Genomic DNA, 128,497 nt, shown 5'->3' on the forward strand with positions numbered 1-128,497 from the left:
GTCGGGCTTGGTTGTTTGTGAATGTCCATTCATCAATTTCATCATTTCATCACTCATCCCCATCTTCGCAAATTAGCCTAGAGGCACAAAACGCGAAGTCAAATAAATTAAATCAATCAATCAATCACATTCAGGAACTTCCACAACGCTAAAGAAAATTATTTCCCTAAGTACTTTCTCCTGTAAATTTGAAGGAATCCGTTTCCCTCATACAATAATGTTACCGAAGAAACTTTAAGTGCAGGAAAATGTAATATCTTTGAATGTTTTTGTAATATACTGCTTTATTTGGACCCCAGCATTGGAAAGTATAATTCTGGAAAATGTAAAATCAGGATTTCACTGTTTATTCCACTCATAACAGGGTGTCCCAAAATAGTGTTTACACTCTTTGAACGTTAATAACAAAGAAACTATTAAATATAACTTGAATGGACTGTTTCAGTTTGAAGCTACAATATCTATGTTGAGTGCGTACGGTCGTCATTAGTGTTTTCAAAATTGCAAAGGTGAGCAATTTTTTTTCGAGTAATGTAAGAATTGTCAAATATCCACCCAGATCTTTCAATTTAACTCCATTAGATTTCTATCCCATGGACACTGGATGACACAAGACTACCTGTGCTTCACTTCCCGTGGATCTGTTCATTGTTGCAGATGATGTATTGCTGCTAATGGCAGTCATTTTGAACATCTATAGCTTTAAGGTGTGTGATACCAAAACAAAATAACGTTCAAAGAGAGTAAATACTATTTTGGGACATTCTGTATTTACAAACATATTACACAAACTTTTTTTTATGCATTTATTTGTTTGACAAGTCCCCTGCCTTGCCAAATAGCACCCTCGCCTTTGGTGCAAGTGGTCCAGGGTTTGATTCCTAGAGAGAGCCCTCAAAAACATGGCGTCGCTAGAAATTTTCGTAGGGGAGGACACCCCTCCCCTCAAAAATATTGTGATACAGACCAGTGGCATATGCAGACATTTGTCAAGGAAGGGTTCATTTTTAAAATTATTGCATTATCGGTATTTTAAATTATTATTATTATTAGTAGTAGCAGTAGCAGTTTTAATTTAATTTATTTCAGCATCCAATAAGTTTATTATATGAATAATATAGTACTTGTTACAACCAAGATTACATAATAGTTACTTCTAACATTAGTAGCATAGCAGCAGCAAACGCAGTAGTATAAGAAGCTTCGGAACGTGTGAAAATTACAAATTAACAGTTTCAGTGTTGCAAATTATGGAAGTTTCGTACCAAATTCGATATCTCAAGACCATTTTTAAACAATGACTCAAAATAAGGTGAAATAAAGTGCTTCGTTTACAAATTGCCATAACTTTAATAATAATAAAAAAAATAGATGGAAATTTCCAGGCCCCCCCCCCCCCCCTTGCCAACACTCATGCCCAAAAATTCCATGTTGACCCAGCATTGTGAGGACAATTGGGAAGCTACTTAAAAAAAAAAAAAGCCAACCCCCATCTCAAAAGCCAGAAAACAATGGTGATGGGACTTGATGCACTAACTGCTGGCCCCTGTGGCAGAGTGGGCCTCCCCAATGGTGCAGTGGTAGCGCCATTGCCTTGTAATCAAGGGGTCCCAGGTTCGATAACTGGTGGAGGCACAAGTGGTTCGGATCCCACTTTAAACTGAAGGTTCAGTCCCGAGTAGCCTTACTGTGCATAAAGTGGACTTAAAATAGCAACTCAAACCTGTGGCAGAGTGGTTAGCATATCATGCTACAATGCTAGGGGTCCTGGGTTCGAATCTGGCCTGGGTATGGCTGTTTGCGAGTCCTTTTATCATATCATCACTCATCCCCATCTTCGCAAATTAGCCTAAAGTGGTACAAGAAGCGAAGTAAAATAAAAAATGATGCACTAACCACTCATCACACTGAAAAATCTGATGAACTCTCAAAATTTTCATTTCAAACATACAATCCCATCACTAAATCGCATGGAGTGTGTTACCGATGTAGGCATGTTGCTACTCTTGTGGTGCGAAGGCAAAAGATGACTCTTACCATACAAAACTGAACTGGCTCACCAGCCCTTTGAGAACCAAAGGAGCCCCACTAGGATCACCTGTACCAAAAACTATCAACTTTCATCTTTGGCCTTTTTAGATTAATTTGCCTTCAGGAATCAACAAGGTGGCTCAACAACCCGCTTCAAAAATTTTCCTTTAAGAAGGAATTTAGGGAAACAAGAGTGCTAATCATTTGGCTACATGGGAACTCTTTTCATACAAATGTACGTAAACTATCACAAAAAGCAAATCTCGAAAGACCAACATATATGAAGTTGATCAAGCAAAAGGGAAAAATAACCGGTAAACAATAAAAGTGTAATAGTTTGACATAACATCATATCTTGCTGCAGAAGCCACAACTACAACGTGGACAAAAATTCACTATCAGTCACTATTTATAGTATTAGAATGTATTGATAGCATGTGAAATTGACGCAAAAAGTTGCCGTTAATAATTCTTTCATTTTCTGATAGGTCCATCCAAATGTTATAGTTAAATCGCCCTCAGAGGTATAACAGGTATACTTGCCCTATTTCACTCCATGGATCTTGTTCAGTTCAATACGGTTTCTGTATTCACTACTGCATTTTCTTCCACAATAATAATAATATATCAACATCTGATTGTGACTTTTGGTCCACCCTATAGAATGATTGATTGGTAGTGTATTTGCTTCTCCCACCCAAATTGCCTGTGATTTCAGAAAGATCAATAATTGTGGATAGTTGAAAAGGTGGATGACTTTTTATGACGGTTACTTACGAAATTAAGGATGTATTCTAAACAATAACATATAGTTGCATAAAGACATTGAAAAGAAAACATAAATTTGAGGGAAATAGAAAAAATTGTGAGCCATTTCGGACTGCCGGAGAGGAAATCATACGGAAATATACTTGTGGCCATATTACATTCCAGAAAATAAATTTGAGACATGAAACTTTTTAAAATTCTTTGCTATACCAGTCATAGACGTGCACAAGGGGGAAGTTGTCCCTTCTAATACTCTCTCAGAAATTTAGTGTAGAGAAATATTATTACCATTATTAAACAATATCATTCTCTTTAAAAATAAAGTATTTTCAAGCCTTGGAAAAGTTTCAAGCAACTATGGCAGGTTTATCTCCTATGTAATTGTACTCTCTCACTTCGTTCTCCAGCAAATTACTTGTTATTAAGAGTCATGCATTTTATTCATTAGCCTAGATGTGCTACACCTTTGTGGTTGCAGAATAAATTGGTCACACATTGGAAATGAATAAATTATGTGTAGTTCTTTTGAATCTGCTGTATGAAATCATGTGTGAATTAGTCTGAACCACAGAGAAGGAAAATAAAGACGTTGGGGAACAGATAACTTTTGTGACAAGGAAGCTGGAATTCTAATAGAATGATTTTCAGTGGGTCCGGCCACACATAATATACAGAGCATTCCCTGACATTCGCTACGAGACTCTGCAGCAAGCAGCCCGGCATCAGCGCTTGTCTTTCCCGGTGAACGGGTCAGTCTGTTTTTTTTGTTTTTTTTTCGCTCGCTTTCCCTTTCTGTTGACGTTGCAGACTGACGCCAGTATAATCCTCCCTCGGAAGTTGTGTTGTGTCGTGTCGTGTCCGTGTGTTGAAGATTGTGGCTTAATATGGCACCACAAAAGTTTACATTACAACAAAGGATTTATCTTGTCGAGTGTTACTTCGGAAAGAGGAATTGTGGAGAAGTGCGACTACGTTTTGCAACGAAATTTCCTGGTGTTCACATTCCACATACGGCCAGTATATTAAACCTCGTAAAAAAGTTTAGAGTAACAGGGTCAGTTCTGAATAAAAGTGGAAAGAAAAATGTGGAAATCTAAAAAATAAAGTATACAAAGACAATCCGCACACCATCCGTAAGTTCAAAGAGAGAATTACAGTAGACAAACTTGCACCTGTAAATGCCAATTTCCTTGGGATATGCCAGGAATGTGTTGCAGCAGAGGGACATCATTCTCAACATCTTCTGTAGTCAAGATTAGTACACAATATGAAAACTGTAATTTTAATAGCTGACTCTAGCGACTGTCGCTCACCCCGTTCACCGGGAAAGACTATCCCTGATACCGGGCCGCTTGCCGCTGAGTCTCGTAACGAATGTCAGGGTATGCTCTGTATATGCCCCTGTTTAGTATCCATCAATACAACAAAACAGTGAGATGGAATGAGGTTTTTCTTTAAAGGACTGAACTTTTATCAAGGCTTTTGCCACCTTAATCAAATGGTCTGTAAATGCCTATGATGCCAGTATGGATTTTGTGTATTGTAGCTGTCTGGGTGTATGATCCCAAAACTTTAGTACTGGGAGTGGGAAAATATTTCCTTGTGATTAGTGTTACCAGACGTCCGGTTTTTCCCGGACATGTCCTACATTTTAGCCGCATGTCTGCCGTCCGGGAGGATTGGAAAAATATCATAAATGTCCTACATTTTGAACGTCTCATAATTTGGACCAATAAAATGAATGTTTCAGTGAAATTATTTATCTGCTGCTGGTTTCATTGATTTGGTGTTTTAAGTTCACTTTATGCACAGTAAGGCTAATAGGGACTGGACCTACAGTTTAAGGTGGAATCCAAACCACTGTGTGCCTCCACCGGGAATCGAACCCGGGACCCCTTGATTACAAGGCTACGATGCTACCACTGCGCCATCTGGGAGGCCCTATTATCTGCTGCTTGAATTTTTCCCTTACAACCTGTGCTACAGAGCGATCCATTGAAGTGTAGACCTCCGCGTCGCTATTTGCGCTATTGGCAAGCAAGGCGCTCGCGGCCGTATGTCGGCAAACTCGGTCGGCACTGTAGACTGTCCGTGAATCAAGCGCACAAGTTTCTGTAATTTGTTTAAAGAGTGATTTATTTACTTAAAAATTTACGAAAGAAGATGCTGAAAATGGCCGCCTTCCTCGTCCTTGATTATGGAAACGGAAAGTGCTATGAACAATGATTTCATTCGAACATGTTCATTGAACACAATATTTCAAATCTTGAAAAAAATGGCACGTCATGAAAAGTGGGCAAGTTATATTAATAGCAATAAACATTGTGAGGGTCATTCAGAATTGCTGAATATTTTTTTGCCATTCCAGGTCATAATGCAAATGTTGAAAGATTATTTTGTTAATGTCAGCGCAATGGACTGATGAGAGGAATCAATTTCTTATTGATTCTGTGAAGGGGTTGGTGCTTTTTCAGTATAATTTCAAAGAATTTGATTGTTGTTAGTTTTATAAGTACATTATGACTAAGCCTGAAATTTTGCGAAAAATTGGCTCCTCAGAGAAATACTACTGAAAACGCTAAGAAGTGTATTAAGTTTAGTTTTGGAATCTGGTTTTTAAGATATTAAAAATTCATTATTCTTTAAACTGAAAAGGTGTAATCACAGATAATTTTACATCATTTGCTAATATGTTCTTGTTCTAGTTATGTGTATTATTTATTGCGCTAGTCTCTTTCGACCCCTCCCTGTCATTACACAGCAACGGGAAATTAAAAATCAATACATTCCTAAGTAAAACATCAAACTATAAAATAAATATTGAGACTTGTTACACCATTTCGATACTATTAAGCACAAAAGGATATTTCACTGCTATGCGACACAAATTTTATATTTTTAATATAAATTTTATGAAAAAATTCTCTCTCACTCTCTTACACGTATCTTAAATTTAACAAGTATTAGGAAAGAAATTAAGGCTTGACTTCATATGTTTACTGTTGTAGGTCTGTGATATATGATTGCATTTTTAAAATAATTACATGTAGGCCTATTATTCCCAGATCTCCGCGTGGGTGATCTGAGGTCTGAATTCTTTCCTGCGTCGTCCCTGCATAAAGTGGCTCTGCGGTTCACCCAGCCTCAAATTAATGGGTATCTCGGAGCAACCCTCCGACCGAGGTAAAGGCAGCCGGAGAGTGGTGCTGATCACATCACCTGCAAAATGGCCTAGATCGAGAATGTGTGTGGCCCTATCCCCGCATCCTCTAAATGTGACTTGATGACATGGTGCTATATGTACAGGGAACTTTACCTTTGCATGTAATATTCTTTTTCGTATAATGCTATCTTGCATAAAATGGAAACAAACGTGTTTTAGACATGATTAACCGAATGCAGTATTTTTATTAGCCTTAATTTTTTTTTTAAAAAAAAAACTTTGTTCGCCACTTTCCAAGCTTACCGACAAAGTTAAGAAATTCGAAGTTCTATACTCACATTAGGTGCAAAATCATGACCCTTTATCAATTTAAGATCTCCTTTCGTGTAATTGTTTTATTATAGCCGAAAGCACTTTTAGTTCATCTTTTAATTCAGTAGATGAAGGCTCTGAGTTGAGGTATCGAATCTGCTTTCCACCTTGTGGCACTCAGTGGTTTTAAAGTAAGACTACTGATATGTTCCTTCAAAACGGTGGGTTGGCATATATTAACTTCCAAGTTTTCAATAGGCTTATTTTTTTCTTCTCTCCAAATTTTGCCGCTCTCGGAGGTGGCACTGTTCGACACCCCTTCCGCCGGCCCTGGCTCCTACATTTTGAGTCTGTGTCCTACACTTTAGGACAGCATGCCCTACATTTCCTTCATATTTATCTGGTAACCCTACTTGTGATCTCGACTTCTCCAAGAGAGTTTAAAAATGCTGTCCCTCAGTATAGATAGTGGAAACTACTGAAAAAGGCTAGTTTTTTGTCAGAATTAAAAAAAATGCTATCAATGGAGAAATCGTTTGTAGAACTTCAGAATTCCCATCTGAATGTCGTGACTTTTCCCCCTGTTCTCAGACACAACCAACAATTTTTCTGATTAAATTTGTGCATCACTCCAGATGAATGTCAGGAAGTTACCTTCTATCCAGAATTTTCCATCTTGGCCGAAGGGGGGAGTTGTAAGAGTAAATTTAGAGCCAAAATGACCATAAATTAGGCCTTTATGAAAACATTCATGGGTGTTGTGAATAAATCACTGTTGATATTTATAGAGTGCTTCGCCCTCCCAGTGCTCAAAGTTGAAATTCCTTGCTGGGAATCGAGTATAGTTATACTTTGCCATGCTTAGGCAACCTTAACTTTTCTAGTATTAATCTTGATCTTGACCGCTAAACGTTAGTTAGTTGGCAACATTTGCTTATATAATCAACAGCAGCGCTCCTAGCGGAGAAGTATGTTTGCAAAAGCAGACGACAAATTGAGCTTTGCGGAGTCGGAAAAGAGTGGTGTTCGAAGAGGGTGTTCCGGGAGACCTACAAGCTTCTACCAGGCCTTCGCGACTCCCCGGCAAAATTTGGGATTAGGGAGAAAATATAATCTAACAAGATGGATCCAGAAGGTTTCCTTGACCTGGCTAACCAGGTCACAAAACTAAAAATGTTCCCTTATTTTGATATCGCTCACAGCGCATTATGTGCACTACATGTGCGTGAAGATCTCGGCCCTGGTGAGTACGAATGTTTATTATTAGCATGAAACTGTTAATCCGTGACGCTTTTCACAGTACAAGCTATTTGTATGGGGAAAACTTATCATGTTTGTTTCATTTTTAAAGTTAAATAAGCCTGGGTTTACCGCTGAAGCGGGAATAAATTTCGAATCCACGAGTCCATGTAATTAAAACGTTCCGGACAAATGTATATATAGATAGTTAGTGGTGTTGTACATCGTACAATAATCATTACAGTTGGAAATGCGCCTAATTTGGTACTTTTGCCTTGTCACAAGCTTCAACTCGGAAGAAATTAGTCAACAGTAAGTGAATGGATTCCGGTACTCCTTCGTTTTGCAACATGTTCCCCAATTTCTTACCACCATTTCTTGTATTTAAAATTATAATCTGGCATTTATATCAGCTTTTCAATTTATGCAAGCTATGCATTGTTGCTAAACTGTTGTCACGCACAGAAGAAACATATCTACCGGTATTGACACCTAAACATTTTGCATGTACCGGTGCTACGTATATCTGATGCAACGTAAACCGAAAGTACATAATATTGTGATAAACTTGAATCGCTGTAAAACATCACGTAAAGTCTAGCTTTCATGTAGAAGTTTCACCCACCCCCTTTCTCTCCGTTCTGCAATCTTGTAGGTTTGTTGCATGTCTGTGTATTGACAATGCAAAATATTCTCAGAACCACCATTATAAATGCAGAATGACTCCAATGTTGTTTATTAAGGAGCAACACAATAGTCATTAATCATTTTGTGTTCCAGTCAGGTATATAATTAATAGTAGTATTCAGAAATAAACCTGTAGATTTTGTATGTTAATATTAAATCTTCTCCTTCTTTTTAAACATTTCCAACTTACATTATGCAATTTTCCATATTTGACAATGTATTTTATTAATGCAAGATATAATTCCTCGTTTTAACAAGATTGTCTGGAAACTACTACGTTCTCTTGTTTTTGGCAAGAAAACAATGCTTCCACACCCTCGAATTAAAAAAGAAGAAAATTGTATCCAGTGATCTTTCTGTAACCCCCCAAGTTAGAGAGCAGTTTTGCATAATTTGAGATAATAGTGGTAGTTATGAATTATTTGTAGGTTAGCATGTGGGCGAAAATATGCTATTTTTCAGTCTGGTTTTGATGTTGTTTCCAACTTGGGCTGCGACTGTTCTTACCTATTGACGACAATAGCATATCAGCTACCTTCACCTCATGAGAATAGCATAAGGCACTATTTTTACAGGTGGTGAGAATAGCAGGAAGTGCTGAAGGCCAGAAATCACATGATCGGGTGTTGGAAATATTTACGGAAGTAATTTTAATGCTAATAGCCCTTAACTTGACACACCTAACCTAACAACAAAAGCAGTTAGGAATGCAGTACCCTTTATAACTATGTAATTTGCCATATTGGTGGTAGCAGTCTATATCAGAACATCTTGCAGTATTTTAGGAACTCTGTATTCTGTCTGATAAAAAGAAAAGTATGTTGCCCACATGAAAATGAACATTCACGTAAGCTTATACATGCCAGCAACTAAAGAGTCTCATAGCCAGTGCACTGCTGAAAATTCTGGTTTCAGTAGATCAGTAGCTGTTTATGAACATCTGCTATGTTCAGATTTTCAAATAGATCTAAGAATAAATTCTTAATCAGGGGGATTGAAAAGTAATATTTACAATTCATCATGTTAACACACTGCATACCATATTTAATATAATACTGAAGAGAATATTTTAACTTGTTCCTCTTCTGTACACATACAGTACCAATATATTGGTCCTAATAAAAGGATTCAGTAGAAGAACATTGGGTTTATAGATTTCAAAGAACACAGTAGGGTCATGGACATCTGGAAAGGGGGGAGGGGCAAAGGGGACCAGCCCCCCTGGAAAATGATTGTCCACAAAAAAGTATAATATTTCACATAATTTCATTGCAGTCACAGTAATTTATGTTGGTACCAGTTTCATAGATCGGAGACACATTAAAATCGGATATTTTGTGTTTCGCATGGTTCGTACTTACCAATTGTGTATTGCGGAACATAGTTCAAGATGCCATTATGCTTTTTACACGAAAACAAGCACTTTATCTACTAAAATAACGCATTTTTCTAAGTGCTATTGAACGCACGTAACGGTGCGATATCGCTTCTTTTGTTTTCGAATATCAGTGTTTCCCACCTTCTTCACCGAAAAATACCTACTATTCTGTTCGTCATGTGTGCAAATTGTACATTATGCAGGTAGCTGACGGATAGTCCCACGAACCATTCTGATAAGGTTAGGTTTGGTTAGGTTAGGCAAGCATAGTTAAAAAATAAAGGGGGTTGGAAACACTGACATGATTTCCCAGTCAGATACCATGATGAAAGAAAATATCTCGACTAACTTTGGGAACCTTAGAGAAATTAATTTCCGTAAGTAGTTTCTTCTGTAAAAATGAAGAAATGTGTGTCAGATGTATGAAACTGTTACCTTTATGTTAATTATGTTGAAGTAGCATGGTAATTTCAGAGTGCAGCAGTGTTTTTGAGGGGGCCTCACCATTATGGGGAAAATAGGCCTCCTTTGACCTCCCTGGAAAAAAATTACCCTTCCTTGGAAAAAATCCTGTGGACATGCATGAGAAGGGTACAATTCATAACAGTAGATTTTGTCTTCTGTAAAAGTATGCTTTTTCAGCAGATGCAAGATAATCTAACAGTTATTTTTACTGGTTTTTATTTTATTTTTTCTGCAACGTTTCGTCCATGTGAGGTTGTGTTGTATGTACTTGGTGTAGATTTTCAGCAGGGCGTGTATTTGGTATGCTCAATAAATAACCGGAATGAATGTCGTACGGACGTACGTTTTAATACTGGTTGGCATACTCCCCTGCATTGTTGAGGCAGGCATCCCTCCACGTTGCCAGATGTTTGATGCCTGTGCCAGAAGTCGCAGACGTTTGTGATGTCTATTCATCAATTTCATCATATCATCACTCACCCCATCTTCGCAAATTAGCCAAAAGTGGCACAAGAAGCGAAGTAAAATAAATCAAATCAAAAATCGAGGTGGGAGAACGTCCAATCAGTTACACTGTGGTTGTAGGTTTCTATGACTGGGTTACACTACTCATTCGTAGCTTCCCAATTCCCTCATGATGGTGGGTGGCCACCGGTCCCATAAACTGGTGGTCAAAATCTCTGGAGAAAACTTGTTACGCTTCCCCCAGGAGATTCAAACCTGCGCACGTCTCATAGCCAAAGCCCAAAGCATGACGCCTTAGACCGCGTGCCCACTGTGCGGGATGTTGATATTAAATTGTGTGTAAGAAATTAGCTGTTCAGCTGGGATCAATTTCGAAAGGGGAGGTGTGTAGCCTTGTCCTGTCTCCTTCATTATTTGAGCAACACTACTCTTACTTCTGTTTATTGCCCATGAAACACAGCTTTGAAATATGGAATGTTTTGTATATAGTGGCACATTTTATACTGTGGGTTGACTACCCTTGCATTAGACCATGTAGGTTGGGTTGTTTTTTAAATCCCTGGAGAGATTTAAGGAGAAAACAGTTCTGCTTCTCATTTGTTGTATTAATCTAAACAGTTCATTGACCTCCTAAATAAATATATGTTACAATGTGACGACAATACAAAGGAAGCTGCATATTTAGGCATTCATTTAAAAAAAAAGTACGGAATGAAGGCTATATGTTTATACAGTATCTATAAAAATTACACCAAATTATAAGGTATGTATAGATATATCGGATTGGTAAAATTACATGGACGTCCGGAGGGGGGCAATGGTGCCTCCTAGGAAATGAAACTCAACCAAAAATTATATATTTCATACATAATAAATTCATTTCAGCCACAATATATATTGCCATGGCCGTAGGCAGAAAAAAATTTCGGGGGGGGGGGGGGGTTCATAATTGTTCCCATGGGCGTCTCCAGAAATTTGAATAATAGAGATAATAACAATAATTGTACAATAATAATTAAAATTTCATAATAATGAAACAATTTTATTCCATAATAATAATACTAATAATTATTATTATTATATTATTGTTATATCCTTGAGGGGGCTTACTCAATCCAGCAGATGAGTGAATATCCAGCACAAGTTTCTTTCTTTCTTTTTTTTTACGTTTCATACAGTGTGTACTGAAATGCACAATTATTATACTTCGTTATTAAACTTTAGATACCTTCAGGAGAAAAGCTTTAAAAGTTAAATGGAAATTTTAGTCATAAAGTTTTTGTTGTTTGACTTTAAAATTAAATTTTTGGAATTTTGAAAAATGTGGAACCAGTTATTCTTTTTAAAAACTTAGCTTGGTGCATGGATTGTAACCTCAATCGCGAACGTAATGCGCTACAAAACTGGAGATCCTAGGTTTGAACTCCTATCAAGGGGGATTTTCGACTTTATCGGACAGGGAATTTAAAAGCTGGAAAGGGAATTTTGGGACAATCATAAGGGAATCTGCAGTCTATATTCCTTGTGACGCAGGAGCAACACTGGAAAGATGACAGCAGAAGTGATAATGGAGGGGTCGCGGGTTGGTTACGATTCTGAGAATAAATCCTGTTTCATTCAAGTTTCAGAATTCCAAATGTATGAAAATTCTAGCACGATCGTTTCAACATTGTCTCAATGTAGCCTATTTTTGTGATGCTTCGAAAAAAAGTTGAAAATTTGTTACAGATTTTGGTTTCTGAACTTCAATTAATCCAACATGTCAGAAGTTTCGGGGGGGGTTTGAACCCTAGAAACCCCCCCTCTAAATACGGCCATGTATATTGCATGAACATGATATCTTCAAATGAAACAAAAGAAAATACCTTGCTTGCCTCTCCATTGAAAAAATCCTGTGGACGTCCATGTCCAGAGATACTGGTAGATTTCCGCTTAATCTGCCCCATCCCTAAAAGAAACTTTAACCCAGTCTTGGTAGCTCTCCATGTATTTGCAAATCTAGGAGTAGCTCCGTGGTATGGGTAGTTTGGCTATCTCTGCTATAGATCTTTGATCAAGAACAAGATGGATGTCCCACAAACTCATAATTAAACAATATATCATTCCACCAGGGTGCAAGTTCAATTTTCAGCATGCTAATCTCCACATTCATTGTTTTTAAATGTTAAAACATATGCCCCAAATAGCTTTAAATATGTTTGATACAATATTCACACTTGTGTTCATGTGTCCTAGCCCATTTTGGGAATGATGTTTGCATTAACAAATTTCAAGTTACTCGACTGACATGTTTGAGCCATGGTGGCAGGAAACCCAGGTTTGATTCTCAGGATTGGTGGCCTAAGGTTGAATGGGACCTGAGGGGTACAGGCAGCCAGAGCATGATGCTGATCACATCATCTCCAAAATTGCCTAGATCGAAGAATGTGTGAGGCCCTATACCCACATCCCCCTATATATGCCTCCTGGCATGATGTAAAAGGGGGGGGGGGTACGTTGCCTTTTTTTATGACTGACATGTTGGATAGCCATGCTGGTATAGAGTGCAGCTGCATATGGGTGAAGACTTGTAGCATTAGTATGGTCACTAGCACGTTCACACTGCCTGTACATTCTGAACACCTTCAAAGCTGCCAATCATCACCAAGCACTTCACGCAGCACCACATGTTGAAGAGTGCATGCAACCATTTTTTATCAGATGGGAAACTGCTACGAACTACATATTGAAAAAACTCCTTTACCTGCATAAATTGACATTTACACAAGTCTCCTTTTTTTTGCCTAGAATCATCACTACTTTCACCTCCAAGGATATTGCTCTGAATCACCCTGTATGTTTATTCATTTGTAAGGTATGTATGTATGTGTGCATTAGCGTGCATGTGTATACACATACAGGCATACATATTTTTATGGGTGTGCATCAGGGCGACCCCGGTGGTGTAGTGCGAGTTCCGGGTTCGATACCCGGTGCAAGCACATGTAGTTTGGATCACACTGCTGCTCCTTGTAAATAATGTGCATAAACTATTAATCAAGAACTTCACTTTTCTGTCAACTCGATCTATCATCCTTTTTCGTTATTCAATAAATATTCAATATTCTGTTTGACATTAATTTCCTTGCCAGGGCAGTTTTCACGCAATTTTTTGCGATCCTAACTACACGTAAGCAACATGATATGATATGATTTATTTCCATCCAAGGACTACAATTTTGTACAAGTAGGTATATCTGTAGTATAGGACATGTCAAGTAGAAGTACATCATAATAAAATTTAGTAATTTTATCATAAGATACACGCATATATATTGGTGTATTATAACCCTTGGATATCAAGATATTATACAGGGTGGGGCAGAGCAACTTGCTTATTTGAATTTGGCGCCCTGAAGCGATGGTTGCTCCGAGGAGGGTGGGGGTAGGCACATTTGATAGGGCGGGGCGTAAAGTTGTAGCTCCGCTCGGTTTAGTTAGCAGCATGGAGTGGACGAAGGTGGAGCGCGCGTTCGCTGTCGAGGTATACTTTTCTAACGGTCGCTCAATCATGGCCATGCAACGTGCATTCCGTACCCATTTCAATATTGTGCCCCGTGGTTGTGTTCCTGGCCGGCAGTCGATTGTTTCATGGGTAAACAACTTCAGGGAAACTGGTGATGTGAAGACAAAAAAAACTGGGCTTCCACGAACAGCAAGGTCACCCCAAAACATGACATGGTAAGGCATTCTGTTTTGCGATCCCCTCAGCGCTCTGCCCGCAAACATGCAGTTGCTGTTGGGTTGTCTGCTCGTTCTGTGAGGCGAATTCTTCATGAAGAACTAAACTTTCATCCCTACAAATTGGCTGTGGTGCAGGAACTTAATCCACGCGATTTTGTTGCTCGAGAAAATGCATGTGAGGCGCTTCTTGGCATGCCTCACGACACACTTGTTTTCTTCAGTGATGAGGCTGGTTCACTTCCATCTTTCAGGATCTGTAAATAAGCAGAACATGCGCTATTGTAGCCATGATAACCACAGACAACTTCATCAGTGTCCCCTACATTCACAACGTGTAACTGTTTGGTGTGCACTATCGCGAGTTGGAATAATTGGTCCATGGTTTTTTGAAGAAAACGAACGGGCAGTTTCGGTGACTTCTGACCGTTATGTCCACATGATTCAGGAGTTTTTCCTGCCAACACTCAACGAGATGGATGTGGGAGATGTATGGTTCCAGCAGGACGGTGCCACGGCACACACAGCGCTGTGTGTCAATGACTGTTTTGCGGCAACACTTCCCAGGATGCTTCATCTCCTTAAGGGTCGATCTGCGCTGGCCAGCACTGTCGCCTGATTTAGCCCCCTGGACTATTTTTTATGGGGCTATCTAAAATCACTTGTTTATAATGATCGTCCTAGGACCTTGGCTCAACTGAAGAACAACATTCGTCAAGCTGTCCCCAACATACCCGTCGATATGCTGGAAAGAGTTGAACGAAACTTCTGAGTTCAATTAACACAGTGTATTGAGAATAATGGATGCCATCTGCCTGATATCATCTTTAAAACTGTGTAAACATAAAATTTAATTGTTGTACTTGATGCTGTTCAAAGAATTAAATATCCATCTGCATTCCCTTTTTTAAATTGACTTTCTAAATAAGCAAGTTGCTCTTCCGCACCCTGTACTACACAATTTCAGTTTGATGTGCAACAGCAAGCCCTGCATGTATGGTAACTAACCATGCCTTTTAACATTTATTCTGGTTACGCATAGTATTATAGGACATGTCAAAATAGAAATACATGATAATAAAGTTTGGTAATTTAACATAAGATACATTGCATATAAAGATATTATACTTGAAAGATTTCAGTTTGATGTGCAACAGCAAGCTCTGCATGTATGGTAACTAACCTAACCATACCTTTTAAAATTTATTCTGGTTACAGATACACAAGACTTTCAAAAGATGAGTGTTGCCTCTGTATATTCTTGTATGCTGTAAAATGAATGTTTAATTAGCATGGTTTTGATTTTATTTTTAAACTTTTCCACTTTTGGTTCGTGTCTTAACTCTCTGGGCAAGTTTTTAGGTCCCTTCTTGTAGAGAGTTAAGACACGAACCAAAATTCATTCGAATTTTATGAATACATACTGTAGTAGGCCTATATCTATTCTTAAACCGTATTTTTAGCTATTCATGTAGTAATAACAATACAGTTAATTTACATATTTTAGTGGTCTAGTTGGTAGAGCGTGTGACTGCTATTTGCGAGACCGAGAGTATGGTGATATCAGGTCGGAAATTTTCCAACATAAAGCTCTAGAGCTCATCCAGCCTCAAATCAAAGGTTACCTGGGGTAACCCTGAGAGGTTCAGCGACCGGAGCGTGGTGCTGATCACATCGCCTCCAAAATTAGCAAGATCGAGAATGTGTGGGGCCCTTCTACATCCCCTAAATGTGCCTTCATGGCACGGGGAACTGTACCTTACATTTTTTAAATTAATATTATTTTAATTTATACGTATTATTGTTATTTTTGGCACTTGGTTCAGGACCCCCCCCCCCACAGAAATATATTCCGGATGTAATTATGCATTGCACTTTTGAAAACTTACAAAACTAGATGGAGAGGCGGGGAACAGAGGAATATAAACTCCTCACTAATCCCTCTCTCGGTAACTTCGGAATCGTTTTTAAGGTGAGTGTGAAAAGTGGATATCGTTTTATGGCACACGTCGCTGCTTGTCGAGAACGGCCATTGTCTGCGTCCGTCAATGCATGGAAAACGATCCCTTTGATTCAGTGGAAACTTCCGTTCAAGGTCACGGGGATTGACGAACGCATTGAGCACCCACACTACTATCGGATTAAAAATGATGGACACTCGAGTTTAAACTCCAATTACAAATTATGAGCCTGCCGCAAAATAAAGCCCTATCACACGGAACTGGATTTCTAGTAGGAATGCCCTAGTTGGCGCTGAACTAACTTTCTAGGTAGCAATCATGGCCGCTTGGCTGACTGCTTGACTGGTTTGGAGGAATAGGACATGTTCTAATTGCTACTTGCTTTCCTCGACTGGATTCTGCGGAACAGCCAATCAGAGCATAGTTTCGCCATGTGAAGATAATCTGTGAGTGTGCAAAGGAGCGCTTTTGTCTGTGGTTTCCGAGTATTACTCCAGAAATGTATAACGTATACAGCATGAAAGACGCGTTGAGTTACACCATCTATGAAGAGTGCACGGTGTTTACATTTGAAACAACTAAAATATTCTTCCATACATGTACAGTAAACGTTGTAAAGTATGTATTTAAGCAGCGCCATTGTTTTGTACCTAATAACGTTTTATACGAAACGTTATTCCTCTCGGTTGAATAGTTATCGGCTTTTAAAAATGTGAAGTGATGCATTGTTTGCATCTCACGTGGCCGCCATTACAACTTCCCTCGTATGGAAACAAAAGTCTATCGACAAGTACGCTGATAAGTATCGTGAGAGGCGAAAACTAGCAAATTGGTAGCCAGTCCAGAGTCAACTAAGGCATACCTACTGGTAATTCAGTTCCGTGTGATGCGGGCTTTAGTTTGGTATTGAATTGAGAGCTGAAGTAACACGCGTCACGGTGTTGCCATATAACCAGTAAACCTACCATGGCCATAGGCAGAAAATTTTTTCGGGGGGGGGGTCATTCATAATTCCATGGACGTCGCCAGAAATTTGAATAATATAAATAACAACAATATTAATTAAAATTTCATAATAAAACAATTTTATTCCATAATATAATAATATTATTATTATTATTATATCCATGAGGGGGCTTACTCAATCCAGCAGATGAATGAATACCCAGCGCAAGTTTTTTTATATATATAACGTTTCATACAGTGTGTACTGAAATGCACAATTATTATACTTTTTTATTAAATTTTAGATAACTTCAAGAAAAGCTTTAGAAGTTAGATGAAAATTTTAGTCATAAAGTTTTTGTTGTTTGACCTTAAAACTAAATTTTTGGAATTTTGAAAAGTGTGGAACCAGTTATTCTTTTTTAAAAACAACCGGGTGCATGGATTGTAACCTCAATCGCGAACGTAACGCGCTTAGATACTGGAGGTCCTAGGTTTGAACTCCTATCAAGGGGGATTTTCGACTTGATCGGACAGGGAATTTAAAAGCTGGAAAGGGAATTTTGGGACAATTATAAGAGAATTTTCAATCTATATTCCTTGTGATGCAGGAACAACACTGGAAAGAGGACAGCAGAAATGAAAATGGAGGGGTCGCGTGTGGGCCTAGGATTCGGAGAATAAATCCTGTTTCAGTCAAGTTTCAGAATTCGAAATGTATGAAAATTCTAGCTGGATCGTTTCAACATTGTCTCCTTGCATTTTTGTGATGCTTCGAAAAAAAAAAATGAGTTACAGATTTCGGTGTCTGAAGTTTCAGGGGGGGTTGAACCCTAGAAACCCCCCTCTCTAAATACGGCCATGAGACCTACACAAAAACAAGTTACGTCAAAATTTGGCTTATTCAATTCAGCCTTAATCTTTGGTAACCAAAATTTTTTTTTCGAGTATGCCTTCGATTTTTTTCATCGTCGTGAGAACAAAAAGTGTGCCTTTTTTGTGTTTTTCAAGCGACCGCACTCTTTGAGATTTTATAAATAAAAAGCTTGTGGTCCTTTGGTGATGAAATTTAAATGCAGTGCAGGTGGAGAGGTTTTAATACAATTACTTGATTTTCAGATTAATTAAATTCTTATCAATTTTGGCAAACAACTTTTTCTTAGTATTAGGCAGTCCTACAAAAATACAGTATTTGTCTTGTTTTGAAGCACTTTGCAGCCGTTTTTAAAACCCCATTATCATTGTCAGTTCGTGGCCAGTGGCGGATCCAGAACTTACAGTTGGGAGGAGCGAATTTCAGACAAGTACCTCATCTCGCCGAGAATCTAACCCAACCTCCAGTTACACTATTGTATGTCAACAATGACACGGACCTACTGACTTAGGTGTAAATGTCCTAAGTTAGCTAATTTTCCATCATCGAACCAGGCTCGTAGCCAGAATTAATCTCCAGGGGGGCTCACGGGTTATCGGGGGGGGGGGGCTTTGTACATCAAGTCCATTTTTCAATAGTTTAACAGTGTTAAATGAAGGTAAATTATGTGTGTGGGGGGATCATTAAGTTACATAAAGTTTAGAACTATCACACAAATACTACATTTTTCTATATCATTTAACATATCGCTTGAAGTGTTAATTGGCTGCTACTGAAATCATCCCTTACTACACACTGCATACTACGTTTCATGATACAGATATTTATATTACACAAGAAAAGATGGACAATATTCAATCATAGTGCCTACCGTACATTCCACTCCCCTTCGTTCCCAAAACTTGGGAGCTGTTAACCTTTGACGCAGATGCGGAGGGAATTAGCATAATGACATCAGTCTCACAGATTTCTGTATAAATGGAAGGTTGCAACAGGGGCAACAAAGGTACAGATAAAGAAGCTCCCCTGTGAAGGAACTTTCTGAAGTCTAGAGAGGAGAATCTCCTAAATTGTTGCCGCTACTTAGACTCCTCCTTATAAATAAGATGAAGGACTGTAATAGCGGCTGTTCATGCTCCCTGAATTTATCCTTCGTCAAAGTTGTGAGTAAAATAATATGTGCTGTCTACATATTCACTGTAAACAAATTACAGAAAATAGTTTTACCTAATGTCAAGGGGGCTGATGGTAGTTCCAGGGGGGTCCTGCCTGGCTACGGGCCTGCATCGAACTTCTCAGGTTTTGCTTAACACTGCAAGGAACCACATCTACTTAAATTACACTAACATCTACGCGTGCAGAAAAAAATATATGGGTTTCACTATCACAAATAAAATTCAGATATCTTTCAATTTTTATTTTCCACGATCTTAAGAAACATACACACTTCCACAAATATTGAGATTTATCAACGTTAATCGCATAAAACACTGAAAAATACTTAATATGTAACTTATAAATTACATTCAATATTAATACCTTTTGCAATAAACCAATATCACCCCAAGAGTTTTTCACACAGCTTGGTTGTCAACCACCAATTCAACATACTACCGATTACTCACAAGGCCGTTACAATAATATGCTGTAAATAGGAACCAAGCTAATTTTCATGTTCTAGAGGTATATTGCAAAAATAGGGGTCCTGGGATGGAATAGATTGTTATCGTACGTCATCGTGTCATAATTCTCCCCTTTGCAGGATAAACTGAACGACGAGATAGGTGGAATAAAGTAAATAAACGAAGATCAAGAACTCAATTGACGTTGGGTTCGATCCCTTTTTAGGCACACTGTCAGGTTGTTCAAGTCCAGTACCGAATAGCTTAACATGTGTATAAAGTGGACTTAAATAAAACTTTTAAAAAATATTCTCGAGCATGTTAATCTTGGTGATAAAAGATTGAGCATCCGAGTCTTCAAATTATTAGGCATAATGATGTGTCCATAAACGTGGCAGTTGGGAGGAGCGATCACTCTCCCTGTGGCGGAGTAGTAAGGAAATAGTGCTACGATGCCAGGGGTCCCGGGTTCGAATCCCAGCCTGGGCATGGATGTTTGTGAGTGTTCATTCATCGATTACATTACATCATCACTCATCCCCATTATCGCAAATTAGCCAAAAGTGGCACAAAAAGCGAAGTAAAATAAAGCAAATCAATCATTGTCAGTTCACATTGGGAAACAGATTTTTATTCATCGGAGTGAAGATATTCGTTGAACGTTGGAACACCGTACGTGCCTCCGAACCTGCGGGACCATAAATAACCATAGATTAACGAAGAATTGAATAAGCTAAATAATTACGTAAAACGTTTTCGTACAGATGTATTGGTAAATTTTTAATTGGAGTCCTAACTCTTCATGTGTAAGAAATATCTTTGTCGAAGATCCTCGGGGGGGGGGGGGGGTTTGAAGGGTGACCTTTTCGGAATCCACAACCATAATAACCCATATTCGGGTTTACGTTCTGCGTCTTGGCTATGTGTGTTTGTAATTATCCCTTTTCCCACGTCATGTGATCACCATTCATCCCCGTCGTCACGATTGTGCACACGATGTAAAATGAAAACAAATACCCAGAGGTCAACCTTGCGAACTAGGCAGGGGTCGCCAGAATAATCGCGAGAGGGATAAAGCGCGAAAGTGACGTTTTCGCGCTTATTACGGTGTCCAATTTTGGTTTCGCGCTTACTACGGTGTCCAATTTTGGTTTCGCGCTTACTACGGTGTCCAATTTTGGTTTCGCGCTTACTACGGTGTCCAATTTTGGTTTCGCGCTTATTACGGTGTCCAATTTTGGTTTCGCGCTTACTACGGTGTCCAATTTTGGTTTTGCGCTTATTACGGTGTCCAATTTTGGTTTCGCGCTTATTACGGTGTCCAATTTTGGTTTCGAGCTTACTACGGTGTCCAATTTTGGTTTCGCGCTTACTACGGTGTCCAATTTTGGTTTCGCGCTTACTACGGTGTCCAATTTTGGTTTCGCGCTTACTACGGTGTCCAATTTTGGTTTCGCGCTTACTACGGTGTCCAATTTTGGTTTCGCGCTTACTACGGTGTCCAATTTTGGTTTCGAGCTTACTACGGTGTCCAATTTTGGTTTCGCGCTTACTACGGTGTCCAATTTTGGTTTCGCGCTTACTACGGTGTCCAATTTTGGTTTCGCGCTTACTACGGTGTCCAATTTTGGTTTCGCGCTTATTACGGTGTCCAATTTTGGTTTCGCGCTTATTACGGTGTTCAATTTTGGTTTCGCGCTTATTACGGTGTCCAATTTTGGTTTCGCGCTTATTATGGTGTCCAATTTTGGTTTCGAGCTTACTACGGTGTTCAATTTTGGTTTCGCGCTTACTACGGTGTCCAATTTTGGTTTCGCGCTTATTACGGTGTTCAATTTTGGTTTCGCGCTTATTACGGTGTCCACTTTTGGTTTCGCGCTTATTACGGTGTCCAATTTTGGTTTCGCGCTTACTACGGTGTCCAATTTTGGTTTCGCGCTTACTACGGTGTCCAATTTTGGTTTCGCGCTTACTACGGTGTCCAATTTTGGTTTCGCGCTTATTACGGTGTTCAATTTTGGTTTCGCGCTTAATAGTTCGCTGCTGTTCCTTCCGCGGTTGTGCCCTTTCGCGATTATTCCGCCACCCCCAAGGCAGCACACTATGAGGTGCCGCGAGGTACTTACCATTATGGTCACTTTACAAAATGAACCTAATTGGTGCCCTTATTGCTTTAGCCTCACCGCTTTTTTGACCAGCTGCCAAGGAGTTGGAAGAGAAGCGGACTGACAGAATACACATCATTGTACATTGTGATGGATGTCTTTGTGTATTTTATCACAAGATTTTCTGTGGTTGCCCTTGCAACAGAAGCCTCAGGCGTTCCTTTTCACCTTTTGTTCAGCGTGTACAGAAGTTCTGTACGTATACGAGGGGCGGCTGAAAAGTTATAGTCCCGACCAATAAGAAACGATCTAGAGCCATGAATCCTGATATTTCAATATTCAGCCCAAAGTTTTATACACTTGGCACATCGTACCTGAAGTACTTTTAACCCTTCCAAAATCAATTATTCTGTCTGGTCTTAAAAGAAACAGCTATGTTGCCGCTTGCGAATTTCTGCCCTTTCATTGTCTTCTAAGGTTAGAAAATAGGCAGTATTCAGACGGAGCACGATCTGGTGAGTAGGGTGGATGGTCTATGCACGGAAACCCCAATCCTTCCAAAGAGCGAGTGTCGTTTCAGCATTGCAGAGGTAATTGCCCTGCAGAAACAGAATACCTTTCCACATTCTTCTCCGCTATGGTCCCTTCAATGTCTTAAATGGGAAAATGTGACACAATTATAATTATACATGTATAATTTTTGGGAGGGGTCGGGCCGAGAACTTTGCAGTCCACTCTCCCTCTCGTACGTGTCATCACATTGCGGTTACAATATTAAAAAGCGAGAATTTTCTGAACAACTATGCTAGTAATGTCTTATACAGGGTGTCCGGGCTAGAGGTATACACTTATATGATCAATCGTGCTGTTGAGTCACGCATGCACAGAAACTACCTGGCCACAGAGATCCCCAGATTTGTCACCATTGGACCCTTTTGCATTGGGGCTTCATTAAAGATGTGTACAATAGGAAAGTTCACGATTTGGGTGATTTGAGACATCGTATCGTTGCGATAATAACGCCTCAACTGATGGTCAACACTTGGCACGAGCTGGAGAATCGTTTGGATATCTGTCGAGCTACAAATGGTGCCCACATTGAGGAGTACCAGCGTATAAAAACTTTCCGAGTTACTTTGTACGAAATCGGGCCAAGGAAGTTAATAACCTTTATAAGATAAATAATTCGTGGCTCGACAGCCCTTGAAGGACCTTGGCCTATCTCCCGACTGCCAGTCTCCCTCCCACAATCCTACCTAGAAATGCGGAGATCTTCAACCAGTAATGGGGTGACGTGGGGTCAGCACGTCGAGCCCTCAGCCGTTATAGAAGATACCCGCAACCGGGTTACGCTACTCACTCGTAGCTCCCCAATTTTCTCACGATAAATATGTCCTTGCCAGTCCGGTAGAATAGTTTTGTCTCAAGAGTTTTCCAATAAAATAATTATGCAACAAGGAATCATTGTACTACGTTAGCTTTTGTTTAGACAGACACACATCAAGTTAATGTTAAATAAAGGAATTATAAAATTTAAATACATATTTACTGCCTTCAAATAAGTTCGGTGGAAATAAATATCACTCGATTACACAACAAATCTTAAACAACGTATATTTTCATTGCTTAATTTTTGTACTTGGCAAGTCTTTCGGGGGGGGGGGAGTCCGGACCCCCTGTATCCCCCTAAATACGTCCTTGCATCTTGTAGATATGTATGAACTTAATACAGTAAAACCTGTCTATCCCGGAACATGATTGTTCCGAGCAAAATTTTCCGGCTTTCCCTTCTTATACAGGGTTGACTTTAAATACAGTATAGAGCGCTGCAGGAAATAATGGAAAGACAGATTTACATTTCGCATTACTTATAATGTAGAGTACTAATGCATACGTACATGAATAAAAATGCTATACAATCGCAATAAGCATAGCAGAGATTACAATTATGTAACTACACAACATGTTGGTACACTTTTTACAGTATTGTAAGAACGTACAGTACGTACTTATGTATCTTTTCGAACCCGAGACCTCTGGCGTCGTAGCGCGATGTGCATAGAGGGGAAGAGAAAGATTGAAAGATGGAGTAAGAGAGGTGAAGAAAGATTGAGATAAAAGTGAAGAAAATAGAAAGAAGCAAAGAGAGTTAACAAGAAAAATAGAAAGATGACGAAAGAACAGAATAGAAATAGACAAAGAAAGGTAGAGAAATAGGATAAGAGATGAAAGAAAGAAACGGAATCGTAATAGCTATGAGTATTGTAGCGCATTCTTTCATATCGACAATGTTACCGATAAGCGAGTGGCAACAGAGGCGTGTTCCACTTACAGTATTGCATTGTTTTCTTGCGAGCGAAAAAAATAAAGCAAGAAATTTCCGTCTTACTGAGAATAAAAACATCTCGTTGGTCTTTAAATGGTGTTCCGTTTCCGCGTTAAGCAGGTCATTTTCAGGTATAAAGTCGGTCCGTTCTGGGGACTTTTTTCTTCCGTATTTACAGGTTTCCTTCTTATAGAGGTTCCGGGAGATGCAGTTTTTACTGTATCGTCAATTTGTTCGACCCGACATGACAATTGCACATTTATATACATGCATCTAAAGCAAGCGTGAGTTATAATACTACGTCCCCCTAGTTACAAGTAGTTGCTATAACCGTCCAAATTCTGGTGGGGGGAGCGGACGCACGCATCATCAGCGTCAACAATGTCTTCGATGCTATTAGCAGCGTCTGCTTCCCCTTTTTGTGTTTAAAAAAGCCACATCTTCCCAAAGCCTCATCGTACAGCATGTGTTCCGTTGAACGCGCGAGGAATTGTAACAGGGCTACGAGTCGTCTAGATATTCGCTGCTGTGCTTTTCTGGGATCTGAGGAGGGTTTGAGTATTTTTGAACTTTCCCCGGGCGAAGGCCTATCACCTGTGCGTGTGTGTATCACGACGCTAGGGGAAGATGGGGAGCAGTGTTGCCAACCTTCAGATAAGAAAAAGTAATGTTTAATCTTTGAAATTATGCCAAATGCTGATAAATTGTGCTCGCATCTATAATTATAATAATGAATCATTACTCTTATTGATAATTAGTAAGAGTAATTTATTATTATAATTCTTTTCGGCCGAGATGACTTCAACATTGAACTAGAGGAAGCTTGAGATGATTCGTCGACTTCAAAGCGGAACATTGTTTCATTTGCACACCCATGGGCGTCCGGAAGGGGGGGGGGCAATAGGGGGCTGTGGCCCCTCCTGGAAAATGAAAGTCAACCAAAAATTATATATTTCACACACATAATTTCATTTCAGCCACAATAATATGTGTTATTAATGCACAAACATGATAAATTCAAATGTAAGCAATGTTTTTTGAGGGAACATTGGGAAAATGTGCCTTATTTTCCCCGCTGGAAAGAAAATACTTTCCTTGCTCCTCTCTGGAAAAAATCCTGCTGACGTCCATGTGCACACCACAACTTTCTACCGATTTGCCATGACATCATGGACATCCGCAAGTTGTTTTTTTTTTCCAGGGAGGGGCAAGAAAGGTATTTTTTTCCAGGGGGCAAACAAGACACATTTTCCCCCAAAATAGTGTTGTTCCCTAAAAAAAATTGATTAAATTTGAATTTATAATGTTCATGCAATAATTAACACATATTATTGTGGCAAAAATGAAATTATATGTGTGAAATACATAATTTTTGGTTGACTTTCATTTTCCAGGAGGGGCCACAACCCCTATTGCCTCCCTTTCCGGACGCCCATGCATGACATGTTCCTCGACAGGTAAACTGAGGAGAATAAAGAAAGTAGTTGCACCCGAAATAAGATCTGGATACGATTTTATTTTTAAGTTCTCAAATTTATCGTCTTTTGAAGTGTAGTTTCTCCCTCCCAGAGAAGCAAGTTTGCAAATTACGCTAGATTTTCCCATTATGCAAACATAGGGTACCAACGAACCTAAAATTGTGCGAGGTTTAGCATCATTATGCTAGGGTTGGCATCACTGATGAGGAGTATCGTTGTGTTATGCCGCCGAGGGGAAGGAGGAGACTGAAGAAATGCAGACTCTTCTTCGCGACGAGAGACATTGTGGACTGGGCTTTATTTTGGAACGAGTACTTAAATCAAAGAATAAATGTGTTACTTTTGAGTGTGCATGTACAACAAATTAAGTGTTCTTGTCTGCATACTTTGCATTTTCAGGCGACACAGTTTCGGTGTTGGTGCAAGGAAACTCTGAGGAATGTGAAATATGCGTCTATGTTATGCTGAAGCGATATCCAGATAGCATGTGTTGTGCAGAGGAGGAGACTTGTACACATTAAGTATATATGGAATTAATTTGCAACTTATATATAGCAGACTGTTAATAGATGTGCATCTATTGCATTATGCCGGCCATGGACGTCCGCAGGATATTTTCCAGGGAGGGGCAAGGAAGGTATTTTTTTCCAGGGGGGGCAAACAAGGCACATTTTCCCGAAAAATGGTGTTGTTCCATAAAAAAATTGCTTAAATTTGAATTTATGGTGTTCATGCAATAATTAACACACATTATTATGGCTAAAATGAAATTATATGTGTGAAATACATAATTTTTGGTTGACTTTCATTTTCAAGGGGGGAGCACGGCCCCCCTTGGCCCCTCCCGGACGCCCATGATGCCGGCCCCCGTGGCGGAGTGGTTAGCACATTGCGCTACGACGCAAGGGGTTCGAATCCTGGCCTGGGCATGGATGTTTGTTAGTCCAGTCATCAATGTCATCATATCACTCATCACCATCTTCGCAAATTAGCCAAAAGTGGCACAAAAACGAAGTAAAATAAAGCAAATCAATCAATCTATTGCATTGTAAACGATGAAAGGGGTGTAAAGATTGACTTGTTAACATCACTCTCAGACTAACGAAGCTCGGGCGCCTGGATCTACAGTCAGTGGGTCTCGTGGAGCTTGTCTCCCAAATTACATCTTATCCCCTTTCACCCTCATCTTCGCTATTAGCCAAAATTGGCAGAAAAACAAAGTAAAATAAAAAACAAAGCAAGTAGTAAAAAGATCCTTTTCCAACTGGTTCCAAATAGTTCAATATTTGAATGGTGGATAAGTTACCACGGGTGCTTGAATAAAAAATTTGGTATGTATGGAGGGTGTGGAAAATCACTAATGAATGTGCACCAGGGGCGTATATTCAGGGCTATCTACGCTATCTGCGTAGCCCAGTCTCAGACCAAAATGTCAGAATATGTGCATAAAATTGCTCATTTCAATAAGAAAATTAACTTGAGTTTCTAAGGAGTTGGAAACCTTGCCAACTGTCTTTGAGGGTGAGGCAGGAGGGTGCCGTGTGCGTTGAACTCTAAAAGAACCGCATCAGTGTTGCAAACCCATTTTTCCCGGCTGTAATTTTCCCAGAAACGGGGAATTATGGAGCGAAACTATTACAGAAAAGGGGAAAACGGTGGCATATAACGGGGAAATTACCCTCCGAACTTCTCAAAACAAAATCGATCAATGAACAAAAAAAAGTTCCTACACATTCCAGCAAATTTTTGTCCATTCGAACACTAAGATATGGTGCGAGCCCAGGATTTGTACCCAGTATACGCCACTGATGTGCATTTGTTTTTACACAAATAAAATTCGCACACAGTCATTTTTTACTTCCTGAATGTTCCATGGAAAGACGTATTAGAATAAGGTGTTATTTGTGAGTGTTCATTAGTTTCATCATATGATCACCCTCGCACAGAGAAAAATGTTTGTTTGGATTAACCAAAAAAATGGTAGTGGTTTGTTTATAATTTGTTAATTTGTTTATAGTTTGTTTAAATAGGCATCAACCAAACAATTGTTCACCAGTACCAAAAGATTTGGTCAAGTTCTATTTGTATGTCGTAAACAATTTTTTGGTTACCAAAACCAATTATTTTGGTAAATCTAACAAAATGTAGCCCATTTGTTTAGGAAAACCAAATAATTTAGTCAAAAACACCAAACGATTTGTTAAATAATTTATTCATAATTACTTATGGTTATAATGTGGCTAATTTTAGCTACGGTGGATAGTTTTAAGAAAATAACTTATCTCAAAATACACATTCAGAATAGAAAGTTTAGGTGAACTATCCGTTTCTGGAGCGTGTTTGTTTTTCTGAGCCACACTTAACTTCTACTTATATGTCCAGAATCAAAGAGGTTGCTCATTGGAGATTCACTTTTATTCACTGCAGTACATTTTATTTTTTAATTTGTAGCTTTGATGTTCACATATCTTTTGAAGAGTGTTAAAGCACAATTTTTCACTATGATTACAATCAAACGTACCATTATTTGTTGTCCAAAAACTTATGTTTCTTCTACACATTTTGACAGTCCATCTAGCTGCCGGTGTAGGAAACTCAGTATAAAGTAAGTATATTCTGAGCTTTTTTTTTTCCAGAATATTAGGTTACACAGCAACATAAAGACTCGCTTCGAGTAATTACCTATCTACATGACTTTCAATTTTCTACAAAGGATTTTCATACTACACTCGACGAAACTGGACAATCGTTATTTCAAATTCGAAAGCACGCTCAGGCACATATAGTAAATTTAACCAAACGTTTTGTTTCTCTTTACTTACATATGTATGTATCATTTTGTTTACGAGTACCATATTTCGTCTATTTCGTCTGACCAAATTTTTTGGTATTCTTAAATAAAATTATTTAGTAATTACAAGCAACATTTGGTTATCGGAAACAAAAAGCGTAACCAAATAGCTCAACCAAACTTTTTTGGTAATTCCAAACAAACCATTTTTTTCTGTGCGTCTTCGCGATTAGCCAAAAGTGACAGAAAAAGCGAAGTAAACTAAATCAAATCAATCGGTCAGGACGATTTTTTCTCTTGTGGGAAAGAAATCATGAGAAAACTGTTTGAGTGTGATCCAATTTGCGAGTGAAACGCTCCATCAACGTTGCGATAACTGACTGAGATATGCTATCTAAACTCGCCGTGTTCTCCTTCTAGTGCATAAAAATGACAATTCACTGTCAAAAAGATTGCATGATTAGAGTTATCACGCGTCCTATTTCTTCCAGACATGCCCTACTTTTTGTCTTTTGTCCCGAGGGGAATTTTCTGTCCTCTTACATGCATGCTTCATGACCTGCTCACCGATGTATTCATGATTTATTTACTCTCAACAGGGGACGAATATAAAATTTTCAGTTCCGTATTATGCAACTTTGTCCACTTTCAGATGGTGTGTAGAGGGTGACATTTTCTGAAGAAACTCATATGTCAACCCATGGGCGTATATACAGGGTGTCTCATGTAACATTGCGACCTGAAATATTTCGTGAACAACAACAAATATTGAAAAACTGCTTTCGCAGATATATAGGTATGAGAGGGGCTCATGAAATCAGTGGACACAATTCGTTCAACTACGTAAGGAAGTACGATTTTCAACACAAACTTGGTTTTTTTAATATAAACCCCATTTTATTTTCAGCTCATTTGAAAGTACGGAAAATATCATTAAGAATGGCGTTTGTTACATTGTAATACGTCAAGTAGTTCTCAAGTAAATGTAACCTGAAGTTGAGCGTGAAGGCGCATCCCTCACTATGCCAGCGCAAATGTCGTCACGCATACAGCCTGCACGCATGTACTGCATTTTTCTACAATTGCCATAGATAAGTATCATCCCTGCCTTTTCAGAGTCTGAAAATACTATTTTCTCAGCAACAGTTCTGACGTACTTACACTATCACAAACGTCTGGGTAATCAGTGTACTTTGTTACGTCCTTGCTTTATTTGATAAATTGGATAAATCAACTTGAAAGAAAAATGTATAAACTGCAAGTTTCAAAGTTGAAAACTTAAAGATTTGTCATGAGCAAACGAAAAGAGTTGATTGTTCCAATGTACTAAAAATTATGACGTAAATAAATGAACGCCAATTAAAGATTAGAAAGATGTTAATGTACTAACATTTATGTGCACAACACATAGTATGCAGAAGAGTAACATGTTTGTTACGACACACGAATCAACTTGTGAGAATGTTTGTTTCAAGCTTCAACTTCAGGTTACATTTACTTGAGAACTATTTGACGTATTACAATGTAACAAACGCCATTCTTAATGATTTTTTCCGTACTTTCAAATGAGCTGAAAATAAAATGGGGTTTCCATTTAAAAACAAACTAAGTTTGTGTTGAAAATCGTACTTCCTTACGTAGTTGAACGTATTGTGTCCACTAATTTCATGAGCCCCTCTCATATCTATATATCTGCGAAAGCAGTTTTTCAATATTTGTTGTTGTTCGCGAAATATTTCAGGTCGCAAAGTTAGATGAGACACCCTGTATAGTTCACGTAAGGGGGCGGTTCAACTTGTGGTATGATTAGGATTGTTTCATTTCATAAGTGAAAATCCAGGACACTGCTGACCGGAAGCTTGTTTGGGAGCGAAGTTGTGTGTATGTAGTCACGATGTCACGATTCTTAGCATTGATGCTTTTCTGTTCATCTTGTGTCAAACAACTTGAGAATATTACGATGCTAACCTGGTTTTCTTGCACGGAGGTTTTAAAAACCAAATTTCTTTAAGAAGAATCAAGGGGAAAAAATGATAACTGGTTTGACAGTCCCAATGTAGTTTCTTATCGCAGAAATTCCGAAACATTCAGGAAATTGCAGACATTTCTCGTCCTATACGTGTCTAATTTAGGTAAATGAAATAAGTCCGAAGAAATTTTTATGAACCAGCGGATAGAACAGGTAATCTGGTAATTTTACTGAACCAATAGGGGGTGGTGGACCCGTTGACCCCCGCCCCCTTAAATACGCCCCTATGTGTCAACCTCTCTTCCAAGTAGTACACCTTGGACTGCATTTTGCAAACTAACCCATGTGCGGTGTTTGGAATGGATCCACAGCAGTATAATCCTAAGAGAAGCTTGTGTTCATATGTTAATAAGACATTTAAATGCTGACCAAAGCAAACTTTTATAGTATAAAAAATATACATAAAAACGTAACGTTTCCACCTTCTAACAGGGTCTTCTTCAGACGAAACTTCACAATAAATTAGTGTAGAAATGTTTAGTTTTTATGTATATTTTTTATACTATAAAAGTTTGCCTTTGTCAGCGTTAACATGGAAACAAGGCTTAACAGTGTCACTGTTCATATGTGTTTGTGATTGTCCTTTCACCCTTTCATCCAAATCTTCGCAATTAGCCAAAGGTGTTCGAAAACCGAAGGAAAATAACACAAATCAAATCCCGTTTTAGGTCCAAATCTCTCAAGATTTTGTTTACATAAACTTAATTTGTTCCATTTAATTTTGTAGTTATATAGTCAAGTAAAAATATGCAGCCATCCAGTGATCATACACCGAGTATATCTTTGTATATGGGTCATTTAGGATGATTAGTTCTTAATTTACTTTCTTTTTCATTCGTCTGTAGGTAAAGGTGCGAAATTATTGAGGACTGGTGGTGGGAGGAAGATCTTACTTAACACACAATCAGGGGAGAGAGAGAGAGAGAGAGAGAAATATGGAATATTAGCTGATTACCCGGCGTTGCCCGGGTATTTACTTATCCAAATCTTGTATTAGACAGGAAAATAATGAATTCTAACTATAATGTAAAATTTAACTAATTTTAAATGTGATCGTGAATGTCACCAATTAGCTTGCGATTCCGAAAACTATGGATTCGACACTAATCTAGGTCATTGTGGCATTTTATTTTTCACACCCTTCCGGCCTCCCCCCCCCCGCCATGCCGATAGGTGATGAAGTTGAACCGTATTGGGAGTGTCACGAAAACAATGGATTCCATTCGCATCACAGCCTGAATGTTAGACAACCCGAGAAACACTATTGTTGTGCGGATTGCATAGAGTCACGGATGTCTGTTTGTGCAGAATTTAATATCGGTGGTTCTCGATTATTTTTACATGTCACCCCTTCCCACCCCACCCCTAGAGGTGCCAGGGGTGTCTTACCCCCACAGTATTTCTTTCCAGGTTGCAAGTGATACGTGTACCAAGTTTGGTTCAAATTGATCCAGGCGTTCGAGAGTTATGCTGGAACAAATATACACATACATCCATTTGTATATATATATAGATAGATTATACACATTTATTTCATATAAATATATATATTACATATTAATATAAAGGAATTAATTTGTTTTACCAGTTATTTATAAAGCAGCAAACTGATTCCTTTACTTGGAGGCACATAGTGGTTCGGATCCCACTTTAATCTGTAGGTCCAGTCACGATTAGCCTTACTGTGCATAAAGTGGACTTAAAACACCAAATCAACCAATCAATAATTCCTTTACAATCTGATTGAAATATCAATAAATTACAAAAAGAATATTATGTTTGTTTTTCTTTTGTTTTTGCTTTTATTAATAATTCAAATTCAATTTTCTTATTCCTTTAAATGAATTAGATTTTATACTTAGGGGAGAGTGGCGCAAGTGCGTCCACCCTAGCTGAATTCTAAACCACGACAGAAAATGACCCCGCGAGAAGCTAGTTGTTGTCATAGAAGCTAGAGAGGCTGTGTGAGAAGCAGTTGTACGTACGCTCTCTTGAAAATTGACGATTTCATGTATATATATATATATATATATATATATATATATATATATATATATGTATATATATATATATATATTCGGTGTTATAGAATAATGGTGAATACAGAAATCTGCATTACATATCGTCAATACATTTTAACACTTGTAATATATTTATTGCATGATATACGAGGTGTGGCTAGAAGAAAACCGGATTGATGTTGCTGTCGACAAACGGCAAGTGCGTCAAGGATAAGCGGTGCATGGGTGTATAACGTGATATGTTGCCTACCGGCTGTGAGATTGCCCAGGGTGCGCGCCGCTCAGTTCTTCTGTAGTTTGTGGACGAAGTGAACCGTACATCTGTGCTCCGTCGGGAAAATGTTAAGTGTGAAAGTGGAACAGCGTATCAATGTGAAGTTTCTTATGAAACTCGGAAAATCCGCCACAGATACTTATGGTTTGTTGAAGGAAGTGTACAGAGATGTGTGTTTATCACGCACTCAAGTATTTAAGATGTTCCAAAGGTTTAGAGAGGGACGAGAAGTGATTGCGAACGACAAGCATCCTGGACGGTCTTGCACGTCAAAAACGGAGTCAAACATTGCAAATGTCGGTGAATTGATTCGAATTGTGTACCCGAAGGTCAAACTGTCAACCAACAATATTTCATTCCGATGCTGACGACCCTTCGTGAGCGAGTAAGAAGACGACGACCTGATTTGTGGAAAAGCAAGTCATGGATTCTTCATCAGGGCAATGCTCCTGCCGACAAGGCATTGTCAGTCAAGGCTTTATTGGCCAAGTATGGGATCCCAGTGTTAGAACATCCACCCTATTTGCCGGATCTCATTCTGTGCGACTTTTTTTTATTCCCAAAGGTCAAATCAGCACTGAAAGGAACCAGATTTAAGACCGTAGAATGTGTGAAAACAAAAGCGACGGAGATCATGAACATGGTTTCGGAAAATGATTTCCAGCACTGTCTCCAGCAATGGAAGATTCGTATGGAGCGGTGTATCGACAGTGCAGGGGAGTACTTTGAAGGGGATAATGTTCATATTGTACAAAATAACCAATAAAAGATTTTGTAGCAACCGAACCTCATCTGACATAAGGTGAATGTAGGATTATTAGGCACTCATACAGGGGTGGAGTAAGTAAAACATGTGGGGTTGGATAAGATTGTCCACCTAAAATCCAAGACGGTTGCACTTGTCCTAGTTTGATTGATTCACTAGTAGGTGATTTTACGTTGCTTTACTGCCGTTACGTTAATATGAACGACAATGCTCCCATGTGAATTGAGCAGTGGGAATGCCCACTCATTTCCTTTTCCAGTTAATTTTGCTGTCGGAAGGACCCCACAGCTTCATACAAGAGTTATATAACAGTTATATTTCCATTAATCTGGACACATGATTTGTGTGATTTAGAACGTTTGTGTGGTGAAAGTTATTTGCAAAGTTTCAGCGTTCAGTTTCTGTATCTGGCTGGTCTCATTTGCCCCACCCAGTGAGGCAAGTGCGTCCACATGCAGACTTGATTTATTTAATTTTTTCAACAGAGGAGCTATTTATTTTTTTCTCTTTGAACTAGATAATAATGTTCATGACTGTTCTACGTGTAGACTGGTAAAAGTTTTTCCTCTCAAATTATTTGCACAATATGACCTTTCTTTTCTTAAGGGGTTTCACTTGCCCCACTCTCCCCTATCTTTGTCTTACATTCTTGGTCGACTTTTATTGTTCTTGATGTAGATCTGTTAATGATCATTTGAAAAAGGGCGGGGGAGGAGAGAGAGAGTGAAAGGAGCATGCAACACACCCAGAGACATACATTATTTGTGTGTTTCCGATCCGATATTATCCTTATTAAAATATATATGAAGTGAAATACCATTGTATATCTTTGATGTTGTAACAAAAGCTCCCCCCTTTGGGGATCTTTTAGGTCAGCATTGTTGGTGGGAGGAAGCCCCCCCCCAAAGATTTCGCACCCTGTCCCATACTCATTGGAACATACCATGAAGTCATAGCTTACAAGGGGGGGAGTGGAGGCAGGGCCCTATGCAGTCAGAATATGGTCCTTTCTTGGAAGTGACATGGTCAGCACCACGCTCCGACAGCCTTTATTTCTCCAGGATCGCTGCCCATTTATTAGAGGCTGTGTGGACCCTAGAGACGCAACATGCAGAAACATTGCTGAAACAATTTCCACATGGTCACCCACCCCAGGAATTTTCCTGTTCTGAAGCAAAGCGAAACTTCAGTCCACCTCGGCACGTCAATAAGCGTTGGGGAAAAAAGGCCACCGATGTTATGTTATGTAAAGATTATTTCCTTTGCGCCCACATGCGTGGCTTGTTTCGATTGGCTGTTTCCTTGGTGACGCTCCACTTTCCGCACAGGTTGTTTTCGATTCATTGGAACTTGAGCCAATAGGCTGTCAATTATGCTGCCCCCGCTCTGTAATCGCTTTAATGTGTTGAAGATTCCACAAGTGGCTCCGAGGAAAATTGATCCAGCCTCCTACGTCAGGGACTTCTGTAAGAAGCTCCCCTAGCAGTAGGGTTGGCAAAATTTGTGTGTTTTTCAAAGAAACAAAACTGTTCTTTTGTTTGTTTTAAACTGTGTTTCAATCAGAATAAAAATACATGTTTTAAACAACCGTTTAAAACATAACGCCTAGACGACTTATTTCCTAAGAACAGAGGCGTGGCGTGCATGTAGCCGGTGTTACCGCAGGTAACAGCAAAATGTAAATAATTAAAAAGTTGTTTCAATAAAATGACAACGTTGTTAAATACGTTAATGAACACCGTTGCCGTCGAGTAGATATTGCCTAGGACATTTTTTCTGCAGCCGACAGAAGCGAAGAGGGAGGCCGTTCCGCTACCCTGAAGAGGCAACAAGGGAGAAGAGGGCGCCAATGCAAGGAAAGAGCGGTGAAGGACTTTGGTGTATTATTGATATGCCTGTTAAGGGGCCCTGTTGCCGTTCAGATCCACCGGAGCAGCCAGTGTTGTCACATCGGATTGACAGAAAAGATCTAAATCCCGCCTAAAATAGGAATACAATTTCTGTGAAGCAACAAGAGTAGACTGCAAAGCCAAGACTGGATTGAACTACAACCGAGACCAGTTAGGTAATAGACGAAAATATAGTTCCTTGGTGTGATTCGTGATTTGGACAAACCTTGCTCCAAAATACTAAGTTGGCAACAGTAGTACGTACAGCTGGGATTCCCTTCCACGAAGGAGCGGAGTTCTGTCGTCTGCTCAGTGCTCACCATACAAACGTCAAACTGGCCCGGGAAAAGTGTGGTTCTTCCTCTTCGCAGCTCATTGCAAAGAAACTGAGACAGATGAAGAATTGACAAGGGTCTATCACCATTCATTGGATTGTCGTGGTAACTGTCTCATGAGTGGTAGTTCTTTCTAGGAGTGTTTGTGGCTAAATCACTGTGATGATTGCAAAACAAGAACGAAATGAACAAATATCTAGCTCGAAGACATGTTTTCTTTATCGAAAGGGGGGGGGAGGGTGTGTAATAACGTCTTGCAGGCATAATTGTCGTACAGATATCCGGTAACACATTTTAAAAAGTCACGCCACGCCACTGCCTAAGAATAATGGTATCAGTGGCGTGCCCAATGGGGATTGGTGGGGGTCATAACAACCGGTTTGTTAAAGGTCCAGGAATTTTAAATAAATTCAATTCCGGTCCATGGGAGAAAATCAGCAAGCTTAAATGGGTCCTGGACCGTAAATAACCTTTTTATCTGTAAGGTATTTCAATTCGGTCCAGGTACCTTTTTTCCTGATCAATTTAAATACGGTCCAGGAACCTTTTTTCCGGTCCATACGCAACTTGGGCCGAATTTAAATTGTGCCAGAAAGAAGGTTCCGGTCCCGTAGCATACCCGTTCGATTAAGAAATATTGACCCTGGCAGACCTTTTCAGCTCCTGCTCAGAAATGTGTAGGGTAAGCCTTTCACAGGAAATGGTAAGAACACTGGCCTTTGGCAAGAGGTGACGAGAGGCCAAGCGAGCGTTTAAATAGGTGCGCATGAGAGCGACACGAGGTCTTTTTACTGGAAATCATCGGAGAAGCAGGAGCTACTGGTCCTATTTCTAAACCGAACAGGGTAAGCTATTCTACACCCTATTCTGCCATTCGCATTGCTCACTTCAGTCTAAACCGAATCATGAGTTTATTTTAATGTTAATTTAGATAATTGTACCTGCCCGTTCAGGGCTGTCTCTACCATCAATAGTATTAATCGGGAGGGGCAAGTTACATCCCTATTTAAGATCCCCGCGTTCATGTTGGAACGCTACGGAACCTATTAGAATTCCTTTAACAACCCTTCTTTGACCCAGTATTCCAAAAAAAGAAACATCAAAGGCAGGAAAATATGCAAAATGGGGTCTGCCTACTTAAAAAGAGGAATGCGAAACCGCCCCCTTTTGAAAACCTGGGTATGGTTTTGCAAGGAATATGTCAATTATCCAAGAAAACTTGTTTCTGGTTATTAACACTTGACTAACTTCTTAAAATACCTGCCTGCCCCCGTGGCGGAGTGGTTAGCTCATCGTGCTTCGACGCCAGGGATCAACATTCATATCATCATCTATATTCATATCATCATCTATCCCAAGTGACAAAAAGCGAATTGAAATAGAGCAAATCAATCAATAGATCTTATAATACCTATTTATGCTATCGTAAATCTCGCATCTAGGCTGTTCGACAAAATTCAACTATTCCACAGTTGCCAGGCCCCATTCTATCCATGCTGTAGCTCTTTCTACCGAAATATCACATTTCATTGTGAACGTAGCAATATACGTTAAGTGCGGAACAAAACTATTTCATCCATGCACTATCCAATAATAGAAGTGTTTTAAACACTTAAAGAAAAAGGCACAGGCATGTGTTCGAACGTTTAAAACAAGATGTTTTTAACATGCTACCCCTGGCTAGCAGTGTAAGATGACTTTTTTCTGGCCTGTGTGCGAGACACGGAAGTACAGAGTGTCCGAAAAGTCACGCAACCCGGTGTTTACGACCGTATAACGGAATAGCGAAACGGAATGAGAAGAAACGCTTTCTGCCAAGAGAATGCCCTGTATATTAGGAAAATTTAGAGAGACAAACATATGTAAGAACATGCATGTTTTAATAACAAATAAGCAAAGTGTTGCCAAAGGCGGAAAAAAAATATTTGCAAATCGTGTATATTGATGCACAGAACTCACTGAGGTGAATTATTGCAACATTTCACAATACCAACGAACAATTTTAATGGCCATCTAATGAATTTGACAGAAAAAGAACTTTGACGAAGTTTCAAAAACATTGCAGAAGGGAATAAATGGGCTGTTCCAAAAATCGATGTTTTCACAATATTACGCAGGACACTGGCAACACTGTTGCTGTCACGTGTCACTAACAGATGTGTTTCACCTCAGGCTATCACACTAGGGCACTTTTAAAGACAAAGGAGAAAGTTGGTTATTCTCGAACATATGCAATAAATTACATACACCTTGCAACCCTGAAATGTGGGTACAGAAGAACGTGTATCAATTGTTATGTTTTCTGTGCCTTAGGTGGTTGCTGTTTGCAGCGAACGGCATTCCAGATTGTGTCTACTTATGCTGACGTCGTGTGTGTGTTTTTAAAATGCCATATTCTACACAGGAAAGAGTGTTTATTGTTAAAGAATATATCCGAACATCGTCATATTCTTGCGTAAGAGAAGCATTTAGGGATACCCACATTTCAGGGTTGTAAGGTGTATGCAGTGGCGTGCCCAGGGGGGGGGTTGGTGGGGGTTAAACCCCCCCCCCATTGGTTTCGTCATTTAAAAAAATTCAAAGCAGAAATACATTTTATTTCATAAATCGCCAATATTGTAAAATGTTTACATTTGGCAATGAGAAATGTATTTGCTTCTTCAATTACTTTTGATAATATTGGAGTTGAGTTACAGCAATGCACAAGCATTCATTCATTCCTTAGTCACTGAAAAGGAAGTAGAATTTCCTTCTCAGTATGGTCAAGAAAAGAGCCGCAACCCTTGGAATGCGAACTGAAGGAATCCCTCCTCCCCTTTCTTTCACCCACGATGACCCTCTTAGGAGAATGACCCTCCCTTTCCTGTTACGACAGTTCTGCTAACTTCCCTTTTCTTTCTTTCCCCTTCTTATACTATTTATGCCAGCAGAGCAAAGTTCTGTGAGATTTGAATCACTACAATTAGTAGGCAAAGTAAGTCAAAATCTTATTTCGCACCTGGATGCATATTTATTTCAAAATATCAATAATTATAATAATAATAATAATTGTTGCAGGCAGTAGCGAGGCATGGTTTTACGAAGGAGGCAAGCGATGTTTTGTACAATAGCATGCCGGGAGGGAGGAAGGGATGCGTTATATAGCGCAACTGGCCCAGTCAGTTTCATAAACAAAATAAAAACAATTAATATGCCAAAATATTATACGTTTTACTCTTGTGCTCTTTACAAATTAGATATTTTTTTCTCAACCAATTTCCAGCCTTCAGTTTATTGAATTTTCTTGTAACATGTGTGAAAGATCTCACTTGAATTTGTGCGTAAATAATTTAGCAGTTGCCAACACTACTGACACTGACACTACTGGTTGCTGTCAACACTGGTGACGTAATTTGAGCTGGACCAAGTTGGATGCATGTTTCAGACATTCGACCGCCCGGTATCTTTGTCCCAAGTCTTGGTGTTCTCTGGGGTTGTAGCGAGTTGCAGTCTGCAAGGTAGCAAGTTGAAGTGGTTGTGTTGTGTGTTACGTTTCTGCGTGTGTAATAGATTTTTGACGTGGAACTAAAGATGGATAGAGAAAAGAGGAGAAATACGTATTAGATTATTTCCAAAAGAAACAAAAAATGGAAGTTGAAGCTTCACCTTCCACAACGTCAGAAAAGGTCGATTTAAGTTCAGAGGAATTCCATCCGAATTGCGAGAGTGAAACGTGCGAACTTTCAGACTCTTGATATTCAAGAAGAAGGCATAACAGAAGATATTGCAAACCTTGTTGCAAAATTATGTCAAGGAACTGTCGAGGTAAGTGACGTTCATTATTTGATAGCAGATATATCCATAGACGGATTTAGAATTGTTTTTCTGGGAGGGCACAGCATGTGCTCTAAGCATACAATCGTGTGTGTGCAGGGGAGGGGGGTGGCCGCGTGTGTATGTCTGGAAGACGTGTGTAGGATGTCACCCTATATCACCAATAAACTTTCGCAGGGCGAGAGAACATGAAGATGAACAAGTTCCCTCAATGATTTCAGGGGCCTCACCGATGGTGGTGTAATCAAAGAGGTCCTGGGTTTGATCCCCTGTGAAGGTGCATTGCACAGTGGTACGTATCCCGATTTAAACTTTAAGTCCAGTCCCGATTAACGTATCTGAATATAAAATGGACTTTACAATCATTTACTTTTTGTTTTGTTCACGAACCCTCGAAAAACGATAGAACCCTGGCGTCGGAGCAGTGGCACTAGTGTCGCTAGTTAAAACCACGGGGAAGCCTGTGGTTCACGTATTTTCCGAGGTCCCAGAAAGCTTGGTGCTACTATACAGTGTATATGTATGCAACCACATTATAAAATCAGTTTTATTATTTTGTAGGAAAGGGATAAAATTTGTATTACGACACGGGATAGACTAGATAGGCATCCTATTAACTGTAAATATTCCTTACAAATCTTCTGAATATTTCTCTTATACAAACGCAACAAATACAATAAGTAATATACGTGTGCAGTAATAAATTCATTTTCTGAAAGCATCTTTTCTAGCATCAGTGGTCGAAGTAGGGGATGCTGCCTCCAGTTAAGAAAGTTTCACAAATCATACCCCCCAATTAGAATAATTTTCATATTGAGCATCCTCCACCTACTGTATTGTCTCCATTTTGATCCATACAAGGATGTACCCCCTCGTATTTCCAAAATCGATCAAATATCCCCTCCCTTTTTGGCTACGAATTTCTATTTCGAGCACTGTCTGGCAAGATTTTGTCGGGCTCAGTGACAGATCCTGTGGTGCGGTACTGGGCTTCGGAGGGGAAGGGGGCAGTGGCCCCTTCAACAGTTGGTTTCGCAGTTCCATAACGTTAACATTATACACAATTCCTCTCCATAGACCTAATATGAAAATGAATATGACACATTAATGACACTGTAGTAGAAAATGTTAATTACTGAAGGGGTTCGTATTTGTTTATCGACTGTCAAACAAATGTTTTGACTAATAATATAATAATACAATGCCAAAAATGTACACAATATTTAGCAAATCCATCTCCACAACAAGTACAATGTTGATTGAATTGATGTTTTAAATCCACTTTATGCACAGTAAGGCTAATAGGGACTGGGCCTAAAGTTTAAAGTGAGATCCGAACCACTATTAGCCTCCACCGGGTGGGTATTGAACCTGGAACACCTTGATTACAAGGCGACGACGCTCACACTGAAATGAAACTGTGGTATCGTCATCTTGCAGCAATGCAAAGACGTCCAGTAAATGCTCTTGAAGCAATTGATATATGCATTGAAGTAATATTTCCCTGGGTAAACACACGTTTGCGCATATTATGTACAATCCCGGTAACAACAACATCAAATGATAAATCATTCTCAACTTTGAGACGTTGAAGACCTATCTTCGAAATACCATTTGCGAAGAAAGATTAAATGGGTTAGCTGCTCTGAACATTCACTGGGATATAAAAGTTACTTGTGACGACATATTGTCAGAACTCGCACAGAAACCTCGATGCCTAAATTTCAGAATTTAAATTGTTGAACTGTGGTACCTTATTTATTACTGTCTTTAAGACATCAAGTAGTCTTAATCTCTTTAATGTTGTTACAATGTTGAGTGTACATTTTTTGTTTAAAAATTATATTTGAGCAATTAAATATAAAATATTAATAATTTGGAAATATTCAAGCAGGTGCTTTTATATGATGCAATAAAAACATGAAGCATCCATAGCAAATACATTGATTGCGTTCATTGGGGTAAAATCCAAGTATATTAATTATCTAATTTATTACAAGAAATTTGACCTGTGAACTGGAAAATGTATTGGATTCATAACCCCCCCCTTACGAAAATCCTGGGCACGCGCCTGGGTGTATGTAATTTATTGCATATGTTCGAGAATAACCAACTTTCTCCTTTGTCTTTAAAAGTGCCCTAGTGTGATAGCCTGAGGTGAAACACATCTGTTAGTGACACGTGACAGCAACAGTGTTGCCAGTGTCCTGCGTAATATTGTGAATACATCGATTTTTGGAACAGCCCATTTATTCCCTTCTGCAATGTTTTTGAAACTTCGTCAAAGTTCTTTTTCTGTCAAATTCAATAGATGGCCATCCAAATTGTTCGTTGGTATTGTGAAATGTTGCAATAATTTACCTCAGTGAGTTCTGTGCATCAATATACACGATTTGCAAATATTTTTTTCCGCCTTTGGCAACACTTTGCTTATTTGTTATTAAAATATGCATGTTCTTACATATGTTTGTCTCTCTAAATTTTCCCAATATACAGGGCATTCTCTTGGCAGAAAGCGTTTCTTCTCATTCCGTTTCGCTATTCCGTTATACGGTCGTAAACACCGGGTTGCGTGACTTTTCGGACACTCTGTACAAGAGAGGGAACGCGCTTACGAATTGTTACACCGCTGCGATATCGATTGTCCATCATTGGATGGGTGGAATGGGGCATGACGATTACATGCGATGTATTGTCTAGAATCCAGGAGACATGCGAATATTTCAACTGTATCTGGCTTATCGGAGCTCAGTCGTTTGATCGTTATCGGGAGCGGGGGTCGTTTGGTGGTTCAATAACGTTTTCACTTCTGAACTGCGACCAATGCTCGCTTTGGACAAAAACATTTTTCTTAACATACGTATCTGCTACGATCGAATTCTACCGTGAGAAGAAGAAACCTTGCAGCATTTTGATGCCGAAGCCGTTCAAGGTCCAGCAACCCATAAATTCTAATGGGTTCTGTTGGGTTCCGCAAATAGGACCGGGGCATTTTTCCTCCCACGATTTAGATTCGGTCCAAGTTTCGTATTGATTCATTTCAATACAGAATTTATATAATCTTTAAACTGATCCGGAAAAAGGTTCCTGGACCGTATTGAAATTCAGCCGAGAGCTTGAAGTCATTTCGAAGCTAGCGGTTTCCATAGCGGAGGCATCGCACGCGATTTGACGGGAGTTGCCGTCTGGACGACCGGCAAGCGGCCCGCCGTCGGTCGCACAAAGGGCAAGGAAACGCACTGATTTTCTCTCTTGGATCGGAATTGAATTTATTTTAAATTCCTGAACCATAAACAAGCCTGACGGTAGCACATTCCATAGTATATTTCACGGATAGAATCGGTCATAATTTCTTGGGGTGTGCTAGAAAATCGGTACCGGGGGGGGGGGGGAATTCTGACTTCGAGAAATAATTTTTCGACTTTTCTGTACCCCGAGCAGTCGAGAAATTTCAAATGGCCACGCTCCTCTTGGAAGTTGTTAGTTTATATTGCAGATAAAGAAAAAATCACAAGGAAAAATGGCGTGTAGAGTTTTTAATTTTCCACAGCGTTGGAACGTAAATTCTGAATTTTTCCGTCCCGAACACGGAGATTTAATAAGATCCTGTCCCGAACAAAAAAAACACCCTTGGGCCCACTTTAGACGAAAGCATTTTTCGTAACATTTATGCTATGGCCAAAATGCTACCGTGTACAGTGAAAAATCTTATGGCCAGGGCCCGGGACTTTGTCCTGTAAAACTGTAAAATATGATGTAATGTTGTCATAATAATTTTAAAATGTCATAGAAAATGTCAGAAATATGCACAACAGTACTTTCTAATTTCCCATTATACGGGAAGTCAATATATTCCAGGGTGGGGGTGAGGTATTATATGAAGTCAGAATCCCTTTAACCCGAAGCAGTGGGAAAATACTTAAAATATTGTGAGGTTCAGTGCAATTATCTTGTTTCAATTACTATTATGTCAGAATTACAATAAACAAAAAGTGACAGTTCGCTGTAGCTGCATGGGCGGAGTTTGAGCTTTTGTTTGGGGGGGCCAGACTCTGGGAGAAGCATATGATGTACCTGAGGGTTGTTGAATATCCCCTAGCTTATAAGGGGTCCGGAGACCTTCCCCAGGAAAGTAAAAAACAACAACTTATAAACACCGAGTTCTAGACCTTTTAGATTTGAAAATGTTAAATTTTCTCGCTTAAGTAAACAAATATTAATTAGTATATTGGTTGTCAGTTTTAAAAGAAGCAAAACAGTACGATTATTGCATTTTGCATTTCATTAATTTGTTTATTGATACAATACTCGTATTACTTTTAAAAAGTTACGGTACAATAGTAAGCTTCAGAAATTTTAGAAAAATTAAATTGAAGTTCCTTTGATGCTTCAGCAGTAACTGTTGACTCAACACAAAGTCATTTTATGTTTTTCTTTCTTCAAACTTTACACATCAATCAAATGGTCTAAGACCCGCTATTGCGGCGCAATTACCCCACATGCCATCATGCCAAACGTCAAGATTTGCGGTATGGCTTCATAACAAAAATGTAGTAACTGAACTTATTCATGTTATTTTTTAGTCTTTTTTGACCCCCCCCCCCCCGGCCCCTCCAGAACTCCGCCTATGTGCAGCTCTGGTAAATCTAGGCCAGGGTTTCCCAAACTTTTTCGTTTAACGGCGCCCTTAGGGTTTCAAGAGTTATCCGCGGCGCCCCAGTCAGAATGTAGGCCTATCTAGAGTCGACGAGCCATATGAAAGCGGCTGACCTTGAACAAGCCTTGATGCGCAGTAGCAAAAGGAGGTGGTGGAGACTGCCGTGCAAAACGCGCGATGTCGTTCTTCTGTTTTACGAGCGGCAAGAATCGGTTTGGTTTTCGTTTTGACTGTTCGTGTTTCTTCAGTGTGATCACAAAAATTTGTCTATATACGTGTGCAAGATGGCTACAGAAACACCTAAGCGTCGTATTCTACACAAACAAGCGCGAGATATGGTGTACAAAGTGTATCAGTTCTTCCAAAGTGAATCTCGCAGTGCACAGAGTGCCTCGTGTTCGTCAGGGAGCAGTGTTGCCAAATGTCAGGAGCGTACAGCGGCTGCATGTGGGATAGGTCTGCGTACAGTTCAGACGATTGCGAAGGAAGCCAGGTCGTCGATCGGCGATACAGGGTCGGTTTCTTTTCGCTCGCCTGGCAAACGTCGTAATCGGCGAAAGAATGTTACGCACTTGGACGATTTTGATAAAGGGGTATTGCGTAATATTACATTTGATATGTACGCAAATGGCGAATTTCCTATTGCAGTGAAACTTAGGGCTAAATTGAAGGAAGCTATCGGGTTTGCAGGCAGTACGTGGTCAGTGTTAAAAAGTTTGAAAAACATGGGGTTCAGATATAGGAAAGGCAACGACGGGAGGAAATTTTTGATGGAGAGGGGTGATGTTGTAGCTGCGAGAGTGATCTTCCTCAGAACCATGCACGAAATCAGGAAAGCTGGTACTGCAAATATATACTATTTAGATGAAACCTGGGTCAACCAGAATCACACGAAGACGAGCTGCTGGAGAATGAGTGATGGTTCTGGTGGGTTAAAGGTGCCATTAGGAAAAGGTGCTCGTCTTATAGTATGTCATGCTGGTTCAGCTGCTACAGGCTTTGTGCCCCAAAGTAAATTGGTTTTCCGCTCCAAAACAAACAGTACTGACTATCATTCAGAAATGACGTCTGCCGTGTTTCGAAAGTGGTTTTGCGAGCAGTTCTTGCCATTTCTCGCTCCCGAATCCGTGATTGTAATGGACAACGCGAGCATACATTCCTTGCAAGTGGATAAAACGCCTTGTTCGAATACAAAAAAAGGCGGATATTATGGCATGGCTCTGTAACAAGAACATTCCCCACACAAGCACGCAAACCCGAGCAGAATTGTTGCAGTTGGTGAAACATCATACACCAACTCGCAAAAGTTACGAAATCGATATAATAGCAAGAGAATATGGTCACAGAGTTGTTCGTCTCCCACCTTATCATTGTCAGTACAACCCGATTGAAATTATTTGGGCCCAGGTGAAGGGGTACGTAGCTGACAAGAACAAGACTTTCAAAATTGCCGACGTACAGAAACTGACTCACCGAGCAATAGACAGAATAGGTGTTTCCGAGTGGGCAGATTGTGTGGCTCACGCAGAAAAAATACAAGAAGATGACTTCCAGCGTGAAATAGTCAGAGATGATGTCATCGAGAAGGTCATTATAAATTTGCAAGACACGGATTCCGAAGAACTTGAATCAAGTGACGAGGTTGACAGCAGTACGGAATGAGCGTTATGTAAGTAAATGGCATTTTATTTTTTATTTTCAGTTCATGTTATGCATGCCAGACAGTTATTTTGTTATTGCGAGTGGCACAAGACTGGCGCATGATATCTGCGGCAAACGAAGTTGCCTTTGCCGCGCCGCGAAAGAATGAATCAAGTTCTTCTCTCGTTTTCTCAGTAACTAAATAACATATCGCTGTAAATATTATACGAACTTAAAATTTGGAGTTTTCTTTGTAACTTTCTCACTGGAAGTTATTTCAAATCTAATTTAATAAAAATCGGCTCGCAAGAGAACTTTTTCTCTATATAATAATGGTCAATAAAATATTTAATTTCTTTCACTTACTTTCAAGATTCTACACATTTAATTTACAGCACAATACGATTGTCTAAATCTTTCTGGTAATACTCGTGCAGGATTGGTATCGATTGTTGCAATAATAGCCGTGCAGCGGCAATTTACAATTGTTCGAATGTAAGCCATTGTTTTTTTATTTTGAAAGAATTGCGAGAACCTCGAACGGTGAGTAGGTGGCAACAGCGGAAATGTATCTCCCTCTCTCTATGCGCGGACTTGTCAAGGTGAGCCGCTTTCATATCGCTCGTCGACTTTTTTTTCTAGTTGGTAAGAATAGACAGCATCTGCTTTTAATTTCTTTGTCTGTAATTTCCTTATCCTGCATCGATAACATAAGCTATCCGTTGCGTTAAAGGTACGAAGAATCTCTTCTCTATGTATATAAAAATGGATGTGTGGGTGTGTATATTTGTTTGTTCCGGCATAACTCTCGAACGCCTGGAGCAATTTCAACCAAACTTGGTACACGTATCACTTGCAACCTTGAAAGAAATACTGTGGTGCTATGACACCCCTAGGGGTGGGGTGTCAAGGGGTGACATGTAAAAATAATCGAGAACCACCGATATTAAATTCCGCACAAACAGACATCCGTGACTCTATGCAATCCGCACAACAATAGTGTTTCTCGGGTTGTCTAACATTCAGGCTGTGTTGCGAATGCAATCCATAGTTTTCGTGACACTCCCAATGCGGTTCAACTCCCAAGTTCATCACCTATCGGCATGGGGGGGGGGGGCAGAGGGTATGAAAAATAAAATGCCACAAATGACCTAGATTAGTGTCGAATCCATAGTTTTCGGAGTCGCTAAGCTAATTGGTGACATTCACGATCACATTTGAAATTAGTTACATTTTACGCTATAGTTAGAATTCATTATTTTCCTGTCTAATACAAGATTGAAATAAATAAATACCCGGGCAACGCCGGGTAATCGGCCAGTAAATTATAAAATAACCGATTATACGCAAGACAATTACAAAATTATACAGAAATATGTCTTGTTACTAGAGAATGGAAGAATACAGCGTGTTCCGTTCAAACCTCCCACATTTCAATCCATCATTGCTAAAAGGTTATGAAACATAATGGAATGAGAGTGGTACTACACTCAAAGAATTGTATTGCATGACCTCGAAGTTCACCGTTCTCTCACTATGCAGCGCCAGCGCGCACAATCTGTATCAATCATTAAAGTGCAAAGAAATTACCGGAGAGAATATGGAGGTGAAGCACCTGATGGGAAAACCATCAAGGCATGATGTGAGAATTTTTTGGCGACCGGAAATGTTAATAAACAATCCGGAGGTTCTCAGATTGGATATTATTCGCGCTGCAAACGGTGCACTAGGTGTATTCGCGTTTAGTGTTCATGCAATAAAATTATTTGAGTTTCTCTTTCGTCTGGTACCACTCGCATTTCATTATGTTTCATAACCTTTTAGCAATGATGAATTGAAATGTGGGGGGTTTGAACGTAACACCCTGTATGTGCTGAAAACGGGAAATTGGTAAAATATGTGAAAATACCTTATCATTTACGTCTATTTCGGCTGATTTTCATCAGATATGTAAAGATCTCGCCCCATTATTATGGCCATGGCATTTCAGATGCCATGGCCATATTTCATGGAATTTTTCAAGGATAGAATCAGTCCTGTTTACGCAGCATCACCAATCAGAAGCGAGCCCTAGGTCACGAGTGCATATGTAATGGTGGCAGGGTACGCTCTTGTAGTCTGTGACCAATGTATCACTTCACATTTTAAGCAACCGATAACTATTTTAGCCCAGACGAATAACGTTTCTTATAAATCAATAGCGCTGCTTTAATACATACTGTATAGAGCATACAGTCAGGAGTGTAGTGGTGCCAAGGCCGGTACTTTTTGTTAACCCCTGGGACCGCCCTGGTTCTTTTTTTTTTTGTAACAACTATTTTTTTACTTTAAAAGTCTTCCTTAAAATATATGTAGGCCCAGTGGGGGCGATTAGGGGCAGTTGACCCCCACTTGTGGCCTCCGCACTATGCTAAACCTTATCTACAAAGGGAAATATATTGTCTTTGCCCCCCCCCCCCTGTTCTGGAACCGAATCGCCGCCACTGTGTAGGCCTATATCGAAAACATATTACCCTAGCAGGACCAAGGTGTGGCATAAAGTACCACTTTTGAAGTTTTTGTGTTGGTAATTAAAAATCCTGTTTATTGTCAATTCAGATGTGTATTTTCATATTTGCTAAAATTCAAGAGAAAATTTTATCTCCATTTTAATTTTTAAACTGAAGTTGATTGAGCCACATGTAGCAGATAGAGCAAAGAACATTGAGGGATTGAATGCAAATACATGTACGGCAATGGAAAACGTTCTTCAAAGGAAAATTAGGTCAACGGTTGACAATCCCATAGATATATCTACTTATGCAACTGCTTCGAGAAAAGGAAATAGGTGTTACATTTGCATTTCCAATGGAGAAAGAAGAAACAAACTCTCACGAACTACAATTTCATGCAATGACTGTGGTAAATGTGTCTGTGGAAGACACTGCATGAAAGTTCAGATCTGTGACAACTGTGTAATTTCTAATAATAGTGAGTAATGCTGAGGAACTGTAATATACTGACAATGTAGAACTGAAATGTGTTATAATGTATTATTCTATTATTGTTAATAATAAATATGCAGATGTACATTTCCAAATAAAAAAATATTTAACATACATTAAAAATATACAAAATATGACTTACTTACATTTCAAAGTAAAAAAATAAATGTAACAAACATTAAAATTATACAAACTATGACTTATATTAAACAAAACATACTAGTAGTGCAACATAACTAACAAATGTAGCGGAATAGTAAAGTGGCACAAAATGCCACCCTTAGTCCAGCATGTAACAGATCAGACCTTGCTCCTGCTAGGCTTAACTGATATAATAAAATACACGTACTCCGTTATGAATAGCGAGTAAAGCAACCGTTATTTAGGCGAAAGAATCAACCAGCTGGCTGCATTGTGTCGACAATGGAAGTTAAGACCGACGCCGCCAGCATTTTCGCTCTCAACAATGGATTTTAGTTGCGATAAGAAAGGGAGAATTTGTGGCTGACTCTTACTTGCGTCTGTTCTTTTGTTTTTAGCATTTGCATTGTGAGTTTCGAGGTGATTAAAACGTCTTTTCGGTCGCGCTTTGCTTTTCTATTCGAAGTGAAATGAAGGTGTGAGAACAAGGTTACAAATCATTTCCAAAATGTACAAAAAACAAAAAAAAAAAAAAAAAACTGAGTGACAATGGTAGTGATTCTGCAGTACTGGCTGTACATAGTGTTAATCCTTCGCCGAGTGTATCAGCGACATTCCAACATGAAGCCAATACAGGTAATGTTTCGTGTTCTGATTTTCCCTTTATATGGTCTGAGCAACAGTTAGGTACACCGACCATTACATTCTAGTCCACCAATCAGGTTCATCCTCTATGCCTATCTAATGCTACCCTTCCAGCAAAAACACGTGAAAGTCCACACACACACACACAACCACAACAGAAGTGAGAACGGCTTGAGAACATTTTACATCTGACAACATCCTCTCATTTTTTGTGGGCAATCCTGTACATTGTGACAGCTCGTCAACGTCTTATCAGATACCACTGATAAAACCGGAAAAGTATGCGCAATCCGGTTGTAGCCGAATTACCCCCCCCCCTCATATCTCACCTCACCCTCTGCCTGTGTACATGCGTGTAGGCGCTTATGACTGTATATCATGGAAAGGCCTTTTCCGAATTCGCCTTCCTTCTGCCGATAGAGCGCGCACAGCGTTTACACCACCAGATGTTTTGTCCAGGAGCGCTTCGCGAGGCCCTCAAGAACACGCCTCCTCCGGTACACGGGCAGTTAGTGATTGACAGGTCGTAAAACCCTTGTCATTTCTTTTCTCAGACATGTCCTAGGTTTTGCTGTTCGGGTCTTCATTGCCAAAAGCTGATCTTACCATTTCGTGTCAAAATTCCAGACGATAATATAGAGTCCTTCAGCAACAATATGTGGCTTGTAACATACATAATTGTGGAAGCTTCTCTTCAACGAATAAGGAGTCACAGTAGTCTACTATTTGACCTCCGTGGCGAGGTAGTTAGCACAGCGCGCTACGACAGCAGGGGTCCCGGGTTCGAATTCCGAGTAAGACATGGATGTTTATGTTCTGAATGTGAATGTTAAAAAATATATAACTGAGTAAATACTGATATATGAGAAAAGCAGAGAAAATATGACATCAGACTCCCACGTAGTAAACCCAGGTTCGATTCTCAGTGTGAATGATTTCAAGCAGAAAATTTTCCAACATTATCCTTGCATAAAACCAACTCTGTGATTGTATTTGATCTATTTTTATAAAACTTTCACTGATAAACAATATATGCACTAATTTAATCGAACTTGCATATTTTAATTAATATTAGGTCTAAAGCAAAATATGGCCATTTAATACCATGTGGTCCAAAAAGATAATAATTGAGAAAATGGTCAACTTTTTCTATTTATATAGCCTATATTTTTGTTGTTGTAACCCCTATGCAAGGGTAGTATTTTCCTTTACATGACTTCGTTTAAAAATTGCGGCCCTGTTTGACTTATGATTTGCGGCATTTTTAGCCTTTGTAGACAGTTGCGGTAATTATGATAACTCATCTAAGAAAAATGATAGCTTGGGTAAAAAAACATTGTTTTCAGCACATTTCAAGCTACATTCTATGTTTCGCGTATTTTTTCAACATATTGATTTTGACCAAAATTCAAAGTTTAGGATATTTTTGTTAGGGAAGTTATGTAATATCAGAGTATTTCGGCTGAATTACTGTTATAGCTCTTTGATCGTTTCTTGATTCTCTCTTTCAAAATTTTGAGCCCAGATGTCTCCGATCGGGGAGCTAAAAAAATTGATATTTACAGCGTAAAGATTACTCTATGACAGGTACCTGTGAAACAAAAAATTCCAGATTGATATTTCATGGATAACAAACCTACAACAGGGGAGGGATTGTTCAAAAACAGGCATTTTACATTATTATTTACAAAGAAATGTTTGCTTTTTAATAATCATGTAATTAGAATTATTGTGTTTATTAATTACATCATGCGAATGGCGTAATAAGTCCGTTAGTAGTGTTACCAATTAAATTTTCCTTCTTCTTTATCTCATTAGTTATGAAGAACTTCATCCCGGCTCGACAAATGTCACAAGGTCTTTCAAACTAAAAAAATAGACTGCTTTATGCCAAATTTAAGTCAGATTACGTGTCAGTAAGCAGTTTTTTGCCTGTTTAGACCACTACTTAAACTGCGACATTTGTCCGAACGGGAAGTTTACCGATTCTGGCCTATGTTAACTTATTCTTTATAGAATTACAACAAAATTGGTTGCTTTGTTATTTTATTGTAATTTTGAAAAATCCAATTATATATAATAAGATGTTTTGTTACTATAATTAACTACTTGTATTTGAAAGAAATTGGTAAAGCCACCAACCTGCAATATGCAATGTGTTTTGAAGGCATATTGGTGGGGTGGTGGTGGCTCTTTACATATTCACAGTCTCGCTTATTTATAGAGGCGATGCAAATCGTCTCTATGCTCCCACGTAGTTATATAGTAGAGTCATTGTACGTAGATGCACCTCATGCAGTGGGAGAGCCCACTTTCCTCACCCTCTCCTCCGGGAATCGAACGTCCGGGCAGTCAAGCTCTCCTATCGACTGTCTTTATCCTCCCCAAAATAATTTCCGAAATAAATTATGACCGATTTTGAATCAGGTGCAACACAAACAACATTGGAGATATTGAATTTGTTGAATCGGTAGAGAAAACCCGATTTGCAGGTTGTTAACTTATATTGGCTCCCGAGCGTTCGTGTATATAAATACAACCCCCCCCCCCAATTTTTTTATAATTCTCTAGGCATTGAATTAATAATGGAGGTTAGTATATTGAATCTTTTACCCGAAATTCATTATAAAATTTTAAAATTAATTCTTAATGATTTATTGATTTGGTGTTTTAAGTCCACTTTATGCACAGTAAGGCTAATCGGGACTGAGCCAGGCATGGAACCCGGGATCCCTTGATTACAAGGCAACGACGCTACCACTGCGCCATCGAGGATGCTCAGTTTTTAATGGGGAAGTAATTCAAATTATTAATATTACAAAAGCCTCCACGCTATTTATTCCATCCTGTTTAATGATTACGAAAGATTGTTGTTTCAATTTAGCATGTAGAAGGGTTTGAACAGGTGTACCAGTCAGATTAAATCGGCGTTATCTTCCAACGTTTCGAGCACATACATAGCAACAACATCTCCTACCTGAAGACGAGAGCAATGTATACGATGGAAGCTAACGTCGATTGACGTCGCCAGGAAAGCTACAACTCTTATGTAGAAGGGTGGAAATACAAACGAGTTGGATGAGATAATTGAGGAAATTAATGAATGATAAGTCTGATGAGATGGAGGCCAAAAAAAATATATACATAAGAAGATAAAGTGCCTACTGGCAAGAGCTAAATAGAATAAGATATTAGATGGAAAATACAAAAATTGATTTAGTAATAATTAGAGGTTATTGTAAGCGTAAAAAATTGATGAATGAAAAATATGTTTTGATATGTTTAATAAGTTATGATTAGGGTGCGGATTTATAGGCAATTTTTTCTATCTATCTATCTATCTATCAATCAATCAATCAATCAATCAATCATATGTTTTGTCACTGCTGTTTACCTACTAACTATTCATACTGTGCTTCAAAAGCTGCTTACTTTTAGGGATATTTGATATCGAAGCAACACGCGACAAGCGACACGTGTCTCTTGGTAACTGGCTCTCAGTAATAAACGCAATCAACCATTCAGCTTGTGTTGTCTGTTGCTTGTGTGTCCCTAGGACTGAGTTCTTTTTCATACCGTCCATCGTGTCGCCCTGGCCTGTTGCTCGCGCATGCACAGTGAATATTTTGCTTTAGACGGTGTGAAATATCTGTGTCGCTTGAGGATTTCACCAATTGAACGCAGGCTTCTGTGACATGTTATTCTACAGCTGTGTGAGACGTTGCTGTTGATTGGATTGTTCTCTAGAGGTATGTGTCGCTTGTCACTTCGGTCTGCAGCTACATTGAGAAACGTTGCTGTTGACTGGCTCGTTTCCAAGCGACACGGAACATTCACATCAAGCAACAAGAGCCTATACAGTTTAAAGCAAAACATGCACGAACAACAAACCGAGTCGACATGATACACGATATTGAGAGAAAGTCCCAGTCCGAGCGACATGCGACACGAGTAGCTTTTTTCAGTCATGAACAAGCTATGAAGATGTAATTGAATTCATTGTGACTCGCCCTCTTAGGGAGAACTCACACCGAAGCGACAAGCAACATATGTCGCTTGGGAACGAGCCAATCAGCAGCAACGTTTCACCGTAGCAGCATGACAGGCCGCACATGCCTACGCTCGATTGGTGAAATTCTCAAGCGACACGTGTCGCCGGTCACTTGTCGTTCCGGTGTGTTTTCTCCCTCCATCACGATTAATGTATTCACATAATATCCAAAGTAAAATATTAATGAAACTAGAATTAAAAAAATTGCAAGATGTATTATTATAACATAACATTACATATAGTATAATTGAATGTGCAGTGAATTATATTTAAAATTTAAATATCTACCTTCAGCATAGTTGTCTTACCTCTTTATGAAATACATCGGTGTTCTCTAAATGTGAATGTATTGCCCAAGCGTGTTCTTTGTATAGACACAAATTGTATTTTTAAAATGCGTTGAAGTTAATGTGACTATAATTGAAATTATATTCAGAGATCGAGACGAAAACGAGAGAGCGTTTACATAACTTGGGACAAGAACAAGATTTAGCCTTTGAAAGAGTACCCGACTGACTGTCTCACTTTCTTTCGCTGTAATTTCTGTAGGGCTTCCCAAGGCACGTATCTAGAAATACACCGAACCAATTGTGTCAGGAATAATAAAAATAATATGATGTTTAAGTTAAAATTATATTATTATCACATAAATAGGTAAAAAGATCGGATAACAGCAAGTATTCATTATCTAGCTTACCTGTAGTTAAGATCGGCATAATTTGCATAAAAAACAAGTGCCCTGGCAAAGAAATTCATTTCAAATTGATGAAGAATTGAATATTTATTGAATAAAAGAGAATGTTAGATCCGGTTAGCGAAAAGTAAAGTTCCTGATTAATATTTTATGCATATTGTTATAAATAGTAGCGTGCAAGCATAAATCTTTGGTAATTGGTACTGTCCTTCTAAGCCCCCTACTTCCAATCTTTCTTCCAATAAGTTCAAAGAGTGGACCTCCTCGATGGCGCAGTGGTATCGTCGTTGCCTTGTAATCAAGGAATCCCGGGTTGGATACCCGGTGGATGCAAGTAGTGGTTCGAATCTCACTTTAAGCTGTAAGTCCAGTCCCGATTAGCCTTTCTGTGCAAAAAGTGGACTTAGAAACAACAAATCAATCAATAAGTTCAAAGGAAATTATAACCATCGATTATGTAATAAATGCTACACAAATATATTTTCATTATTTAATTTTTTCACTTGGTCTTTCTTGGGGAGGGGTCCGGACCCCTCCCCAAATAAGTCCTTGAGTTTCCTCGATGAAATTAGTAGTAATTATCTCGCCTTGTATTCAAGGGGTCTCAGGTTCGATCCCCGGTAGAACTACACAGTGGTCTGGATCCCACTGTATCCTGTAGCCCCAGCCCCGATTACCCTATTTGAGCATGTAATTGACTTAAAACAAATTTAATTTTGCTATAATTTATGTAAGATTCAATTGGGACAGTCTCTGTATTAATGTATTTATTCTTTTGGAAAATAGAAATAAGACAAATGAAACACAATGAAAAAACAGCCGGGTGAAGGAAATCAACTTTGGATTTTCCGAAATGGTCGGAGCACGGTCAAAAGCTGCCCCCAAGGGAAAAGACGATGCCAAGGGTAGAAGAAGAAGTAATCTAAGCCACGCCCACAGTAGTAAAACCTGGTCAGAGTCATCTATCGGCAGACGGCTGAACTTGTAGGACTTGAACATAACCCCGCCAGCCGATGGCCAGCCCCGCTACGGCCCGAATAAAGCCATTCTCAAAGGTGTTTGAAAATGCGTATCAATGTTTGCAATGGCGTATTGTCACAATGGGCCTCTCAATTTGAAAAATAAAAAAATCAGTTTACTCAGGAAGGATGCAAGAAAGCCTTGCAAGGTTAAATTTTTACAGTAACTTAGAATCGGGCTCTATACGCCGATCCAAAAACTGAGCTATTTGACAGCTAATATCTATTAAAATATGGAAGTGATAAAAAAATTTCGATAATCACTGTTAAGATTCATCCTTTCTGATCAATTCACCACAAAGCTCATTCAAATGCCTCAAATAGTTTTCGAGTAAAAGTGTTCTGAATGAAGGTCTGTTTTTCTGCTGCCCATGATATGGCCTCTTATAGTCTGAAAATACTCAGGCCCCGTACATTCAACTGTCAAAGAACTTCTCCGCCACGTAGCGCTTTATTGTGCATACAATCGTGAAAAGTTTATTTTCTGAAGCTGCAATGGAGCGTGTAGAACGCCCCACGCGTGCGCATGTATGCACAAAAAATATCTATGCTAGACGCAGGGAAGAAAGTTAGCATGACGACCACCAGAGGCGCTGGCAATTTTAGATAAGCCAAACCACCTCGTAAACTTGAACTTGACCAAATTCCTCCTGAGGAAAGGGAGCACTTCAGCGGGCTACTAAACAAGACAGATTTGCTTTTAACACACTTTCCGAACAGAAAAATTAATTCAATTTGGACAAGGGCTATAAATTTATAAAGAGTGGTTCTTTAAAAGTACTTTGTTTATAATCTCCGAAAGATGCTTTTCTTTTTTGACTTTTCGTTTCCGAGCGCCATTTGCACTATGCTTTTCGCCGAACAACACCAATACCGGACATGCACCGAAGGGAAAGAAACCGACACTACATCACGGTAGCCACACTGGACACGAACTGAGAACAAGGGTTGATTTCAACCGTCAATCTCTCTCCTTTGCAGTCCACCATACGGACTTGCACTCCGATTAAAATACAATACTGAAAATTGGTTTATGACGTAAAAAGTTATTTAAAACGCTAGAATCTCCTTCCCTCTGCCTTCTTTCATGAAATAACCAAGTAAAAGGACGTCACATGTTATTTTATTTTTAACATATTGTTTTATTTTATCATCACTCACTGCGAGTCTGTGCGTACGGTCAGTGGCGTGGCCAAGATTTTCGAAAGGGAGGGGTTTACGTGTACTTTTTTTAGTTGTCAGCCCCATTTTGTCATCTTTCTATGCCACTGATATTCTTTTCTTTAAAATGAATACTGGGCCAAAGAGGGTGTTATAACCCCCACCAACCCCCCCTTGGGCACGCCACTGCGTATTGTGTTGCCACGTTCCACATATAGTTCACGTGTTTACTTCATTAACGTAGAAGAACTAAAGAAGGCCGCCGCCACAAACGTGGGTGGGGATAAATAGCGGGCGAGTTGTTTTCGTCCAATCACACTCAACCTTCAGCCAACGGGCGAAGCTGTCATTCTGCTCGTCTACTCCACGTGGAGTCTCGGTCACATGACTGCGGATACGCTGTTGCCGTACTTTCAACTTCAATATGAAGACCGTGGGAAGGCGGAGGTACAAGGTGGCGTAGAGTAGATGTGTGGCAACACTGTGCGTTGAATGTGATTGTTGCAGCTGGTGGGCGCGCTCCGTTGACTTCAAAGCCAGCTGGTCGTTAACGTAGCATGCGCGTCGACTATACATCTTTACTCCGATGATAAAAATCAGCATGGGCGTAACTTTGGACATAACTTTGGGAGGCAGGTACGAACTTGAGGCTTAACTTTTTGGGAGGGCAGAGTCTAAAAGTTTTTCGTCGCATAGCAATAGTGTCCAGGATTATATGCTAAATCACAAATATTATTATGTATTACTTAGCTCCACAGGTCTTAGGATGTTAACAAAAGTATCCTTAATTTTTAAATTTTAACAAACCTGAAATTTTTTGGGTGGGCAAGTGCCCCCCCCCTCGCCCCCGCCAAGCTACGCCTATGAAAATCAGTATAAAACCAGTTTCACAATGAATTGACAATGGTAATGAGTTTTAACAACAGATGCAAAGAGCTTCAAAACAAGTTCAATTATGTAGAATTTTTTCAGCGAAAAATGCAGGCTCGACCAGGACTCAAACCCGCGTCTCTGGCATACCGTGTCATTGCTCTAATCACTGAGCTACCTGGCCTGGCCTCACCTGATCTTTCGCTATCGCTGTTTTACCTGAGTGGAATCTTCTCTGCTAGTGCTACCCCAACGGTATCTGTTGCCTTTGAATCACAGTAGACTTCGACGTTGCCTGGTTCCTCCCAGCGTAGAGATGTTAATTATTGTAGATTAGGCACACACAGGAGTTGTACTACGTAGAAATTTTTCAGCGAAATGGCACGGTATGCCAGAGACCCGGGTTCGAGTCCTGGTCGAGCCTGCATTTTTCGCTGAAAAATTTCTACGTAGTACAACTCCTGTGTGTGCCTAATCTACAAGTTCAATTATGTATTGTATTTGTAGGACTATCCAATACTAAGAAAATCTTGTTTCGCAAAATTGATAAAAACGCCTTTTTGACAAATGTGTATCATATGAAAATTAAGAATTTGTGTTTAAAACCTTTGTCTGCATCGTACTAAGATTTTTTCACGATCGGACAACACTTTTTTTTTTTTTTTAAATTTCATTGATCGTTTCCAAACCTTAAAAAAATACACTTTTGTTGTCAGGGCGATAAAAAATAGAAGACATACTCGAAAGAAATTTGGTTAGAAGCAGAATTTAAGAAGCTAAATTTCGATGTAACTGGTTTTTGTGTAGATCTACTGGTTAATTTTTAATTGGAGACCAAACTCTAGTATCTATTTTTAATGCGACAGTAGTGTCAATTCCCCCCTTGCTGTTACATATATTCAGTCAGCAGGGCACATAATACATAGGTAATAATCAAAATCTAATTATTGATATCAACTCGTTTGAACCAGTTTCCAAATTCAAGTACTTAGGAGTAATAGTAACAAGTGAACATTATATTAAAGAGGAAATAAAAAGCAGGCTTAATTCAGGAAATGCATGTTACTTCTCTCTTCATAAACTTTTGTCTTCTCGTTTAATATCTAAGAAACTAAATGTTAAAATATACAAAACAGTAATTTTACCTGTAGTATTATATGGATGCGAAACTTGGTCCCTTACATTGAAAGAGGAACATAAATTGAGAGTATTTGAAAATAAGATCCTTAGGAAAATATTTGTACCTAAAAGGGATGAGGAGACAGGTGAGTGGAGAAGGTTACATAATTTAGACCTGCATAATTTGTATTCACGCCCAGATATTATTAGAATGGTTAAATCAAGACTTAGGTGGGCAGGCCATGTGGCACGAATGGGAGAGGAAAGAAGAGTTTACAGGATTCTTGTTGGGAAACCTGATGGTAAGAGACCTGAAGGAAGGCCAAGATGAAGATGAAGGGACAACGTTGAGATGGACCTAAAGGAAATCGGTAGGGATGGAAAAGAGTATATAGATCTTGCTCAAGATAGGGACAGATGGAAGGCCTGTGTTGCTGCAGCCATGAACCTTCGGGTTTAAGTTTTTTAACGAATGGTGCGAGTTTACAGTGACTGAAATGCAATTATATGTACGCCCCCCTCCTTCCGGACGCACGTGGTTGTCACGTAAATGTTCATGATTAGCAGGCCATAAAGTAACTTTTTGAAGGTTCGGCGTGAGTTGTTCTGAATGAAAGCGGAAATCATAGCGTCGAGTGGCTGAGAATTGTTTGGGTTGAAAGGGCGCTTTCTATCCTTTCTGAAATCACGGAACCGATTGTTCAGCGGTTGGTCAAACCCATCGAACTGTGGCCAGGCCTTCGCGGATGAACAGCGTTGAAACGACCGACCCACTGGACCAAAAACGTTTATCCGCGTTCAGATATTGTGTCACAGAAAATGTGTGACTGTTAATTGCTGAAGCAGTGTCAGAGATCTCTTCCTTGACAAGAAACGGAATTTTATCGACGTCAGCCCTAGATATTTTGGTGCTCTATACGCACGGCCATGAAAATAGGCGTCTGGGCAGAATCGCGCTGGTTCCCGTCAACCACACTGCGTTGCCTAGTTCGATCGTCAGACCGACCTCTCTCCGGGGCACTTTTGTGTCATCCCCAGGGACACCGACTTGTCAAAGTTATTGAGGGGGCTCTGATCACTGAAAAATTAATGAATGACTCACTCCCTCCCTTTTTTAAGTTTTAGCCTCAGTGTTCGAAATCTCGTAAAAGCCCATGAATTCCTCAAAAATATTAAAATTTTCATTTACAGTTCGAATGCAAAATGTCAATTGTTCACGGATGGATATGTCACAAGTTTCGTCAACCATAATAGCAAAATATTCCCGACTTTTGATATCTGCTACCACGGAGCGCAAAACAGATCTCCCTAATATATCAATTATCTCGTTCTGAATGTCATGTTAGAGCCATTTGTAGCCCGAATGTCCCATCCACTACCCTAGTTCATGCACATCGTCTTTTGAAACTCTTTTTAGTAAAAATGTTAACAATAGCTACTCATAATTACATACTTAGTATATAGTAATAAGTCATGTGTTTTGCTGTCTCTGGTCATAGCCCCCCAAAGTTGATGGTCTAAAACATTTCAAATGTGTATTTAAAGTTAAGTTAATGTGGCACAATTCAGAGTAAACTTTACAAGAGAAGCAAAATAATACATTAGATCCTCTTAAGCAAAGTTATTTGAGGGGCTCTGTTCAACATCATTAACACTGGGAGGGCTCGAGCCCCCCAACCCCCATGGAGTCGGCGCCTATGGTCATGCCTGACCTTTCGAGCAAATACTGTCAGTTTGTATCACATGGATTACAAAAGACCAACTCTACAACGAGATCTTTCATTCTCTTCAACCTCCGCACACACGGGGTTGTACAGTGGGATCCATGAGTATTACCATGCAAATTGTCCATGACTATTTTCATTCATTTTTCTCTTACATCCTATGCGTTTTTAAGCTATGGGTTTTTATGTATGCTGGTGCAGAAGTTGTCAACAGCTTGTTTTCAGTTTTCTTTTAATTCTTGAAGCTCTTATTGAGTCAAATAAATTGCACGAATATGGTGATGGACAATTTGCACGGCAATACTCATGGATCCCACTGTACTCCGACGTGGCAACAGCGCCAACTTCCGCCACCCGGCTAATTCCATGGTCGTGTGTTTAGGCAGGATTGTGTTGGAACCCCTCCCCGCACTACCAAGCACTGGCCCTGTATTATTATTGCGCGTTCTTCAATGTTTTCTTCATACAGCATGTTTTGCGATATTTATATCCTACAAATATTGAAATGAGGAACTAATAGTCGTATTTAAAGATTTGTACTTTGCATTTCTGATTGTTTACCTTGTTTAAACCCTCGGATGCATGTCACTTTTTTTTTACAACTTTACATATGTGGGGTCAATTTGACCCCAATGCAATTATGCATTGAAATAAGTACGACAGAGTAAATAGTTCAGCTAATATGGTTTATTGATCAATAATTTATCTGAATATAACATAGGAAACAATTACCCTTTTATTATTATTATTATTATTTAAGACCCCCCCCAAAAAAATAACAATGTATTGGCAATTCACTGTTCTACATAATAATGGTAGTTACACTTCGCTCGCAATTATCAGAACTTCAATTGACCTGAGAAACAGTATTTTAGAGATAACACAATACAGCACTAAATATTATTTTATCTAGAACAAATAAATTTAAAAAAAATAATAAAAAAGAAATAAAAAGAAGAATGTGCCGGCCTCTCATGGCAATTAAATACACCTCACTCGCATTCTGAGCACACCACAGTCACACTGCTGTGGACCTGCACACAGTTTCCCACGTCTTCGGCAACGTTCCGTCGTCTTCCTGTCCTCTTGTCTTGTGCAGACCTGGCATCTTACTCTCTTCTTTGAAGATCTATCCTCCAGTCTCTGTGCCTGCCTTACTTTACTACGCCGCAAAGTTTCATTGCCTCGGTTACTGGTTTCTTCAGGTTCAAGCTTTGGCACCTCCCCCGCATGTGAGGAAGAATCAACTCATTCGCCAACTCGATAAGGAACATACGGCGTCTATGACTGACGCCTGATTGGTAATCAGAATGCTGTGACAAGTAGCATGTGTATGCATTGAGAACGCCTACATTGATTACATTATAGAAGAGGGCCATTGGCCATCGAAGTGTCTTGTGTTCTGCAGGTGTACGTTTGAATCAGTTTGTCCATGGCATCTACTCCACTCTTTGTTTGGTTGTAAAACTTTATGATTTGTGGCTTCTCCTTAGAATCATCATCATCAGTGTGTATGTCATGATGCATGGTGCTGAGTAGAATGATATTCTTGTTTTTCTTCTGCACGTAGCTTACCAGGGTCTCATTTTCATGGAAGGCGAATTGTGATGTGCAAGGCTGTCTTGTCTTGATATTGGATAGTGCAGGTGGGATTTCACGCTTGTTTTTCTTTACTGTTCCGACACTGGTTACATTTTGTAACAGGAGATCGTTAGCCAAGTCATGACTTGTGAAGAATTGGTCAGATGTGATATTTCTTCCAGAATTCCGCAGTGTGTAGCACAATTTCTTCACGACGTTGCTGACGAGGTTCTTTGAACTGGCTCTCCTGGCTGTCGTCCCAAGTAGATTAGACCGTCTTTGGTGTAAAAGTTATCAGCATCGCACAACCAGAAGATCTTGATGCCGTATTTGGCCGGTTTACGTGGTATGTATTGCATGAACTTGCATCTCCCACGGAAAGGCACTAACTGTCAATCAGTCGTAAGAAAGGTACCATGATTCTGCGACAGTTTTTGATAAAAAGTGTCCAGATATATCGAAATCAGAGGCGAAGATATAGTACAAGCAATGCAAGCACTGCTTGCATAATTCGAATATCATTTAATGTACTTAATGTTCTAACCGTATTTAGTTTCCATCGCACTCGATTTCGCGAAAAAATGCGGCCGCAAACTCCCCCAGCAGCTCTGTAGCAAGCACCAGCCTCAATGCTTGCAGCCGTTCTGCGGGAAAATAAGGCCTCCGAAGGAGTCACATGGCGAAGCGTGAAATTTTGGTGGAACCCGTCCACAAAGCTTCTACAAAAAGCTGTGCTTTCCGAGCTTGCGTGATTCCCGAAAATAGCCGAGTTCAACCGAAAGCAGAAGGATTCATCTATGGGTACGTTGCCAGCAAAAAACTAGTAACGAATATTTGTCTTCATGAACACGTAAACAAGATCGCAAATATAATAATAATTGTTAGTCATAAAATAACTAAAAGAAGTTATTATCACTGTTCTAAATTCCATATATATCATATTATATTACAAATTATTTTAGATTTCGCGAAATATAAAACGCGTAAAAAAAGTTGACATTGGGAGTTGGGGCAGTGGAATTTCTGCACCCCCGTGAAGAGTTTTCTCAGGGAGGGAGGGAAGATTGGACGGACCTTGGTCCCGCACCCTGCTTCCTGGTCGGTCCAGCTCAAATTACGCCAGAAGTGATGACCACTACCAGTGTTTGCAACTGCCAAATTATTTACGCAGTAATTCAAGTGAGCTCTTTCACAAATTTTACAATCAATAAATTGACTGCTTTTGAATAAAACTTGGGGTGAAAATAAAGCTATCTGAGAAAGAACTATCTACTGATATTTGTACATGGCATAGAAGTAAATCGTATACATTCTGCATTTTATGAGCACAAGAATATGTTTTAATGATTGATTGATTGATTTGTTGTTTTAAATCCACTTTATGCACAGTAAGGCTAATCGGGACTGGACCTACAGTTTAAAATGGGATCTGAAACACTTGTGCCTCCACCGGGTATCGAACCCAGAACCCCTTGATTACAAGGCGACGACACTACCACTGCGCCATCGGGGAGGCCCGAATATGTTTTAAGTTCTATTATTATGACGCAAGTGGTGTTCCCAGGGTCTTTTTACGGTCCACATTTTGTCATCTTTTCCTTCCTTTGACGTTTTTTCTTAGATATACTGGGCCAAAAGGGGGTTATGTCTACCATCCACCCCCCCCCTTCACCCCGGGCACGCCATTGAATGACACTTTATTACTTAAATATTAATGTACATACTCGTTCTGCTGAAATGATTCTGATTCCTCCGCGTAATTTTTATCTCCAAACTGATATATCTTTCCTTTGTGACGGATAAAATTAAGGAAATAGGTTGGTATCACTTTCTGTTGTTTCAGAGATTTTCAATTTGATCTTGTGTGGATGCTTGTATTTGCAGTTGTGGAAAGCGCGTGGGATAGTGTGAGTGTTTGTTGCTTCGTGTTTTGTGCTGTGAATTTATCGGAATGAACGCGTATTTAGGAACGGTTGATGTGAAGTGCGGGTGTATTATTGAGCAATTGAAAATTGCTTCGTTTAGCTCGAGAGAGATAAGTGTTAAAATGAAAATCGTGGAAGGGGGTCGACCAACACCAAGAGTTTGAAATTTATTGTGGTGAGTACATCGTCTATGCATGTGTTTCTTTGCTTTGAAATGAATTTTTTATTGTTTGTGTTTAACTTTTTATTTAGTGTTTAAGTTACTCCAATGCGGTTTTAGGGTGCCCAAAAATACTAAATTACATCATGCAGCGTAAAATAAACAAATGATTCCCATTTTTTTTTTATCTAAATCGGTTTGGTCACCGTTTGACCATATTAAATAATAATGAACAAATAAAGGTACTAATAAGTAAGTAAGAAATTCCGTCTCCCTTTAGTCTAATGCGGAAAGTTCGCATATGCAAAACGTTTAATATCATATGAATAACGTTACCTGGATTTTTTTAAAAAAGTAAATGTGACGTTTGCGGATCATATGGTTTATTTTTAGTACAGTCACTTTATTACGATATTTTGACAAATCCAGCGACTGGGTAAATGAGGCTATAAACCTTGAATCTTTCCCCTCGGCATGTCGTTGTACTACATGTTTTGTTGTACTGAAACATTGCTTGCCTCCTTCGTAAGACTACGCTTCGCTACTGATCGAAATGCAGCCATGTGATCAGTCTCCAGACGTGCAGCGCCAGTATGTGTCATCAGATCAGAGCAGTCTTCTGATGTCATCGAAACGATTTACTCCAAAGGTTGCTTTGTACTTCGGGTTGGAGAATTAATTGAGAAAAAGCTCGAACAGGAACATCCCAACTTCTCTCAGTTGGCCTCGATACGCGCCAAATACATCTGCGCATGCACACTTTGCAGTGAGTCATGGCAAGGTGGGTGGTTGAACTTGAGATGATTTAGTTTAGTTTAGCCATAATTTATCATAATATGTAGGATCAATTTACCTTTATGAATGTTTTCCTGCTGTTTTCAGGCTGGGGTCAAAATGATCCCACACATGGAAAGGAGGGGTATTGTTAAAAAAACGTTAAAAATATAATTTAAAATAAATTGTAAGAAATTTATTTATACATGTTCCTATAGCTGAAGTAGCATGGTAAGATGTCACAGAAAATCAGAATTTTTTATTTAGATTTTATTATAATACCGGGAAATAAACAGACTGTGGGGTCAAAATGACCCCACACATGCATCCGAGGGTTAAGAATAGTTCAGGGAAGTCTTACTGTTTGAAGAACAGCTTTGAAAACGCACTAATAATATTACTGTGGCAAACAGAAAATTCTAGCAGTGTGAAGCCTTCAAGTAAATATAATTAAAATAAATAATACCATGTGCAATGTGTTCTCAGTAGAAAAATTGTAATTTAAAATGATTCAACTCTGCTTGAAAAAATAACATCGTTATAAACTATGTATTTCGTATTATTGTAAGTCAAATTGACAAAATATGGAATTGTTGCCTTTTAAAGAAGTTTTGAGTGGCACCCTAGGTTTTAGCTCCCCTATCTTACCCCTCGCTAAGGCCCTCGACGGCTTTTCGTAAAAGGTAAGCGTCGTCGCCTTGTAATCAAGGGGTCCCGGGTTCGATGCCCGGTGGAGGCACATAGTGGTTCGGATTCCACTTAAAACTGTAGGTCCAGTCCCGATTAGCCTTACAGTGCATAAAGTGGACTTAAAACACCAAATCAATCAATCAATAAATCGTAAATGGTAAGGGGGGCCGGAATGGGTTGGCTATCCACACTGTCCAGCGATTATTTCCTGAATTGGAAGCTCTGATCTGCATAATACTCAACACCAATATACGAGGGCATGGGCGTAAGTTGGGGCCTAACTTTGAGGGGGGGGGGCAAAATCGAACTTGGAACTTAACTTTGAGGGGAGGGACAGAGTCAACCTTGGGACTTAACTTGGGGCAGAATTGCCTGCCTCCGTGGCAGAGTGGTTAGCACAGCGTGCTACGACCACAGGGGTCAGGTTCGAATCCCGGCCCGGGCATGTGTATTTGTAAGTGTCCCTTCATCATTCATCCTGATCTTCGCGATCAGCCAAATATGGCAGAAAAAAACGAAGTAAAATAAATCAAATCAATCAATTAACTTGGGGCAGAATCGAACGTGAGACTTAAGTTGGGGACAGAACAAGCTTGGGACAGCTTTGGGGGGGGGCATCATCATATCTTGTGGGGGCTAGCATACAGAACTATTTTGTTACATAGCTTATATTTGCGCAATCATAAAAAAATACACTTCAATACGTTGCTACTCAGGTTCCAGTAAGTTAAGAAAAGTATCATTAACTTTTGAATTAAGTAACCTGAAAATTTTGGGGGCCAGCTGCCCCCCTTGCCTCCTCCAAGTTACGCTTATGTACGAGGGTGTTCCAAAGAGTGGCCGCGAATTGACAGGATTTTAGGAAAAGAGTACCCTGAACCCGGCGCTAGGAAGAGAAGTGTTAGTGCTCAATAAATGGCATGACATGCGTAATCGAAAGGGGCAAGATTGGCATCGTAGAGAAGCGGCGACCAGTCATCGTATTTTTCTGGTTGGAGGTTTGGAGGCTCGTGAAATTCATTGAAGAATGTGGAGCTGCCTATAACGTCGAGATAAAAATGTAGCTTTGCAACAAGTCTAACACATTTCTGCTACTCAAGGGGGGAAAGAAACACGAGTACTTTTGTTCCTTTTGTATACTGAATGTGATATTTTGCAAAGTTGGCAACACTGTTGCTCAGACCTATGGGTTACAGAAAATTTGCATGTATACTTCAAATTCCTCACTGATTCTAGTAACTTTGCATAAGGTTTGTTTGAAAAATACATATTTCTCTGTGATTGTGCATGGAATGAATAGTTCTAAACTCTGTGGCGCAACGCCAGTGTCTGCCATGTGGGTTTTCATTGGTGATGTGTGGTCAGCGCTTCTAGTCCCATCGCCGCTGTTTTCCGACTTTCGAGACTGGAACCTGATACTTCTTCTTTTAAGTTTGCTCCCCCATTGTCCTCATGATGCTGGGCCAACATGATAATTTTAGGGGCTCCCACCTGGTATCGAACCCGGGACCGCTTGCACTAAAAGTGAGAGCCGTATCCACTTAGCTATATGGGAACCCATAATAATTCTATATAGCCAGCCCCCGTGGTGGAGTGGTTAGCACATCGTGCTACGATGCCAGGGGTCACAGGTTCGAATCCCAGCCTGGGCGTGAGTGTTTGTGAGTGCCCATTCATCAATTTCATCATGTCACCACTCATCCCCATCTTCGCACATTACTCAAAAGTGGCACAAGAAGCGAAGTAAAATAAAGGAAATCAATCAATACTGTATGCATTGCAGACTTCATACTGAGGATTCATTAAAATCAGAAACAAATGGATAGATTACAACCTTTTACTGTAACTGTTTTTTGCATAAAAATGGTCAAGATATTTTCTAAATAGCTTAAATGAGAGTATGAAGTTATGTCAGAGCCTTAAATAGTAACTAGGAGAGTTACATGTATGTAAAATTGAGCAACCTCCCATCCAAATGTTTTTCTTTTGTTTTATTAAGTTAAAAAAAATGTATGACCTTCATTATGGATTCTGTAAATTCGAAGTAAAGAAAGTTCATTCAGTTTTAGTACAAAGAAGAAAAGGTCCAAAACAAATGTGTTTACCTTATATTTATTCTGCAAAATATCCACCATCCGCTTCTACAACCTGCTCCCATCTTTGTACAAGCCTGTAGATGCCATGTTTGAAAAAGTCTTTGTGTAGGACCGCAAAAAACTGCACCACCGCATTTTCAACCTCCTCGCGAGTTTGGAAATGTCGATTGCGCATATGGTTGTCCATAGACAAAAAAAGATGGTAGTCTGATGGAGCGATGTTGGGTGAATATGCTGGATGTGGCAGAAGTTCCCAGCCGAGAGAAGAAATCACCTCCAGGGTCATCTTTGCTGTATGCGGTTTAGCGTTGTCTTGGTGGAAAAGAACACGCTTCCTATTCACTAATGCAGGTTGTTTTTTGGCAAGTTGTTCGGCCACTCTTTGCAATTGCGCGGAGTACACCTCTTTGTTGATGGTTTTACCACTTTCCAAGAACTCATAATGCACAATCCCAGCCGTAGTCCACCAGACACACAGCAGCACCTTCCGCTGATGAAGAGCAGGTTTTGCAGTTAAAGGTATGGTGTCATTTGACGGTAGCCAATGGTATGAGCGTTTCTTGTTATCGTACATTACCCACTTTTCATCACACGTCAAAATGCGGTCCAAAATTGGACAGTTGTTGTTCCTAGTGAGCAAGGAAAAGCAAATGTTCAGTCGTTGGAGACGGTTTGCAGCAGTCAGCTCGTGAGGGACCCACTTACTCAGTTTCCATGATTTGCCAAGCTCATGCAAGTGCACACGAATTGTTTCAGCACTTACCGCAAATCGTTGAGCGAGATCTTGACACGTTTGACGTGAATCCTCTTCAATTGCTGCCTTCAGTTGGTCCACATCGAGAGATTTCGGTCTGCCCGATCGAGGTTTTTCTGCCAGTGTCTCATCGCCACTCGTGAAGGACTGAAACCACTTTTGCGTTGTCCGTTCACTAATTGTACCTTCTCCAAACGCTGCACATATTTTTCTTGCTGCTTCCGCTTCTTTTGCGCCCAACTTGTACTCATACAGTAAACATGCCCTGATTACTGCATTCGACACAGCCATGGTTCACTGCGAATACTTGCTCCCGAACTATCGACTGTGACCTGTTATCTACGTTAGCCGACGTGCCAAGGAATGAGCTTTCCGCCAATCACACATACATGTCCCCTGGCGGCTGAACTGCGTACTACCCCACGAAAACTACGGGCAGTTGTAAAAACCGCATGAACTTTCTTGGTTACCTGGTAATATAAAGATAAATAATTACCCTGTGGTGCAACAACCTACCAACAGCAGGACTCACTCCCACCAGAATGAGAGATCTTCCAACCATTTACAAGGTTACCTGATGTGTGGTCAGCACAACGAACCCCCAGTTCTTCTTGTATGTGTTCCAAGACTGAGTTATGTTACTCATTCGTATCTTCCAAACTTCCTCACAATGGTGGATGGCCACCGGTCCCATACACAGGCTGAAATCTAAGGAAAAATTGTTACGCTTTTCCCCAGGAGACTCGAACCTGCATGCATCCTGATAGAGCCCAAACTTCCACCTTAGAATGCACGACTAAGTTAGGGCTACCATATTTTGAAATGCTAAAAAGAGGACATTTTCTCCGAAAGCCAAACACACCATCAATTTATTCACAAACACGAAAATATTACATAAATCACACAATTTATCACCATTAAATAAAATATTATTCTCCATGATGATATACTGCTGCCGCTAACCTAACCTGACTTTATAGTATTGACGTCCACCGTTATATTGAACTAACCTATTCTTATTATTGTGTATTCTGGATTAGTCTTTTTATATATAGAAACAGTACCTTGTTATTTAACCTTCTGCAGCACTTATCTTCATGTTCACTGCCAGGTTTCGTGAAAAACTGAGTCAGTTTTGTAGATGAAGCTTCACCTCTGACGGCTCTTTTGTGCTTTTCGCACTCCACGTGTGCTTGCAAGTCTAGACCTTCTTTGTTTGCCACAGACACATATGTACTGGGTTTACAAACCATACACTCGCCTTCAAAATCGTCTCTACCACATCTAAAACATGAATACTTTTCTTGTAACTCATTAGTAAACTTGCACTTTCTTTTAGGCATATTCGTAGCTTACACCGTGTTCGCAAACTCTAACTTCCATTTCGAAACATGAACAAACGAACGACACGGAAATCACATCGACCGGAACTTGAAACTGTAACAACAAACGACTAACGGTTAGCGCATCGTCCAGTACTGCCAACATCAGACGTTTAATGATTCGAAAAGTTGTAACTTCGTGATCTCTGACCTATGATGATTGGACACAAGTAAAAACCCGGACATTTTAACAGAAAGTAAAAATCTGCCCGGATGCAAATTTCAGGGTCCGAAAAGAGGACATGTCCGGGGAAACCAGGACGTGTGGAACAAAGATGACAAGTTTTCAAGTTTCAGTAAATCGTAGCGTTCTACCCTGTAGAACGGGGGATCGAACCAATGGGGAAGTAGCTCAATCCCCAAATAATAACACTTGCTTGCTGCAACGGCCCTAAAATGGTAATTAAAAGACATAACAGATGTTTTGTCCCAACCCTTTTGACTTAGAATGACACATAGATGGAGAATCATAACTCACCCTGTTCAATATTGCACACACCTTGTCTCCCTCTGTCTTCACCTGGTAGTGATCAACCATCAAAAGGCCCCTTGATCCTGCTGGTTTTGCCTGACCTTCACTCACCTCTTCTCCAGGTAACGGGTCTCGCAGTTTCCTGTGAACAAAACCTTTCTCGGCAAAATCCAGCTACAGGTCTCAGCAAGTTTGGACAAGTCTGTGCAAGATTATGCACGCTACCTGATTCATTCCAATCAAATTCTTATTGTGCCTGTAGAGTGGAAATTTTGGTGTTTAGCTTCTTGTAAGCACTAATCATAAACTGATTTGTTTCTGAAATAGATTTTCTTCTGTGTTTTTCAGGAGCGCAGGCTTTCTCCCGGAAACACCCACTATCATGCTGGTTGTCCACGATGCTGGTTGTGTTTGCTGGTGGGATGCTGTGCAATGCTCTGCTAGGAGAACCCATTTTAGCTCCAGTCAAAAACACACCTCAGGTCATAGTGGCAACAGCGGTTTGGTATGTAATGCAATACCTTCCAATTCTGATAAGTTTAAAATGTCACACTTGCCTCAGCTTAATGAGCCCCGTTCACTTTTTTTTTTCACATGTAAGCTTCTCAGGATGTAAAGTTTTCAATCTCACAATTTTCAAATATGCAGTGATGTACAAAATAAATCACAGAACAACTATGAGAGGCTTACAATAAGTTTGTACCCTGACACACTTCCGGCAGTGGTGTCGGGAAATTTCTTCCACCACTTTTCGACATATTCCCATCCGAGTGCCAGACACTTACGCCATCATTTTTCTAATGCTGCAATTCAAGTAGAATAAATTGTTCTGTCTTGCTCCTGTAACCACCCCTCCACAGCATCCATGACATCAGAGTCATTGTGAAATTTCTTACCACGCAGCTCTTCCTTCAGTGTAGGAAACAGGTAGTACTTCCTCAGGGTCAGATCTGGGGAATAAGGTGGATGTTGCAAGCTTTTGAAGCCCCATGATAGGATAGACGCTGTGGTTACACCTGCCATGTTTTTGAGCATCTGTCAACGACAATGTACTCTTTTTATTCCCAAGTGGTCAGTTAAAATTGTATGAATTCTATTGTCTGTATTGCCAACAATGCTTTAGTGTCCTAGTGGTGAATCGCCTATCAGTGTTAGTTAATTGTTGCACACGATCCATAGTTGATGGTCTTTTGGTACGTTGTTAGTCTTCACATGACTCACGACTGCAACTGAATTCCATATGTCACTTGTTTACCATGGAATATGAAGGTGCTTAATCCCCCAATACCTTCACCATATCATTGTGAACGTATTGGGGTGATAGACCTTTTTACCGTAGATACTTGATCACAGCTCACAACTCTGAAGGCTCCCATTTCCCAATATAGCCTCACCTTCTGTTATGTTTCCACCACTAACACAAAAGGTTTATTAGATACATACTTGAAACTTGCAACGCATACAACGAAAGACTGCATGAGTAATACTACAGAATTTGGTTCATTAGACAGAACCGGAAGTTGGTCAGGGCACAAACTGTATGTATCACTATGTACAACTTTTCCTGCAGGAATAGCCGAACCTGCAAATTGTACATAGTGATACATACAGGTTTTTAGTCTTTGAACGTTCTTAACATGGGAATAGGGTAATTGTGCAAGTTTGTAAAGAACGACGAGTTTTTTAAATACGTCTAGAGGGGGGGATATAATATCTTAAATGTATCCACACCAACCCTTGTCCACTATCCTTGATTACATTTCGACATGGTACCATGTTAAGTACCAGTGGCGTAGCATGGACATTTCGAGTGGGAACGCCAAGTCCAAAGGAAGGGTCGGCCCTTTTTTGCTTAATAATTTACTTATGGCATTAGTCGCCACAGGTATTGTTTATTTGCCTGAAGTAGCTAGGTTTTCAATAAAACATCATCTATGCATGTTTTAGCTAGGAAATTAGATGCCTCACTTTGCAACAAATGTTTTGAACTCTGGTGTTTTATACCTTTCGGCATGATGCAAATCATTATAAAACCTACCTGAATCACAAGCACCTCTGAACAACAGTAGACGTCATTGTTGTGGATGATCCAACTACTGATTGAATTAGTTTATTTTACTTCGCTTTTCTGCCACTTTTGGTTAATCGCGAATACGAATATGAGTGATGATATTGAAGAAGGGACATTCACAAAGAACACCTGTTCTCACGCCGGTATTCGAATCAGGGGCCTCTGTCATCTTGGTGCGCTGTGCAAAACACTCTGACACGGAGGTGGGCGGATGCTCCAACTATTGTACACTCTACTGACGTAACAGTACCGATTAGTCATTCAGACCACTGTTTATTATGTCTTGAGAATGCTGATAAACATTTTAAAACAATTTTGTACAGAGACCATTCGATGTTAACAGTTTTCAAATGAATGCTAAACATTTCCATTGACACAATATTAAGCAGTTACATAATAACAAAAAAAATAATAATAAAAAAATAATAATAGTTTTGCAGGTTAAGTGGTAGAACAGCCACAGGCTGAACTTCTACCACGAGGACTCACCAACTTATTTGTCAAAAACTGTGTTGATCTTTTAGATTTTAATGCACATCGGTGTTCGTGTGGTAAATTATACAATGCAGTGGCCATTAAGAAGTGCTATATTTCAGTTTGGTAAAGTTACGTCAGTCAATATTGCGTATTGTAGCAACACATAGCACGAGTGGCTCGAGCGCAAAGAACCGGGTAGGAATTCTACCGCTGTCGTTTGCTTCAGAAGGCAGGAAGAGTCACGTGAACCAATCACGTAGCCCTCTGCTCCATACACTGGCGTACGAGAGAACATTTGGGCACGTGCTGTAGAGATCCAAGCTTTCCCTCCAGATAGACAGCAAGGAATATAGAGTCCTTTACGCCGAACCTGCTCGGCGTCCAGCCAGGAAAGGCATTGAAAAGAGATGCTAGAACGAGTGTTGTTAGTGGAGCGTTGCAAGCGGATCGCGAAAAATAGCTATTATAATGCCATGAAGGTCGGACATATATGAAATTAGTCAAGATTTACTTTATATTTACAGCATTTACGCATTTTTGAAATTTCAAATCAGGGAACGCTGGGTGTACGGGCATACTATAACGCTACACCACTGTTTTAATATCTAGTTTTTTATACAAACCTGAAGAACTGGATAGTTATTCCCCGAAACGTAGTTCTAAAGAAAGGAAATTAAAAACAACATTCGCATACGTAAGTACAGTTTTTAACGTTAATTTTTCAACGTCATGCAATAAAATTCTTTCAGTTTCTCTTTCGTCTAGTACCACTTGCATTCCATTATGTTTCATAACCTTTTAACAATGATGAATTGAAATGTGGGAGGTTTGAACGGAACACGCTGTACCTTTCTGTTGAGTATGTTACAAGCAGTGTGCAAATTGACGGGAGATGGGGGGGGGGGGATATTGTGGGGATTTCCCTGGCAGGGATGGTTTTATGCACCTCAAAGAAAAGAAAATTGAAAGCATACAGCAAACCATTTCTTAGCTATGTAACAAAAACAACTTAAAAATATCATTTATGTCGATTAATGATCCAGTCATAAAGAGTTCCCTGCCAAAAACTATGCAGCCTTGTGGATAAAAGCTGACCGAGCCGCATGGGAGGAGTTTGAGCTTTTGCTTTGGGAGGGGCCAGACTCTGGGAGAAGCATATGATGTACTTGAGGGTTATTGAATATCCCATAGTTTATAAGGGTCCGGAGACCTTCCCCCGGAAATTAAAAAACAACAACTTAAAAACACGGATTTCTAGGCCTTTTAGATTTGAAAATGTTAAATTTCCTCGCTTAAGTAAACAAATATTAATTAGTATATTGGTTGTCATTTTGAAAAGAAGCAAAACAGAACGATTATTGCATTTTGCATTTCATTAATTTGTTTATTGATACAATACTCGTATTACTTTAAAAAAGTAACGGTACAATAGTAAGCTTCAGAAATTTTAGAAAAATTAAATTGAAAAGTTCCTTTGATGCCTCAGCAGTAACTGTTGACTCAACACAAAGTCATTTTACGTTTTTCTTTCTTCAAACTGTACACATCAATCAAATTGCCCAAGACCCGCTATTGCAGCACAATTACTGCACATGCCATCATGCCAAACGTCAAGATTTGCGATATGGCTTTGTAACAAAAATGTAGTCACTGAACTTAATCATGTGTTATTTTTCAGTCTTTTTTAAGTTGGGGGAGGCAGGCCCCCCCTGGCCCCTCCAGAACTTTGACTATGCCGAGCCGATAAATTTTCAGTATTATTAGATCGAGAGCTCTTTTTATGTACGAGTATTGGCTTTTTAAAAATGTAAATGTATTAAGTGTTTCTAAATTACATGTAAATGTTGTAAGATTTAATGACATAGGTTGGAACCAATATTCTAAAAGGTGTGTTAAAAAAAAGACCGGATTGTTAGAATAGCAACTTTACCTGAACATGTACATCTTATTCATGTTTGTCCCTTTCAAAGTACAGTCCTTAGCTGGCCACACACCGCTCAAAACGTTTCTTCCAGCTTTGAAACGCCTCCTGGAATGTTTCTTCCGGAATGCTCTTTAGGTCCCTCGTACATTTTTGTTTGATGTCATCAATTGTGTCAAACCGACAACCTTTCAATGCCGATTTCAATTTTGGAAAGAGGAGAAAGTCTGCCGGAGCCAAATGGAGGCTGAGGAATCACCGTCGTCTTGTTTTTGGCCAAAAATTCAGTCGCAAGTAGAGCGGTGTGAACCCGCGCGTTGTCGTGGTGTAGCGTCCAGGTTTGGTTTCGTCAAAGTTCAGGCCTTTTCCGCATCACTGCGCGTCTTAACCTCTTCATGACCTCCACATAGAATTCCTTGTTGCCTGTTTGTCCTCGTGGGACGTATTCGTAATGAACTATTCCTTGCCAATCGAAAAAAAGGTTGATGTGAACATCGTCTGTTGACGTGGACGGTCGCCCACTTCGAGGATCTTCGTCCGTCGAAGTTCTCCCAGTTTTGAACCGAGTGTACGAGTCACAACACTGTGATCGGCTCATTGCTTCATCACCGAACGTGTCTGTGGCACTTTTACTGAGCTTCAAACAAAATTTAACGCACACACGTTGCTCCTGCAACATTTTTCTCACAGCCACAAAATGTCCCACTGACCGCTGCAGACTCTGACATGTGTTGCTCGCGCGCACGAACGGCTTGCACTGAGCTCCGGGCCTTGTTGCAATGTACTTCACAAAGTTGACGCTAGATGGCACAACTGTGTTCATTTGATTCCATCAAGTAGTTTGCTTGTAGTGCACTCAATCCGGTCTTTTTTTGAACACACCTTGTACTTGGAACAATAAGGCAAATAGTTTAGTTTACTGACTGGTAACATGTATGCAAATTTGCATACCTAAAAAACCAACCTTCCAAATGATATCTAAAGATATCAGTTTTGCGGTTTCGTGGAGATAGATTATTCATTCTATTTTCCGCTCACTTTTTGTTCACGATCAATTTCGCCTTCTGTCATGTACATGCCTGACTAGGGGTTATCAGATCACTACAAGGAAAATGTAGGACACAATGTCCCAATATGTAGGACACAGTATTCACAATAAATAAAGCACATTTCCAGAACATTTTAAAAAGTTGAAAAACATAATTTCTTAATGCAAAATTTCCAAACTTGTAATCAATAATACACGATACACTTCTTACTACTTGTTTTACATTTTAACTGATACTTCTCAGATGAGCCCATTTTTATTAAAATTTCAGTTTTTCTCAAAATATATTTATGAAAAACTGCACTGTCAAACTCTCTGAAATTATACTGAACCCCAGTACCAAACTTTTACAGACTTTTTGAAAAAAAAAAATTCCCTATTGACTGTTGTGTTGGTAATGAATGTACTGGAATGGTGAACAAATATTCAGCATGGAAAGCCCCTGTCACACGGAACTAGATTTCTAGCATGAATGCCCTAGTTGGTGCTGAACTAACTTTCTAGGTAGCAATCATGGCCTCCTGGCTGACTGCTTGACTGGTTTGGAGGAATAGGACATGTTCTAATTCCTACTTGCTTTCCTCGACTGGATTCTGTGGAACAGCCAATAGAGCAAAGTTTCGCCATGTGAAGATAATCTGTGAGTGTGCAAAGGAGCATTTTTGTCTGTGGTTTCCGAGTGTTACTCCAGCAATGTATAACGTTTACAGCATTAAAGGCACGTTGAGTTACACCATCTATGATGAGTGCACGGTGTTTACATTTGAAACAACTAAAATATTCTTCCATACGTGTACAGTAAACATTGTAAAGTATGTATTTAAGCAGCGCCATTGTTGTGTACCTAATAAAGTTTTATACGAAACGTTATTCCTCTCGGTTCAATAGTTATCGGCTTTTAAAAATGTGAAGTGATACATTGTTTACATCTCACGCGGCCGCCATTACAACTTCCCTCGTATGGGAACAAAAGTCTATCGACAAATACGCTGATAAGTATCGTGTGAGGCAAAAACTAGCAAATTGGTAGCCAGTCCAGCGCCAACTAGGGCATACCTACTGGAAATCCAGTTCCGTGTGATGGGGTCTTTACTTGAAATGGTTCCAGAAGTTTCATCTAGCGTAGTTTTTAGTTCAATAACTTCGTTTCTTTACCCCCTGCTGTACAATCAAAATATTAAATAAGAATGGGAAATGCCTTGTTTCATCAGATTAATCCCAATGCAAGAAATTCCACTCAGGCACTGAACAGTGACATCAGAAGGTGGTTCCAAAACATTGTTCACATTAATTGCTTCAGTTTTTATTTGAAATTTCACTATTGAGTTGAGTGCAGTCCATACACTTGCAACTTGCATGATTTTTCTTTGTTTAACTCAAACACCTACAGTATTTCCCTAAATAATGTTATGTGATGCTCAAAATGTAGGACATTTATGATATTTTTCAAATTCCTAACAGACGTCGGGTAACCCTATACCTGACTAAGCCACCAGACAGGTGCTGAAATCGATCATGAACAAATAGTGCGTGGAAAAATGAAAGTTTAACTCGTTAGAATGAACTACCTCCCAAAATCAAATCATAAATATGCAACTGATCGGCCATCCCCCCACCCCCACCATTGCAAGAAGCTTACTTCACAAAAACTGGTTGCAAGTGGTAAATTATAGAATTATAGAAATCATGTACAGTAGACTCGCGATTAACCGAGGCTCCGGGTTAACCAAGGGAGTGGTTGGAAAACATCGCGCTGTAATTTTGTAATTTATTTTGGTGACAAAGAATATTTATGGTTCTTCACATTTGAAATGTTTGATTTTATAATGCATTTAAAGTGACAAAGTTTTTTTGGAAGTACGATATTTTATTTTTGAGCAATTACTTCCTATATGCACAGCCATCCGAATTGTGCTGGTGCCACATATGGGAAAAACAAAGTGAGAGTGGGACAGAAGTCACTGGTTCATGCACACTGTCAACCAGGCTGCGTTGCCTATTTTGAGCATCAGACCGACCTCTCTCTGGGCACTTTTGTGTCATCCCTGATCTTTCGAGCAAATGCTGTCAGTTTGTATCACATGGATTACAACCCACTCTGCAACAAAATATTTCATTCACTTAAACCTCCGAACACACGAGGTTGTGCTCTGATGTGGCAACAGTGCCAACTTCTGCCTCACACCTAATTTCATGGCCATGCATTTAGATATACAGGGGATGGACAAAAATATGGAAATACCATGACATCGGTGATATCGATGCAATTTTTCCACTTGAAATCGGACACGGTACAACATTATTTTGTTTTGCGGCGTGAGATAGGACCCTGTCTGACTGGTAGGAGTTGCGCTGTAGATATCGTGCAGTGCAGTTGATACTGAATCATGTCGAAACTGACAGTGTTTCAAAGAGGGCAACTTGTTGGTGCCACTGTTTCCAAAGTAGCCATGTTATTTGGCGCATCGAGAGGGACTCTATCCAAGATCATGATGTGTCCGGGAAGACATCATCATATAAACACCTGCATGGATGAAAATGTACACCGAGTGACAGAGACAGAAGGATTGTGATCATGGTTTGTCTGAAGAATGGTGCAAGATCCCATTATCCACCATCCAGGACTTGTATTTGTCCATTCCTCAGAGACTGCAGGGCATTTTGGAAGCTAAAGGTGGTCCTGCACGTTATTAGCTACAGCATTCCGGCCTTTCCTCGCAGGTGTTTCCATATTTTTGTCTATCCCCTGTAGATTGATTTTGGTAACTTTTCTCTCATTTCAAATTTTTAATTGGAGGGGAAGGGGCAATTCTTCCATCAAACCCCACTGATGAATGAAAGTACCATGTTGTGTCAAGTTTTCTTTCCCTTGCATTATGTTCTGACTAATGTTTCCACATGATTAACAAACTGCATGAAATCTTGTGATTTTTCTATTATTGTATAGTAATATATATATTTTTCCACAGGTACGTCGTATTTTACACACCATTTGACATCGGTTACAAAGCAGCAAAATTTCTACCAGTGAAACTCGTATTTGGTGCAATGAAAGAAGTCTACAGGTATGTGCTCACTTTCCTGTGTATGTTAAATGTCTCCAGTAAATTGACATGAATTGACATTCAGTTATCGTACTGGAATTTTTATCTTGATGTGTGTCTGTTAATTGTTTTCACTTCTGAGTTAGTCATTCATGGGTGCTTATATTTTTTCGTACATATTTTTTGTAGAATTCAGCATGCATCTTCATTTTGAAAATTAACTTAGAAAAGTACAAGGGTTATCCAGAAAGTATATTATGGTGGACTATTGAGAAAAATCCAGTATATATTTATGAATCACTTATATTGCTGTTTCATGTATATGCCGTACACTACTTCTTGAAATTATTACCATCGTTGTTGAGGCACTTGTCATAGCAGGACACAAGTTTTGTATCTCTTCATCGCAGAAACATGCTTCCTGCAGGGTAAACTAAATTCAGCTTTCTCATTGTCGCCGTGAAACCACAAGCCAGCAAGGAAATTTTACTTGGTGCTAAGACTGGCCTGTAGGGAGGATGATCGAATTGTTTCCAACTAAATGCCATGATGAAACATAACATCCTGACTAATCATGCCATGCCACTTATTTCGGATTGCACAAATGCGATTTTTAAAGCACATCACAATGTGCATTTATTGTTCATGATAAATTTCAACCGGTTTCATGTTCCTCCTGTACCAGAAACAGATTAACGCTCATTTCACATGGAGTGAGCTTCTCATTATTTTTAAACATTATAAACACCGGTGTTCTAGTCTGGTGGGCGTCTGACTGCCATAACAGGAGACGTGGGTTCGATTCCCAGGGTAAGGTTGGAATTTTTCTGGCCTTGTCCCTGCATAATGCAGTTCGGGGCTGCTACGCCCCTTGTGGGTACGTACTTAAATGTTATTTTCCACAGCTACAGATATCTTAATCTCAGGGGGATAGGTTCTTTATTTGAGAATTCCAAATGAGAAAGCGTTGTAGGCCAGAAAAAGTTGTTTTTATTTTTGTTTGTCGTTTTTTTTGCCTTTTCGGCGTTTTTTTGGCTTATTGGTCCTTTTTTTAGCCTTTTTTAAGGTCTTAACGGCTTCTTTTTGCAACCTCACCTTCTTTCGACTACGTTTTTACTGCCCATTCTCACTTCGAATCGTCATCAGTTCATCACCTCTTAAACATTCTTTCTGTAGTAAAGAAATTAAAAAAGAAAGAAAGAAATATATTTTGTTAGGCCAAATATGATTCTTCAAATACAAGGGTTGATCAAATGAAAAGGTACAAAACGACACTGTCGGTGTAAATGAATACTTTATTCAAAGTATCATTCATAGGCCTGAGCACATTGATCCCATTGATGAACGAGCCGAATGATTCCTTTTTCCCAGAATTCCTTTGGCCGTGACGCGACCCAGCCCTTCACAGCGTCCTTGAGTTCATTGTCCGAGGTGAAGCACTTTCCTTTGAGATGCTTTTTCAGGGGACCAAACACATGGAAGTCACAGGGGGATAAGTCCGGACTGTAGAGCAGATGGTCTAGCTGCTCCCACTTGAACCTGGCCAGTTCCGCGTGTGTGACCCTGGAAACATGTGGACGTGCGTTATCATGGAGCAGAACCACACGCTCCGTGAGCAGCCACGGTTGTTCGTCTTCCCCGTAAACGTTCACCATCCGGCGATTAATATCGGCCGGTTTAACACATTCCGCTGTCAGAAAACGAATAACGCCTCGCTGCTCCTTAACAGTCGAATTTGCCAATGTTAACGCCATCTTGTCCGAACATGCACTGCCACGTCACTTGGACGGCGCTCTGTATCGGAGCCTCTGCTCTCTCCTGTGCATGTGCGTTCCCCTGCATGCTCCGATGCCACGTGGCGACTCCAATCGCACCCCTAGATATCACGCTACGTTCTCCCATCGCGGCATCGGTATTATATAAACGATTCCCTTGTTACGACGTTTCGTACCTTTTCATTTGATCAACCCTTGTATGATTTTTCAAATTATGTTAATCTAAAAAATATTTAATGTCTGAAAGAAGATGCATTTCATACATATTGTTTTCTCGCACTGTGTGTTCCATACCACCAGAATTTTTTATTTTTTTATTCATTAAATATGTAATTAAGACTGAAGCTATTAATTAATTTGGATCACATTTATACGACCTTTTTTCCATATATAGGTCCTTTTTTTGATATTTTTAGGTCTTTTTATAGGTCTTTTTTGGCAATTTATAGGTCTTCAACTTCCGAGCCCTATTTATAACATTATTAACAGCGTAAATTTCAATAAACAATTATTTGAAAGAAAAATTATAGACTATAATTTGTCTCTGAGCTATTTATGATGTAATATTTGTATTCCTGCTTTAATTGTGATTAGACCTCTGATTTTTAAGTTCTAAAAATAGGCTCTAAAAATCCCAAAATAGGTTCGAAAAACCCTAAAATTGGTTCTAAAAATCCTAAAGTAGGTCCTATAAATCTTAAGTTAGGCTTGAAAAATCTTGAAGTAGGTTCAAAAAAACTTAAAATAGTTCAAAATTCCTGAAAAATGCTGATTAGGTATAGTCACCTATATCCTGAAATACGCACTATCTTGCATAACGTTATGTGCGTTGCCTAACCCTACGGCGATGGCAGAAGTTACCATTGGAAATTTGCTATTAAAATCCACTCTTTGCCGTGTCGTTAGGCAAGCATCTTTTTTTCATGTTATCCACAGTCAAATTCCGCAATTTTGTCCGTGAGGATCATCTTATATGCTGAAAATAATCTTTCAACAAGAATATAGTCAGTGCTGCAAACTTCAATGCTGAAATGTTACTAGGGACGTTCAATATATAAGTTTCCCTGTGCTATAAAATATTGTATAAAGCAATGCTATTAAAAAGAAGCACATGGTTGACAAGCTCCATCCTTTGTCTACAAGGAACAACAATTGATTCGTTATCAGACGTGAAGGCGCATGCGCTCAAGGGTGAAAAGTAAATGCTTGTTCGGAAAACGCGGGCTCGCGTCATAAGGAGTTCAGAAGCATGGATGCTAAGGGCATTCTGCTTATGAACTTTTTGGAACAAGGAAGAACAATTAATGTTGACCGTTATTGTCAAAGATTGGATAAACTGAAAAACGCAATTCGACATTAGCGACCAGGTCTCCTGTCAGCTGGTGTCATTCTTCTTGACGATGACGCTCGCCCCCACTCAGCAGTGCAAACACAACACAAAATTGAAGAATTGGGGTGGGAATGGCTGCCCCACCCTCCATACAGCCCCGATTTAGCACCGAGTGATTTCTAATATTTTCCGGTGTTAAAGTCTGAATTGCAAGGTTACCGTTTCGAAACAGATGAAGAAGTGAAGCGGAATGTGAGAATAGTGCTCAATAGCCAAAGCCCTGATTTTCTTGCAAAGGGTGTGGACAAATTGGTGCAACGGTGGGACAAATGCCTGAATCTCTATGGGGATTATGTGGAGAAGTGAGGAAGGATCCTCCTACACATGTATGTATAGTTTTCTAATGTATCTTAAAAATATATTTTTTTACAGCATGGGGAAACTTATATATTGAACGACCCACGTAGTTTGCAAGGCGTGAATGCCACAAAGCACTGAAGTGACGCGAAAGTGAGCAAGACCTTACAGATCAGACCACTTCGGATTGCACAGGTAACAGTGGCACCAGACATTTTGCTTTGTTTAGAGCTTTGAAAAATCACCATGGACTTGGAGGAAGGGAAATGGACAGAGTACGTTTCAAACACGTTCGTCATTAATTTTTTCCTGACTGAACAAAGCAAATGCCTCTGTGCAACATAAAAATCCTATAAAACCTTTAAAACATATAAAAACCTAAGAAAAGGCTTGATTTAGGCGCATAAACCTAACATAGGTTCTAACAAGCAAAATAGGTTATTTTAGGCACTATAAAACTTCATCAGTTGTTGCATTTTTTTAATGAAACGCTGACATAACTTATTTCTTACATATCTGTAAAGGAAAAATAGGTTAAAATATAAAATCCGAAGTCTAGTGACTACTCTGTCACTAATTATGTATCAAAAAATGTTGATTGCAGAGACTGAACCTTTCACATGTCTTCCGTTTTCCCAACCAGGTGTAAAAAGGTGTATGATGGAGTGACACATGCTGCCAAGCTGTATCCCAATGCATACCTCATAATGATTCTTATTGGAACGTTGAAAGGTAAGATTTCCATTGCATGTGATTGCTGTGCACTAATAATGGTACTAGTATTGTTCTACCCAATGCAACATAATTGTTTCTCATTGGATATAAGTTTTAAGTTTGTCTTCATGTTTACATCAGAACATGATACATTAAATGTATATCTTGTGGGACATTTTGTACAATATTAGAAGAAGAATGCTGCTGCAATCATCTTTATCGTCGTTATCTTTATAATTTTTATTATTATGAATTCAAATTATTCTTACCCCTGCTGCTTAATGGGAACGAATGCACTGCATTGATAAATTGAAAAATAGATGCGAAGACACTTAACATATAAATACTATATATCATACCTATACATAGCTTCCAAATGAACTCTGTAATGTAGCCTATTGTTATTAAATTATCAGATAGATTGGAACAAATATTACATGATACATAAAATTTAAATCTTGCTGGATTACTTGGTTATTAATCATATCTTGTATAAGCATCAAAAATTAAATTTGCAGTGAAACAATAAGTAATTATTGTGACTATACGATTAACATATGTCTAAATATTAGTTTCGTTAATTAATTGGCAGTTGTTGTAAATTAAATACCCAATAAACAAAAACCAAAGCCCAACCTATTAATCACCTCCACTATGTGGTAGCGTCGTCGCCTTGTAATCGAGGGATCCCGGGTTCGATTCCCGGTGGAAGCACATAGTGGTTTAGATCCCACTTTAAACTGTAGGTCCAGTCCCGATAGCCTTGCTGCGCATAAAGTGAACTTAAAACACCAAATCAATTAAATGTATAAAGTGTTCTTACAGAACTATTTGTACTGTGTCGTCAGTGAAAACCACAGACAATTCTTTTAGTAATGTCCATGCCTTATATTTCCTTTAACACATTCTCTGCCATATCGATCATAATGGCCAAAACTGGTGCACACCAATCATGACATGTTGGTCATTATGACCGAAACATGTGGCTTGCACTTTGTTTTTCTAGTGGGCCGTCGGTCACAAGTATTAACAAGGATGCACTTAAGGCATGACTGACAAAGTGTGGAGAGTCTAATGCACATAAAAGTGTTTTGCCTGTTTTATTTTTTACATGAAAGAAGCAAAATAAAGCCCAATAACCACTTTGGCGCAGGAGGGAGGAATTGATGAAACCACCCTTGCAGAAAACTTTAATGAACATACTCAAAGAGTACTGTGCATCTACGTGTTTCTTCTGTACATATTTACTGAAATCCAAAATCCATGCTTCTTTTTCAAATTTCCTCTCTCTCTTATCTGGACCATAGCCAAAACCAATCTTTCTAGGGTTCTGAGTATTCTGTTGTATGCTTATATCTCACCATTGCCCTCCACAGAATACATTTCTCTGTGATATCACCAAAAATGAGATATTGTGTCTCTTTTGAGTATTCAATTACTATATACTCAACCATCCTAGGTGCAAAACCTGCCCCTCATCACCTCTCACAGCCTCCAGTTTTACATCACCACTGGCAAATTCACCCTCCATCCCAAAGGGATCTGCCACACATTCAAACCTGATCTACATTCTCATCTGCAACATCTGTGGTGACGTTTACCAGGGGGAAACATCAACTGCCCTCAATCTCAGAATCAACATCCACAGTTCCTCCACCCACAACCTGGACTTCACTGTCGCCGTCCATACCAACCATCACAGCATCCCTTTCAACGACTGCTTTGAGGTAGCGATCATCCATCTCTTGCCCCAACCAGCCAACGCTTCAGTGTGCAAAAGACCCCCACCCCAACTCTCCCCTTACCACTCCCACCCATCCCTCCCCCTCCTCCCACCACTCAGAGTTTTCATTGAGCCTGGTGGCAGAACAGTGTTTTTTACATCTTCGATCCAGACGTGGCAACCCTGCAGATCTCTAACTTCCGTTTCCACCTTTTCTGCTACCACTAATGATGAGGCACACGGCCACAAAAATTTGAGTTTTCCTATTGTCTTATGAGTTTTTCCTTTTATGCTTTTTATTCAGCCCTTGTGTGACCCTCCTTTCTTTTATCCACTCATCATGAACTAATTTTTTTTTTTTTTTTTTGGTAGATCAGAGAGATGAGTTCAAAATTAGAACAGAATCTTTAGTCAAATTAATTTTTGAGTACCCATACATCCAACTCACAATGTAAACTTTTTCACAACTACCTATAACGATAAAACGTGATTTTATCATTATTATTTTTATTCTTAGTATTGAGCTTTGCTTTTTAACTACAATTCGTTTCAAACTTTAGTGGGATTTTTTCATCAGAAGATCGAGCTTGTGGGCGTTAAAACACAAGAACTCTCGTCACTGGGGACCACTTAACTAAAATCCTCGTTGTTCCGTCCTCTTTTTCCGACGATCCTCGGTGTTTTGTAGCTGGAGAAAATCCTTCTCTGCAATCTCAGCTTCACTGAATGAAAATCTGCCAAACTGCTGCAGACAGAGTTCACTCCCACATGATCTCTTTTCTGGAGAGCCTTAATGCCGATTTAACGTTTCTTGTGCCTATGCAAACAACGGCGGACTAGCGTGGTCTTCTGACTGAAGACTCTACTTTACCACTTCGCCAGAAGAAAATGTCCCCGGAGGTATGCAAAACTCAACAGACAGAGCACTAACTTGCGTGACCACCTTCCAGTCAAAATCTCCGCGCCAACTGCTGTAACTTCTTCGTGCCAACTGTTGCAACACTCCTTCGCCCGAAATTCAAGAGCGCTTACTTCCCTTTATGTACCGGACTCAGTCTATTATTTCAAAAAGGGGTGTTTCGATTCCTTTTGCTTCTTTCTTCCCGGAACATTCTGTAAACAATCTGTTACATACCCTTCCTCAGCACTTTTTATCAGCTGATGGCTTCTGGAGCTATACTATTCCAGATACAGCAATCTTAAGACCAAATGGACAGAAATTGATTGGGTTGGTGTTTTAAGTCCACTTTATGCATGGTAAGGCTAATCGTGACCAGACCTACAGTTAGAAGTGGGATCCAAATCACCATGTGCCTCCACTGAGTATCGAACCTGCGACCCCGTCATTACAAGGCGATGACGCCACCAGTGTGCCATTGGGGAGGCACAAAAATGGACAGAAACTATAGTACACGGGCTGTAATGAGAGTAGCAGTCTGAAACTTCGTAGATATGCTAATGAAGCAATGCGCTCGCGAATTATGAAAAAAAAAAAAAAGTTCCAATTTTCGCCACCAGGGTAAAAAATGGCGCTGTAAGCAGTCAAAACTTGGTATAGTTACAGGAAAAACACTATAAATCGCAGAAAACAATACACTTTGTAATAAAATATCGCTACAATTTCACTATTCGAATTACATGAACATTACTAAAGGAAAAAGCAACAAGCGTCACCAACAACAACCAGGGAGCTCACACAATGGTTAGGCAATTTCACCGACTTTGACGTCAGAGTTATGGAAAATTCCACGTTTTGACTGCTTACAGCGCTGTTTTTTTACCCTGGTGGCGAGAATTGGAACTATTTTTTTTTGCATAATTCGCGAGCGCATTGCTTCATTAGCATATCTACGAAGTTTCAGACTGCTACTCTCATTACAGCCCGTGCTGTACCACTCTGAACACCGTCACTTTAATTATAACCACCTGATATGTATGCATATATAGCATGTATCATAAGTAATAGTGCAAACTGACTTAGTTGAAAGTACATGATAATAGAAACAAAAAAGTCTCGGTAAACATGGGTCCGCAAAGAAGCAGTTTTCAGTTACAAGCCACCACTCACTTCATTGTTTGTAAACTTTGTCCTAGTTGGTAAAATGCTAATAATACAGTAAGAAAAGTCATTGGAGATCTCAATTGAACATTCTACTTACTTTAACAAATGTTAGTATGTTACATGTTACAATTACTGTACACTCGTACCTGTTCAAAATGTCGTCTTTCCATCAGGATGTAATACTGTATGCGATTCCGCATTGAGTTTCAAATTCTTTCGAACACCCCCAATTCATTTCGGAATTGGTCACAAGCATGTACAACTCTCTGTACTGATTTGTATCCATCCTGTTTGATTACAGCGCCACCTCTTGGAAATGTTCTGTTTTGTAAAGAAAGAGGAAACCTCGAAATGTACAAGGAGTAAAGCACTTGGTGTTTACAAAATGCAATCAGTGACGGATTCTTCTAACCACACATTATTAACATTTTACCAACTAGGACGATGTTTACAAACAATGAAGTCGGTGGCAGCTTATAACCACACATTCGCAATTATCTCAAACGGCTCCTTTGTGGACCCATGTTCTATTCTATGTTTCTATTATCGAGCACTTTTAACTGGGTCAGTTTGCGCTATTACTGTTGATACACCCTGTAGATGTGTGTCCACATACACACACACATCGAGCTGTTATATTTGAAGTAAACCTGCATGAGGTGACACTGATGTACGAGTGTCGGCAAGTATTATTTGAAATTTAGTTACGAGCACTGTTTATATTTTTCTATAGTTGGTCTATCTTGTACAATATGAAAATTAGGGCTGAGCCGATACTGTCGGCCGATATCAGTGATATCGGTATCAGTAAGTATCGGTTGAAATTTTTTCACCGATGCCATTGTTTTTGAGTCGCTACAAGTTCAGCCAAAACAAACATTTGTTTCTTTTCAAAGGTTCGTTCACCGTACGTTTTGAAATAGCAGACGACACAAACCCAGACACACAGTTAACAACAGCTCACCTAGCGGAAGCCAGAGAACTATAAACAAAAGTTGCACGCCAAGCAACAGTACAGCAAGTTCCAACGAGGATGGTGGCAGTGGCCACTGAAATTAATAGAAAAACAAAAAACAGCTTCATTGATAAAAGTGAGTACTAGTTTCTCCGTATTTACATTTGGCTTTGAAGAAAAATGAAAAATACATATTTGGACTCAAGTTCTGTGAACAGCAAGTACGCGACAAAGATCCATACGCAGATAAGACTCTCGGCCAAATATCTTGCAAATCAAGGTTAACGAGAAATTATCCCCCATAGGAGTTCCATAGGAAGATTTCTATGATGTGTTAGAGAAAGCATTTGATGATTACCCAAAAAATGACATAAAAGTAGTAATTGGAGACTTTAATGCCCAGATAGGCATTGAAGGCGTGTATCATCCAACAATTGGTAAACATATATCAATGATATGAGTCTAATAATAATGTTTGCAGCATCTAGGAATCAAGTAATAACAACAACTCTGTTCCAGCACAAGGATATTCATAAAATGACATGGAGAGCCCCGGATGGAAAAACTTACAATCAAATTGACCACATGCTGATAGATTGTAGACATAGATCAGATATCATCGATGTTAGATCGTATAGAGGGGCTAATATTGATCCCGACCATTATTTGCTTATGGGAAGGATTAGAGAAAGAATATCTAATAGTCGAAGAATGAAGCCTGATGAAATTTAATGTCACGCAGTTAAGAAATCCAACAGTGGTTGAGAGGTACAGAAGTAAACTACAAGAGGGATTCATCGGGACGAAACTGGCAGAAGTGAAAAATGTAGATGAAAGGTGAGATAGATATAAGCTGAGGATCAGTAATGTAGGAATGTACTTGAAATACAAAAGCCAGTAAAGAAAGAAACGTGGTTCGATGAGGAATGTCAAAATGTAACCAAAGAAAAGAATGATGTATATAAGAGGATGCAGCAAAGAAGTGCAACAGTGAGAGCTAGGGATGAATATCAAGACAAAAGGATTGAGAAGAGAGTCCATAGGAAGAAAAAAAAAGGAATGGACGAAGCAGGAGATGAAGCAGTTGGAAAGCCTGTGTGAGCAGAAGAATGTAAGACAGATGTATAAGCTGGTAAATAATAGAAAATATGTTTTTAAGGCAAGGACAACAGTCTGTAGAAATGAAACAGGCGATATAATTAGTGACAGTAATGAAATTTTAGAAAGGTGGAGAAGACAATTTAATGATGTATTGAATGGCAGTGCAGATGTAGCACGTATGCTGGAAGAAGGATTAAATTAAGAAGAGGGCATAGAAAGTCCAACGTTACATGAATTATGGGAGGCAAAGGTAAAAAGGTAAAGTGGTCCCCTGTGCATAGCACCACGCCATGAAGGCGTATAGGGGGTGTGGGGGTAACGCCCCACACTTTCTTGATCCGGTCGTAGTTGGGGGTGATGTGATCAGCATCACGCCCCTGACCACCTTTACCCCCCAGGATTTCTCCCAGGTACCCATGTTATTCGACGCTGGGTGGGCACCGGGGCCGCTTACAACGTTAGAAAAGTTCCTGCATTTGAACCGGCCGGGGATCGAACCTGGGGAGGCAGTCAAGATATTGAAAAATAGTAAAACACCTGAGATAGATAACTTGCAAGCAGAGATGGAGGCGAGTGTGTCATTAGTGTCTTGAATGAAATAATAAACATAATCTGGAAAAAGGGACAGATGCCAAGTGAATGGAGTTTGGGTATCATAGTACCTATCCACAAGAAAGGGGACATGATGGAGTGTGCAAACATTTTGTTGAACGTTGCCTATAAAGTATTTGCAAGAATTATATATAAAAGACTACTGCCATATGAAGAAAAGTGCCTTGGACCATATCAATGTGGGTTCAGGCCAGGAAAATCTACAATGAACCAGATATTCACCGTAACGCAAATACTGGAGAAAACTCTGGAGTTTGGGATCGGAACGCACCATATATGATTACTGTATTATTTATTTAAAATTTGCTTCTCGTAGAAGCATTAATAATATTTTCGTACACACAGGTAACGGAGCTGGATTTGTGAAGCTGCTGGAACGGCTCATCAGAGGAGTATGGACGCCAACTGCCATGGAATTCATGCAGCCCAGCTTGTAAGTGGATTTCTCCTTAACAAGAGTTAATGTTGAGAGTACATGATATGAAATTTCTCAAGGAACAGAGATTTCTTAAAATTAACTTGAGAATTCATTAATTTGGAACATACAATTCTCAAAGTAACTTTATGCTTAAAGCATATAACTACTAGTGACAAAATTTAGATTTTCTTTATTTTTTTTAAATTTTTTGTACAGAATTCTTGTAGATACAAATGTTTAGAGTCCCATATTTATCGTGAATAAAAGGTTAATATTTCGGAAAAAAAACTGGGCATATTTCAGGATCAAAGCAGTATATACAGAGTGTCCGAAAAGTCACGCAACCCGGTGTTTACGACCATATAACGGAATAGCAAAACGGAATGAGAAGAAACGCTTTCCGCCAAGAGAATGCTCTGTATATTGGGAAAAGTTAGAAAGACGAACATATGTAAGAACATGCATGTTTTAATAACAAATAAGCAAAGTGTTGCCAAAGGCGAATTTTTTTTTTTTTTTTTTGCAAATCGTGTGTATTGATGCACAGAACTCACTGAGGTAAATTATTGCAACATTTCACAATACTAACGAACAATTTGGATGGCCATGTATTGAATTTGCCAGAAAAAGAACTTTGACGAAGTTTCAAAAACATTGCACAAGGGAATAAATGGGCTGTTCCAAAAATCGATGTTTTCACAATATTATGAGGGCCACTGGCAACACTGTTGCTGTCACGTGTCACTAACAGACGTGTTTCACCTCAGGCTATCACACTAAGGCACTTTTAAGGAGAAAGTTGGTTATTCTCGAACATGTGCAATAAATTACATACACCTTGCAACCCTGAAATGTGGGTATCCCTACAAATTGAAGCAAATGTTGGAAGTGTCCACCATTTTCTTTGATACGTAAGTTGGTTCGCTTGATCATGTAATTTATTGCACATGTTCGAGAATAACCAACTTTCTCCTTAAAAGTGCCTTAGTGTGATAGCCTGAAGTGAAACACGTCTGTTAGTGACACGTGACAGCAACAGTGTTGCCAGTGGCCCTCGTAATATTGTGAAAACATCGATTTTTGGAACAGCCCATTTATTCCCTTGTGCAATGTTTTTGAAACTTCGTCAGAGTTCTTTTTCTGTCAAATTCAATACATGGCCATCCAAATTGTTCGTTGGTATTGTGAAATGTTGCAATAATTTACCTCAGTGAGTTCTGAGCATCAATACACACGATTTGCAAAAAAAAAAAAATTCGCTTTTGGCAACACTTTGCTTATTTGTTATTAAAACATACATGTTCTTACATATGTTTGTCTCTCTAAATTTTCCCAATATACAGGGCATTCTCTTGGCAGAAAGCATTTCTTCTCATTCCGTTTCGCTATTCCGTTATATGGTCGTAAACACCGGGTTGCGTGACTTTTCGGACACTCTGTATAATGGCATTTTGGTGTTAAAATGCTGAATAAAACCCTAAATTTGATTTAAAAACTATACTTATTTCACAAAATTAAGATTTCACTTCTAATAGTACATTTATATAGTTATCAGAGTATTAAGTTTATTCCTGTGTAAAGGAGTCCATTTTTGCTTCTCAAATATTTACAACAGAATTAATCAATTTTCCGTGATTTGCATAACTTGCAGAATAAATCAGACCTCATAAGTGGCCGCGGTGGCTCAGTCGGTAACGCGTCTGACTACCATGCTAAAGGTCCTGGGTTAGATCCCCGACCAGTTTAAATCTGGGAACTTTTCTAACATTGGAAGCAGCCTCGGCCACCTAGTGTCAAATGACATGGGTACCTGGGGGAAACCCTGGGGGGTAAAGGCAGTCAGGTGCGTGATGCTGATCTCATCACCCCCACTCACGATGGGATCAAGAAAGTGTGGGGCGTTACCCCCGCACCCCCTATACGCCTTCATGGCATGGTGCTAAGCACAGGGGAACACTTTACCTTTTTTTTTATCAGAAGGTGTTGGGTCAGTAAATATACACTAAATTTTGTGTTTAAGAGTTTATTTTGCCTTTTGCAGTTTATTTCACTTCATTTCGTAACAAAACATGATAGCAAAATACACCTAACACCTTCTAAAGATATGAAAAATTAACATTACAATGTGCTATTCCACATTTTGTGTTTTCGTCAAAAACTAAATATGCATGCCCCTACTAATGTTTTATTCAAATAACTTGACGTTTGATGAAAAGGTTCTCTCGGGCTATCGACCAGGTGAGTTGCGGAAAAGATTCCAAGCTTTCGAGAGCTAACGTCACTCTCATCTTCAGGGTAGAAGTGCAGTTCTGAGCATCCTGGTGTATATAGGTTCTTGTACACAAGACTGCAGTGCCATTGGATACCCAACGTACAGACTTGCCAAATTCCTGACAGCTCAGCTTCAACCACTAATAGGCAAATGTGAACATCATGTGACAAACTCCACTGAAATCATCAAAACGTTGCAGCAGATCAGAACATCACCAGATGACATCTTAGTCAGCTTCGACGTAGTGTCAGTCTTTGCCAAAGTGCCTCTTCAAGATTCACTGGAATTACTAGAATGCCACTTCACACCAGAAATCATCAGTCGGTTCAAACACACACTGACCTCTACCTACTTCAGCTACGGTGGACAGTACTATGAGCAAACAGACGGTGTGCCAATGGGCTCCCCACCTCTCGCCTGCCATAGCTAATTTTTTCATGGAAAACTTGCACGAAGCTCTGCGCACAGCTCCGTTGAAACCCGCCGCCTTCTACAGATACGTGGACGACACCTTCATCGTCTGGCCGCACGGTAAAGAAACTCTTCAGCCATTCTTAGACCACCTAAACAATCAACACCCAAATATCAAGTTCACCATGGAGACCGAGAAGAATAACAGCCTGCCGTTCCTGCATATTATCATCAAACGCAAGCCAGACGGATCCTTGGGATACAGTGTATACCGGAAACCGACTCTCACCGATCTATATCTCAATGCCAGCAGTTTTCACCACCAGACTCGATGAGCTACAGTACTCTCTACTTTATTTCACCGGGCCATCTCCATCAGCGACGCGGAGCATCTATCAGAAGAAATACAGCATCTTCGCATGACTCAAACTGAACGGGTACTCGGAACACATCAACAAAACATTAAAACGAGTAGTGGCCACGGTGGCTCAGTCGGTAACATGTCTGACTACCATGCCAAAGGTCCCGGGTTCGATCCCCGGCCGGTTCAAATCCAGGAACTCTTCTAACATTGGAAGCGGCCCCGGCGCCCACTCAGCATAGAATAACATGGGTACCTGGGGGAAACCCTGAGGGGTAAAGGTGGTCAGGGGCATGATGCTGATCACATCACCCCCATTCACGACCGGATCAAGAAAGTGTGGGGCGTTACCCTCACACCCCCTATACTCCTTCATGGCGTGGTGCTAAGCACAGGGGAGCACTTTACCTCTTTACCTTTTACTGTCCAAGAAGACCAGCACATCAGGGAACTCGGACATAGCGGGGAATCCAGACACATCAGGGGACACGGACACTCCAAGGTACCCGGACAAAGCTGACCAGAAGATAGCCATCCATCCTTACACCGGAAATCTCTCCGGAGTAATAAGCCGAATCCTCAAGAGACATAACATAAAAACCATTCATAAACCACCTCCAAAGATCAGAAGCCTACTACGTAACCCCAAGGACGAGTTAGGACTCAAAACACCGGGAGTCTACCGGATTACCTGTAAGTGCGGGAAAGCATACATTGGGCAGACGGGTAGGACAATAGAACAACGCTGTAAAGAACATCAAAGCTCCATCAAGTATTTCCACCCTGAAAAGTCGGGACTAGCAGAACATTCAATCAATGAGGGACATAGACAAGATTTCAGCAGCACAGAAATCATAGCCAAAATTCAAACTACTGGGACTGCATTATGAAGGAAGCAATAGCCATTCATGAGGAAAAAGAGATAATCTTAATCGCGACACGGGGCTCGAACTGGACCCAGTTTAGTTAGCGTTAGTTAACCAGAAGCGTGCACCCAGCAGATGCACCACTCGATTGGTCCGCCATCTTCACCGGGATCCCCCCTCCACGAACCTATATACACTGGGTTGATGCTCAGTACTGCACTTCTACCCTGAAGATGAGAGTGACGTTAGCTCTCGAAAGCTTGGAATATTTTCTGCAACTCACCTGGTCTATAGCCCGAGAGAACCTTATCATCATTTGTCGCCAGGAAAGCTTCAAGACTTCAACATAACATTTATTCTATATATGAAAATTTTGTTTGGCAGGCCTTCGTCCTTAAAGGGCAGTTGCACCATGGAATGTATTAGGGTGGATCAAAGGAAAACTGAACAGGGACCACAGAATGAAATCAGCAAGGTTAATTTCAAACGTAATCTCCAAAGTTACACAAGCACTCGTCCCACTGTTTCACCAAGCGGTGAATACCCTGCTCGTAGAACTCCTTTGGCTGAGATCGGAACCAGTTGCAAACATTGTCCGAGTGGAAGCGCCGAAACTTCAATGCATTTTTCAATGGACCAAAGATATGGAAGTCTCATGGTGATACATCAGGGCTATATGGTGGGTGTTTCAACACTGTCCACCCAAACGTCGCCAACGTGTTCTTTGTAACAGCTGACGTATGTGGCCACCTGTTGTCATGCAGCAAAACTACTCCAGAGGACAACAGCCGTTTAGCCTTGATTGCTGCGTGGATGATACTGCAGCCCGACCTCCTATGCATATCATGTGCTCATGTGCGACTATCTAGGGCGAGTCTATTATGCAGTTGGGGTTTCCTTCCTTACCCCCCACTCTAACTCTACACAGGGTTGTTGCTAGGGATGTGACGAAGCTGATTACTCGGGAGACAAATTTATGATAAATAAAAACTGAGGAGAGCGGTAAATAAAATGTTAGATCAGTGGTATATACCAGCGGTGGAAAAAAAAATGGCACACACTTTTTCATTATGAGAGGAAACAACATACAAAAGAGCTATAAATTGATAAACTACTTCATTTTTATATACTGTACACACACACAAGTACTTAGCTGTCCAACCAAAAAGAAAACATCAACACAAAATAACTTCATTTCTAAATTGCATATCTCAAGTGATTTATTCATTGTATGTATTTAAAGGATATTTTTGCTGTCCAACAAATAAAATAATCACCACTGCACATACACAAACACATGTTGAAAATCACATGATGATAAACAAAATTCATTCATGACTGAACACAAATGACACCATTGTTTCCCTTGATGTGCAAGAACAGACCAATCATATCGCTGCTACAGCTAGCAAGTTCAATGAAACTGGAAGTTGAGTAGACATTCGGGGGAAGAAACGAATGCAGCTTGACAGGGAGCGAAGTTTTCGAACTGAGATTATGTGCATGGGAAATCCCAATTTGCAGTGTCTTCCTGATGTGATCGAAGGTAAAACATTCTTCAGCTGCAAGTGGTAGGAAACTTTAGGCAAACGTTTCGTTACAAATCGACAGTTTGCACGGACAACCTCGATTGTCAGTTTTTGCGTGTTTTCTACTTAATTTGATGATATTTCACGGTTATTTCGCGAAAAAGCGTTCATTTCTTGGAAAAGCACAAATTTCGCATTACTTCGTGAATAAAACTCATACATATTTCATCATTGGGGATGTAGTTATGTGCAGAATGTTCAAAATTGCATCTTTTTTTCACATTTTGCGATTTTGCGCATCGCGAAATTCAATGTCCCTACTGATTACACATGTATGAAAATCGGCAGAAATTGACACATCGGCATCGGCAAATATCCGATATTTAAACCGGTACAGATTATACTAGAGTTTTACCTTCTAATAAGTTTTATATTCTAGTTTTGTAAGATTTATTGAAAATTAGGTTATGATTCTTCATCATTGTAGAGTTTTTGTAATAAAATTATTGCAAACTCTCATTCAGAGGATCAACCTAACTCAAAATCGGGAATATAACAGTACATTGCTGAACCAGGATCTGCTGTTGTATTGGAAATTGGAAATTCAAAAATGAATATTCAAACCTGAAGCAACTGCTGAGAAAATACTTCAGCATACCTGCTGCATCAGTATTCAGTGATTGAGTGTTCAGTGTTGCTGAACAGATTTGCGATAAGAGAAGAAGTAGGTTACTTCCTGAAGTGCTTCCAAATCTTGTGTTTCTGAAGTTGAATCTGGCAGAACAAGAATTCATTTTGCATTTCAAAGAACTGCTTGTGTACTAATGTTAAATCTCTTGGCAATCCATGTTCTTCTTAAAGGTTTACTTAACCACCATTTGTAGATGCAAATGTACATTTGCATCTCTTGAGAATATATATGTACTATATACTTATGATATGCAATAGAAATGTACATACCAAATTTATTTTTGTCATGCTGAAAATAACATCCCATTTCTGTTTAATAATCTTATGTATCGGAATCGGTTAAATATCGGCATCGGTTCCAAAAATTACCGGCGAGTACATCAGCATCGGTAAATTTTCAGCTTCGTCACATCCCTATTTGTCGCCACACACATACATAAATATAACTCAATACATCAACTGTTCCGTTTTCATTTGATCCACCCTCATAGCTTACTAGTGTAGTACATGATATCTAGATCATAACTTCGGCCAGAATTTAAATCTGGTTGGCGACTGAGACGAGAAATTAATGATCTTTCTTCCTTTACAGCCCTACAAAAGCTTGCATTGTGGCCTCGATAATCTTTGTGCTTGACAAGAAGACTGACTTCATCTCTGCACCACACGCACTTGTATACTTCGGCATCGTCATCTTCTTTGTGTACTTTAAGGTACGTATGTCCAACAGCAGCAGCCTCTGCTTGATACATCATTGTTTGTTCACTTGATGTTTACCAGTTGAAGTGCGCTGTTGCAACAGGAACATTTGAGTAGCTGTTTCTTTAGTTTCACAGAAGTTACGAATTGATATGTACAGTCAACAATATAAATTCAGTTTTACTTACGTTTTTTGCGAGTATAGTTCGTTCTTCAATTACGACGTTTCGAGAGATAACTTCTCTCTTCTTCAGGTTATAAGCAGTTCATAGCTTTGTCAAAATATTCCTTCCATAGTCAGCAGGATCGAGGATTAGGTGAAATGTGAGCGGGGGAAAAAATATAGGAAGATCGATTATACTCTGACAATTTACGTTCTTAAAAGCCATCGTTACCTAAGTTAAAACCTATTATAAAAACTTTTTAGTCCTGTGTAAATTTAAAAAAAAACAACTAAAAACCTTTAAAATTCTAAAAACAATTCACTATTCCCAGTCAAGTTGTCCGTGACGAGCTTCCCTTGCGAATTTTGACAAAGCTATGAATTGCTTATAACGTGAAGAAGAGAGAAGTTAGGAAAATCTTTGGACCTAAAAGGGATGAGGAGACAGGTGAGTGGAGAAGGTTACATAATTTAGAACTACCTAATTTGTATTCATGTCCAGATATTATGATAATAATTAAATCAAGAAGACTTAGGTGGGCAGGCCATGTGGCACAAATGGGACAGGAAAGAGGAGTTTACAGGATTCTTGTTGGGAAACCTGATGGTAAGAGACCTGTAGGAAGGCCAAGACGAAGATGGAGGGACAACGTTGAGATGGACCTAAGGGAAATCGGTAGGGATGGAAAAGAGTATATAGATCTTGCTGAAGATAGGGAAAGATGGAAGGCCTGTGTTGCTGCAGCCATGAACCTTCGGGTTTAAGAAGGCTAGAAAGTTAGTTAGTTAGTTAGTTAGAGAGAAGTTATCTCTCGAAACGTCGTAATTGAAGAACATACTATACTCGCAAAAAACGTAAGTAAAACTGAATTTATATTGTTAATCTTGTGAGTAATTCGCACATAGTAAATATGAAAGGAAAGTCAGTCGCTAAACTTTCATCTTTAAACTCCGAAATGTAACTCTTTAGTTTCAAAGCAACTAATTGTGCTTCTCTTGGCATTACAACTGTTACCGTGACCGTCTTGAATGGATAAGAAAGCTGAACCAATGCCCCAAAATTTTTGATTGAATTGGAGCATTAATTCATAAGTCAAATGATTGTTTAGTTCTGTCTGTCGGCTCATGTCTGCAGTGGTCGGAAGTAGTGCGCTACTTGTAGCATCGCTACTGTAGCTAGCTACAAAATTTGTAGCGGTAGCTGTAGCGGCACTACCTTTTTTAAATTGTAGTTGTAGCGGTAGCGAAGCTACAAAATTCCTGTAGTTGTAGCGAAAATTTCACTACATCTACATTTTTTCTCAGCATTTTGAGGTAATTTTTGAATGTGGCAATGGCGTTAAAAATAAATGACAATATTGCTTACTTTTGCAAGAGACTCAAAGTCCATTACATGCAAATACAGATAATCTAGATTATAAATATCTTTATATCGCAGATTATAAATATCTGCATAATTTATTTCATTAGCAACTGAATAATTCTAATATCCAGATAACTAACTGGCATATATGAATATATTCCGGCTAATAGGCATTTATTTTAGCTGCATCGCTATTTTGGGGAGAATCATGCCTCATTTGCTACACCGCCAGGAAAAAAATGCGCCGTTTGTGCCACCCTGGAACAAATCCTGTGGATATCGATGGCGTAACAGACAGCAAAATATCGATAATTACTGTGTAAAACCCAACTTACAGTGCAAAAACGGGCGATCCATTTTCTACTAATCTGACAAAGCAGTAGTGCCAGCAATCAATGGTTCAGTACGTTAACAGCATTGATCATTGTCAGTGTATAGGATCACACTGGCAAGAAATTATTGTTACAAGAACGATAGTGTTTCTGGAATTACAATTAGTTTGGTCATAATGATTGTTCGCAAATTTCAAAATTACAATATGTTTAGAACACTCGGGTTTACACATCAGTTTCCTCAATATATTTTTATCATATTGTAAAAAGAACGTACAAGTTATTGACTTTCCTGCAGAAATGACATTTTTTTTTTGGTTAAAATACACAGTTTTCAAATTTATGTATTTTTCCTACTTTTGCGTCCCTTTTCTGTAACTTTCTAATCATGGCAACGAGGATGCATTATTTATTTAGTTATTTTCTTATCTGTGACCGTTTTCTGCCACTTTTGGCTAATTTTGAGAATGAGGAAGAATGATGAGCAGAGTGGGGAATGGAGGAGCAGGAGGATCCCATCCTCCCAACTATAGTGGAACCACAAGCAAAACAACCTGCGCAGACCCGCGACTCCTGTGCACCGTACTCCGGCGAGGAGGGGAGGGGGGAGAGAGGGCCATGCTTCCTTATGGCCGGTGTTGAAGGGAAGAAGGGAAAGCTGCATGGGGACTTTTCGTCCAAGGTTTTTTCCTTATCGTCGATCTATAGGAGTCTTTCCTAGTGTTTGTTTTGAGTCCACTTTATGCACAAATCAGCTGATCGAGACTGATATGAACCACCATGTGCCCTCCGCCGGGTATTGAACCTGGGGCCCTTTGAATACAAGGTGACAATTACAATTTCCATTGTGTTTTCGGGGAAGCATTTCCAACAGAAAAACTTACGTAAAGCATTGTTCCAACTGTTTCTCATTTATACCATTAGAAGCATCTCCCAGCTATCGTCCAAGTTCGAGAAAATATCCGCCATCCCCCAAATAACATTCTGTTTAAGTTAAGAAGATTAAATTGCTAAATATCACATGTTTATCTTATTCCCATTTTGTGCAACATGTTCTAGTTAATTTCGATACATGTGATATTCTTCCAATTAAATATATAACTTTATTATAGAATGAAGGGAATCATGGTAATAAAACCGTAATTTTGCCTGTAGTATTATATGGATGTTATTTATTATTCTCAATCACGGATACGTTTTGAATTGATATGCCACTTACAAAGTTACTTCTGTATTAATATTTTAACTTTTAATTTCTTAGATATTAAACGAGAAGACAAAAGTTTATGAAGAGAGAAGTAACATGCATTTCCTGAATTAAGCCTACTTTTTATTTCCTCTTTAATATAATTTTCACTTGTTAATATTACTCCCAAGTATTTGAATTTGGAAACTGGTTTAAACGAGTTGTTATCAATAATTCGATTTTGATTATTACCTAACACTTGGTTTCGGCCTGTAAGCATATATTTAGTTTTCTCTTTGTTAACTTCCAAACCTATCTCTTTAGCTGCTTTGAAAAATATTTTAGCATTATTCTTAATTGTATTTATATCATCCCCTAATAAGTCTACATCATCTGCATATGCTAATAACTGAGTCACTAAAACGTAATATATGTAAAAATACACAAAATAAAAGTAGCATTTTTCAAGCTTACACACGACAATTTTCAATGATAATACAAAACAACACTGATTTAAGCATCATATGAAGATATGTATTTACATATAAATCCATCTCCCTGGTTATTACTGTTGGAAAATGTTAGCACTTTCAAAGTTGTTCCATTCTAGTGTGCTCTTAGAAATGGATGTTATTCACATCAAAAATGCAATGTGGTAAATAGAAACAAATTTGTATGAAAGTTCTGCAAGGACTACTCTTGGGGGGGAAATACGACAACTTGGACAGCTCACTAATGGTTAACTCTAAAAATAGTGATTTTCCCATGTCCACTGTGGGTACCATTGATTCTTATGATGGTGGCAATGCTAAATGTAGAGGTCTTGGAACATGGAAATCCGCAGGATTTTTTCCAGGGAGGGGCAAGGAAGGTATTTTTGTCCAGGGGGGGGGGGCAAACAAGGCACATTTTCCTCAATAATAGTGTTGTTCCCTCAAGAAACATTGCTTAAATTTGAATTTATCATATTCATGCAATAATTAACACATATTATTGTGGCTGGAATGAAATTATATCTGTGAAATATATAATTTTTGGTTGACTTTCATTTTCCACGGGGGGCCATGGCCCTCTTTTGGCTCCCCCCTCCTTTCCGGATGCCCGTGTTTTGGAAGTAATTGTATCATTGTCATGTATGCTTTTGCTGTATCAGTGAACCAATTGTCTGATTTTGTCTTAGTAAAGTTTGTTACATAAAAAGCGCAGTAACAAATTCACCAAAACTTAGACAAAACCCAGTAACTACTAGAACAATTTGCTAAGATTTGTACAGTATTTGTATTTTTTTTGTTGTTGTTGTTGTTGTTGTTTAGCATTGCCTTTCTGCCAATTTTGACTAATTGTGACAGTGAGAATGAGTGGTGTTTAGGTGAAATTGTTGATGGGACAGTCACAAAGAACATCTATGTCCATGGTGGGAATCCAACATGAAAACTTCAGTGGGGAGGTCGAAAGTCATCCACTTGACCATCGAGCCAACTTGCAAAGATTAAAGCCAAAAATTGTGAAAATGGGTCGTAGCAATGTGTACGAGTTTACTTGTTTTTCACGATATCTTTATGCATGATACGACCTTTGTCAGAAAAGTTCCAGAACTGAGCTCGTAAAAAATAATGTATTCAACTTACAGACTAATGGTCCTAGGTCTTGTCAAAATAGTCCCCTCGGCTACCTATGCACAGCTGCCACCGTTTCTGTAGGTCATGGAAGCAAGCAGAGAAAGCTTCATCCGGGATGCTTCTCTGCACATCTGTCGCAAAACTGTTTGTATTGCTACAATATCTTCATGATGCTTCCCTTTCAGCGGCTTTTTCACATGGGGGAAACAAAAAAAATCACATGGCGACAGTTCGGGTGAATATGGGGGATGTGGTAGAGCAGGGATACGATGCTTGGCCAGATTTTCCTGGACTGGTAAAACAATATGGGGCCTTGCATTGTCATGCAATAAGAACCGCTGCCAAGATGCCGACAAATCAGGATGGCACCACCAAATTGCTTGACAAAAACGTTTCAGCTCGTCAATATGAAAGTTTTGATTTATCGTTTATCCTTCAGGCAGATATTCATGGTGCATCAAACCTTTAGCATAAAAAAATTAGATCAACATTGTCTTTGGATCGTCTTGCACTGAATCTCTGCCCTCCCAAAACCTTTTGTGCCAATCAAAGAGACAGCTTCTTGATAATGCCTTGTCACATATACTTGCTGTATCATATTCCATGTTTCACTAGAGGTTTTCCTAGCTTAACAGAGAACTCACTGTTAACTCCCTGCTCAGAATTCATGTCCATCACGTCACTCGAGTAACTTCCAACTAAATGTACCAACAAGCCGAACAGTGGGTTGCAAAGCACAGCCCTGCCACCTAGTGAGTTTACATGGAAACACTTCCAAGGTTATGTTTATTCAGAACACATATCAGGTAACTGAATAACACCCATTCCTTGTGTTTCAATATCATAGGTAAGGAATAAAAAATCAGTCCTGGAACTTTTCTGACAAAGGTTGTAGAACAACTGCATATATGGTAATAATTTGTAAATAGATTTACTTGCGTTTCCGAGACAAGATGAAGAGCTTCTTTAATATTTCTTACAGTTGTCCTCGTTGCTGCTGGGAATCCACGATCCATTTGTGCCGTTTGAGAACCTGTTCTGTGCCCTGTTCATGGGAGGCATCTGGGACTCCATGCAGAAGGTGATGACCCGAGGAGGAGGCAGCAAGGACGAGGCTGCCAAGAAGACGAACTAAACTCCATTGGTCACAGAAACCATGAGGTATGCTTTTTACGTAGGATTGGCAGTTGATGATTGTGTTACGTAGTAATGTATTTAGTGAATAATGATAGCTGGGATAGCATTAATGCTGTTGGATTAGATATGTGTTGTCTACCTATATATGCGAGGGTTGGAGTATAAGTCATGCCAACTATTTTATTTCGCGAGAATTCAGAAACAGTATGAAAATCCGAAATATACAAATGGAAGGTGCCAGTGTATTGTACAGTAGACTCGCGATTAACCGAGGCTCCGGGTTAACCGAGAGAGTGGTTGGAAAACATTGTGCTTCATAACGCACCCCCCTGTTTGTTTATGGAGTCATGTCACCGTCCGCGTTGCACGTGTTCGTTACATTGTCGGTGTATCCGATTGTTACGGTGGTGTTTAAGTCTGTGTAGGCCTATTCTAAGCGGAAAAAGTAATCTTCTCATTTATGTTGTACTAGTAATAAATAATTACTATACAGTTTTAAGTGTTGTTTCGTCATTTATGACCTATTAGCACATTATCTCCGTATATCAGAGTTTTTCCGTTACCGAGGTAATCTCGGTCCCAATTAGCTCGGATAATCGCGAGTCTACTGTAATTCAAATTCACTTTTTTTCTTTATTGACGGGCGAGGTTCGGCCTGTGGCTGTTCTCCCACCTAACCCCGTTTATACATTTACCTGTTGTACATAAACAAAATGATAATAATAATAAAAGTAAAAGAATGGTTACAAAGAAAAGAACAAAGACAAATTTTAAAAAATCAAGAAAATGCATAAAAAAGAAAGAAAATAGAACACATTCACACACACACACACATGTACAGAACTGAGCAGGAGATTCACACAAGGATATTGAGATTAAAGTACATAATTATGCTAGTTTTGTGAGGAAAGATAGAACAATATAAATATTACAGTATAGTGGTTAAAGATTTGTCAAGATTGACGAGGCTTGTATGCAGTTTAAGCTGTATTGTGTAGTGCTATTCGTGGGAGCTTGAACAGAGATATTGCTCATCTAACAGTAGATTCTTTCTCATTCTTAAATTTGTTAGGACTGGGGAGGGATGTTATGGAGGGGGGAGCAGGCATGTATCTAGAAATATGTTTGGGGGGGGGTGTACAAACCAAGTGTCTCAGGAATAATAATAATAATGTTTTAATTAAAATAATTATATTATATCAAATTTATACTAATTACAGTACATAAATTAATATTATATTATTATTACACGAATAGGTAAAAAGACTATAAGAATATAGATATAACAGCACACATTCATTACGTAGCTTACCTGTAGTTAAGATCGGAAAATTTACATAAAAACAAGTGCCCTGGCAATGAAATTGTCAAATAAATGAATAATTGAATATTTATTGAATAACAAAAATCATGTTACATGTAGTTGGTGAAAAGTAAGTTTCTGATTAATATTTGATGCATATTATTTTGAGTATTAGTGTATATAAATCTTCTTTGTAATGTCATTCAAAGCCGTATGATCCCAATATGATTCTTGCCTTCTAAAACATTCAGAGAAAATTAATAACCAACGATTATGCAACAAATGCTAATATTTTCATTGCTTAATTTTAGTACTTGGAAAGTCTGGGCCCCCTCCTAAATACGTCCTTCCTGTCCTTCAAAGCTGTATGATCCCAATATAATCCTTGTCTTTCAATAAGTTCAGAGGATATTATACAACAAAGGCTAAACGAGCATATTTTTATTATTTAATTTTCATACATAATTAGTCTTTCAGGTCGGGGGCAGGTCCGGACCCCCTAAATACGTCCTTCCTGTTCTTCGAAGCCTTATGATTGCAATATAATCATTGGCTTCCAATAAGTTTAGAGGAAAATATACAACAAAGGCTAAACAAACACATTTTTCATTATTTAATTTTAGTACTTAAGTCTTTCAGGGGGGGGGGGCGCAGGAGTTCATTCCATGCTTTTGCCACTGAAAGTGTAAAGGACAATTTGAAAATTTCCAGCGAGTGTTTGAAAATTTCAAGTTTTTCTGTTCCTCTTGTTTTATACAGAGCATTCCCTGACATTCGCTACGAGACTCGGCGGCAAGCAGCCCGGTGTCAGCGCTTGTCTTTCCCGGCGAACGGGGTCTGCGACATTCGCTAGAGTCTGCTATTAAAATTAGTTTTCATATTGTGTACTAACCTTGACTACAGAAGGTGTTGAAAAGGATGTCCCTCTGCTGCAACACATTCCTGGCATCTCCCAAGGAAATTGACATTTACATGTGCAAGTTCGTCTACTGTAATTATCCCGATTTCTCGTACAATACTCTCTTTTAATTCACGGATGGTGAGTGGATTGTCTTTGTATACTGGGTTTTTCTTTCCACTTTTATTCAGAACTGACCCTGTTACTCTAAACTTTTTACGAGGTTTAATATAGTGGTCCTATGTGGAACGGGAACAGCAGGAAATTTCGTTGCAAGACGTCGTCGCACTTCTCCCCAATTCCTCTTTCCGAAGTAACACTCGACAAGATAAATCCTTTGTTGTAATGGAAACTTTTGTGGTGCCATATTAAGCCACAATCTTCAACACACGGACACGACACAACACAACTTCCGAGGGAGGATTATACTGGCGTCAGTCTGCAACGTCAACAGAAAGGGAAAGAGAGTGAAGGCAGGGAGAGCGAAAAAAACAGACTCTAGCGTGCGACCGTTCACCGGGAAGGGCAATCGCTGAAGCCGGGCCGCTTGCCGCCGAGTCTCGTAGCGAATGTCAGGGAATGCTCTGTAGTTGTGAATTTCCATTCTTGCTTTTAGTTTCTCGAATAAATGTGGAATGTATGAACAATGCAGATCATGTGTCAACAATGTATAGAATAGAGAAGTGAGAAAACATCCTTAAAGATTTGCTTACGTCAAGATGGTACCACGTAATCTAAACTCCGTTTACCGCATCCATCACGAATCCTTAAAGATATTATCGTGCCACATGTGTTTACAAGTCAGAAAGCATATTTTAGCTTTACATGAACAAAAGAGGCCCATATTATGACAGGACACTATCACACAGCTTCCACAGTTCTTCCAAGAGCTCGTCACATGACCTTTCAAATGGCATATCAATCACTTGTATAGGTGCCCTCATTGCTGAAATATTGCAATTTAAAATTAACAACACTGTGCTCGAAATCATACATTGACAGATTTTGCACCCCTGTAAGTTGATGGATTTGCCTCCCCACATCATTGTTTTTTTTAACAAATGTTCTCCTGGGAACTGGTGCAAGAAGTAATTTATGTGACAATTTCATTATGTTAATTCTGCATAGCATCATCATCATCGTACTAATTTGTTTTGTTTTATTACAGTGAATGACGCATCAGGCAGATGAGAAAAGTCAACGAAGCTAGTCAAAGTAATTCTATTGGTTTTGCACAGGTGCAAAAGTCTGCGAATTTGAATGCCGCACTTGAGTCACTGATGAGAATCCTGCGAACTGTGTGAACAATTTTTTTTAACTTTTATGCAAAAAATAATGTCGTGGTTTTTATCAGACAGTACAAATGCATCGTTCTTTTGTAAGTTCCTAATCACATACCTTCAGATTTTATCCCGGGTTTTGTGTTTTTATCCAGTGAAGTGGAATCTGGACGTTGCACAGTTCATCTTGTAAGCATTTAATGCCGTTGAATCTGCAGAGCCACTTCTGCAATTGTATGTTTATTAATTTTATGAATTCATTTTATGTCTTTGAGCCGAGCTCTAGGTGGGTGCAGCTTTGGCCACATGGAATGAATTCATATTCTCCGAGAGATTCAAATATCATCATCATGTGAACTCCAATGAAGTTATTTTGTAACTTGCATTTTAAGATCATTTTTTATGTTTGAAGAGAGTAATGTGTTAACTTATATGAAATGTTGCGTGTGTACATGTAAAATATGTCATCATTTTACGAAAGTATTGAACATTTTAAGTTGAGAAGTTTGAGTCATATGTGTATCATTGTATGTCACCAGCCTGTTAAAATTTTATGATATATTTACCTGATCATACACCATCGAAAGCATTAATACAACTGGAAAACAAATATTGTCTTTATTTATTTTTAAACTGGAATTCTTATATATATTTTTTACATACAGCATGATCCGTTCGAATGTCCCACATTTCAATTTATTATTGCTAAAAGATTATGAAACATAATGGAATGCGAATGGTACTAGACGAAAGAGAAACTCAAAGAATTTTATTGCATGATCTGGAAGTTCACCATTCTCTCACTACGCAGTGCCACAATCGCATAAAGCACAATGGCGACTCCGCAGCAGTGCGCACGATCTGTATTCTGGTATGCAGAGACCAAATCAATCATTACAGTGCAAAGAAATTACGGGAGTAGTAATAAACAATCCGGAGGTTCTCGTTGATATGTTTTGGAGTATAAGGGGGAGGAATTAAGAGGGATTTCAGAGAAGCCCACATAAATCACTTCGCCAAGAGTCCAAGTAGTTCAAACTTCGCACATCATGCCTTAATGGTTTTCCCATCAGGTGCTTCTCTTCATATTCTCTCCGGTAATTTCTGCTTCTGCGGAGTCGCCATTGTGCTTTATGCGATCGTGGCACTGCATAGTGAGAGAACGGTGAACTTCGAGGTCATGCAATAAAATTCTTTGCGTTTCTCTTTCATGTAGTACCACTTGCATTCCATTATGTTTCATAACCTTTTAGCAATGATGGATTGAAAAGTGGGAGGTTTGAATGGAACATGCTGTATTTCCAAACATTATGCAAAGAGTTATGATTAGGGCCCGGGACTTTGTGTCCTATAAAACTGTAAAATATGTATGTAATTATGTCATATAAATTGGAAAATATGTCATGGAAAATTACAAATATGTCTGAAAAATACAGAAATATTCCCAGTATAGCCAAAAATATGCACAACAGTACTCTCGAATATCTCCCATACCCGATAGAGTAGAGTAAGGGCTGTAATGTACCGAATGTTATTTTTACTTTTCACTGATTTTTGTGAAAAGCGAAAAAGTCAAAAAAATGAGAACGAAACTTCTTTACTTCCCGTGCAACAATGAGAGAGAACATTTTTCCTCCATAATGTTTGCATGGCTATCAATTGTCGGCGGGATAAAAAAAGTGGGGTATTATATTGTTCTGTACTAAGAAAAGACGGCACCTTTCTTCCTCCGCAATTTCCATATCCTGCCATCGACAATATGAACTATCCGTTGTGCTAAAGCTACGAAGAAAAAATTATGAAATAACCGATTAAGTGCGAGAGAATTACGAAATTATACAAAAATATGTCTTATTACAACAAAATTGAAGAAATATGTTGTAAAAACGCGAAATTGGTGAAATATGTCAAAATATGCTTTGTCAAGTTTGTCTATTTCGGCTGATTTTCATCAGATATGTAAAGATCTCACCCCAATAATAGATCCGAAGCCAATTGAAAAATATGTTATAACATACAGTCCCGGGCCCTTGTTATGATAATTCATTATCCACATGTGAGACTTTTCATTGAGTACTTAAGTCTGACCAACCAAAGAATTAACTTCAGGAAACCTAGACTTTTCGCCTCCAGTTGTGGGAGTTTCAAGGGAGGAAAAGCAGTGTTGCTATACACTTGATTTTTGTGTAGCCCTACACGAGACCTTTTGCTGTCAACATACACTCTTCGCTCGCTTTCCGTGGGAGGCAGGGAATCGGAGACCCACTCGCTTGCTACTTGGTGGCAACTATTAGGTTTCACTGTGCTCGGCGTTGTTGAGGGTACCACCTGTCGAAAATGACTAAATTTGGCAATGCAGAATACCACGAGAATTTTCCCTCACCACAACAACTGGAACAAGCCGATTAGTTCAGCGGTTAATGAGACCATCCCTGGACAAAAATGGAATTTTGAAGTTTGTTCTTTCCCCGAACAGGATTTAGGTGGTTACAATTAAAATTCCTGTACTCAAAGCTCTCTGGAGCCCAGTCAACGCAACAGATTGCAGTGAAACTTGGTATATAGACTATATAGCCCGTAGGGAAGCGAATGCCGACTGGAAGAACTAGTTCAAATTTTCTCCACCAGGAGGAAATGTGGTGCTGAAACAGTTGTTGCATTCCGATTGTGTCACTGTATGATGTGGATTTGCTGCCGATTTCATTCTGGGCCCCTTTTGCTTTGAGAAGCTCACACTGCAATGTCCTGTCATGTGTTTTGTTAAGAGTACACTATGTTTACAAACCACTGTCTTCATGTAAGATGGAGCATCCCTGCATGTTGCTCGACAAGTGAATGGCTTGCTTCATGTCAATTTTGGTGATCAAGTCCTCCAGAGGTTTTCCAAATGCCTGGCCACCATGTGCTCCGGACTTCATCCTGTGTGGATTTGTAAAAAAATCGTGTTTACCAAGAACGTGTACAGTCTCTACCAGAACTGAAAGACAGCATAACACAGCATGTTGCTACCATTCCCCAGGAAATGCTTTGTGCAACCATTGGTCACGGTCTTATACGCTACCAAAGGGTTGTTCACAGTGAGGGCATGCATATTGAACAATGCTGTACTGACATCAACTGAAAATAGTTTGACTTCTGGTTGTTATTAAGTGTTACATTTCCACCTGGTGGTGAAATTTTGAACTTTTTTTTTTTTTTCAACATTCCCTTCCTCGTGATCTCCATACCAAGTTTCAGCATAATCCATTGCTTCGAATGGGTTCAGAGGGCTCTATAATTAAAACTAACCCCACTAGAAATAGTGCTTGGAGGTGGGGTGCAGTGGCATTCGTTAGAGATCTGAGAATCGACTCTCCTCCGCATTTGTATTGTTGTAAACTGCAGTAGAACCTCAGTTTTACACTTTTTAGGTGACCAAAATTAATAAGGTGGTGCAGTGGTAGCGTCGTCGCCTTGTAATCAAAGGGTCCCAGGTTCGATACCCGGTGGAGGCACATAGTGGTTCGGATCCCACTTTAAACTGTAGGTCCAGTCCCGATTAGCCTTACTGTGCATCAAAAGCACTTAAAACACCAACTCAACAACAACATATTCCCGTTCAATTTTGACTACTTTTTTTATTAGCTCTAGCAAATCCCAAGTGTCCCACAAAGGGGTTTACACTATTTGAATGTTAATAACAGAGAAAGTGTTACAGATAACCTGATGGAACGTTTTGTATCTGGATCTGTCATGATTAGTGCTTGTTGCCATTCATTTGTTTTTCTTTAATTTTAGTTCAGTTGCCAGTAGTGACAAGATGGCGGGGAACCTTTCCGTTGAGCAACGGAAATGGATTTTAAAGTGTTTTTGGAAATGTGAGAACATGAAAGAAGTGCGGAGACGATGACGGGCAGAATTTGGTACTGCGCCACCGTCACGTGTAACAATTACGCGACAAGTTTGAGAGGGAAGGAACTGTGTGTGATCTGGGATGGTGTAACAGGAAGAAATCAGTATCGGACGAAAGAGGGATGGAAGCAGTGGTACAAACTTTCACAAGATCCCCCAAGAAGTCCATACATCAAATTCTGCCCGCCATCGTCACTGCACTTTCATGTTCTCACATTTCCAAAAACACTTAAAAATCCACTTCCGTTGCTCAACGGAAAGGTTCCCCGCCATCTTGTCACTACTGGCAACTGAACTGCAATTAAAGAAAAACAAATGAATGGCAACAAGCACTAATCATGACAGATCCAGATACAAAAAGTTCCATCAGGTTATCTGTAACACTTTCTCTGTTATTAACATTCAAATAGTGTAAACCCCTTTGTGGGACACTCTGTATTTATTACATTTTATTTACTAATTCATTAAAATAAAGATGAAGTAACATGTTATTTTAATTTGTTTGGAGAAAATACTTCTTTTTTAATGTGTTTTCAATTTAATTTATAAAAATTATTTTTCATGATACTATTTTTCAATTTTCTCATCATTTTACAAACATTTGCATATTCAATTATCCATCTTTTATATTCAACAAAATATTTTGTGCAACGAAAGGTACAGGTTTTCTTTTTCGAGAAAATGATCAAGAAACAAAACACAAGAATAATATTCACAATCATTTTTTATTTTTTTTGTACACTATCCAGAATTTTTTGGGTGCATCGGCACTGAAGCTATTTTACACCCGTCACACTATATGGGGTCCAGCCCCTTATCATAACAAAAATAAAAGCGTGTCTGAAAACTAAAATTTCCTTGCCTTGGTTAAAAGCTGAGACTAAAAAGGTCGCTCAGCACACACAAGGACAAAAATCAGGATTATTCTGGCCATGGGGCCAGTCACCAGAGCCTCGTTAGTCTGCAGTCCAGGGTGTACTGCGTGGAAGTGAGGTTGACTATTGGGTGCACTACATTTGCTAGAGTTAAGTGGGGGGGGATAGAGTAGAAACACTCGAATGGGAACACATCATGTGGCTTCTTCAAGAGGGTGGAAAATGTTTAGGTTAAAACATGATAAAAGGTAGGTACTTTGATAAAAAGTTGAAAAACTTATTCATATTGTGGGAAATCCAAGGATCCCGGGTTCGAATCCCGCTCGGACTTGGTTGTTTGTGAATATCCATTCATCAATTTCATCATTTCATAACTCATCCCCATCTTCGCAAATTAGCCAAGAGGCACAAAATGCGAAGTAAAATAAACTAAATAAAAAATATATATATTGTGGGAAATAAGACACCATAGTAAATGCATATAAAGAGCACATCTAGGAAGGTGATTTGCTTGGTGAAGTGGGTTCAGGTGAACTTGAGGTTGAGTTGGTCCATGAATGTGTGTAGGGATGGCTCTCCATGTCCAGGGTATGAAAATTTCGTCAATGAAATGGAGCGAGAGAGAGTGATTTTAGGGGTTGTCTATCCAGGAAGTCTTGTTAGAATTTACATATAAAGAAGTTGTATCAGTAGGGTCGAGTGAGCCCTGTATTTACCACTAGAGAACTTAGCTCAGATGGCTGGGCTTTGAGCTGTAAGAGAATGCATCTATGATAACACCATTAAGTCTTGTTTCCATGATAACGAAAACTCAATATGCTGACCATTATTTATTTATTTTAAAACATAAACTAAACGTTACGTTTCAACCTTCTACCAAGATCTTCTTCAGACTCTGTACCAAATACGAGTGAAATAAGGTACCAAACAGGAAGATATGCATACACACACCCCTGCAGACACAAGAATATTAGAAAGTTGTTTCTGGAACATTCTTTTCTAGGTGTTCCAGCAGGTGGCCTTCTCCTGTCAACTGTTGTTTCACGTGACAGGCAAAGAATGAAGAAAGAAAGAATAAGGAAAAGAGCACGAGATAAGGAGCCAACCACATTCCAGATGAAGGGAAATGTTTATCTAAATTGCCTGTCAGGTGAAACAACAGCTGACAGGAGAAGGCCACCTTCTGGAACACCTGGGAAAGAATGTTCCAGATAAACAACTTTCTAATGTTCTTGTGTCTGGAGGGGAGTGATTTTTGTGATTTCATTCGTATTTGGTACAGAGTCTAAAGAAGACCTTGCTAGAAGGTTGAAACATAACGTTTAGTTTGTTTTAAAATAAAATCTGCCTTTGTCAACATATTGAATTTTGAATACATCTATTATTTTGGTAGTCTTAATACTAAGTGGGAGAATGTGTAGGGTATAGACACAATTAGACACATAAGTAATGATTAACAATAACAAGATTTATTATTAGAAGAATAGTGATTGATATATGACGAGTATCTCTACCTAAGTGTTAAGGTAAGGGAGCTGCTTGGAGAGAAGGGTAGATTAGCGAACTGCAAGCGTAGATTCTTGGCCATCTTCTAAGTGCCTGGAGGCAGCCTGGGCTTGGGTGCATGGATGGTCATCTTGGGTCTGAGACTGGACAGCACCTCCGGCCGCACTTCAAATCTGCCACCCATTTTACCCCTTTACTGGGTTTTTTATACAGAGCATTCGCTATGAGACTGCGGAGAGCTGCCCGGCGTCATAGCTTGTCTTTCCCGGTGAACGGGGTCCGCGATAGTCGCACGCTACAGCCTGTTTTTTTCGCTCTCCCTTTCTGTTGACGTTGCAGACTGACGCCAGTATAATCCTCCCTCGGAAGTTGTGTTGTGTCGGGTCCGTGTGTTGAAGATTGTGGATTAATATGGCACCACAAAAGTTTACATTACAACAAAGGATTTATCTTGTCGAGTGTTACTTCGGAAAGAGGAATTGTGGAGAAGTGCGATGACGTTTTGCACCGAAATTTCCTAGTGTTCCCGTTCCACATAGGACCACTATATTAAACCTTGTAAAAAAGTTTAGAGTAACAGGGTCAGTTCTGAATAAAAGTGGAAAGAAAAACCCACGTTTACCTACTGAGGGAAAACTCGATGAGATAGGACAAAGGTTAGAACAGTCTCCTCGGAAATCTATCCGCCGCCTCTCTCAAGAAATGGGTGTTTCAAAAACCACAGCATTTAGAGCCGCTAAAATTCTTAATCAGGAGAATTACAGTAGACGAACTTGCACGTGTAAATGCCAATTTCCTTCGGAGATGCCAGGAATGTGTTGCAGCAGAGGGACATCATTTTCAACACCTTCTGTAGTCAAGGTTAGTACACAATATGAAAACTAATTTTAATAGCCAACTCTAGCGACTGTCGCGGACCCCGTTGACCGGGAAAGAGAAGCACTGACGCCGGGCCACTTGCCACCGAGTCTCGTATGGAATGTCAGGGAATACTATGTACTTAGGGGTTGGCCTTCGACAGGATTATTTTTGTTGCCTCGTGTCGAACGCAGGAAGTCCCATACTTGGGGACTTGCTTCTTATGGTCATGGCTAAGAAGGAGACAATCCACACTTCCTTCACCTTACTCCAAATAAGGGTTTTAGAGCAGGGTGCGAAATCATTTAAGACTGGTGGGGGTGAGAAATATCTTAATCTCCCCACATACATATAAATTATAATATATACATATTTATAATGATATTAAAAGTAAAAATAAATTACTAAATTAAAAATATATTATTATTAATTACCCAAGAAGAAATGAATTTGTTACTTTTAAATATATCAGATATTATAATGTAGAAAACTACTTCATTTACTAACTGGTTAAAGATGTTAATAAATTATGAAATAGTTGAAGTGGTTTTATTATGTGTAAGTTTTTATTTATTACTTGATCTTTACAGTATTCCAATTTGGTCCCGGAACCTTTTTCCCGGATAAATTCTCAAATGCGGTCCAAGTTCGATACGCAACTTTGATAGAATTTAAATTGTGCGAGGAAAAAAGGTTCCAGTTCTGTTACGGAATCTAGTAGCAGTTCCTGTAATCAAGGGGTCCCGGGTTTGATACCTGGTGGAGGCACATGGCACAGTGGTTCGAAACCCACTTTAAACTGTAGGTCCAGTCCCGATTAGCCTTTCTGTCCATAAAGTGAACTTAAAACAACAATCCAATTCAATCTATAAAAACTTTTTCCGCGCTTAGAAGGGACTGCACTGTAAACACAAGGGCAAAGGTATTACTCCGCCAGGCTTCAGCGATTGGATGATCGTAAAGCTTCTGCTGCTTCCACCGAGTGGGAGAGAAAGTTGGCGCGAAAGCAATGTTACAAGCTACGAGAAATTAAATAAAAAGGAAAACTATAACTATTCACAAGATAAGCTGAACTTCTGTACTTAAGAATTTAATTTGAAGATATAAAAGTTTTTTACTTGCCTAAGCAGAGTCTGATAGAAAGTCAATTCCTTCCATAGGCTTCCCTTCCCTTCACTGCTGATGCCGCCGCTACTGCTATCAGCTGGATTGATAACAAGTCGGTCAACAACCTTGTCGCACATGTAATCTGATTCCCAGAAGCGTACCTCTTCTTTCTCCAATATGCAATACAATAAGGCGTCTGCCTGCCGGTCGGGTTTCTTAGCCCTGTGGTTAATCCTGAGAGGAAAGCCCGTTTTTTAGATTTTACGGCAGAATCTACCCACACCTTAGAAACAGTATGACCTTCATTCACCCACGTTTCATCAAGGAAATACAACTTTCGCCCCTCCCGCCTGTATTCGCGTATTTTCCTCAGGTAGTTCCGGCGCCACAACAATATGTCTTCTCGGTCAACAATAATCTGCGCGCAGATTTTACACTCTTAACAGACACACCAGTAAACTCGGATGTCAATTTCATCACGTCCTGGATAACCATAGTTAGATATTTCTCGCAAAACTTTGCGAACACATTCAATACAATTTGTTTCTCGCCGCTTTTCAACGGTTTCCCGCTGCAGTGTTTAACGTAGCCAACGCGAACATCCATCTCTCTCTCACAAATTGAAATTCCCTCCCGCCTGCCCACCCTTTACGCATGCGTGTTGTACCCAGAGTAAAAATTGTCACGTCTTGTGTATTTATGCCAACCTGGAGTTCATTTACATATTAAATATTGGTTATGATAATTCTAGAGTACGATAATTACAATTGTGTTGAAGGAATGTTCTATTCTTGCAAGTTAAAAGTGGACTATATTTTGTTGCGCGTGGCAGGGTCTGTTGTTCAAGCAGACTCAACGAGAAGTGTTGCCAATCCGCCTATTCTTTTGCTAAAATTAGCTGTTTTGAACTTTTTGGTCCTGCATTGGTGACAATAATGTCTTTCAGATATTTGCACAGTAGTATCATATTTATTTGACTTCATTCAAAAATAGACACGGAAGTGACCTATTTTTCGTTTGTTTATTTATTTTATTTAACAGCAGTATTAATCCTTGTGGTATTGTTGCAGACGTTCCTATTCGAACGTTCTCTACGTCGCTGTTTGTAAATATGATGCTAGATTTTCAAAATTTTGAAAATGGAAGAAATAAAGTGGCTGAAGTTCCATTTCGTTGGTAATTTTCGATTCGTCAAACCTCTTACGATTTTTCAGTAAATTAGACAAAATTCTGCACATCTATTCTCTACGTCCATTGCAAGACAGGGTCTACTTCATTTTTTGATAGCATAAAAAAAGAAAATCGCGGGTCCACGATATTGGATTTTTTTTTCAAATTCTCTTACAATTTTTGTCCAATTTGTGTGAAATTTGGAAAACTCTAAAAATGTATGCAAAACTACTCTAGTTATGTGAATATCTTTATACTACACATATATATTTAATAAACCTACGGAAATACAAAGATAACATTCGGAAAGAACTGGCCATTCAAAAAATGGCTTTTATTGTGAGGGAAGCGAGGAGGAAAATTTGTATTCTTTATTCTGTGAAAACTAGCAACAAATAGGGTATGACATGTGCACATTGTGATTATGGAGATTATCCATAAAAAGCATTTCTACAATATAATGTAGAACCCTACACACTGTGAGAATTCGCTTTTCGCTGTATTCTGCAGTTATTGGTTGGCAACACTATATTCATACACTTGCATTTGTTTACCGTACAGTTCCTTCTAAGGATCCAGTTATAGTAGCAGTGGCTTGCCCAATGGAGGGGGACGGGGTTGGTGGGGTCATAATCCCTCCCCCCTTGGCCCATCATTTCTATAAGAAAAAAATAGAAAGGAAACGTCAAAGACATGAAAAGACGGGAAGATGAGAGCTGACTACTAAAGAAATATACCTAACACCCCTTTTTCGAAATTCCTCTGCAGGACACTGAGCAATAGAATTTATGGGTTCTCGGATCTTGAGCAACCCTCTGTGCCAGGGGTGCCCACAGGGGGGAATTTTTTGGGGGGACAAAATTTTATAGTTTAGCTACCATATCTTCACACAAAAATGGGAGGATCCTTTCGTTTGATTGACTTGTTATTTATTTTTAGTTATGGTTATAAGATATTCAGCATCTAACATCCACAAGAACACTATTTCCTGTCGCAAACATGAAAGTGAGCCATGCTTTTTCCTCTTTTAAGCTCTCAATTTCAACTTCAGTGATAGGTTTCGAATGTCATGCGCCTTTCGATTGTTGGCATCTCGGCCAGTGGTAAACAATGTCTGGTGTTTTATTCGTGGTAGCCGACTCGGAACTTCCGACATGCGGAATTCAGTTTTAGTTTTCGATGATTTCCGGCACGATTTGTTTCTTGTAAGCGTTCCTGTGCTACGACTGAGTGGATAATTGTAGCATACTGTCATTTTTCGTGTGTAAAGCATAGGCGCCGATTTCCCAGGAGGCGGGAAGGAGGAGCAAGGCCATCTCTGCCCCCCCCCCCCTCCAAATTAACCGAGAGGGACATATATCCTTTAGACCGCCGAGCGGGTTTTTGAAAGTAACATCTCTCTGGTCGCCGCCTTTGCCCGCGATTTTTAAATTTTACACTTATTTCAGAAAAACGTTATATCTCTGAGACTATTGGAGTAATCTACTTCGGGTAACTTTTGTTTTGCAGATAGAACATCAGAGCATGCAACCATGCAGGAAACAAAACGCCAAAGCCAATAAGAGGGGTTAAGTGGGCCGCGTCCCCCAACTTTCAATGAAAAAATCATAAAAATGGGGAGTTTTTTCACATATCCGATAATGTAATGCACCCAGGAACATGAAATGACTTTCATTCGGTTGAGAAAGTACCATTCTTTGAAAATAAGGCTAAAGTTTACTTCTCCTTCCCAAAAATAGCGGGGAAAGAGGGGCAAACTCCCCATTTGTATGATTTTTTCATTGAAAGTTGGGGGCCGCGGCCCACCCAACCCCTCTTATTGCCTTTGGCGTTTTGATTCCTGCACGGTTGCATGCCCTGATGTTTTAGCTGCAAAACAAAAGTTACCCGAAGTAGATTGGTCCAGTAGCGTACGCAGGATTTCATCAAGGGGGGTGTTATTTCTAAAACTTTATTCCAAATTCAGATTACCATTATTTTATTATACTTTAATTAAATAATACTAATCACAATTAATTAATAATACTTATAATTAATTAATTAGCTGAATTAATACTAATAATACTACTAATACCACCACTACTACTACAATTAAGTAGTAGAGATCTACATAAATATAGTATTTATGAAAACAATAGAACGAAATTACTTTCTAGTCATTCGATTTTTAGCAAATCCTGGGAGCATTTTTTGGTTTCTTTGTTACGAAATATTGTCTGGTCAACGAGGTGAGACATTTTAAGGGTGAAGAAGATCCATAAATACAAGAAAATATATTAAAATAAATTGAAATAATCAAAGTATGGAACTCATTCAAGGAGCTGCGGTGGTCTGGTCGGTAGAGCATCTGACAATCACGCGGGAGATCCGGATTCGATTCCCGAAATTGGTTGGAATTTTCCCGGCTTCTTCCCCGCATAAATGTCCCCGACAATTCACATCTCGATTATCTCGCTGTTCTTACCAACAAAACATTTTACAATAATTAAGCTTATTGTCGTTTGAATAATTGTCTCATCAACAAGGTGAGACATTTTAAAGAGAGACATTCAAACGAGCTGCGGTAAACAATATAATGGAAAGGCGAATTGGTGACTGTATTCTTGTCCGCCTAGCCTTTGTCTATACATTAGCCTCTTACAACGTACCAATAACTTTATTTAGTTAATTCTCATCGTTCAAAAAAAAATACATGTTCGTTAAACACTGGCGTACGTAGAGGGATGGCCGATGGTGTTCCAGCCCCTACCAAAATTTTGAGAAAATCAGAATTTTCAAATAAAAATCCGTTAAGAACTTTAAAAAATCAAAATGTGTAAATGCGAAACCTCTTTTAAAGTGAATCCCGATTACCATTTTTGTCTTTGAATACAATTTTAATAGGCTGAAAAGCTCCAAAAATACGAAATATTTTATTATGCATCTTGCCCTCCAAATCGAAGCCATGTGCTATTCACATTTACTATTCCAGTCCCTTCCGAAAAAAAAATCCTTTGTACGCCAGTGTGTTGAACATTGTTGCAACTGAGATACAAAACAACTTTTTTCTCTTTTAAATCATAGTTACCCTAACCTAACCTCATAATCTCATGGTTATTTTCAAGGCATCACTCTGAAAGACACGTGTGTTTGGAATGCTGTGCTTTTCTCCATGCTGCATGGAAATAATAATTCAAATTATTATTATATTATTATTATTAGTAGTAGTAGTAGTAGAAGTAATATTACTGTCCCAGATCTTTGACTGTGAAAAATTGGCCATTTAATTTTTTTCCACAGCATTTTTCATAATATTTCACAAGCTCAAGGGGGGGGTTTAAACCCCGTAACCCCCCCCCCTTGCGTACGCCACTGGATTGGTCAAATAGTCTACGAGGTATAACATTTTTTCGGTTTCGCCAAGGCCTTTTGGCGCGAATTTTAAATTCGTACACTTACTTGACAAAAAATGTCTTCCACATGACATTTCAAAGTTTTATCTGAACATCTGTCAGCGTTTACAACCTCACATACAAGTATGAAGGTGCTAAAAGCACCTGAACTTTTTAACCAGCACGATGGGCCAGGGTCACCAGTGACCCAACGGCAGACTACGCCTATATTTTCTATGGGTCACATGTGACCCATTGGCCGAGTAAAGGATATATATATGTGGCGGCGATTAGGTGGGCGAGGGGGCAGTTGCCACCCATTTTCGCCACTCTTGTCCCCGCACTATGTAAATCTTACCTATAATGGGAAATATACTGTCCTTGCCCCCCAGTTTTTGTACCTTGGCCCCCGGTTTTGGAACCCAATCGCCGCCACTGATATTTACATATATAAAATATTGTTTATGCCAACCTTGCCCCCAAGAATTTATTTCAACTTGCCGCCTCTGGTGTAAAGCTTACGGATTTCGAAAATTTAATTTTAAAACAATGAAATTATTGACATTCACACAAAAATCAATAACTGTGTTTTAATCAAAAATATATTAGTGTGTGTGTGTGTGGGGGGGGGGTGATGAATAATTCTTTTTGGGGGATTTTGATGAACTACTTGGGGGGGGATGCGTCCACGGCTATAGGCTATAGTATCTGGTCTGTGCTGTCTCTCAAAGTTAGGCGCAAGTTACGCTGTTGTTTAAGCCCGATCTTTTAATCGATGGTGTACAGTGGGATCCATGAGTATTACCGTGCAAATTGTCCATCACCATGTTCGTGCACTTTATTTGACCCAATAAGAGCTTCAAGAATTAAAACAAAACTCAAAACAAGCTGTTGACAACTTCTGCTTAAAAACACATAGGATGGAAGATAAAAAATTAATGAAAATAGTCATGGACAAATTGCACGGTAATACCCATGGATCCCACTGTACATATATTTGTGACTGATTGATTTGTTTTATTTTCCTTCGCTTTTCTGCCACTTTTGACTAATTGCGAAGTTTAGGATGAGTCATATGATGAAATTGATGGACACTCACAAACAGGATGCGAAATCCTAGGGGGGACAGGGGGGGATTTCCCCCCCTCCACCAACAATCTTGCCCTCATAAATCCCCCCACCAAAATTTTACGTGGGGGAGAGAGTTTGTTAACAACAAAAGAGAAGCAATTAGTTTTGACTTAAAATATGCTTGACTAAGGATAAAATCGAAAGTGTGGTTGTGAATATTTTATGCTTTCTCTCTCTCTCTCTCTCAATAAATCATTAACAGATGTACAGTGGGATCCATGAGTATTACCGTGCAAATTGTCCATGACTATTTTCATTAATTTTTCTCTTACATCCTGTGTGTTTTTAAGCGATGGATTTTACATATGCTGGTGCAGAAGTTGTAAACAGCTTGTTTTAAGTTTTCATTTAATTCTTGAAGCTCTTATTGGGTCAAATAAAGTGCACGAACATGGTGATGGACAATTTGCACGGTAATACTCATGGATCCCACTGTACACCAATAACAACACACACACACACAATAAAATTAGAACAAAAATGCAAGACAATATCTATGAAATCTAATTGATTTACATAAATAGAAGTTCAAAACTAAACAAAAACCTACACATAATAGAACTATTCAAACTATTTTGTTGGAATAGTTGGACAGCTTTAACCAGACCAGTAGTAAAGATGTAAGTTTGCTACTTCATAAATTTCTGATATATGTAAAAGTAAGAAATAAATTCCTATATATATATATATATATATATATTAACAAAAATATGTTTTTTTAATGTTTAGAAATTTATTTTTGTATTTAAAATCAATATATACACACAATAATGTGTGTGTGGGAATTATGATCTGTCTTCCCCCACTAGTTTTCAATGATTTCGCACCCTGCTCACAAAGAATGCCCGGGATTCGAACCCAGGATCTCCGGCGTCGTAGCGTAGTGTGCTAACCATTCCGCCACGGAGGCCGGCATTTATTAATGATCAAATGGGACTGTAAGTCTGGAACAAATCTGTTGCAAGAACGTCAGAGTTTCAATTGAAGCCGGGTCCGTGTGTATGTATGACAGGCCGTCTAATGTAATTATCCCTTGCTTATTTGCCCCGCAAATTCGTTAAGAAGAGAACTGGGTGACAACTAACAGTATCCTCCGTTCATTTGTCTTTCAAGAAAGGATGCAGAATTTCCAGATCAAGGTCACGCAGTAAACTTGGGAATACATATCACTCAGACAGTCCTTGACCCAAATAGTAAAAGTTGATTTTTTCGCTCGCAAGTCACATGAGCTTATTGAACTCGTGACTTTCGGGTAGCGACGCATGTTCTTGTCTTGCATAACTTTTTTCAACGTCGCCGCGTGAGATGTGGTTTCTGAACGAACGAAGCCGAGAATTTGCGCTTTTTCAGGATCTGTTAAGATCCAAACGGGCAGAAGCAGTGATTTATCCTCCCCCACAACGCCCGTCCCAAATTTCCTCTCAACACCCCCCCCCTTTGCAGGGGCGTATACAGGAATACAATTTTGGGGGGTCCAGCCTGGGGTGCCAATCCCCCAAGGCCAATGTCGCGTTATCTCGATTTTTGTCTTTTTGTATTTATATTTTACGCGTATATATATATCACAATTTCAGAATTGAATGTCGGTTAATACTTTTCATTTTCAGAAGCAGTTAGTTCATGATATCTCTTGGGGTAAAAAAAAGAGCAGAGACTAAATTATGATGTGTGATTACTGTACAGTAATACTGAAAACATTTTCACAGATAAAGAGTACATTAAGAAAGTCCCCCTTTTGAATTGCATCTAGAAGATCACTTGTTTGGTTCACTTGGACAGCCCCACTTTACTGACAAGGTTGAAGAAATTTAACAAAAACATGAAGTGAATAATGTTTTTTTCTAGAAATCTAGTTTCACACACTGGCAATAGTTTGTTTTTACTGTCTGGTATGATACTTAATGCAATATATTTGTGTTTAGTATTTCACCTCCGCTAAGAAGAAAAATCACAAACTTCACTTACTGTGCCAAAACAGTTTCTCATTGAAGTCAGATTTTCAGCAGATAGATCAGTACCCAGCGTGTAACTAAAAAAACGTCTAGAATTCACACAGCGAATTTTCTATACCTGGCACAAAACCAGTGGCGTGCCCAGGAAAGGGTGGGGTTATATGTACTTTTTTTAAAAAGAAATCAGCCCTCATTTTGCCATATTTTCCTTTCTTTAACGTTCTTTTTTAAGAAATACTGGACCGAAAGGGGTTGGTTATGACCCCCACCAACCCCCCTTGGGCACGCCACTCCACAAAACGATATGCATGAAACTGTAAACCTGCTTCTTGACAGAGGCCAAAAATATATAATTCCTAACAGTGTAATTTGCCAACTTGTATATTTTTTTAAAAAAACCTTTGTTTGTAATTACCAGGCACGTATCTAGAAATATATTTCGGGGGTGGGGATCGAACCAAATATCTATGAAATAATAATAAAAAATATTATTAAGTATATTAAATTAATTAAAAAATAATTATAATTAACAATATTAATTAAAATATTCAAATTAATATATTTTTATTAGATGAAGAGGTAAAAAGACAACATACGGATAGCGATATAACAGCACGTATTCATTAGCCTATCTAGCTTACGTGTAGTTAAGTTCGGCAAAATTTGTAACAAAAGGCAACTGCCCTGGCAAGGAAATTAATGTCAAATAGATAAAGAATTGAATATTTATTGAATATCAAAAAAGGATGATAGGTCCAGTTGACGGAAAGTAAATTTCCTGGTAATATTTTATGAATGTTACGTTATATTTAATAATACATCTTGCATAAATCTTCTTAGTACTGTCATTCAAAGTCGTATGGTCCCAATCTAATCCTTGCCTTCCAATAAGCTCGACGGAAATAAACGTCGAATAAACAAGTTTATTTTTATTATTTAATTTAGAAATGACGAAGTCTTTCGGGGGTGTCCGGTCCCACTGGACTCCCCGTAAATACGTCATTGGTAATTGCATAAAAATCCTCGCCCTACTGATTATGCTTATCTGTTGGTTCCGCTGAGGTGGTAGTGATGCGATGTAGTCGCTTTGTAATCCAGGGGTCCCAGGTTCGACATCCCCGGTGGAGGCACATTACACAGTTGTTGGATGTCACTTGTACTGATTAGCTTGTCTGAACATAAGTGGCCTCAAAAAGCAAGATAAACTTTTGACTTTGGCTTAGGTCTTTGCCATGGCTCAAGTTCACTATAGAGACATTGAACTCAATCCATATTCTTACTTACAAGACGGATCTGTCTGTCCCCTTTGGACTAATCCCGCAAACGAAGAATAAACGCCTCACTGAAATCCTGTTTGGCCCGGATGAAGCGAGTCTTCTACTCCAAATGGATTGAGTCTTCCTCTTCGCACAACAGTTTTGCTACCTTGTGTTCTGACGTCAGACGAGGAATGCCTACGAGGTTAGGTTCGGTTCCATTAGCATAAATACAATGAAAATTTATTATTTAGGCTAAGAGAACTAGACATAGCTAAGCTAAGCGTCAGGTCAACCTTGCAGCAGGTTTTAGCATATGTAGATCCAAACGTGCGCGCAAGAATATAGTTCCACTGAGACGGGTTCTATTCCGACACAACTGCATACTTGCAAGAAAACAGTTATTTAATTTGTAATATACAGACAAAATAATACATTGATTAGCAGGTATGGACTTAATTGGTTGCAATCACTGTGCAGACGAACTTAGAACCGCAGATTCGCCAACTCGAATCTGTATTGCGTTGAAGAGACATTGAAACTTTAGAGCGAGTCGAGCGAGACTGAATGCGTTGCAGAGCGCGTGAAATCGCTGATACCAGTGTTGCACATCCCACTATTTTAACCCTATGTTTATTGTAGAGCGGCGAGAATGGCTGAATCTCCTGTTCAGCGCGCGGTTTTACCCGAATGTTATTTTGGGCTTCATCCGAAAGGAAATGTTCTTCAAAGTCAAGCAAGTTGTTTTAAATGCATAATCCTCCTTGCGGCAACAAGATCAAAGTAAAACAGGGCGTGAGGTGATTTGCCGTCAATGTGCACACGAATTGTATCACGGGTGTTGAATGATTTGCGGTTTGAGTTTAGCAAGAGGAAACGATTGTTTGTTGTTTGACGACAAAAGAATCTCCGCGGTATTAAAATATATCGCAGTGAGAAGAAACATGTTTATTATTTGGACGAGACGTCCTTCAACTCGGTGAGTGGGGGAAGGGGGAATAAACCATGGAAGGATACCACCATGCAAAACCACCGCCAGGGCTGAAGAAACCGACGATGAGGGGAAGGGGGAGGCTTATTGTTTCACCCACTGGCGGCAATGAAAGCTTTGTTGAAGGCGCATATTTACTTTTCAGCGCAAAGAAAGGGAAGGGTGATTATCAGCAACAAATAGACAGACCAAGATTTGAATCCTGGTTTAGTGAAGTGATTCATAAATTGAAACCAGAGTAATAGCGACAGACAATGCACCTGATTGTATATATCACCAATAACAAATCATGCTTTTTTGGTGGTACAACTTGAAGTGCGTGTGTCTTACAGTAACGGATGTATTGCGAACGAAGCAACCAAGTTTTTCATAAATCTATTTCTTTCTAAACCAAAAACAATAATTTGTCATTAAATTCAAGAGGGGCCTATCGTTGTTTACTTTTATCTTTGTTTATTTTTATTTTTGCGTGCTCGAAATATACACACATGCTCTCATGTTTAGAAGTTGTTTCGCTCTTATATTAATGACACATTTATTAAATAATATATGCGCAGAAAGTACTTTTAAAATGTTATGTTTCAGGAGACAAAGAGAAGCAAAAATACAATCCACTTGACATGCATGCGGGTTTTGATGTGTTGTGCGGTTGGCAATACTGTAGATTTTCTCAGTGTCTCCGATGTAAGCAGCTCGGCGGTTGAGGAAAGACTGGCACGGAAGATTCTGAGCTCAGTTCTCGCGCGGATTGATACATAAAACCTGCTGCAAGGTTAACCTGACGCTTGGCTTAGCCTAACCTAACAACGTAAGCCAAGCGTCAGGTTAACCTTGCAGCAGGTTTTAGCATATGTAGATCCAAACGTGCGCGCAAGAATATAGTTCCACTGAGACGGGTTCTATTCCGACACAACTGCATACTTGCAAGAAAACAGTTATTTAATTTGTAATATACAGACAAAATAATACATTGATTAGCAGGTATGGACTTAATTGGTTGCAATCACTGTGCAGACGAACTTAGAACCGCAGATTCGCCAACTCGAATCTGTATTGCGTTGAAGAGACATTGAAACTTTAGAGCGAGTCGAGCGAGACTGAATGCGTTGCAGAGCGCGTGAAATCGCTGATACCAGTGTTGCACATCCCACTATTTTAACCCTATGTTTATTGTAGAGCGGCGAGAATGGCTGAATCTCCTGTTCAGCGCGCGGTTTTACCCGAATGTTATTTTGGGCTTCATCCGAAAGGAAATGTTCTTCAAAGTCAAGCAAGTTGTTTTAAATGCATAATCCTCCTTGCGGCAACAAGATCAAAGTAAAACAGGGCGTGAGGTGATTTGCCGTCAATGTGCACACGAATTGTATCACGGGTGTTGAATGATTTGCGGTTTGAGTTTAGCAAGAGGAAACGATTGTTTGTTGTTTGACGACAAAAGAATCTCCGCGGTATTAAAATATATCGCAGTGAGAAGAAACATGTTTATTATTTGGACGAGACGTCCTTCAACTCGGTGAGTGGGGGAAGGGGGAATAAACCATGGAAGGATACCACCATGCAAAACCACCGCCAGGGCTGAAGAAACCGACGATGAGGGGAAGGGGGAGGCTTATTGTTTCACCCACTGGCGGCAATGAAAGCTTTGTTGAAGGCGCATATTTACTTTTCAGCGCAAAGAAAGGGAAGGGTGATTATCAGCAACAAATAGACAGACCAAGATTTGAATCCTGGTTTAGTGAAGTGATTCATAAATTGAAACCAGAGTAATAGCGACAGACAATGCACCTGATTGTATATATCACCAATAACAAATCATGCTTTTTTGGTGGTACAACTTGAAGTGCGTGTGTCTTACAGTAACGGATGTATTGCGAACGAAGCAACCAAGTTTTTCATAAATCTATTTCTTTCTAAACCAAAAACAATAATTTGTCATTAAATTCAAGAGGGGCCTATCGTTGTTTACTTTTATCTTTGTTTATTTTTATTTTTGCGTGCTCGAAATATACACACATGCTCTCATGTTTAGAAGTTGTTTCGCTCTTATATTAATGACACATTTATTAAATAATATATGCGCAGAAAGTACTTTTAAAATGTTATGTTTCAGGAGACAAAGAGAAGCAAAAATACAATCCACTTGACATGCATGCGGGTTTTGATGTGTTGTGCGGTTGGCAATACTGTAGATTTTCTCAGTGTCTCCGATGTAAGCAGCTCGGCGGTTGAGGAAAGACTGGCACGGAAGATTCTGAGCTCAGTTCTCGCGCGGATTGATACATAAAACCTGCTGCAAGGTTAACCTGACGCTTGGCTTAGCCTAACCTAACAACGTAAGCCAAGCGTCAGGTTAACCTTGCAGCAGGTTTTATGTATCAATCCGCGCGAGAACTGAGCTCAGAATCTTCCGTGCCAGTCTTTCCTCAACCGCCGAGCTGCTTACATCGGAGACACTGAGAAAATCTACAGTATTGCCAACCGCACAACACATCAAAACCCGCATGCATGTCAAGTGGATTGTATTTTTGCTTCTCTTTGTCTCCTGAAACATAACATTTTAAAAGTACTTTCTGCGCATATATTATTTAATAAATGTGTCATTAATATAAGAGCGAAACAACTTCTAAACATGAGAGCATGTGTGTATATTTCGAGCACGCAAAAATAAAAATAAACAAAGATAAAAGTAAACAACGATAGGCCCCTCTTGAATTTAATGACAAATTATTGTTTTTGGTTTAGAAAGAAATAGATTTATGAAAAACTTGGTTGCTTCGTTCGCAATACATCCGTTACTGTAAGACACACGCACTTCAAGTTGTACCACCAAAAAAGCATGATTTGTTATTGGTGATATATACAATCAGGTGCATTGTCTGTCGCTATTACTCTGGTTTCAATTTATGAATCACTTCACTAAACCAGGATTCAAATCTTGGTCTGTCTATTTGTTGCTGATAATCACCCTTCCCTTTCTTTGCGCTGAAAAGTAAATATGCGCCTTCAACAAAGCTTTCATTGCCGCCAGTGGGTGAAACAATAAGCCTCCCCCTTCCCCTCATCGTCGGTTTCTTCAGCCCTGGCGGTGGTTTTGCATGGTGGTATCCTTCCATGGTTTATTCCCCCTTCCCCCACTCACCGAGTTGAAGGACGTCTCGTCCAAATAATAAACATGTTTCTTCTCACTGCGATATATTTTAATACCGCGGAGATTCTTTTGTCGTCAAACAACAAACAATCGTTTCCTCTTGCTAAACTCAAACCGCAAATCATTCAACACCCGTGATACAATTCGTGTGCACATTGACGGCAAATCACCTCACGCCCTGTTTTACTTTGATCTTGTTGCCGCAAGGAGGATTATGCATTTAAAACAACTTGCTTGACTTTGAAGAACATTTCCTTTCGGATGAAGCCCAAAATAACATTCGGGTAAAACCGCGCGCTGAACAGGAGATTCAGCCATTCTCGCCGCTCTACAATAAACATAGGGTTAAAATAGTGGGATGTGCAACACTGGTATCAGCGATTTCACGCGCTCTGCAACGCATTCAGTCTCGCTCGACTCGCTCTAAAGTTTCAATGTCTCTTCAACGCAATACAGATTCGAGTTGGCGAATCTGCGGTTCTAAGTTCGTCTGCACAGTGATTGCAACCAATTAAGTCCATACCTGCTAATCAATGTATTATTTTGTCTGTATATTACAAATTAAATAACTGTTTTCTTGCAAGTATGCAGTTGTGTCGGAATAGAACCCGTCTCAGTGGAACTATATTCTTGCGCGCACGTTTGGATCTACATATGCTAAAACCTGCTGCAAGGTTGACCTGACGCTTAGCTTAGGCATCTAGCCTAAAATTAAAAAGCTCTCTCCCGTGACGTCAGAACACAAGGTTGCTAAAGTGTTGTGCGATAAGTGAGACTCAATGGCAGTGCCGGATCTACAAATATTGGGCCTCCCCGCAAAGTATTACCAATGGCCTCCTCTACATACCTACATTTACACCCCATATATATATATATATATATATATATATATATATATATATATATATATATATATATATATATATATATACATATATATATACAGACATATATTTGTGTGTGTGTGTGTGTGTAATTCTATATCTCATGTTGACAAAGTCACATATAAGGGCATATAGGGTGATTCAAAGTCCCTTAACACCCCCTATCAAAAGTAAAGAAGTTAGGCTGGGTTTGGTCATAATAGAAACAGATTAGGCTTAAGGGCAACCACATTTGTGGCCACAATATTGAATTCAACTCAACATTTTTAAATGGAAAATGATACATTTGTTACAGTCATGCAGTCATAACTTTTTCCTGATTAATGATAGGTTGAAGAAACCTTAATCACTGCATTTCTCGCGAAATTCTAGCCTGACTGCAACGCGGGAAGCCCGGAACTTTTTCGGCTTTGTTCCTGTAGGGCCCACCCAGCCTCAAATCAAATGGTACCCGTGGGTAAGGGCGGCCGCAGCGTGGTGCTGATCACATCACCTCCAAGATGGCTGACATCGAAAATATGTGGGGCCATACCCTAAATATGCCTTCATGGCACGGTGTTATATGTACAGTGGGATCCATGAGTATTACCGTGCAAATTGTCCATCACCATGTTCGTGCACTTCATTTGACCCAGTAAGAGCT

The 128,497-nt window shown here is 39.4% G+C and overlaps 1 protein-coding gene across 1 annotated transcript; it reads left to right on the forward strand.

Annotated features, from left to right (window-relative positions):
- Nucleotides 1-7,257: 7,257 nt before the first annotated feature.
- Nucleotides 7,258-106,324, forward strand: LOC145981828 (trimeric intracellular cation channel type 1B.1). Its single transcript, XM_083115269.1, has 8 exons — nucleotides 7,258-7,517; nucleotides 70,346-70,502; nucleotides 78,484-78,579; nucleotides 82,664-82,752; nucleotides 89,533-89,620; nucleotides 96,327-96,447; nucleotides 102,079-102,257; nucleotides 105,603-106,324. Exons 1-7 carry the CDS (start codon nucleotides 7,397-7,399, stop codon nucleotides 102,229-102,231), a joined length of 825 nt encoding a protein of 274 aa, XP_082971395.1. The 5' UTR covers nucleotides 7,258-7,396; the 3' UTR covers nucleotides 102,232-102,257; nucleotides 105,603-106,324.
- The last annotated feature ends 22,173 nt before the right edge of the window (nucleotides 106,325-128,497 follow it).

Source organism: Lepisma saccharinum, chromosome 30 (assembly GCF_977018435.1).
Source record: "Lepisma saccharinum chromosome 30, izLepSacc3.1, whole genome shotgun sequence".
Taxonomy (NCBI): domain Eukaryota; kingdom Metazoa; phylum Arthropoda; class Insecta; order Zygentoma; family Lepismatidae; genus Lepisma; species Lepisma saccharinum.

Coding starts and splice junctions, on each gene's coding strand:
- LOC145981828 (XM_083115269.1), top strand. CDS start 7,397: ATGGATCCAGAAGGTTTCCTTGACCTGGCTAACCAGGTCACAAAACTA. Junction 78,580..82,663: donor GCAATGAAAGAAGTCTACAG/GTATGTGCTCAC, acceptor TTTCCCAACCAG/GTGTAAAAAGGTGTATGATG. Junction 96,448..102,078: donor TCTTCTTTGTGTACTTTAAG/GTACGTATGTCC, acceptor TATTTCTTACAG/TTGTCCTCGTTGCTGCTGGG.